The 125,845-nt window shown below is 41.4% G+C and overlaps 15 protein-coding genes across 21 annotated transcripts; 8 read left to right on the top strand and 7 right to left on the bottom strand.

The window, feature by feature from the left end:
- Positions 1-25,176: 25,176 nt before the first annotated feature.
- Positions 25,177-25,581, bottom strand: LOC26535817. Its single transcript, XM_039371466.1, has one exon. It carries the CDS (start codon positions 25,427-25,429, stop codon positions 25,265-25,267), a length of 165 nt encoding a protein of 54 aa, XP_039227400.1. The 5' UTR covers positions 25,430-25,581; the 3' UTR covers positions 25,177-25,264.
- Positions 25,582-27,957: 2,376 nt separating this feature from the next.
- On the bottom strand, positions 27,958-30,377 carry LOC6527280 (mitochondrial sodium/calcium exchanger protein). 3 transcript variants are annotated; one of them, XM_015198168.2, is made up of 5 exons: positions 29,989-30,377; positions 29,715-29,932; positions 29,054-29,660; positions 28,448-28,975; positions 27,958-28,389 (listed from the first exon to the last, which is right to left on the bottom strand). In XM_015198168.2, the coding sequence occupies exons 1-5, from the start codon at positions 30,013-30,015 to the stop codon at positions 28,171-28,173; spliced, it is 1,599 nt and encodes a 532-aa protein (XP_015053654.1). In that variant the 5' UTR covers positions 30,016-30,377; the 3' UTR covers positions 27,958-28,170. The 3 variants fall into 3 exon arrangements, with proteins under 3 accessions (XP_015053654.1, XP_039226391.1, XP_039226392.1); XM_039370457.1 differs by lacking the exon at positions 29,054-29,660 and having other exon boundaries at positions 29,711-29,932; XM_039370458.1 differs by lacking the exon at positions 29,989-30,377 and having other exon boundaries at positions 29,054-29,220; positions 29,711-29,841.
- Positions 30,378-31,025: 648 nt separating this feature from the next.
- Positions 31,026-32,375, top strand: LOC6527279. The gene is made up of 2 exons (XM_002088337.4): positions 31,026-31,503; positions 31,694-32,375. Exons 1-2 carry the CDS (start codon positions 31,089-31,091, stop codon positions 32,323-32,325), a joined length of 1,047 nt encoding a protein of 348 aa, XP_002088373.1. The 5' UTR covers positions 31,026-31,088; the 3' UTR covers positions 32,326-32,375.
- Positions 32,376-33,998: 1,623 nt separating this feature from the next.
- On the top strand, positions 33,999-39,177 carry LOC6527278 (basic proline-rich protein). Its single transcript, XM_002088336.3, has 3 exons — positions 33,999-34,150; positions 36,768-37,867; positions 37,939-39,177. Exons 2-3 carry the CDS (start codon positions 36,769-36,771, stop codon positions 38,931-38,933), a joined length of 2,094 nt encoding a protein of 697 aa, XP_002088372.1. The 5' UTR covers positions 33,999-34,150; position 36,768; the 3' UTR covers positions 38,934-39,177.
- Positions 39,178-40,005: 828 nt separating this feature from the next.
- On the top strand, positions 40,006-40,657 carry LOC6527277 (RNA-binding protein with serine-rich domain 1-B). The gene has a single exon (XM_002088335.2). It carries the CDS (start codon positions 40,006-40,008, stop codon positions 40,621-40,623), a length of 618 nt encoding a protein of 205 aa, XP_002088371.1. The 3' UTR covers positions 40,624-40,657.
- A 113-nt stretch (positions 40,658-40,770) lies between these two features.
- On the top strand, positions 40,771-41,513 carry LOC6527276. The gene is made up of 2 exons (XM_002088334.4): positions 40,771-41,026; positions 41,081-41,513. The coding sequence occupies exons 1-2, from the start codon at positions 40,942-40,944 to the stop codon at positions 41,452-41,454; spliced, it is 459 nt and encodes a 152-aa protein (XP_002088370.1). The 5' UTR covers positions 40,771-40,941; the 3' UTR covers positions 41,455-41,513.
- A 169-nt stretch (positions 41,514-41,682) lies between these two features.
- Positions 41,683-42,616, top strand: LOC6527275. Its single transcript, XM_002088333.4, has 2 exons — positions 41,683-41,894; positions 41,952-42,616. The coding sequence occupies exons 1-2, from the start codon at positions 41,753-41,755 to the stop codon at positions 42,575-42,577; spliced, it is 768 nt and encodes a 255-aa protein (XP_002088369.1). The 5' UTR covers positions 41,683-41,752; the 3' UTR covers positions 42,578-42,616.
- Positions 42,617-42,663: 47 nt separating this feature from the next.
- Positions 42,664-43,203, bottom strand: LOC6527274. Its single transcript, XM_002088332.3, has one exon. The coding sequence runs from the start codon at positions 43,111-43,113 to the stop codon at positions 42,727-42,729; it is 387 nt and encodes a 128-aa protein (XP_002088368.1). The 5' UTR covers positions 43,114-43,203; the 3' UTR covers positions 42,664-42,726.
- Positions 43,204-43,259: 56 nt separating this feature from the next.
- LOC6527273 lies at positions 43,260-45,931 on the bottom strand. 2 transcript variants are annotated; one of them, XM_002088331.4, is made up of 4 exons: positions 44,298-45,931; positions 43,984-44,088; positions 43,835-43,931; positions 43,260-43,744 (listed from the first exon to the last, which is right to left on the bottom strand). In XM_002088331.4, exons 1-4 carry the CDS (start codon positions 45,789-45,791, stop codon positions 43,335-43,337), a joined length of 2,106 nt encoding a protein of 701 aa, XP_002088367.1. In that variant the 5' UTR covers positions 45,792-45,931; the 3' UTR covers positions 43,260-43,334. The 2 variants fall into 2 exon arrangements, with proteins under 2 accessions (XP_002088367.1, XP_015053653.1); XM_015198167.3 differs by having other exon boundaries at positions 43,709-43,772.
- A 388-nt stretch (positions 45,932-46,319) lies between these two features.
- Positions 46,320-74,891, top strand: LOC6527272 (disks large homolog 5). 3 transcript variants are annotated; one of them, XM_015197668.3, is made up of 10 exons: positions 46,324-46,874; positions 67,371-67,463; positions 67,519-71,583; positions 71,646-72,011; positions 72,420-72,674; positions 72,745-72,964; positions 73,035-73,273; positions 73,332-73,561; positions 73,618-73,834; positions 73,914-74,891. In XM_015197668.3, the coding sequence occupies exons 2-10, from the start codon at positions 67,409-67,411 to the stop codon at positions 74,015-74,017; spliced, it is 5,751 nt and encodes a 1,916-aa protein (XP_015053154.1). In that variant the 5' UTR covers positions 46,324-46,874; positions 67,371-67,408; the 3' UTR covers positions 74,018-74,891. The 3 variants fall into 3 exon arrangements, 2 of the variants coding, with proteins under 2 accessions (XP_015053154.1, XP_002088366.2); XM_002088330.4 differs by having other exon boundaries at positions 67,516-71,583; XR_005560392.1 differs by lacking the exons at positions 72,745-72,964; positions 73,035-73,273; positions 73,332-73,561; positions 73,618-73,834; positions 73,914-74,891 and having other exon boundaries at positions 46,320-46,874; positions 67,516-71,583; positions 71,646-72,134; positions 72,420-72,560.
- Positions 74,665-81,582, bottom strand: LOC6527271 (protein spaetzle 4). The gene is made up of 3 exons (XM_002088329.3): positions 81,142-81,582; positions 75,816-77,101; positions 74,665-75,756 (listed from the first exon to the last, which is right to left on the bottom strand). The coding sequence occupies exons 1-3, from the start codon at positions 81,190-81,192 to the stop codon at positions 75,303-75,305; spliced, it is 1,791 nt and encodes a 596-aa protein (XP_002088365.1). The 5' UTR covers positions 81,193-81,582; the 3' UTR covers positions 74,665-75,302.
- Positions 81,583-84,326: 2,744 nt separating this feature from the next.
- On the top strand, positions 84,327-86,431 carry LOC6527270 (conserved oligomeric Golgi complex subunit 8). The gene is made up of 5 exons (XM_002088328.4): positions 84,327-84,485; positions 84,553-85,025; positions 85,078-85,291; positions 85,353-85,534; positions 85,593-86,431. Exons 1-5 carry the CDS (start codon positions 84,413-84,415, stop codon positions 86,361-86,363), a joined length of 1,713 nt encoding a protein of 570 aa, XP_002088364.1. The 5' UTR covers positions 84,327-84,412; the 3' UTR covers positions 86,364-86,431.
- A 10,152-nt stretch (positions 86,432-96,583) lies between these two features.
- Positions 96,584-97,406, bottom strand: LOC6527269 (protein spalt-accessory). The gene is made up of 2 exons (XM_002088327.4): positions 97,313-97,406; positions 96,584-97,250 (listed from the first exon to the last, which is right to left on the bottom strand). The coding sequence occupies exons 1-2, from the start codon at positions 97,322-97,324 to the stop codon at positions 96,741-96,743; spliced, it is 522 nt and encodes a 173-aa protein (XP_002088363.2). The 5' UTR covers positions 97,325-97,406; the 3' UTR covers positions 96,584-96,740.
- A 336-nt stretch (positions 97,407-97,742) lies between these two features.
- Positions 97,743-98,807, bottom strand: LOC26535127 (protein TRACHEARY ELEMENT DIFFERENTIATION-RELATED 7A). Its single transcript, XM_015199099.3, has 2 exons — positions 98,738-98,807; positions 97,743-98,333 (listed from the first exon to the last, which is right to left on the bottom strand). Exon 2 carries the CDS (start codon positions 98,299-98,301, stop codon positions 97,795-97,797), a length of 507 nt encoding a protein of 168 aa, XP_015054585.1. The 5' UTR covers positions 98,302-98,333; positions 98,738-98,807; the 3' UTR covers positions 97,743-97,794.
- A 6,996-nt stretch (positions 98,808-105,803) lies between these two features.
- Positions 105,804-110,228, top strand: LOC26536100. 2 transcript variants are annotated; one of them, XM_015199208.2, is made up of 4 exons: positions 105,804-106,356; positions 106,530-109,594; positions 109,654-109,781; positions 109,868-110,228. In XM_015199208.2, exons 1-3 carry the CDS (start codon positions 105,891-105,893, stop codon positions 109,750-109,752), a joined length of 3,630 nt encoding a protein of 1,209 aa, XP_015054694.1. In that variant the 5' UTR covers positions 105,804-105,890; the 3' UTR covers positions 109,753-109,781; positions 109,868-110,228. The 2 variants fall into 2 exon arrangements, with proteins under 2 accessions (XP_015054694.1, XP_039226944.1); XM_039371010.1 differs by having other exon boundaries at positions 109,654-110,228.
- The last annotated feature ends 15,617 nt before the right edge of the window (positions 110,229-125,845 follow it).

Raw genomic sequence — 125,845 nt, 5'->3', positions numbered from 1 at the left:
AGTTGCAATGGGATGTGGTTTCGGGGAAACGTTGAACTTGGCAAGAGCTTGGCTGGCGAAAATCTTTTTCACAGTATTTTGTTATGTGAACATGCGATATATATCGGCGGAGTTATTCTTATATTAATTTCCATTTTTTTTTTTAATTTTTTCACAGTATATTTAAATTAAGAAAGCATCTAAGAGGTCAGAAACAGGATATACACTGGTCGATAGAAAATCCCAACTCCAACTGTAATTTACTCTGGCCTAGTGCTTGAAACCTGGCCACCTCAAGCCGAGGAAAACAAACGGGAGAACGTGCCCCCTGCGGAGTGGGAAAAAGAATTTCCATGCCCGGCTCGAACTTGAGATGATAATCAAGGTAATGGCTAGGCCGTTTGGCCGGAAATGACTTAGTGTTTGCTGGGAAATTAAGCGACAGGAAAGAGCACCAGGCGGCGGAAGAAGGTGTAATGAATTTAATTGAAAAGTTCGTATATGAACGTCATGTTTGGGAAATGTCCTGCCATTGTGCGAGCTTCTAAAGTGAATTATGGGAAATTGCGGGCACGCGCCACAAATCGACGTTGTGGGCCACAAATCGCTTTAAATGGACCGCTGGGAGAGATTTTTGGTTTTTTGCGCCGGAAATGGCAAAACAAGTAAATGCAGTTCAATAATAATTGCTAATATGGCTTGTCGCGGCCTAAACAAACATAACATACTAGCTGTTCCGTAATTAATTAGCCAATAGAGCGATGACAGTTACATGTGCCGATCAAATAGCGAAGAGTCATGGTCCTATGGGCCTGGTGTAGATACAGATACAGATACAGATAGAGATAGAGATATGGCTGGTGTGTTAGATAAATGTCCTACTAGATAGTTCCCGCGAGTGCCGTTTAGCATGTGCGATAAATGGGGACACTCGTCGCCCGTTGACTGGGGCAAAATACATTTGTGTTAATAATAGACATTGGCAGTGTCATTTTTCATATACCAAGGGAACCAAGTGCGGGTACAATTGCCCAGGAGGTAAACAAATGGCGGCACCAGGATAGCTGAAAAATTGCTACAAGCCATCGTTTGGCTCTCCCCTAGATATATACGTATTTCTATGGTAAATTATGGTTAGATGAATTATGCTATGCGATTTATCGGCATCACAGCACTTGCCTCAATATTTATGCCGGCTAATCTAAGCTAATTTAAGAAGTTGGAAAAATCATAACTCAGACGGCGGTGCTCCAGACTAAACTTGTATGTACGAGTATATGGAAAATTGTCTGAATGCAGCCGGCACTTGTATATACAGAATACTCCCATAAGTAAGGGTAATTGAAACTCATCATCTTAAGTTGGCAGCAATGGAGAAGCACTGACTGCTCCGAAAAGCAGCTAGCTCACCGGGCCAAACATAAATTTAGCCATAAAAGAGCATTTAAGATAAGCTTGCAGTTATGGTCGTTAAAATTCAAAATGCCATTTAAGAGGAGCCAGAAAAAAGTAATAACAGCAGAGTGGGAGGCGAAACAGCACGACATCCTGGGAATGTTGAAGCACTGCACAAAGCCAACTTGCAACGGATGCGGCAAGTAAAAAACGCGAGCCATTTACCTAATACGCTAAATATCCAAAATCACATTGGACCTGGGGATCGGGGATTCAGCTGCGGTTCGCTTATGGCCCAGACAACATTTTATGTCCTTTTTTTTTTACTATTTGTTCGCACAACCTGCAGGATCCCGCTCAAACTCGAATGCAAACACACATTGCCAAGCTTTATCCTGCCAGCGATAGCAGTTTAGTGTCGTTGATGTTAATTTTTGTAGCCAGCCAGGTGGGGATTGGCAGCTGGAAAATGCATCCCCATCCTCCGTCTGCATCCCCATCTGTGGAAAGAAGAACCTCATCATCGAGCAGCATTGCATATCGACGACTGCTGACTTTCGCTCGGCATTACGCTCGATTGAGTGCACAATTTCATTAACCGTATGTGCCTCAAAAGGGGTCAGGTCCTGGTTCTGTCTCTGGCTCTGGTCCTGGCTCTGGTGCTGGTCCTGGTCGTGGTCCTAGTCCTGGTCCTGGTCCCCGGGAGTTCGAGCTCGTGGATGTAGATCGGGGTAAATGTGGTTACCACAGTGCCGACAGCTGTGAGACGCGAGTCGTCACCCGTAAACCTTCGGTTGGTGCATTTAACGGACTAACATTAGCTCAAAAATAGAACAAAAATAGAAATAAGAAATTTACATGTCTATAGATATAAAATAGTTTTTCAGCTATTTAGCCGATTTAAACAACCATCGAAAGACAAACTTGGGGTGTTTACTTTAACTTTTAACGTCTTAGCACGTTGACAATAAATATCTTCCTATTCATTGTTGACGTAAGTATGGCTCCTTTACGTAGTAAGTAAGTTAATTTATTTTCTTTCCAAATTAAATCAAGTTGATGACTTTAAGTGTTAAGTATCTAAAGCAGATACTGAAAATAATATGTACATATAATAATTTATATTTGGTAACTGGACATACCGCCATATCCCACATCCATCTACTTTTGTATTTAATATAGGAGGATTAATAAATTTTTCACCGATTTCACTGAAAATGCATAATAAAGCATGCCAAAGATTGATGTATTTTTTTGCGGCTCGGTTATAAAACGGAATCGGTTTGTAATTAGTTTGCAGGTCCGAGTTCGATGACCCGCCGACCTGTCACTCAGTCGACGCGACTCAGACGTACAAAAACTTCTGTCGCCGCCCGACTCCAACTCCTCCAGTGGACTGGCCCGAGTTGATTTCCCACAAAAGTATGCCACACACACTGAATGCTTTTGAAGTGCTTCCCTGAATGAGCGCAAATGCGAGTGTGAATGTGAGTGTGGGTCTGGGTCCGAATGCGAATGCGATGTGAATCTGAGTGCTTTATTCATGACGGCAATGCCTTTGCTGTTTTGTGGCTTTTGGCATGCCACAGAAGTTATGCACTAACCGAGGCCCGGCACTTTGCAAATTTATGCTCTGTCTGGGCCAGTACTTCTTTAAATGTATTTTTTGGCAGGCCAAAGTTGCCGGCAATTGAAAAGTTCACCAAGCCCTGGCCAATAACTTTTTAAATGCCTCCTTGGCTGGCCCCAAAGCTCGAGTGCCGAATGTCTTCAGAGTACGAGTGTACATGTGTCCAAAATAAATAATCCTTGCCCGGCTCAGTCGTCTCTGTCGCAGAATCTTTTGCCACGGCTGCATGCGAGTGTGTCTGTGAATCAACACCATTTGTCGTCTGTCAAGTGACAATTGAATGCAATGACTTTTGCCAAATTGATTCTCGACAACGGAACGGTACGGAGCGGAGCGGAGCGGAGAGGAACAACAATAAAGGCGACAATGAATTCGACTATCGAATGCAAGACACTTCTTCGTCTGCAGTTGCCCAAGATCCTCCAGATGCGAGTATTTATGTATGTCGTCGAGTTGGTCGCATCTGTGTGAATGGGTTTCGTTTCATTTCATCTCAGTGGCTTTCGTTTCGTTCGCTTAGCCTTGAGTTTTTCGCCCAAAATAAATGGCATATTAAGTATACGCTCAGTGGCACCTGCGACTGGGTGCCAAACAAACACCGAATGCGCATCAGGGCCACGCTTAATAATATATGTATATAGATGCAAAATGGATAACCATATTAAAAAGAAATAGATGGCCGATTCAAAAATAGAAGCTACCCAAGGTAGACAACGGAGATGTATTTATAGCACTTTAATATACTGGAAAATCATACAATTTTCTTAATGTTGCAAAGCCTAGTTTATTCAATAGTCCTATTAAAAAAATATTTATCTAATTAAATAAGTAGGACAAACTTTTAGAGAAACTAAACTAAAAAAGAAACTTCCTATTACAAAGTAACGTTAAGAAAAGGATTCATCATCTGGAATCTATGGTAATTCAATTTCTAGAGGTTTAATTTCCCTTACCCATTAAGCGTCAACTACTTTTCGCTTCAGTCATAGACTTGAAACTTTTCAAAAAAGTAAAGTTAAAGATCCTTACACTCAGCAGCACCCAGGAAGTTGCAATTGTGTGGCTGTGGGCGGCGCTTGAGAGTTAGTGTACCATAACCATTTCATTAGGGGCATATCATGCGGCCATTGAAGGTTGGACCGTACCTCGGTAAACAACCTCAAGATTTTGAATCCACACCGGCAACTGAAATGGCAATCTGCAGCCCCAAGATTCCCAGAGTTGCGACCTTCAAGCAGCCACTTGGCAGTTGCCAAGTCGTCATTACCGGTTGCATAAATATTTACAAGGCACATAAAACACACACACACAACACACACACACACCTGCATACCCACACTCCCACATGAGGCAGGTAGCAGCTACTAAAGTAATGTTAGTGACGTACGAAAAGGGGACATGGTGTGGCAAGGACTTGGGCTCATAAATTGAGAAGCTGCAAGCCGTTTAGGTCCAAACACAAATACGAGTGCAAACATGGCTTGACATCGACACTGACTGGATGACGCCTTTCACTCCAGGGAATTTTCCCCCCTTCCCCCTACCGTCCCTTTGAGATTTCCCGTCACTCGCCGGAGATTTCCCCCAGCATCATGGCATCATGTTTAATCGCGTTAATTGCGAGCTCCTTGTTACCTTGGCCAACTAGGAAATTCAACTCTGTTTAATTGCCGCGCTGGCTGAGTGGAAAACTTCTTGCAGTCAACTAACTGTCTGTTTTGGCCCGCGTCTTAAATCCTAATTGGAGGCTTATATACCATCGACTTTTGGACTTTATCGCGGTTTTTAATTGCACATGTGTTGCCCTCAAAAAGTCACCGGTTATTAATTAATTTGCGGTTTGGCACGCGCAAATGCGCCGACTTAAGGTTTTACTTGTGTCACTTATTTAAGTCGCAATTATTCACTTTACTTCATTACACTTGGCCTTCAACTTTTACTGAGAAAAGTTGAACGGGAGTTTTTACAGTCATTGAACAAAAGTTAAACTAAATATATAGTTATATTAATAAATAAATCGATACCAATATCAATATATGAATCCATCTGCCCAAATAACCGTTGAGATTTGGGGAGCTATGAATGAAGTTTGTTTCCATACCCATTTCCTCCGACTTTATCATTTGACTGACCCATTTTTATCATCTATTTACCATATCACAAAAACTATTTGAAAATTCTCCTCGCAAGTAAGCGGTATCTTACAGTCGAGAAACTCGACTCTCTCTTGTTTTAAACTTTAGCTGGAGTTTAAGTTCGGACTCAAGTGGCCTCGACATTAAACATAGTTGACAGGTAGCAGCTTTTGTGTGGTTTCGATCCCCAGTCCCTCATTAACATCTCCTGCCCCGCGGCATAAGCTAGTCCGCTCCCCAATCCCAATCCAAAGCCAGTCCAAAACTCCTACCCAGGACCACTTATTGTTAATCCTCAGCGGCCTAATGCACAAATGTTGAAAAATTGAGCCGACAGCCACGGCTGGCTGGCTGGCAAAAGTGAAAATAAAGCAGGGCATACAAAAAATACAGAATACAAAAACAGAAAGCAGAAAACACGACGGGGAAAAGAACGCAACTTTTGAGTGATGCTTGCTGCACGATAAGCACCACCAGCTAACCAGATTCAAAATCCGCTTCGGTGGTGCTGTCCTGGCAAAGGCTTCCCCACTAGAAACACTGTGTTGCAAGGCAAGGGATTTTAAATTTTGAATATCTTATACACTAAAAAATATCGAGCCTTAAAAAATGTTATTATTATGGTTTAAGGTAATTCACGATGCCTAATATATTGGCATTCAATAAAAACCAATAGCTTACAAATGTAAACTGGCTTACTATATAAGATAAATACTATGAAGGAATCAAAATTCGCATTTAAATTATTTTATGACTTCTAATTAGTTATTTATTAACAAAAATTTGTTTAGCAGATCAACCTATAATAAACCCAATTTAACATGTTGCTTGGTGTTATCAGAGCAAGTAAAAGAGGTCTTGTCTTCTGGGTGAAATGGTGCTCGAGTGGGTGGTTGGCCATAAAAAGGCGGAGTTCGCGGGGTCAGCGGAGCTTTTAGCTCGGCTTTCGCCTTTGTCACTAGTCCAGGACAAGGGCGGCACAAAAGTTTGTTTGTTCATTTGATGGTAATTATTGTAAATGGCGGCAGCGACGCAGGTGGAAGTGGAACTCCGCCGGCTCTTTGATAAAAATGAGCCAGAGCTCATGGCCCAATGGGGGCACTGAAATTGGTGTGGGGGAAAACATTGACGGCAAAATCGCTTTGGGCGCTGATTGAGCAACCAAATAAATGCGCCAAACTTTGACAATGGCTGATGTTGTTGATAATAGCATAAGGATGATGCCCACACCGGCACTCCCTCTTCCCACAGGATGCCGCTCACGATGTTAATGATGATGATGACTCCCGATTCCCAACTCCCAACTCCCAACTCCCAACTCCCGACTCCCGACTCCCGCTTGGTGTTTATGGCATTCCAGCGGCATCCTCAGCCGAATCGAGCTGAACTGAGGTGTCCTGTGGATGCCCAGCGGCCAAAATGTGCAAAGTTGTCGCGCCACCAACTAGTTAATGGCATTTGTGTGTTGCCTGATTCCCAGTGGAGTCGGCAGCGGTTTGTTGTCCCTCTCTCGCACAGCAGCTGTCTCAGTCGCTGATTGTGCAGGTGTGAGTGGTGCACATTTTATATTGAAGTCGATACCAATTGCATCAAAAACCCTATTAAAAAACACGTAAAATTAATGTATTACTTTAAGTTTAAGATCAAAAAGTTAGTTCATTTATTATAATATCCTTAGAAGCATATCCGATAGCAAGAGTAGAGTAAAAAACATATTTTAATATTTAATGTTTATATAATAGGAAATAATACAATATATTTTAAGTGGCTAAAAGTTAGGTAAGCTTTCTTTCATAAAACCAATTTGCGTTCAAGAAACTCATTGATTAAGTAACACCATCCCTGAAAGTTTTTCAATGGCCTTAAGCAAATTGTCCTGTTTAATTAGATTAGTTCACGTAAATTGAAAATACCAGGACAATGTCTTCAGTATGTAAAGGCAAACGTAGTAAAAGGACATAACTTAATAAGGAGGTAAATTAATAGATTGACCACACAAAACACACCCCGCCCATCCTCGTCCTGGAATGGCCATTGATTGGTCCCAAGCCATCGATGAACTGAACCGGGAAAAAAAGGAAATATTTTTCTAATTTTGCGAACATGCCCGCAGCCAAACACAAATAGACAACAAACTAGTTGGCGATGGGGGAAAATGGAGGCTGGATACATATGCATAGCAAAGAGCTGGAAAATCATGTTAACATTTCACATTATGGCCATGCTGAAGATGAACGGAAAACTCATTCAATTTTCGTTGCAAAATAAGAGAATAAGGAAATCTTCCATTGGACATTATAATGTTATAAGAAAAATGCAATGAATGTTGTTGGCCATCGAGGCTGCAAGAGCTGGGTTGAAAAAAAATTGAAAATGGATACAGGAGCCAGGAGCCTGGGAAAACTGCCGCCGTAGCGAAATGGAAAACGACTGAAAACTGGGCTGATTGAGTGCTGCTATATTGGCATATAGTGGTCTTGGTGTCAGTTTTATGGTTTTATACTTTCATTTCCGCCACACTCGCTCATAGATGAAATATTCGACTTCCGCTGAGGTCTCACAATTTTTACCTAAATGCAAAGCGAACTAACTTTGAAGGTGAAATGAAAGTTTCGTCGACTGTGAAAGCGGTCATTGCATTGCAGTTACCCAAGCTTAGTTCGCCAAAAAGCCAGACACATCATTCTGGCTTAGCCCCAAATGGACCACCAAAGTCGTGTCTCTCTTTTAAGGGTTTCTTGTCCCCAGCATGCATTGTCTGCATTTATTTTCCGAATCGTTTGGTTTTGTGAGTTCTCTGCTTCTTTTATAAATTTTCCTTTTTTTCTAGGATTGACCCAAGTGAAAATTCAAGGTGTTGACTGGATTTCGACATGCTCAATAATTTTAAGCCCCTGGAAACTACAACACTCTAAAAGTTTTCTTTGGGGTTATCGGATATTTTCGTCTGTGGGGTGAACGACATTCCGCAGCATCAATTTCTGATTATCGCAATGAAATGCACTTCAGTTGGTTTCATTTACTCGTTTGATTGGACAATTTCAGCCAACTGTTGGGATCTCCCATGATTAACCCTAGATAAAAAGTACATGCAACTTGTTTTAAATTTAATGAAAATAAAATTGTTTGTTAGCGATGCAATGAGAATGTAAATTATTGCGAACTGATTACGAGCAGATAAAATTGTCTAAATTGTTGACTAATTAGATGTCGCACAATAAAAAGTGTTAGTTTACTACTAGTTTGACATATTTGCACAAATTAATATTAACCAGAGAAGCATTATTTGCCAATGGGTTTTTATAAAAACACAAAAAATAGTAAACATACACCGGCTAGTGACTTAAATTAGACGTTTAACGGATTGTTGCATTTTATGGCACGCAAAAAAAAAGAACAGAAAATAATTAGTTGCAAAATGCACATGAATTGAATGCAAAATTTTAAAGTATAGAAAAAAACTAGCTGAAATCAAGTAGAATAATTAGTGAAATTATTGCAGCTATGGATAATTAAAAAATTATCTATGTTAATCCGTGTGAATTAAATAATACAAATTGCTTTAAATATGATTAAATTTTCTGTCACCTTTTTTTTCAGCAACTGTAGTCCACCGGCATGGACATTCAACTCAGCGGCCAAGTGGAAAAGGGCAAGTTTTTAATCCGATAAACATGGCCAACATCCAAATACGAAATTAAATTAAAAGTTTTCTTCTCGGCACAAAAAAAAAATCGAATCAAGTCCGTTACAGCGAAGGGCATTTCGAAGCTGGGAAGCAAATAAATGTATTAAATCAATACAAGTTGCCCAAATAGAGAAGAGCTCGGGATGAAGGCTTTGTTGAACTCCCCGAATCAAAAGTGATAAATCTAAACCGGACGTGTGCGTGTACACTTATAGAAATTGAAAATGGAAAAGAAACCGGGAAATGGCGTGGGGCAGCCGATGGCATTTCCCCTACTTTGGCGAACGATTGCTCCTTTGAGCTGCCGAAACTATAAATTTTATTTTCGCTGAGGGCCTGCCAGTTTCAATGACACTTTAATTTAAATTCGCTCAAACGCAATTGCTAGCCAACGCACCCAATGACAATCAAAAGGAGCCATCCCGAACTCCACGTTCACGTCCACATCCACATTCACATCCACATCCACATCCTTGGAACGAATGGTTCCATTGAGCAAGTTGTCAAATTGTTTGAATTTATTTATTGACTTGCTGGGGCGGCGGCATTTGCATCCCAGTCGACAGACTTTTGACTCAGTGGCTGGAATGAAGCCCCTTGCACTGCCATCGGCGGCGGATGTGTAAGTTCCCTGGCTCCCATATCCTTCCACTTCTCCCATTCTTTTCTGGAGTCCCGTGTAATGCAAGGAGAAGGACCACAGCTCGTCCTGCGGGGCAGACAAACTCGACATTGTCTGGAAGGCACAGTGGTGATAGAGTTGGATTAAGCTAAATTAAAGAGGTTTTCATTGGACTTGGATCAAAGTTTGATACACAAATGGAATGTTTAGTTATGCCCTTGAACTGTTTAATCATGAAACTAGATTCCCTTTTAAGCAGATTTACATTCTGACTGATAAAGACAAAGCTTTAATTTCATTTATATGTTTAATCATAAAAGTTGTTGTTCGTGTCAAATTATTGTTTCATGTAAAATTGGTAAGGACGTAAAAGCACAAAGGTACAAAGACAGCTGAGATCTATTCTTAGCACTTCCTACCCGCTGATCACTGATTTCATTATCCTTCCCCGTACCCCCCAATCAAATCATTTTATAGCACACTTTCGAGGGCAATGACGAGAAAATATCTCAAGCTGATTTTCCACTGTGAGCAATTGAATGGGATGCGGAAAAGCGCACACAGATACACAAGTACAGATACAAAAAGGGTCGCAGGATGCGGTGTCCTGGCATCATGTGTAGCTATGTGCGTGGTCATGTGTGCGGTGTGTGTGTGTGTGTGGGGAAACCTTTTAACTTTATCGCATGCAGCGAATTTGACCCACACATACGCAGAATAAGTTAAGTAAGACTTGCCGCTGGCATTTGTGTGTGTGTCACGCACGTCTCACTTGGCCACAGCCCTTTGTTGGTGTGAGTTTCAGTTGACTATTTAATAAATCCCAGTTTTGTGGCCAGCATACCAAATTAATGCGATTTACTTGGCCAACGCACACACACGCACCGTCAGCGCGGCAAAAGTGTTACCAATATATATATACATATATATAAATAGAACGAAAAGAAAGAACGGAGAATTCATTTAATTTATTCTAAAGATTAGCTATTCATTTCACTGTTTTGCTACCACAATTCCCCATCTCCGTCGGAAGAGAATTGTTACACCCTCCGGACGCGGTGGCCAGTATGGAATTTAAATTTGTCCTGTCCAGTTAGCAGGTGTGAGAGTGTCTTCGAGTGTGGCTGCGAATAAAACTTGAAAACTTCTTCCTGGCACGTGTTTGACTTATGCGCAGGACAAGTACCAAAGTTTAAACTTTGCCCAGCTGAACAAAGCCGGGCCAACGAAATTCCAATTTCGAATGGGGAGTATCCTAGACAAATTTTGGCAGTAATCAACATTTTTTCAGGAGCATTTTTATAGAGTAAATAACTTTAAATGTGAACTAAATACCTTAATTTTAGCAATATATATAATAATTATATTTAATAAGCCAACAATATTCCTAAAGTCTTTACTATGTTTATACTTATACTTTTTGTAATATGTATCAAATTTTTTTTTTATGGTGGAGTTTTAAAATCTTTTACGAAATTATTCTTAATTAAGCAATTCCCAAACGCTTTAACATATAGCAGTAGTTAGTTCCAGCACTCTCAGAATTTTTATGGCCGAAGGGTAACACAGCAGTCTTGAATTCAAAATCACAATGGTTGAATGGAAAAAAGTTTGCGAGTACAATGCCAGCACCGGACACTAATGCCCGGCAGGAGCCCAAGATCAGGTCGGGTCAGGTCAGGGTGGTCAGGATGGTCAGGATGGTTAGGTTGGTCAGGGAGTTGGGGAAGCTGCCGACAGTTGGCCAAAACCTTGGCCCATATGCCAGTTGCTCCTGGTGGCAGGGACTCTCTGCGGACAGTGGCAACACCCCGAAATTATGCTAATTTCTTTGAATTCCTTACACATTTATATTATTTATTGTTTTCCTTTTTCTGGCGGGATTCTATTCTATTCCCGGCGAGTTGAAAAGAAGTATTCAAAAGTATTTAGAGTCCTGACAGTTTCTTGTTTGTTTGTTTACGTGTTGTGGGGTGGTTGGTTGGCTAGAATTTAAGAAGTTTTTGTGACTTTCATTTATACTCTGTGTAGGGTTAAAGAATGACATGTTGATGAAAGCATTTCTAGGATGAACTTATTTAAAATTATCTCAAAAAGCATGTGAGTTTACTGGAAATAGCTCCTTTTCATCTCGAAGCCAAGTTAATTAATCCATCAGTGTGTCCTGTTCGTCACTCATCCAATGCTCATATTTCACCCAAATGTACAAATCTCGTCTCATGTCTCACGAAGTAGCTCAAGCATTTCGCAATCAGGCAGCGGCTTGAAGCACTGAGCTAAGCCATCCAAGTTCAGGATTTGGACCTGGCCAGAACCGGAGACAAGGCCACTGGCAGCAGCAAAACAAATCAATTAAAACAATACTAACACACACACACACACATCCAATGAGAGATAGCACGGAGCTTAGGCCAAAGTCCACTTCAGTCAAACTATTACATAATTAAATCACAGCGACGCACGCACGCACACACCCGCACACACCGACAGTCGACAGTCGACACATACACAGTCATAATAAATGGAGGATTATGTTAATCAAGCGGAAAAGCAGACATGCAACCGTAGAGAAAACGGCCAAATAAATGAATGAATAAATGAAAGATTTTATTAATGGTTTATTTCCACTGCCTCGCGCTGTCCTTCAAAGTCACAACAAAAAAAAAGTTCAAAAAGTCTAAAAAAATAAGTATGCGAAGTGAGTATGCCGAATGAAAAAGGACAAAAAGTTATAAGCATTTAGCTTTGTTTTCGTTTGCTTAAATAATTCATTAAATTAAGTGTGCCGAACAATCAATCAAGCCGCCTTTAGTTTTGTCAGCCAGCACAAAGATAACGAAATCCTCAGATTCCTTTTGACTTTGCCCTCATTATGAGCAAAACTTTTTCGCTTTCTTCAGAATCCTGTTTCCCGAAGATGAATTTAAGCATATTTTTATATGTCGGCAATAAATTTATTCTCAGTTGTTCTCCCTCTGGCTGGCTTTGCGCCTGGGAAATTCTTTTTCAGTTCAAACATCGTCGGATACACGATAAGCTGCAGGCAATTACGGTAAGAACTACTGCAACTTGCACACCATCTCCACTACAAATATTACCATATTTAATATATAAAACCATCGTTTCATTTAAAATTAAATATAGATACATTTTTCAAAGGGGTTTAAAAATAACACAAAAACAAGCTTACTGTATATTTTAAAATAATTTCTAGTATTTTATAGTGTTTATTGTGATAGCTTAGTTATTAATGTGCATCTATCTAAATATTAACATAGTTTGATAATAAGCCAGACATTCTGAGCGCCACTAGCATTGCTTTGAAAAGCAAACCCACGCGAGTACTAAGAAAATTAAAAATGTTATTTTTTGTCGAGTGTGGATCGTGGAACAGACGGAAACCAGACCTCGGGGCAGACTTAAATGCTCCTGCAGCTGAGCTCTTCGAGTGGCACAATAATGCGCATAAAAACTAGCGTATTTTTCGAGATATTTCGTGGACTAGTCCTCCCGCAGGAGCGCACTGCCACGCCTCCCAATTGAGCGCCCGCCCACTAACTCATATGGCTGTCGCGTGGTTGTCGAGTCCGCCGGATCGTCTCATAAGCAGTGGCAAGTTATTGGCGCTAGATTTCCCCTGACAGCGCATCCTGCGGAAAATTCAAGGCGAGTGCCGACGGCGGCAACATAGTTTAGTCCTTTTCCGTCACACAGACACTGAGATACAAGGATACAAGGCCTTGCAAGGATACTAAGATACTTAGATACACAGATACACGCACACACTCGCAGCCGGGGGACGGCAACAAATATGCGAAACAAATGTTTGCCTTGTGCTTGCATTTTCGGCAACATATTTTTACAAAAATAATGTGTGGCCCAACAATTTTTGGGGCCGGCACGCCTTTGCACTCGCTTTACTTTCGTTAAGCATCGAGTTTAGTTTTAGTTTATAAACGTTAACAAATAGTTGCCCTTGGTCCATGCTCGGTGATTTTTCAGCAAACTTATTTACTGCGAAAATAGTTGCACTCGTTATAAAGTTAGTTGCCCGAGTGCCAAATAAAATGCCATACCTTGCACTGCTTTCTCTTTTCTGGTATTTTTGGGGGCTTGTTTGCTGGTAATTCCTTCTTTTTGTTTCACTCTTACAATATTTTTCTGCATTCTGAGCTCTCTCTCTCTCTTAAATATTTTGCAACTTTGTGGCCTGTGTTGACTTTGAGTGGTAAAGAAGCTTGTGAGTAAACATATTTGCAAGAGCCTTGATGAGCCTTGTTTTTGTATGATACAAAATTCACGGTTTTGTTATGAAAGGCACACCTTTGCCCTTAAAGTATTTCAAAAAATAAACAACATTATAAGCATTCCATGATATTCAGCAGAGTTAAGCTGACATTAAGTAGAGCTCTGAACGCATTCGGCTGACAAATATTAATTCCCAATGACACCAACTGAACGCAGCGTTTAAGACAATTTTCACGCTCACACGTAGTCGCGAAGTCTTGTTATCTGTTCGCTTTTAAAACACGACTGTCGTGTATTTATATTGGCCTGCAGGCTTTCAATTATTTAAGGTCTTTATAATCGAATAATTAAAAATGAAAAATTAACGCATGAAACATGCATCCTCAACTCAAATTTACAGGGCGCGGAAAATGCCAGCAGAAACTTTCCATATCTCTTTTATTTGCTTGGGCCATGCTATTTTTCGACCACGTTTTTATTTTATTTGTATTTTTTTTTAAGCGTCTGCCGGCCAAACACTTTGAACTCACACATGGACACACAGGCACGCACACATGCACACGCAATTCACGGGGAAAAATAATTGGAAGATATTTCGCATACTTTATGGTCGAAGGAAAGAGGAGAACGAGTTCTGGATGGTCAATAAGGATGCGGGACCCAAACACATTTAATGAAAACTGGCTGAGTAATTAAATACATGATGACAAACGCGGGCATACATCCGCACTTATATTTATAGTTTACTACTCTATGAAAAGGCAAAGCGAACTTGTAGTCAATAAAACATTTTGTAGCAAGTCAATAAATTATACAACATGTATATACATATAGAATAATCAAGCTTTTAAATATATATTTTAACACATGATTTGGTATACGCATTATATATTTTCTAGTCACAAAACAATAAAACATAATTGCTTTTTCTAGCACTATTAATTTATATTTTAAAAGATTTTTGAAATGGTCCACACACACTCCCTCCAGCTGACTAACGGGTATCAGATAGTCGACGAACTCGACTGCAGCGTTTTATCCTCTTTTATTAAAAAGCACAACGAAATATGCGTATTATTAATGGCGTGCATTGACCAGCGACAAGGAACGGAGATATCCGGAAGCCAGATACCGGACCCAGGGCGATGTTTCGGGCCGACTTGACCCTCCAGTCGTCGGGCTCGCGGCCTTTCATGTCACATTATTGGTGGCATTTTGTCCCATTGACAGAATATATTAAGTTAAAGTCCATTTGCCACCCTAATGCGTTAAAGAGCCGGGCTTAATGAGACCCCAGTGGGGGAAAATCGGGGAAAAGGACAACTCACCAACTGCGAACTCACTCCCACTCGAATGTCCAACTATTTACGGGTTGCTTGTACTCCGGCGGAAAATTATTTGCCGAACTGAGCGGACAGCGAAATGTAAAATGCGTTAAGCTCGCCAAGTAGTGTCCGGCACAAAAGCGTAAGAAAAATTCCAAGCAAAACTTAATTATTTTGCTGAGCGCAAAAAAAAAAAAAAACAAAATGGGGTAGATGAGAAACAGAACAAATTGGCCAAATTTGCTTGACTTGCTAGCAAGTTTACATTAGTATTTTCCGCTCTTTGTTTATATTAACTGAGCACGGGTGACATTTTTTCGTGCTTTTCATTTGCCGCCTTTTTTCCTTTACTTCTCAGTTTCTTTAATGAGGGTTTAAGTATTATTTGCCCAAGGGTTGCCTTTGGCCTTTGTTTGACTGCCAGCTCCTCATTTCCTTTAGCCGAATACCTTGTCGCCGTAATTTGAGAAGGAAATGCAGGGCGCACGACAAAAAAAAAAGGTTTGCGTGTAATAATTTTTAATTTTAATTTGTAGTTCGCCGCGGCCAGAAAAGTTTTACCGGCCCCCCCTTTACTTTTTGAGCCACTTAAGCGGACTTTGGGTCAAATGAAATGAAGAAGGTTTGCCCCCAAATAAATGTGGCAACACAAAAAGCGCCTGTACTTGGCGGATTCGTGATAACCAAATGAGATGTCCCTGGCCGAGTAAATAACCGGCGAAACTTGTGACAAAGGCTAAGTCCGAGTCTGATGTCATTTGCCAGATTACTTCTGGCAGTTGTGGGGTAATTTCAATAGAAATTTACTTAATTGTTGGGGCAATGGTAAGCGGAAGTGGAAACTCTTTCCTCTTTTTTTTTTTTAACCCCTGAGTAATAAGTTACAATATTAATTTTGGTGCAATTCATTTATTCATTTAAAGTAAAGAGTCTTATACAAGACACGATAATCAGTGTTTGTAAGCCTCTTTGGTTTCCGCACACTCGCTTCATTTTCCCGGCCTTTTTGTTAAGGCAAATAAAGGCTCTTCGCTTCTTTGCAGGATGTTGACCAACAATGGCTTCAATCAGTCGGCACATTGAAAGCTACTTTGTTTCTCGCAGGATCTTCCTGTTCCGCCGTTTCTGCTGTAATTTGATTGACTGTTTTCGGTATAAATCACTCTCAGACTGTTGGCCGCATGGTCAATCGATTATTTCAACAATCTTGGCGAAAACAATTTCGCCCTCGACTCTGACACTCACTCCGTGCAATTATCATTATGATGAGATGCGGAATAATTTGCCAACAAGTGCATGAAAGGACCAAGGATGGTTTGACATTGCCATTCAACGACGAGGGGCACGCAGAGCTGGGTTTTCGACGAGACATATAAAAGTAAATTCCATTTTTATTAATTGTCCGCCTTCTTGTTTGTCCTCGGATCGGAGTCCGTTGAGTTTTCATCTTTAAGCCACCCCCTTGATTTTACCCGGTTTTTCTCCTCAATGGCACTCGACTCACGAGGCTGGTGAGGATGGTGAGGCCGCTGAGGGGGCGTGGCAGGGGCGGGTCGGTCAATGGAATGCCATTTGGAGTGGCATCCATTGAAACACTATCAAGTGTTGACGGCGGTCCTGCGGATTCCGAGGGTTGCACTGGGCTGCCCTGCATCTGGTCTAGGGTCTTTCAATAATTATAATTTGTGTGCTTTAATGAGAGGTGGAGTGGGGTTTTAAAAGCTGGGATCAGCTGCCGCTGGTGTACATAAAAATAATTTTAAATCAGCTGCATATTTACCCAAAGCCTTATTTGATTTTAATTGATTTTTTCGCCATCGATATTTGCTTTTAATTTGCCCGCCCGAAGTCGCAGGTCCTCGGCAGACACGTATTTGCCCATAATTCGACTGTTTGATCTGGCAAAAAAATGTACGCGTACATTTCCACTCACACACACACACCCACACACACATTGCTGCGTATTTTAATTTTATTTGCTTTTTAAATGAAGCTTCATTGGCCCAAAGCGAACGCAACTGATTGTGTCTCCGCCCCGGGCGATTGACAATCAGCTGGTTTGGGGCTGGCTGCAATCCGTCCACACCGCCCACCCATCACACAGCACAGACCACCCACTTAACCGCCACCCACTTAACCACCACCCGCTCCAATCAGATACCCCGCACAAAAATTAACCTCAATGCAAGTTATGGTATGCGTGCGCCAGTAGCGAATAAATAAGAGCCAGCTAAAAAAAGAAAACCACCGTGAAAACTTGTTTTCCATCATAGCGAACTCTGATTATACTTTGTAAAAACCAAGACCACGCTTGCTGCATTCGTTTTAAATACTTAAATGTTAAATATATATCATAATAATATGATATTATTTATTTTAATTCATTTTATAATAATAATTATAATAATAATTATAATAACCAATGCTGACTATGTAGTTTTTGAGCCTTTTAAGTATTAAAAATTGAATATTGAATTCATTTTGATAAAAAAGGGGGAAAAAATAAAGATTGCTTAAAGTTGTCTTGTGGGTATGCACCCATTATAGTAGTTTCATAATTGAATTTCATTCAATAATTATTTTTTGCAATGTAAAAGTACCAAATATAAAATAATGATAATTTTGCGTCGAACAACGCAACCCTTACAACATAGTTAATGTAGCCACCAAAATTATTGTTCAAGCAAAATAAGGGAAAATTTTATTTACTTTGTTTCTTTGCGCGCCTGAAGCTACTTAAGTTCTTGGCTTTCCCCTGATTTCCCAGTCCCGTTGTTTTGGTTGTTGTGTATCGTAAAATATTTGCGTTATTATGCTAGTAATTTTTCCTCTTTTTTTTTGTCCCACCCTAGCTTCTTCGCCTTCGTTTTGGCCAGGTTTTGTTATTGTTGGCTAGTTGGCGGTTGGGTTGGTTGCTGTGACGTTGTCGCAGCACTTCGGTAGCTCATTTTTATTTCACCAGCCCCGGGCAGGGATGACAAAATCAGGGCTTGCATGTGAGTGCCAAGCCTCGACGCACTACTCATATCGGCTTCTGTGACAGCTTCCCCAGTATTTTCCAGCTCGTCATAAAATGCCAAGCATTTTTGCAGAAACACAAAGAGTAGCAGCAACAAGATATACTGCTATTAAAACTAAGTCAAGCTAGGGTAGCTAAAAGCTACCCCCGGCAGTGGTTTCCGTTTTCCCAGAAATTTTCTACTTGTAGTTCAACTTTGTTTAAGCAAAAAGGTAGACACAAATACTCGTACAATTATTTGGACAAGCTAAGCTCGTCAATCGGGTGAATAACTATGTCAGGACAAGGGCTGGCATTTTAATGACCTTCAACTTTGACAACAAGGCATAAATGGCCAACAATTGGGGCGTTAACGGAAATTGGCTTAAAAAGCCATAAAATGTACCCAGTGGATTGGACGGGGAGGAAGCACATTTATTGGTAAATAAAGTTCCGCTCAAGGTATAAAAGTTAATAATAAATTGAAACAATGAGGCAAATTTTGTTGATCCATGCTAGAACAAGGCAAAATCTCAAGCTACAAAAGTCGCCTTTTATGGCTGCCAATAAAATCGGTAATTGGTTAAAGGGCATATGAAATAAGCTACCAAGCAGAGAGTTTATTTAATTAAAGCCCAGAATGCAAGCTGTTGATTAGGGGTCCCTTTCATCGCTTTCTTGAGTAGATTGCAGTAAGAAGTTAATTTTTTATTATTTTCCAATCTTGTTTTTTCTTCCTTTTTTTGTAATTTTTACCGATATTCCGATAAATGTTAGAAATTCCACTACCTGAGAAACGGGTATGTGATATTCGTGTAACTCGTTGTTTTCTCTTCTTTCAAATTGTTTTTCCTATCGAGGAAAATTAGTTTCTTAAGTCATTTTTCCCTTATTCCATATAGTAGTGGTATATCAAAATATGTCGCTAAATTATTGATTAACCCATGCTTCGCCAGACGTTTTGAGTGCAATGTAAAAACAAGAGAGAACGCTATAGTCGAGTTCCCCGACTATCTGATACCCGTTACTCAGCTAGTGTAAGTGCGAAGGACAGTTTTTGGCGGTTTGTGGGCGTTAGAGTGGGCGTGGCCAAAAGTTTTTTGGCAAATAGATAGAAATTTACAAGACTAATACAAAAATGAAAAAATATCAAAACATTTTTCAAAAGTGTGGGCGTGGCAGCTTTGGGCGGTTTGTGGGCGTTAGAGTGGGCGTGGCCAAAAGTTTTTTAGCAAATAGATAGAAATTTATAAGACCAATACAAAAATGAAAAAATATTAAAACATTTTTCAAAAATGTGGGCGTGGCAGTTTTGGGCGGTTTGTGGGCGTTAGAGTGGGCGTGGCAACCTGAATCGACAAACTTGCGCTGCGTCTATGTCCCTGGAGTTTGTATACTTAATCTCAACTTTCTAGCTTTTGTAGTTCCTGAGATCTCGACGTTCATACGGACAGACGGACAGACGGACAGACAGACGGACGGACAGACGGACATGGCCAGATCGACTCGGCTACTGATCCTGATCAAGAATATATATACTTTATATGGTCGGAAACGCTTCCTTCTGCCTGTTACATACTTTTCAACGAATCTAGTATACCCTTTTACTCTACGAGTAACGGGTATAATGAAAAGAAAAGAAGACATTTCCAGAAAATCAAGCTTAATTAAATATTAATAAGGCTTGGCAATTAAGAGGCCACGGAAAATTTTCAAGTGTGAAATTTTCACATCTATTCAAGTCACCAAATTATCGCATCAAGTGGGAAAGGTAAAAGGCCAACAGAAATTGGCCAAGGACATTGAATGGTAGGGCAGGGACTAAGTGGCAGAGCCCTAAAAATGGCAATCCTGGCCGTGTGTATGGTGATTGTTATGCTCCTCGTCTCGCAGATGAAGACGCTGTGCGCATGTGACATAATTGGGGGCGACACGGCCGCCTCGTTTGAACAGGTGAGCAGGATACACCTGTCCGTTCGTCCTGCGAACTCGCAGCCTTCGTCCAATGGAAGATTATAATGTACGCGTTGCCTAATTTGAATGGTGCGTGCTGGGCCACCTTTGAAATGCTGTCGGAGACGCTAAATGAAATTAAAGACTGCTGCCCCTCCCCGCGAATTGCTTTCTCCTGCTACTTTCTCCTCCTGCGGCACAGATAACAGGGCACTCATGTTTTAAAAAATTAAGCAAAATAACGAAATTAGCATACATAAGCGCCGCTAATAGGATTTCCTTTGTAATTATCAAATTGCCAGGCTCGCACACACGCAACCGAATACAACAAAAAAATGTAAAAATGGAACAAGCATTAAATAAAAAATGTGAAATAAATTAAGGAATCAACCAGGCTTTAAGCATTCCTTTGTGGCATAGCGTAAATAAGTGCGCACATTTACACACATGTTGGCACCTGTTTTTTTGTTTTTTATTTTTTGTTTGTTGATTTCTGTTTTGACGCCTGCTCCTGTTCTGTGGGTAATTTATTGGCTTGCTCGCCAAAATCGATTTCGCATTATTCGCGTACATCAATGCACTGGCTAATTTGCTTAAAAGCATAATTAACACGACTCACACACACACACACACACACGAAGAGCGCCACTTTATGGGTGCACGTGAGTCGTAAAAAATCGACAGACACGCGAGGTGCAAAAGACACGCCAAAAACATGATGCGAAATACAAAACAACAATAAAAATAAAAATAATAAAAAAAAAACTGTTGTAAATCAGCGCAGCGAGCAGACAATGCAAATAACAAAGGTCTGCACCACACGTCGTATACGTAATGAATATTTCGAATGTTTTGTTTGCCTGTTTTGCGGTGTTGCCGCATTTTTTAGGGCAGATAAAAAACTATCACTTGCATTAAGGTTATCCAAGAGTATGAGTAAACAAATGTGGCATATATATTACCACTTTAAATTGATTTAGTTTTTTATCAAAAACAAGAGAGAACGCTGTAGTCGAGCTTCTCGACTATCTGATACCCGTTACTCAGCGGGGTGCAACCGCACCAAAAACTGTCAGTGTGGAAATTTCTCCTTTGCACTTCCACTAGCTGAGTAACGGGTATCAGATAGTCTGGGAACTCGACTATAGCGTTCTCTCTTGTTTTTTATCAATTTTTATGCGGGGTGCGGGGTGCGGGGTGCGGGGTGCGGGGTGCGGGGTGCGGGGTCCGTGGTGCGGGGTGCGGGGTGCGGGGTGCCAGACAGATCGACTCGGCTATTGATCCTGATCAAGAATATATATACTTTATATGTTAATCTAGTATACCCTTTAACTCTACGAGTAACGGGTATAAAAATCACACCTTTTAATTTATTAACAATAAAAAAGGCACAGCTGGCTTAACAGGAAAGGGAAATTTATTTAAATAATGTGAATGTTTTCAGTACGTCAAATCCAGAGAATAAACAAAAAACGATTCTCATTTGAAGAAAATTAAAGCAAGCAAATTAAAATGATGTGATTATTAATGAATGTCGACTTAGCAACAATTTGTAGTTAAGTACCCATCAGCTCACTTCCATTAATTGACATTAATTTAAAAACTTAGAACTTGTAATTTTCGGTGTTCATTTCGCAGCATTTCTGGGCCATAAACTCATTGGTGGCTTCCAAGCTGAACTTTCTCAAATTTCAAAAACCGGATATTACCTTCAATAGCTCTCGTTTGACTTCTTGGCTCTTTTTTTCATGGCCAATTAAAAGTGATTAGTTTCGTATTGCGCGTCGTTTATAATATTCTTACTGCTCAATGCGAGTTTTGTGTTTTCAAATGGCTAAAAGTACGGAAACCTTTTTGAATTCCGTGGTAATTAATTAGGCGGCCCTTTCAAATTGCCCAGCGGCCCCAGGCATTCGCTTTTCACGAAACTGGAAAAGCTTTTTGGGCAATGCACGTAAGCGTTTACCTATAACTTTATGACTTTACGAGCGGCAAGTGGGAAAAGGCGGGAAATGGCGGGCGGCCTGGTGTTGGCTGTAAACAAAGTTTTTGTTGGGGCCAAAAACTTTTCTAATTATAATCTACATAACTTAAATTTGCAAATGAGACGCGAGGGCAAAGGCACAAAAGTTTACCGCTGCAAGGGCATGTGAAATTAAATTATGTCGGTGTCTACGCCATGTGTGTTTGTGCAAAACAAAACCCAGCTGTTTGTTTGAAAGAAATGTAAATACACAGACGCACATTTAAATTCGAGAGTCAAAAGCAAAGGAGCCAACGAAATTCCAAATTGAAAACATTCACAGTTCAAATGGAATTCAGTAAGCATTTTATTGATTGCATCATTTAAATACATATATCCGTGCTTAGGAAAATGTGCGAAGCTGCCATCTTCCTTGGCTACGAAAAGTGCCTACCAACTTGCTGCCTTTATCTTGAAAAATCATCTAATCTTAGCTAGACTTCATATTTTTGCACCGCTAAGCTGCCTGCCGTCTAAATGTGTTTTGCTTTTACGTGTGGTTCCGAGCCACGAAATCTCTTGAAATTCTTCACACTTAAAGATAAAAAAATTATAAAAAATTAATGCAAAATTAATAATAGAATACAAAAATTCATGTATATAATTGTTTTTACTTGCTAAAAAAAAATAACCAGTAATATTTTAGGTAAGTGTAACTCAATGTATCTTAAAGCGTCTGCGTTATTTTACCCACTACTTATAGCTCTCATTTGATATAGATACTTGCATATAAAGATAACTTTTCCATTTTTACCAAAGCTACATGTTCTTTTGTAGAGAAATTGGTTTTTAAAACACAATTACCGCGCCGCACGAACTGTGTGTGGTGGAAAGCACTTGGCTTTCTTTTTCCAAACACCCTTGGGCATATTTTAGAGGCTCATGTGACAAATTGCGGCAGCACGTGTATCGCATGCTCATTTCTGGAATATGCCAGGTCCTTTTCTTGCTGATACGAGTATCTTCAAGTTGTACACACGCTGACAAATCCAATTCATTCCTGCCGCCTTACGTGGCGTATACGTAATGGGCCAGCAACTAAAGGTAATGTGATGGGTGCTACCTGCCATCCTCTAGCACTCTGATTCCATGTTTATGCATGTACACTCCTCAAATTGGCTAGCACTTCAGTCATTTCCAGCTGCCTCGTTATTTTTTCCTGTCCTCTCCTTTCCATTTTAGTTTTTCATTTTCCGATTTCGCTCGTCGGTACATCAAGTGGAAGGCAATCGAAAATGTGCGCTTCGCAACAAAATGCTCAATGTTCAGCAAGAAATGGCCGGACTTCACTTGGCCGGAATGATATTGTTGCATCGCTGCCATGGCATGCCCATCTGCATCGGCATCGGCATCGGCATCGACATCATCCAGCATCCAACAACTGGCAACAATTACGCGCGCCTTAATTGCCCCACATATACACATACACACACACAGTCTCGTTAACAGAAGGATGCTGGAAAAGCGCCAACAATAACAACAAACAGGGGCGGATTGGGCTGGGCATCGGACCTGAAATCAAAATCATTGGTGTGAAAATAAACTAATTGAAGAAAAATTTCATTTGCAACACCGGCTGAAACAAGAACAGCGGCAGCAGCAACCGTTACAGCACCACTCGAGGTACCGCATCTTGTTGCATTTGACCCGGGGTCAAGTTGCAGCCACGGCACACACACACACACACACATGCGGGGCCGCATTCTCGCGCCGGAACAGCAGACACCGGAGCAGCGGGACGGGATTCGGATACGGAAACGGGGACAGGAGTGGGGACACCAGGGAGGACATACCGAGGTGTGCTTATTTATCAGATGAACCAATCCCCTGCAGCCGAACACTGGCCACAGCTATTATGTGGCAAGCGAATTTCGCTGGAACATTTTAATTCCCTTTAAGTGGAGTTTGGTCACCTTTTCATTGGAACATTTACACAAATGCAGTTAATTCAATTGAAGTCATGTTGTAGTTGCCCTTTTGCTTTTATATTTCTATATAAAGTATCTATTTAACTAAATTAAGCACAGAGAATTTACTAATACTTAAAAATTAACAACAAAAATTGAGCTGAAAGAGAATATAATTGCGCTAAATCACAAATCGAAACTTTCTATGAATAAGGATTATTTTCAACGATAGGAAAAATGATCATTATAAATTTTGCAATCTAGCGTTCCAAAATGCAAAATTTAAAAAAAAATTCAATTTTATTTAAAAGTATATTTCAGTTTACTCTGAAATATATCCTCCACTGTGCAAGCTGAAAAGTCCTTAATGCCTGGCTCACTTCGGTGGACTGTCCATGTCGGGGCCATATTTTCAGGGAGTTGCCAGCCGCCTGGCTAACTATCGAAATGAATGCATGAAAAACTACGAAACGGTAATGTGCAGTTGCCATGCAGCAGTGGGGCAACAGCAGCACCAGCAGGACACCAGCAGCAGGACAGCAGCAGATGTGGCTGATGGAGCCGCCCTGAGTTGTATGCTACACTTTTTGCACAGCGCATTCAACGGCGAGTGCGTGAGAGTGGGCGTGGGCGTGGGCAGGGGCGTGGCACATATCCTTGAATGTTTATTTGCCGCTGCCCACTAGCTGCTGGCGGCTTACGCGTTTCCAATGCTGTTGCAAATGCCAATGTTGCTGCTGTTGCTGCTGTTGCTGCTGTTTCTGCTGTTGCTGCCTCGCAGTTGCCAGCAGCAACAGTTGCGTGTAGATAGATGGACGAGCGACTGGCTGACCGTTGATATTGCCGCTTGTTTGCGCGCGCAAAAAGGCAACAAAAGCTGCAAAAAAAATCATATATATGAAGCACAGTCGGCTTTTGCCGTATGCGCTTTCAAATGTTTCCCCTAATTGGCAGACAGTTGATTGTTTTTCAAGTGCGAATTCATCGCTTGAATTACGGTGATTATTGAAATGAATCAATGCTCTATATTGGCTTCATTTTTAATGAGTGCGTTCGAGGACCTGGGAGATGATAGTCATGTAGAGCCCTCTATAAATGCGAACTTGATAAGGCGCAACATTTAAACATGGAATATATGGTATATATTAAAATTCATATAACTAAAGGGAATTTTGAAATATTAATATATTAATATTAATTAAGTTTCAGCCAATGCTTTCTTAATATACTTTTATTAAAAACTGGCTACTCAGTACTGAAATTCCATTTCGTGCACTTTATCTAGCCAGATCTTGTTTAAATTGAATATCCTTCTAGACTTTAGCAGGCAGTTCCCCCATTTTTTGTAGCCTAGTCACAAATCAAATCTTTGATTCCCACGCTCGATAAGCACGAGGAGCAGCTCCCTGGCCTGAACTAATTTCTCCAACGCTGCGGTCTGAGTTATGGGGCTTAAATTGGGCAGCCCCAAGCCCCGGACCACAAAATTTGCATCTCTCCCTGGCTTCGCTGAGTCCCCCGACCATCTAGTCTATAGGTTTTCACTTCTGGAAGTGCGGAGGCATCTACATAAATGTGGCTTTTCATTAAAATCTAAAAGCATAAATCTAAAAAGTGAAACCAACAATGCCAGAGCAGACACAGGCGGACATCTGCGGTGTGGACCACCCCAGCTGCCTTCCTCGATTTCACAGGATCTGTGAGCTGACTGTTTTATGCCTTTGTTCCTTCCTGTCTGAATCTGAATATATATATATATCGCTGTGTGTGTGGGTTTGGGTTTGGGGGGTGTGCACACTAACTAATTGAATTTTGAAATTCAAGCCGAAATTAAAAAATTACAAACAGCCGGTCGCATTCGGCAATCGCCAGCCGAAATAGTCTGTAAAACGGAAATGTATTCGGCAGGTGGAAATTGAAACTGATTGAATTGTAAAGTGAAGCATAAAATGCTCTTGGCTCCGTTGTATTTGCTTACAGCTGCTGGCACCGAAGATTTTCCCCAGTTGTTTTTATTTTTGTATAATTTATGGTTTTCGATTTTAATTTGCGCACTTAGCCGCTTATTTTATGGGAGTTTTCTTGCTTATTTTTTGCATATTTCGACGCGCCTTCTGTGTTTTGTCACAAAGAAACGAGGGAATGATTTAGGGCGAGAGTTGATTGTGGAATTTAACAGGTGTGATTCAATTGCCTTTTACTTTTCCCATCTATCGCTTTGGTCAATACTTTAATTTCGGATTTATAATAAATATTAAACGGCACGTTGTAACCAAGTTAGTAGAATTCTATTCATACACTTGCTAAATGTATATCTGCCCTCGCTGTAAGACCGAAAACATATGCATTATGATTAGCGACCATAATTGAAGTTTAACTGCGCGTGTAATAAAAGCGATTTTTGGCCATTTGCAACGCATTAAAATCATAAATAATACCAGCCGAAAGTGTGAAAATAAAGACACGCGATATGTTGTTTTCCTCGAAGGGCCTCGCCCATTTCTCCAACGAAATCCGAAATCATTTCTCAAAACACGAAGAAATACGGCACAATTTTTGATGAGTTGAGGATTTGGGGCACGCGAAATGGGCGCGAGAAAATGTACGAAATGCGATACAGTGGCACAGCATTAAGGACGTGCTGGCATTACCAAACCTAGACCGACTTATATGCTCTTGCACCGATGTGTCGGCAAATGTGGCTGTGCTGTAGACCGCAAACAAACGACGGCGACTTATTCATTGCGCTTGCCATTAAGGTGGCTCTTGTTGCCATTTGGCCATGCCCACCGCCCACCGCCCCTCCCACTGCCCCTGTCACTCCCAGTCCCACTCCGACTCCCATAGCCATCGCCACCGCCCTTTCCTTACCAGGGTGATATATAACACGCTCATAATTGGTCATAAATCTGACAAACGTAATTTGTCATCACTCAAGCAGCTAGCGAAGCGGGGCCAACGTCACCCCAATCTTTCTCAGCATAAAAATGGAGCCAACTACCACGTACCTGGTGTTTCATCTAGGTCCTTGTGTTCTTCTTCTAAGAAAGTAATAATAGATAATTCAAGACACCATTACTTAATTAAAGCAAATTCTTCACACTGATACTTCAGTAATTTATCAAAAAGTATGTGTCCAAAAAACATGTTTCTTTTTTTAAAAATACAAAATGCAGAATTACAAAATCATCCAAGTCCTCACTTTTAAGAACGAAACTTCTTTTAATATCGATAATTTTTCGGGTTTGATTGCACCCACATGAAAACCATATATACTTCAAATGCTCAGGTATCGAAGTAGCCATGGTTTCTCCGACTTCTGCCCACTTCCTTCGTGGCTTCAGCTCAGTCGGACCATTTGGTCATGCGACAAGTATACTGAAGTGGCAAAATGAAAAAGGGAGCTTGACACAAAATGTCAGCTGGATATTTTTTATTACACAATCACTACATACACATGCACATACACATCCACATCCACACGCATTCTGGCACCTTCGAATATGCCCAGAAGCAGACTATGCTTTTGTTTTAGTTTCCGCTCGACACCCACACACACACACCCACACAGACACAACAATATTTTCGGGCACTCCACACATAAGCCACAAAGTAGTTACTTTTTATGCTCCTCACCAGCACACTTACTCATAATCGGGCTTGGGCCCAAGCCCTGATTGTTTTCCCCCCAAAACGTCTCCAAAGCTCGTAAATATTTTACCAGTTTGGACTCTCAGACTTTGGACTCTCGGAACTAATTTCAGCTCTTATGGATGACATACGACGCACTTTTCGGTGCTCCTTGGGTGCGAGAGCGATTCAACATCTACATTTCGTTATAAATGACTTTCAAAGGGCCTAAACGTTGTAAATGGTCCAAGTGCGTGTTTCTGGTCACCACATCGTCATCAGCATTGAGTTTAAACGGACGGCAGCAATCAATATGCCATGATAATTTATGGCGATTATGCTGGCCAAAAGCGAAGAAAGTTGTCCAGGAATATGACTTAATATAAAACTTTGATTTTGATGTGCAATCTTTGTTTGGAAAATATTTGCAATATTTATGGGGAAATTTAAGTTCATTAATTTGGTAATAACTTTTGATGTCTTCCTTAAGAAATATCAAGTTGGAGGTGGACATTTATGGGTGATAAGCTTAAACATGGAAATTAAATGCGAAAATTGTAGTAGCAGCAATGTTTTTAAAATCTGAGTGGTAGTGCTTATGCAAGCTATCATTTTGTACAATAATAACTATTATTAACTAATCATTGTTTTTAGGTTTGAAAAGAGTGGCCAAGGAAAGAATCCAATCGTAGTGAGTCATCCACTGGAGTGTCACATAAAAAACAGCCAGCACCAAGAGATAGAACAACAAGGATATACGAAACTCATAGCCACTCAAGGAAATGTGAAGCAGACTAGTGGACAGGATTAAAAATATAAAATGAATGGCCGTTTCCGTTGAAGATGTCACAATTATCTGAAGTAGGAAAGTAGTGACAGTTCGCAGAATGACAACAAATAAGTAATATACTCACACTGCATTTGGGGTTGTAGCATCCTTGGTAGAAGAGGAGTGGAAATGCCAAGAAGATCGCATAAGTGACCAAGCTCATCACAACTCCAAAGGTGGCATCCCACATCTTCCTCTGCTGCAGACACCTCACAACAATGGATTCACTGAACATCTCACCCACTCCAAAGTACATCAATGCCGTCATATCAGGCATGACGTCAAACTGCATACTTATGTATTGATATGTTATATTCTCTATCTCCCGACTTAGCAAGTTAATGAATACCGAACTGATTATCAGTCCTAGCAGTGCAAACATCCAAATATTATCGGGTCTCCTCAAGGAATAGGTGGAGATGAAGGTCAGGATGCTAAGGGTCCAACAGGTCAGGAGCACTATTAACCAGCTGGCGGCTTTGAAGCCATGAGGCATGCACATGATTGGGAGGATAACCAATCCCAGGCAACTTGCGTACTTGTTCCAGCCAATTAGAATGCGATCTCTGGATATAACCGGGATAATGTTAGATAATACGAAGTAGGCGGGCATCTGTAGAAAACGAAAATTTAAGCTCATATAGAAATGATTACTTTTCAATGGTTATATGCCGTTAAGAGAAGTATTCACCATTGAAGTCCTATAAATCACATTTGAATCAGCCATGTTCCTATATCCATTCACCGTCTTCAGCCAAATTTCACGCCTGGAAAACGCCCTTTGCTTCTGGTATTTGCCCAGAATCTCATCACCGCTATCCATTTCCCCGAAGTTTTCCTGAGTTTGTTTACGTTTCACTGCGCCTCGTTGAAAAGTAGTATGCGACACGACAAAGATCACCAGTAAAACCATCAAAAAAGTGTACAAAAACACAGTCACCCGAAATTTTATGAAATATAAGTCCGCAGCTATACGGTCAACCTTGTATGATTTTTTGACTACGATATACAAGTAGATCATTCCAGTCAAATTAAAGAACATGCTGGACCAAAAAGTAACTCCGTCCACTCGATATCCCTGCATACAAATAACCATAAATCCTATCAAAATATAGCGCATTATGTCACCCATAATTTTTGCAAACTGCAAAGGACTCAGGTTTAGTTTTCGAGTATCACATATTTCCCAGAAACTGTTATAGTAAGAAACGAAAAAAGTGGGCCCAAACAATAGAAAACTAGAGCCAAACATTGTCATGGGTGCAAACTCAATGAGCGTGGCTAAATTCGGCACGAAGCTAAAAACGACTTAACTAAATTAAGAAGGAAACGTGATTGTCTGATTTACCCACAAATATTTAGTCAGCATGAAGAGCAGACTTAGGTGCACCATCAATAAGAAAGCACTTATCAATCCATAAAATGATATCGTTGGTAGCTTAAGTACGCAGAAGGATATATCCAAGTAGTTTATAAGGTAAACAAACGAGCCACAACTCAGTGTACCTCTGGCAAGGCCACAAGTCTCATTGGCATTTCTGAACGATTCCTTTGGCAGCGAACAGCGATTCTGAAATGAAATTCCATTAAATAGTTTTTAAATGTTCCTAGTAGTAGGTTACTTGCCACGGCTGAGAGGTCCACAAACGCCATAATCACAGTTCTGTCTTAGTTGTTATGAAGTAGTACTATTTTTTGAAGAGCCTGCATTAGCTTGCTTTGTTAGTGCATCTGGTTAAATACTTTATAATTTATTCTCCTAAATGGAATATGTAGTTCTTATTTCCAAAATGTAATATATCCATCAACAGCATGAGGGATTCCAATGGCCTCTGGTCTTCAAGGTGCACATGCAAATGCATTGCCTTTGAAATGGGTCAACATAAGGTTCATGAGCGATCGTCGTCATCATCGCCAACGTGCCCCAACGAGCCCCAAGTACGCCATGCCGTATGTCTTTGTATCTTTTTATCTTTTGTGATCGCCCAGAGCACAACAAGATCTGACTAGAAATTCCAATTCCTGCCGTAATGGAACTTGATGCGACACATTTGGCAAATTGCCGTTGCCTCAGCAGCATGCATCAACATCGGCCGAGAACATGATATTTAGCTTTCTGGGCTCCAAAAGAAAATCCGAGAACTTTGCGAGCTCATCTCAATTAGCGGCAATTGAATTATTACACGGCGACACTCATCCAATTTTCAGTGATAGGGGCTCAGCCCCACGGGCAAGTGTTGTCACAATTCTGATAGACGAATGCGACGTGAGCGTGGATACGTCTGGATTTGGGAACTTAGGAAACACCTTACTATTTTGTATTACCTGAGTTTGATACTAAAAATAACTGGATTACTTATATATTTCCACATGTAAACATAAAATACATTTTTTAATTTATTAGTTTATATTAAGCAATGCATCTCTTATAAGATTAAATATTTTATACATAGGAAACTAGTTTTAAAGATATCTAATCAACCAATTTAGATTATTAAAAATTATCTGAGTTGTCAAACTAAATAGTAAAATAAATTTAAAAAACAGTTTGATTAAGTTTATTTTAGTATACTCTATATGCCCATATACCATTGCTGCACATCGTAGCGCAACGTTCACGCATTTGCCACTTTCCTCGGCAAAACGGTTCGCAGTTGGGCCGCCTGCCTCCAGTTCGTCCGCAAAACTCGATCAGTTGAGATCATTTCGAAATCATCGCAGCCAATATGAAATCCTGGTACCTGGCACTCAGTCTACTGCTCCTCGCCGCCTCCACATTTCAGCCCTCCGACGCCCGGGGCGGAAGGGGGCGTGGCGGCGGCTCATTTGGCGGACTCTTCGGCGGCTGGCGCAAGTACAAGAAGCCCGCGTCGTCGGGCGGTGGACGGCGTGTGCTGAGCGGTTCGCCAGTTCACACGGCCATGACGATGCCAAATCCGCCTCCGCCGGCACCACCAAAGATGCCCATGATGCCGCCCAAGCAGCAGATCCCCAGCTATCCCCGCCAGCAGATACCACCTGGCTATGGCTTTGCCTCTTATCCGGGCCAAGGCAGCGGGACGTACTATGCCAATGCTCAGGCCTTGCCAGCGGGCGCGGTGTACTATGCCCAACCACCTGTGGGAATGAATCGAGGAATGGGTGAGTAGCTGCATAAATAACAATAAGTAATAAGTTAACAACTTACTTATAACTAAAGACAGCATTTAAGTTTAGAACGTTTGAGTATGGCTCATTATATAGATAGTAAAACTCCTTACTTGTAAAGAATTAGACATTGTCTCGTTTCTAATCTGAATTTACCTTTTCTCTAATTTTTTACACCGTACAGGAACAGGAGATTTCCTCGCCGGAATCCTGGCGACTCACATGATGAGCAAGGTTCTGTTTGGCCACCGACACCAAACGTACCATAGAAATCCGCTGGAGGACCAGTCGTCGCCGCAGGGAAGTGGGCGACAGATCATCATCGTCAACAATGGTCAGCAGCAGGGATCTGCTTTGCACAATGAAACGACTATTTCGGGAGAAGCCTCCGCAGTGGTTCCTCCCGAAAATCCCCTCACGGAGGAGGAGGATGTGGAGGGGCAGGGCGAAGGAGAGGGTGAGAGCGCATCTGTTTCCAGTGAGGAATCCAAGGAATTGGAGGCGACTCCTCAACCCTATCCGGATGGTGGCATCATTTGCTTTCCCATCATGCTAAACGAAACAGATCCCGACAACTCCGAGGTGATGCGAGAAGTGGAGCGGGTCGCTTGCTTTCCAGCACCACCCCCCAATCCGGAAAACTTCCAACCCACCATGGCCACTGAGCCACCCATCGTTGCCGGCGATATTATCGATGAAGCCGATGATGGGTCAGAAGGCGGTGGGGCTGATGATGTCAGCCACGCAGGTACTCCCATCGATGTGGCCAACTTTGTAGCTGCAAGATATGGAGACGTCGGAACGGATTCTATTTAACTACTTTTAGGATGAAAACTAAGTGAAATAAAGCTAACTAAACCTTTAAACTGGTTCGGTATCTGGTTGTGTAATATAAACGTTGGTTGAAGGTGGAAAAAATTAACAGGAAACTGTTCCCGGATAGTTTAATTTTTTCTCACACTAGGGTTTTATTAAATTCAAGCAGTTTGTATAGGACTTGTAGGTCGTGAGCACACAAGCAGTTGACGCAAGTCAGTAGACACCAAAATAGAACCCACGTCAGAAAGTCCTTTGTGCTTCATCGGAATGTTGACATTTGTCTAAGGGCCTGTCCCGCTATAAAAGCACACTGGGAAAAATGATTAAACTCCTGTAGAATGGAGCTGTATAGCTATAAAAGTGTTGTTTCGTTAAAATATGTAAGGTAGTTAGTTACTTAATGAGAATGTGTGCTTTTAATTCATAATAAGGTTTTACATCAAAATAAAGCTTTTTTTTAGAAAAACCTGTAAATCAAAAACAAATTAATTTTATTTTGGTTTTAAAATGCATATTTTCTGTTCGGGTACTTCTAAAGTCAGTTAAAAATAATTGGGTTTTTTTTCCATAAAAGAAACACGCTCCTATAAACTAGTAGTTGTAATGGATATTACCCAAACAAAAAACACAGCGGCACGAGCTCAAAACACACCCACAAACAAAAACCTTTTGTAACGGTGAGCGCGATGATCCAACAAGAGCAGTGAAGCTCAACAACATCTACAGCAAAAGCCCCCACTGTAGCTACAGTGGTGATTGGCTATAGAGGTCGTGTCATTCAAAGGTTTTGGCCGCTGGTCCGTTTGATATTATATATTTATCATTGCGTACAATAAATATCTAATTTTGAACTTATAATTTTTTAAGGAAACATAAGAAAATATTACCGCACAAATTGTTACGAGTCTAGAAAATTTGTTTAAATATAATATGTACATACTTATTATGTTTATTTGTAGAATAGTCATCCGTGTAATCGGTTCCCCTAATCTTAAAGTTAGTCGCTCCAAGCGGGAATTATGGTACAACTAAGATAAAAGATATAGATAAAATGCTTTAAATAAGAAAATTTAATACAAAATAGCAACCTCAAATATATCAGGTATGTACACAGAGAAAACGGGACAGAGCAGTGGGTGACTGCATAGAAAAAAATTAGGTTACCACATTTAATCCGTTGTTTTCTTGTTTTTAAAAATTAGTACTTAGTAATTAGTAAGAACAACATATTTAAGTTATGATTAATGCCGTATATTTATACTTTAAATATTTAACTTGCTAACTACACTTTTCACAAAACCCAGACTATTAAAAAAAAAACCAATAATGTTAGCATTTACATATGTTTAAGAGATTTATAAATTTCTACAGCGTTTTATTTTGATTAATATAATATTAATATAATGAAATATATAATAATATATGTATATAATATATTTTGAATAATATTTTTTTCATAAAGGAACTAGAAAAGCAATTAATTGTTTCAAGGTTGCGAAAGTAGGAATTAAAATGAAGGCAGGTAGAGGCCAAGCTACTTATGCTAAATGCAAACTGCCCACCCAGTTTCGCACAGTGCATTGACCACCGCCACTGTCTCCGTCACCGTCACACCATCACCAACAACGTGTTGGATTCGCTCTCGCGGTCGCCGCTCTGTCCGCCGCAAATCGCTCCCGAGAAAAACGCCAAACGCAAAACGCGAGCGGTTGGTTTTCGGTTTGCTGCCGCAGCTCAGTTGTTCGAGAAACTTTGCACGAAACAAAGCGAAAATCGCGCGCGGCAAACAGCAAACAGCAAGCGGAATACACAGAAAAGCAGAGTAAATATCCAAATAAATTAAGGTTTATCACATTTATGTCGAAGGGGGTGTTGTGAGTGGTGAATGTCAAGAATTTAAATACTGAACTATCAAAATTCGTTCCTTCATTTGTGTGCAGTTAAAACTGTCATTTCCTTGGGTTAAACATAAAGTGGTGGCTGCTTTTGTTTATTATTTTTTTGCAAAAATTGCCCGACTTGAAGGTCACTGAAAAACAAAAAGAAAACATTTTGCTTGTGGAATTGCGTTCAATTATACCAGAAGCCATACATATTAAATTCCATTTTCAGTACAAATCAATATATTCCTTACAATTATTGTTAATTATTTTGCATATATAAAACAAGCAGAAGTATCTGATTAATCTGCATATGTATGTATGTCTTTAATTACTACGAGTTTATTGTGTTCAAAGGCAAAGGCACTCAGCAAGTTATATTCAAATTGTGGATTACTACGTAGCACTTCGGCAAGGGAAATCATTGAGGGACTAGAGTTTATACAATTTATTACAAAATAATTTATTACATGTGCATAAATCAAATTAGAATTGAGTTTGATAGCTGATAAAAAAAGATAATATGTAAAACTAGACATTTAGCTTATGATGCATGCAACAGGTTTATATTCAGCTTTCTAACAAAATTAAAAATATATACAACGAAACATAATTTAGTAATAGTGGCACTATTCAATTATTAGATAATTCCTCTAGAAACAGCTGCCTGCTCCCTCATTAGTTAAGCAAATAAAATTTTATATAAACTCATTTAGTTTCCAGACCAACTGACCAAATAGCAAATAAACCCGATTCGTGCCAAAATGTTTTCGAAGAGGCACCCACTCGAAAAAACACATAACTGGCTTTCGACGCCCAATTAACTTGAATGTTATTTCTTTTTTGAATGAGTCTTCGCATTTCTTCCATATATGTACCAGTATTATGTAAGTCTGCTCCAAAAAAGCTCTTTTGAAGGCTCAGTACATAAAGTGAATCACTTATTTATTACTGAACAATTCATTGGTATTAAAGCGATTTGCATGGAACACATTTTAATCTCAAAATGCTTTGACATCTGACCTAAAATCTGCCAATAGCAAACGATGTCTACGTCTAATCTAGTAATGAGTAACATCAATATTATATGTACGAAGTATATTTTTTAATTCCCCTAATTGTGATGGTTATTAGATTTTCCCAAATTTGTTGAAGGTTTGGTTTCAAACAACTCTGTCATCGAACTTGTGCTAATCTCCTAGTTTTTTGCCATTAGACACGAACGGTAAGCTTTGTATTTCAAGAATGAATAAGCAAGAATTGTTATTAAGATGCTCCAAAACAAGTAGAATTCGTAGAAATCGAGGCACTGTGAGTAAACAGACACGAGATAAGAGATTTTGTGTTGAACCGCTACAATTTCCCCACTGACGTCATAGCTGCGCATGCGTTGCAGTTCAGTGGTTTTGATGAGTCATCAAACCAGTTTGTCATGTTTTTAGCATCACATCACTCGCAGGTTACAGAAAGTGCATTTGGTCAGTTCCAAACAAGAGTTTACCCAGAACTGCATGTATGTAAATGAAGCACAGAAATCTATTGTTTATAGGTGCGAAATTTAACTGATAAAGTCTATTGAATTGAGCAGCAAATGTGTTGTAATTTACTCTTAGTTCTAGATTGTAAAAGTCCTTAGTCTGAATACTTCCCGCGACTTTTGCCACCTTGTGGCGTGATAAAGAAAGCTTCCGTTGACCTCTTAAGCCGCAGACATGACCTTTAAATTCTTGTGTTTATAGTGCTGGAACCCAGCGTGGGTGTGTTCGCGAACCGAAGGCGAAACTCAATGGAGTGTAGCCACGCGACCAGCCGCCCAAATCAGCAAGTTAATTATCATTAGAGGACCGCCCAAGACACGCATAACGCGCTTCTAATTTGGTCAAATAAAGTGGTCTCCCACCTCCTGGAAAATTTGCAATCAGGGCGTGACACTCGCTGTTTTTTTTTTTAATATTTGAAGTGAAACAGAAATGTTCTAGAACTGCGGAATACTTGAATCGTACACACATTTAGCTATTCAAATGTCAGCTACCGAGAAAAACTAACAGGAAAACGAGTATCATTAGGCTAACCATAATTTGAGTGTATATTAGCGTAAATTGAATCAATTGTTTTTTTACACAAACATTAAGACAAAACCATACTGGCTGATGATGACTGACATTGGGGTGCTGCAGGAAGCAAACCAATAAGGTCGTCTGCTGTAGTCGAGGATTTAATACCGTGTAACGGCGATTAAAACTATTTCCTTACTAGAAACACATTGGCAAAAATATTTAATCGTAACACAAGGATCATAATACGAAACTAATTATACTTTTTAATTGAATTCTAGTCAAAAATAAGAAAGGGTGTAAATGTTACACATATATTTAAGTTAAACTGGAGGTATGATTTTAGTGGATACTACATTATTTTGGTTAGGAAGTAAAAGACCTTATTATATCATGGGAGGCATGATGCTTTACTCAACAGCCCACTAGAAAAACACTGGAAATCCCAAAATAAATGAATCGAGCTGCTGCCATTGTGTCTAATTGAGTGCTGGATCCATTTCAGAATGACCCCTTACCCGACGCGGCTCAGTGGCAGCCTGCTGGTGGTGGTGCTCCTAATCTTGGCCCTGACCACCGAGGACGTGCACGCCAAATGGAAATCCAGTGGCAGCAGAAGTCGCAGCAGCAGTAGCAGTTCCTCTAGTTCTAGAAGGACCTCATACCCATCGCATTCAGCTCCATCGTACCACCCAGCTCCATCGCATCGCCCAGCTCCTGCTCCACACCACGATAATGTCAGGCTGAGCTACGGCGGTGGATCCCACTCGCAGCCAGTGAGCAAGGTGAGCAGCTCTCAGACACACAGTGCAGCTCCTTCGGCGCCCGCCTCACCATATGGCTGGAATGTCCAATCCAAGCCCCAAGGACCTCCGCCGGCGTACTCACCCTCGAATCCAGTGGGCGGAGCTCACACCAACATACATGAGCGCCCGCCAGCCTACAATCCGGCATACAAGCCAGCTCCACCCAGCTACTCGGCCGCCACACAAACGCACAGCAACACGAATCTCCAGAGCCCATCTCGTCCAGTTGGACCACCCAGTCCCGCTGCCAGTTCCAGTTCCAGTTCAAGTGGTTCCCACTACTATGGCGGAGCACACAACACAGCGTACAGAGGACGGAATAACTCCACTGGCGGATATCAGCCTATAACGGCCACCAATGCCCACAATGTGCAGTCGAGCTATCCGCGCCAACAGTTGCCAGCAGGTGCCACCTACCATCCGGCGGGTCAGCTTCCAGCCGGAGCCACCTATCACCCAACGGGTCAATTGCCAGCGGGAGCTTCGTACCACCCAGCGGGTCAAGTGCCCCACGGAGCCAGCTACTATCCCACGGGTCAAGTGCCCCACGGAGCCACATACTATCCCACGGGTCAGGTGCCAGCCGGTGCCAGTTATCATCCTTCGGGTGGATATCCCGCAGGAGCTTCTTACCATCCAGCCGGCCAAGTGCCCCACGGAGCCACCTACTATCCACAAGGGCCAGTCGGAGGAGGTCTGCCCGCAGGAGCCACCTTCCTGCCCGCTGGAGGAGCTTTGCCAGCAGGCGCTGTTTACTATCCACAGCCACCGCAGAAGTCCTCCTCAGGCTTGGGATTGGGTGAGTCTAAAGTGGAATAAGCCGCAGCAAGCACAGTCGTCCTAACTAACTGGTATTTCTCTATTCAACAGGCACTGGTCTAATTGCTGGAGCTTTGGGAGGCGCCATCCTGGGTCACGCACTGACCCCCACCCACACCCGTGTCGTGGAGAGTTCCAATTCCTATTCCGGCGGTGGTGGCGGTGGAGGTGGAGGCGGCCATGGTGGTGACGACAAAATCATCATTATCAACAACGGCCCACCTGGATCTGTGACCACCACAGATGTGGGTTCGGGTACTACGGTGATAAATGCTGGAGGCAACCAAGCAGCCGCTTCTCCAGCGCTACCAATGCCACCTGTTTATGCCGCTCCACCTGCTACTGGCACTGAAGCTCTACCCCTTCCTCCAGCCCCGCCAGTGGCAGGATCAGTTCCACTGGCGCCTTTGGGTCCATTGCCCCCTGCTCCCGCTGACCCAGCGGCACCTGCACCTGCATTTGCTTCTGGAGCTCCTGTTGCTCCTGTTGCATCTGGAACTCCTGTGGCTCCTGTTGTTCCTGTTGCTCCTGTTGCACCTGCACCCGCAGCTGCAGGCAATCCAACGGATCCGAATGCGCCAGTTCCTCCTGCGCCTGGAGCTCCGGCTGATCCCAATGCACCACCTGCTGGTGGCATTATCTGTGTGCCCGTTAAAGTGCCCGGTCCGGATCCCAACGATCCTACCAAGACTATTGAGCTGGATCAGGTCGCGTGCTATCCAGCTCCGCCACCGGAGACTGCTCCGCCAGCCAATGGAACGGCACCGGCAGTGGACGGTGCTGTACCTCCTCCCGTTTCCGCCCCCGGAACCGTTCAACTGGCTCCCATCCAGGCCACCACTCCTGTGACCATTCCCGAGGGATCCGTGCCCTTGGCTCCCATCACTCCCGGTGGTCAGCCGGATATCATGAAGATGCCAGGTCTGACACAGGCTCGACTGTCGGCTAACCTCAAGGATGCGCACAATGTGGCAGAGCGAACCCTTGGACACTTTAGCCTCATCTCCACAATGGTGACTCTGTTGGTGGCCTACTGTCTCCACTAAGTGCCCGTCGCCTTCACAAAACCCTCAAGTGACTCAAGGACACAGTCTCATTAGCAACCGAAAGGCCTTATCTAATTTATTGCCATTCTCTGGGACTCAGATTCGTATGGAAATACCTATACGACTAACACCAACCATATATTTTGTATAAAAATAAAACACTATCGAATTTTTGATATATACTCGTAGTTCTGTTAGATCTGAATGTAAGCCACTAATAAATGTACCAAACAATTAAAATGTACTTATAAGTGTTGATTTTTAAAATGGGCAACAGAGTGGAGAAAAAGGGACAACTACTAGAATATAAATTATATTAAATATGGTTTTTTTTAAAGATGATCAATATTCTAGTGAAAGCTGTGTTGTCTAATGTTGACTAATGCCAGTTTAAACCCTTTTTTTAAAAAATATTTCGGACCACTATAACATTTAAGATCAAAATATGACTTTAAAAATAGCAGAACAGAAATCTTATGGATGTTGATTTTGAAAACTAAAATACTAAATAAAAAAGTACCTTTGTAATTCCTAATAATCAGAGCTATGTTGTTTTTGAACATAAAGTCGAATATGACGGAATATAATTTTTTTGCGTATAATTTATAATTATATAATTTTTGCGTATTTACGCTCCAAACTGCCAAAATTACATACAAGAAGACTATTTTTCAAACTCAACTTAGTGACGACAGATTATAAACTAAGCGTAAACTAATCAGCATCATTTTGACCCCGTAGTCAAAATCTGATTGATTAGGCGGTCCAGAAAATACATAAATACCGACCGCAATTTTTTCGGAAGCTTAGTTGTTTCATATACTTTCTCAGAATTGAAGCAATTTTCGCGGTACCAAAAATCGCAATAAAAAGTAAACAATTACATTCAGGCAACGAAAAAATTCTTGTCTTCCAGAATCCAAGTTAAAGATTACAGGTAATATAATCCTTAAAAAACAGTTGCTGCCAAAAAAGTTTACGCACTGCCGAATAAATAAAATGTTTTATGTCTTATCAAAAATCTTTTTAAATTCAATTCGAATTTACCTAAATATTAAATGTCTATTTCAGAATGTCTCGTTTCCCGAGCGGGCTGAAGAGCATCCTGGTGATGGTGATGTTCCTCCTGACCCTAAATATTGCAATGGGAACTCCCCGTGGCGGAAGTAGTAGCAGCTCTCGCTCCAGTTCTGGATCCAGTTCCCGCTCCAGTTCTGGATCCAGTTATAAACCTAGTTATAGATCCAGTTCTCAGTCCAGTCCTGGATATAGTTCTAGATCCATTTGGTCCCTTTTTGGTTCTAGTTCAGGGAATGGCGGACGGCACTCCGACTCTCCTCCATCCTATTCATCTTCCTCGAAAACCTATTCGCTCCCATCGTTCCACTGGGAAAGACTTTCGCCCAAAGGACCTCCGCCGGCGTACTCAGCTCATGATACTGTAAGTGGAGCTCGCACGAACATTCGCGAAACTCCGCCGGCCTACGAGCCCCAAAAAAAGGCATCCAGCTCCCTATATCATTCCCACCCTTACTACAGAACGACTACCTCCAGCTACAGCTACTACCATAATAAGGATCAGAGATATAACGCCACCGAGGATTATTTACTCGGTGCCGCCACCAACTCACATAATCCCCTCAATGGGTACATTGTTCTTATCACGACTTTTCTGTATTTGTTATTGTAAAAGAACGTCATTTAAATAAACCAAAATTGTATTAAGCTATGCAAGAACAAATGTTTGAAAATGAGAACTTAAATTTGGAACGAAAAAGCTCCTATCCCCGAGCTTTTCAAAAAAACAGCAGTCTGCAAAAGCAGCTGATTCTATATGGCATTATACATTATCGTTCTCAAGAGAGAGAAAAACTTCCCTTAGGCTTTGCTTCGAGGATTTCCATCTGGCAGCTCTACAGCTGATCAGACATCCTCAAAACGTGACTGTGAAATAGTGTCTGCGTTGTTTTCTAAATCAAGACTTCTCGTGAACAGGATCCCATTTAGAATGGTCCCCTATCGGATGCGTCTAAAAGGTAGACCATCAATGTTGGTGCTCCTTGTAGTTGCTTTTACCAATTTAAACATTCTTGGTGAGTTTCATTCGGAACGTGGTCATGAGTCGTCTTAATATATATTCCTTACAGGCACAGGACCCACTGCTGGAGTCTCTGGAGGTGCCGTCATTGATCACGACCTCACTCGCACCCACATCCTCGCCGTGAAAAGTGCCCATCTCCATTCCGACCACCAGGACGCAACTGTATCAGCCGGAGGTATGGCCACCAGTGATCAAGGATCCCAGCTCAATACAGAAGAACACCAATCCGATGCTCACTCTTCTACTCCAAAAGCTGAAACCATTCCTGTAGCCGAGGAAGAACCTAATCCAGATCTGACAAGTTCCAACGAGTGGGAGGACTTTCCCTACATCATCTGCTACGGACCCAATGTGGCTCAGCAGACCATTGGGAACTTGGGGTTTATCTTTCTGATGGCAATCCTTGTTGTGAGCAATTGAAAGTAAATATGTGGAAAAAAAAAATAAAATTTAATAAGATTGGTATACTTAATAAAAATATATTTACTGCATAGCATAACATAACATTTCAATGAGATATTTATGATTACAGCATTGATATTGTAGAACATAGTTAAAAGTTTATCGCACATATCGCGATAAAAGTTATACCAATTCATAGAGTTGCTGCACTTTACCCTGCAAACCCTAAACTCAATTTGTTCAACGTCAAGTTGACAGCAGCAAAATTGGAACATTATTATAGATAATAGATAGATAAAACAATTGAATTTGAGAGATGGACAAGAATACAAACTACAAGCTGAGCGAGAGCGAATTGGATATCCACTCCGATTTGGAGTTTGTGGACAGTCTGCTGAAGGACCTGCGTCTGGAGGCGGAGCCGCAGGCTCGTGGTGTCATCTTGGATCTGGCTTACAGTGAGTTCACGTCAAATATAGAAATATAGAAGCTTATAAGGTGAATGTCTGATATAGCTTTGGCTAGGGACAAACTCGTCGAGGCTCAACGTTTCGCAAAGTTGGCCAACCGCTCCAACGTGAGTGTTGAGGACTTGGAGATGGCAAACCTGGAGCGGACAGAGGAGCTCAGCAGGAGACTGAACCATCAGCCGGTGAAGACCCTGGTTCCCAGCCAGACATCTCTGGCCACGCCCACTGTGAACCGCGGTCTAATGCTGCCCACCTGGCGGCAGTGCCAGGTGGGTGTCATGGCCGAATTGAAGGACAAGAGCGCTGAGCCTGTGCCTGCGAATCCCAGAGTTGTGGTGCTCCCGAAAACGGCAACAGCTACTGCTGCAGGTCCTGGCCTTAACACTGCCACCAATGCGATGCTGGCGCCTGGATCTTCAAATCAGGGTCGTAACACTGCTAATCCCATTACTCGTCCCGTTGGATCTAACATGAATCCTCCCGAGAACTTTTCCAAGCCAACCGTTCATCCACCAAGCACTCGATCTAATCATCGTCACACAATAAGAAGTCAATCGACTCCTAGGATGTACACCAGTAGAGTCACGGGGGGCTACGTATCGGCTTCTTCCCAGAGCTCGACTGCTGGAGTACCAGGAGGAGCCGTGAAAAAGCCACGCATGCAGCAATAAAATAATTGAAATCTTTGAAAATAAAATTTTTACAAGAAATATTCAATTTGTTATATATTTTTGGTGAGGTCTAAACGTTATTTAAATTTATTTTGTTTGTTGTCCGGAAAAACTGATGAGAGACTTTTAATTACAAATTTGGCGTATGACTATTTTTTACTTTTGGGATCCTTAGCATTGGTATCTACTTCCACCTTTTCGTGCACCATGTCGTCGATACTCCGCTGTAAGTCATCCGAGAATCGCTTGTAATAGAAGGGAACCTGGACGCCCAAGGCGTTGAACGTCTTCTTGATCGTCTCATTCCAGGCATCCACCATGGACTCCTGCCAGGGCTTCACCTCCACATTCTCGTTGCACTTGTCGCAGCGCCAGCAGCAGAATCGGTTCATCAGGTCCTCGGTGTAGGGACTCACCTCCCGTTTGGCGCCTTCGAAGAGCACCTGTGTGTGGTGGGAGTTTTCCCAAATTCCCAGCTCTTGGGTTCCATAAACTGCACCGGCCACCAAAGCCAAGCGGATCAGGAAGAAAGCCATTGAATGGATTTAGTTTTCAATAAATAAATAAATACGCCCAATAAGCTAAAACTTGTAATTTTGTGTAAAATTTTGACACATCTGATTTGATTCAGCTGGGATTTTTCTTCACTTCACCTTATAAATTAAAAACCTCACAAATAGAATACATGTTGAAGATTTGTTTGATTTATTTTTTTGGCCAAGACACCTACATATGTACTTTCATCTCATAGGCAAATTTATTTAGAGATAGCTATGCTTGCACTCATCTTAGATTCTAGAATCTTTAATTCGATTATGGCGATTTTCTTCTGCAAATTGTCATGCTGTGCCCTTAATTCCTCAACACTCTCCTGCTTAATGGCAATAAACTTCTCGGTTCGATCAAAATCGGCCAACAACTTGGGGTAGCACATAATGCCACCTTTACGGCGAACTTCTTTGATCTGGTCAAGAAGTTTGTTGTGTATCAGATTACAGGTATATACTTTATCTCGCAATTCTAAGTGATGCTTTTCCTTTTTTCGCAACTCATTTTTGGCCACCCGGAATGTGCGATTCAGCAGTTTTCGTCGACATTTCAGATGTGAAATGCTATGTACTTTCGTTTTTACCAGCATATACATTCGATGCAGCTCAGCGTTTTTATCTGTAAGAAAAATGATGATAGGTAGGTACTTTTTAATTGTTATTTTAATTAATTCCTATAATTTATCAGGGCTATACTCGTTCTACTTACTGTTTAGAGCGGTAACCATCTGATGAACGTCGTGTTCGGCGGATAGATAAGTTGTCAATTTGACTTCCCCAGTATTCGCCTCAATTTCATCGAGTTTCTATGGATAAACCTTTTTAGTCACCGAACGTATTTCAATTCGTAGTTCCGACCTGTTTGATGTAGGAATTGTTATGCTGCTTTATGATCAAAATCAGCCGTGTCGCAGACATCACATCGCGTTTTTTTCTCATTTGTTGCAGAGCGGTTTCAGTTACCTAGTTGAATAATAAAAATGTATTTTTTATTTCCCTCTACTTATTTTATAAAAATTTTACAAATTTATATTAACAAGAAGAAAGCATTAGCTTTTCGCACCATTTCTTCGTTTAATATAAAAAATTTAAAAAAGTCCTATAAACATGAACCGTAATATCAATAAATCATTTTAGTTGTCAAATTAGCAAATTAGATTTTGAAGACTCACAAGTCGAAGATGTTCAGAGGGTTGGGAGTCCCGAAAGATAGTATTTCTAAAGATCTCCTCCATTTTCTCGAGCTTCTCGTTGTCCTCCAGTTGCATCCGCTCCAATTCCACCAGCAATCGCTCTTTTTCAGCCAGATGAATCTCCTCAGCCTGTACTTTCCGGTGAAGCCAGTGGTCCAATTCGTTCAGGGCATCTAAGTATCGCCTCCGATGGGTCTCCTCGATGGAGGAACTAGGGTTCGCCGTTACAAGGGAGTACTTGAATCGGCGTAGGTGGTGTTCGGTCAGGCGTTTGGTCAGTAGATCGTTGTCGTATCTCTCCCACTGGTAATCGTCGAGTTCCCTAAAAAGTCGGTGCAATAGCTTACTTTTGTCCAGATTTTTCGTCCGCAAATAGTCTGTTTTATCGAATATGTCCACAACTTTTCCAATAAGCCCATCCAAATAGCCCTGGACTAACTGATCGACGGAAAAAGTAGAATGTATGGGCTTGGGACCAGAGGCTGAGCTCCAGGACTTTGATGACATGTCCCTAAAAGTGGGCACGTGACTCGATTTGTGTGGCATTTCCTGCGGTCCCCAATCGCTTTCGTCATCAGATTCCAGTTCTGAGGGCGAAATGGTCGACGGACTGAGCACGGCGGCATTGTTTTTCGGAGGAAGTGCTTCATTAGTGGACTCGTTTGGCATGAGGCTTTCCGCTGAAGAGGCCAATGAACTGCGTGACAATGGAATCTGTGACTTTTCTAATTCCAAGCCCTGCTTCTGCTGCTCCTGCTGCTCTTGCTGCTTTTCCACATTCCTCTCATCGATGCCCCAATTCTGATCCATGCTCCTGGTAGCTACAAGTTCGTCACAATCAGGTATGTCCCTGAGGGCTTCAAGAATATCAAAACGCATCCTAATGTTCGAGTCGGAGGATGCACTCGTCTGGTCTTCGCGCTCAGTCGTATTTCCATCATCGGGTTCCATTTTATCGCCTTCACTTTGATCACTCTGAACCTCCTCCTCACTTTCAGTGGAACTAGTTATGTCCAGATTTGAATTCTGAGCTTCATCGATGGCGTCCAGTCTCTTAAGCTTATATATATGCAACGGCTCTTCATTAATTTTTGATACTTTTTTTTTGATAGTCCCTCTCGACTTCTTTGAGGCTGCCGAACTTATGGAAAACGCCGAGTTTTTTTTGCCAATGGATTTCGTCCACTTATTGGGCATTTTTCGTTGAGAGAAACGAATGGGCACTGAAGTGCTCCAGAGACTTGCCACATTAGATGGCATATGCTCATCGGAATCCGTACTATAACTCCGGGTGCTCACTGTACCGACTATCGGTTTTGCGGAAGTTATGTGGCTTCCTCCGGAAGTCTCCTCCTGTTTGGCGTTCTCATCGTTCACGACTGATCGATCTTTTTTTTCCCGCAAATATAACATCTTCTTGGGAGCTCTTTTACCTTTAATGAATGAAAAAAATGTTCGCCCTGGCTTGGCCATTTTCCAAAAGGATGTAAGTACGTGCAACTAGTGCAAATAGCAGCGAGCTGCAAACAAATATTAAAAATTACAAAGAACAGAAAACAAAGAAACAACAAAGGCTTGAATTAAATATTGTGTAATGATATCATGTTTGATTAAAATCTCCTAGGATTAATTTAAACATAAGAAATTTTGTTGCTTAGCGAAGACACTTTTAGCACGTTAACACTCCTAACTTAGCGCGTACACACTCCCCACATAGTATATACGCTCTTTGGGACAGCGCTGCCATATCGGGAGCTGCCATCCCAATACTATGAGTTTTCGACATAAGTCGTTATTATAACATTGAGGCAGTTTGCAAAAATTATCGTATTATATGTATACTTTTATAGCTTCAACAATATGGATTTATTTGTTTCCTAATATAGCTGGCCTAATGAATCGATATTGATAAATTCTATCGATTTCTTAGAGTGCCCGTTTAAATGAATAATATAGTATAAAACGTATATTTCTTGGTGCCGGAGGGTGTTATTTATCGATAACTCCACGGTCACACTGGTGACGTTTTAGTGAAGAAGTTGTGTTGTTTTTTTTATTTCATTTCGTTCAATTTTCGTTGGCCATTCGTCATCGTTTTCGCTGGAGTGTTCCAAAAGTGTTTAAGCGCTGTAAAGTTTGAGCTTCTGCGCAACGCTCTAAGAAACGGAACTTCCGGAATCCGGATGCGCAAGCGAAAACGGTAAAAGTCGTCGGTTGTTCCGTTCAACGTCCGCCTGTTGCATCTCTCCCTCTCTTTCCCGCGGCGCTGGAATTGGGGTGGAGCTCGCCCCCTCTCTTTCGCGCGCCCATTCAGCTGTTGCGTTCGCGTGCGTGCGTGTGAGTGTGCGTAATAAGACTTTCGTTCTAAAGGAAAATACGATATATTTCACTATTATTCGGCCGAATAAGCGTGCTTGTGGCCAAGATAAACTCCAATCTCGGGAAAAAAGGGTTTATATAATCCGCCGTGCTGTCCCCTTTTGTGCGTTGGCCAGCTTTTCATCTCATCCATTCGGCCAACTTGTTTTGCCCGCCTGCGAGTGTGTTCGTGTGTCGGTAAGTGTGTGTGCAAGTGTGCATACATGTTGCTATTAATTTACGCTTTCTGCTCGGCTGCTTCAATTAATTCTTTAGCTTAGTCTCGATGCTTTAACTCGACTACCTAATTGCCACACATTTCGTTTTCGCAAGCAATACATGATTGTAAGAGTTACCAAAAACTGCGTAACTTCACCTTTTTCTACTCTTCTCCACTTATCCTCCTTTTCCTCCTACCCTCGCCCACTCCCTCCCATTTTCCGTTCCCCATTGCGGTTGTATTTAAATTTGATTCGTTCAATTGTGAAAATCACGGTTTCACAAAAATTGTGAAAGTTTCGTTTTTCCAAAGCATTGCTTGTCATACTTACTCGCACACTTCAAATATATACAGCAATGGTCAAAATAGTATTACTAGCAAATTTAAAAAATCGTTTAAGTAACTTTTAAAAGCTATAATGTATGTTGGGTCTAAAAATCATATATATGTACTAATAAGGTCATTTTTTAAATTTTTAATCTAATTTAGCGATTGCTATTTTTAAAAACACCTTATTTTCTCTCGGCTATTCTTTTGAATATATGTTTTTTTTTTTTAAGTATTGAGAGCGGAAATATTTATCGTGGATATAAAAGAAATATATATTTGTTAAATCATTGAAGTAATTAAAAGAAAGGAATTAAATCAAGTCCCAAATCAAGAGAAATACCGGAATACAGTTTATTTAGTAACAAATATGGGAACTGCGCTACGATTTCTAACGCACTGAATCAAGCAATTTTTCCCGCTAGTTACACCCGTTACTCGTAGAGTAAAAGGGTATCCTAGATTCGTTAAAAAGTATTTAACAGGCAGATGGACCATATAAAGTATATAAATTCTTGATCAGGATCAATAGCCGAGTCAATCTGGCCATGTCCGTATGAACGATGAGATCTCAGGATAGATACTAAAAGCTAAAAAGTTGAGACTCAGCATGTAGACTCCAGAGACGTAGACGCATCGCAAGTTTGTTAACCCATTTTGCCACGCCCCCTCTAACGCCCACAAACCGCCCAATACTGCCACGCCCACACAAAATGTTTTGATATTTTTTCATTTTTTACTAGTCTTATAAATTTCTATCGATTTGCCAAAAACTTTTTGCCACGCCCACCCACGTCTCAAATCTATGGTAATTGACAATCTTAATTTAGTCACCGCGATAAAAAAAAAAAAAAAAACTGGGAATACTGGGAGTCGAACCCATATCTTAAAGTTATACAAATTTGAAAAAAAAAAATATTTCGAGCCTGGGAATCGAACTCACGTCCCAAACCCAACAAATCTGAATCCGATTTGTACCAAATCAGGGCAGACAAAGTTCAAGTTTAACCTAGGATGCTGTCCCATTGCCGCCGGCGGTAGTGGAGTCAGCTTCGACATCCTTGTCGGAGAGAACTGACGCCGGCCGGAGTTCAAGCCCAGGTATAGTATGGAACCGGGACTTAATCCCGGTGGTAAAAGTTCTAAAGCCAAAAATTACTGACGATTGTTTATTGTTGATTGTTGATTGTTGATTGTTAATTGTTAATTGAACACAAACAGACATACAAAAATACACTTTTCTTTTAACATAAAAGAAAGACCAACATGGGTCACACACGTCTTGTAGTAGTTATGGGGTTATAATTAAATGTCCCACCAAAATTTAACGACGTGGGAGAACTCTTTTTTTCCTTTAACATACGAAAAAGACCAACGAGAAACCAACTAACAACTGAAAGTTATGAGGTGGTAGTACCAAATGTCCCACCAAAAAATTCCCGACCTGGGAGTCGAACTTACGCCTTAAAATTCTGCAAGGTTTAAGCATATTCTCAAGCAAAAAAAAAAAAAACTAAAGTTGAACCCACGTCTCAAATCTATGGTAATTGACAATCTTAATTTAGTCACGGCAATAAAAAAAAAAACTGGGAAAACTGGGAATCGAACCCATATCTTAAAGTTATACAAATTTGAAAAAAAAAAAAATATTTCGAGCCTGGGAATCGAACTCACGTCCCAAACCCAACAAATCTGAATCCGATTTGTACCAAATCAGAGCAGACAAAGTTCAAGTTTAACCTAGGATGCTGTCCCATTGCCGCCGGCGGTAGTGGAGTCAGCTTCAGCATCCTTGTCGAAGAGAACTGACGCCGGCCGGAGTTCAAGCCCATACTATAGTATGGAACCGGGACTTAATCCCGGTGGTAAAAGTTCTAAAGCCAAAAATTACTGACGATTGTTGATTGTTGATTGTTGACTGTTAATTGAACACAAACAGACATACAAAAATACACTTTTCTTTTAACATAAAAGAAAGACCAACATGGGTCACACACGTCTTGTAGTAGTTATGGGGTTATAATTAAATGTCCCACCAAAATTTAACGACGTGGGAGAACTCTTTTTTTCCTTTAACATACGAAAAAGACCAACGAGAAACCAACTAACAACTGAAAGTTATGAGGTGGTAGTATCAAATGTCCCACCAAAAAATTCCCGACCTGAGAGTCGAACTTACGCCTTAAAATTCTGCAAGGTTTAAGCATATTCTCAAGCAAAAAAAAAAAAAAACTAAAATTGAACCCACGTCTCAAATCTATGGTAATTGACAATCTTAATTTAGTCACGGCAATAAATAAAAAATACTGGGAAAACTGGGAATCGAACCCATATCTTAAAGTTATACAAATTTGAAAAAAAAAAAATATTTCGAGCCTGGGAATCGAACTCACGTCCCAAACCCAACAAATCTGAATCCGATTTGTACCAAATCAGAGCAGACAAAGTTCAAGTTTAACCTAGGATGCTGTCCCATTGCCGCCGGCGGTAGTGGAGTCAGCTTCGACATCCTTGTCGGAGAGAACTGACGCCGGCCGGAGTTCAAGCCCAGGTATAGTATGGAACCGGGACTTAATCCCGGTGGTAAAAGTTCTAAAGCCAAAAATTACTGACGATTGTTTATTGTTGATTGTTGATTGTTGATTGTTAATTGAACACAAACAGACATACAAAAATACACTTTTCTTTTAACATAAAAGAAAGACCAACATGGGTCACACACGTCTTGTAGTAGTTATGGGGTTATAATTAAATGTCCCACCAAAATTTAACGACGTGGGAGAACTCTTTTTTTCCTTTAACATACGAAAAAGACCAACGAGAAACCAACTAACAACTGAAAGTTATGAGGTGGTAGTACCAAATGTCCCACCAAAAAATTCCCGACCTGGGAGTCGAACTTACGCCTTAAAATTCTGCAAGGTTTAAGCATATTCTCAAGCAAAAAAAAAAAAAAAATTAAAGTTGAACCCACGTCTCAAATCTATGGTAATTGACAATCTTAATTTAGTCACGGCAATAAAAAAAAAAAACTGGGAATACTGGGAATCGAACCCATATCTTAAAGTTATACAAATTTGAAAAAAAAAAAATATTTCGAGCCTGGGAATCGAACTCACGTCCCAAACCCAACAAATCTGAATCCGATTTGTACCAAATCAGAGCAGACAAAGTTCAAGTTTAACTTAGGATGCTGTCCCATTGCCGCCGGCGGTAGTGGAGTCAGCTTCAGCATCCTTGTCGAAGAGAACTGACGCCGGCCGGAGTTCAAGCCCAGGTATAGTATGGAACCGGGACTTAATCCCGGTGGTAAAAGTTCTATAGCCAAAAATGACTGACGATTGTTGATTGTTGATTGTTGATTGTTAATTGAACACAAACAGACATACAAAAATACACTTTTCTTTTAACATAAAAGAAAGACCAACATGGGTCACACGCGTCTTGTAGTAGTTATGGGGTTATAATTAAATGTCCCACCAAAATTTAACGACGTGGGAGAACTCTTTTTTTCCTTTAACATACGAAAAAGACCAACGAGAAACCAACTAACAACTGAAAGTTATGAGGTGGTAGTATCAAATGTCCCACCAAAAAATTCCCGACCTGAGAGTCGAACTTACGCCTTAAAATTCTGCAAGGTTTAAGCATATTCTCAAGCAAAAAAAAAAAAAAACTAAAATTGAACCCACGTCTCAAATCTATGGTAATTGACAATCTTAATTTAGTCACGGCAATAAATAAAAAAAACTGGGAAAACTGGGAATCGAACCCATATCTTAAAGTTATACAAATTTGAAAAAAAAAAAATATTTCGAGCCTGGGAATCGAACTCACGTCCCAAACCCAACAAATCTGAATCCGATTTGTACCAAATCAGAGCAGACAAAGTTCAAGTTTAACCTAGGATGCTGTCCCATTGCCGCCGGCGGTAGTGGAGTCAGCTTCGACATCCTTGTCGGAGAGAACTGACGCCGGCCGGAGTTCAAGCCCAGGTATAGTATGGAACCGGGACTTAATCCCGGTGGTAAAAGTTCTAAAGCCAAAAATTACTGACGATTGTTTATTGTTGATTGTTGATTGTTGATTGTTGATTGTTAATTGAACACAAACAGACATACAAAAATACACTTTTCTTTTAACATAAAAGAAAGACCAACATGGGTCACACACGTCTTGTAGTAGTTATGGGGTTATAATTAAATGTCCCACCAAAATTTAACGACGTGGGAGAACTCTTTTTTTCCTTTAACATACGAAAAAGACCAACGAAAAACCAACTAACAACTGAAAGTTATGAGGTGGTAGTACCAAATGTCCCACCAAAAAATTCCCGACCTGGGAGTCGAACTTACGCCTTAAAATTCTGCAAGGTTTAAGCATATTCTCAAGCAAAAAAAAAAAAAAATTAAAGTTGAACCCACGTCTCAAATCTATGGTAATTGACAATCTTAATTTAGTCACGGCAATAAAAAAAAAAAAACTGGGAAAACTGGGAATCGAACCCATATCTTAAAGTTATACAAATTTGAAAAAAAAAAAATATTTCGAGCCTGGGAATCGAACTCACGTCCCAAACCCAACAAATCTGAATCCGATTTGTACCAAATCAGAGCAGACAAAGTTCAAGTTTAACTCAGGATGCTGTCCCATTGCCGCCGGCGGTAGTGGAGTCAGCTTCAGCATCCTTGTCGAAGAGAACTGACGCCGGCCGGAGTTCAAGCCCAGGTATAGTATGGAACCGGGACTTAATCCCGGTGGTAAAAGTTCTATAGCCAAAAATGACTGACGATTGTTGATTGTTGATTGTTGATTGTTAATTGAACACAAACAGACATAAAAAAATACACTTTTCTTTTAACATAAAAGAAAGACCAACATGGGTCACACGCGTCTTGTAGTAGTTATGGGGTTATAATTAAATGTCCCACCAAAATTTAACGACGTGGGAGAACTCTTTTTTTCCTTTAACATACGAAAAAGACCAACGAGAAACCAACTAACAACTGAAAGTTATGAGGTGGTAGTATCAAATGTCCCACCAAAAAATTCCCGACCTGAGAGTCGAACTTACGCCTTAAAATTCTGCAAGGTTTAAGCATATTCTCAAGCAAAAAAAAAAAAAAAAACTAAAATTGAACCCACGTCTCAAATCTATGGTAATTGACAATCTTAATTTAGTCACGGCAATAAATAAAAAAAAACTGGGAAAACTGGGAATCGAACCCATATCTTAAAGTTATACAAATTTGAAAAAAAAAAAATATTTCGAGCCCTGGAATCGAACTCACGTCCCAAACCCAACAAATCTGAATCCGATTTGTACCAAATCAGAGCAGACAAAGTTCAAGTTTAACCTAGGATGCTGTCCCATTGCCGCCGGCGGTAGTGGAGTCAGCTTCAGCATCCTTGTCGAAGAGAACTGACGCCGGCCGGAGTTCAAGCCCATACTATAGTATGGAACCGGGACTTAATCCCGGTGGTAAAAGTTCTAAAGCCAAAAATTACTGACGATTGTTGATTGTTGATTGTTGACTGTTAATTGAACACAAACAGACATACAAAAATACACTTTTCTTTTAACATAAAAGAAAGACCAACATGGGTCACACACGTCTTGTAGTAGTTATGGGGTTATAATTAAATGTCCCACCAAAATTTAACGACGTGGGAGAACTCTTTTTTTCCTTTAACATACGAAAAAGACCAACGAGAAACCAACTAACAACTGAAAGTTATGAGGTGGTAGTATCAAATGTCCCACCAAAAAATTCCCGACCTGAGAGTCGAACTTACGCCTTAAAATTCTGCAAGGTTTAAGCATATTCTCAAGCAAAAAAAAAAAAAACTAAAATTGAACCCACGTCTCAAATCTATGGTAATTGACAATCTTAATTTAGTCACGGCAATAAATAAAAAAAACTGGGAAAACTGGGAATCGAACCCATATCTTAAAGTTATACAAATTTGAAAAAAAAAAAATATTTCGAGCCTGGGAATCGAACTCACGTCCCAAACCCAACAAATCTGAATCCGATTTGTACCAAATCAGAGCAGACAAAGTTCAAGTTTAACCTAGGATGCTGTCCCATTGCCGCCGGCGGTAGTGGAGTCAGCTTCGACATCCTTGTCGAAGAGAACTGACGCCGGCCGGAGTTCAAGCCCATACTATAGTATGGAACCGGGACTTAATCCCGGTGGTAAAAGTTCTAAAGCCAAAAATTACTGACGATTGTTGATTGTTGATTGTTGACTGTTAATTGAACACAAACAGACATACAAAAATACACTTTTCTTTTAACATAAAAGAAAGACCAACATGGGTCACACGCGTCTTGTAGTAGTTAAATGTCCCACCAAAATTTAACGACGTGGGAGAACTCTTTTTTTCCTTTAACATACGAAAAAGACCAACGAGAAACCAACTAACAACTGAAAGTTATGAGGTGGTAGTATCAAATGTCCCACCAAAAAATTCCCGACCTGAGAGTCGAACTTACGCCTTAAAATTCTGCAAGGTTTAAGCATATTCTCAAGCAAAAAAAAAAAAAAAAACTAAAATTGAACCCACGTCTCAAATCTATGGTAATTGACAATCTTAATTTAGTCACGGCAATAAATAAAAAAAAACTGGGAAAACTGGGAATCGAACCCATATCTTAAAGTTATACAAATTTGAAAAAAAAAAAATATTTCGAGCCTGGGAATCGAACTCACGTCCCAAACCCAACAAATCTGAATCCGATTTGTACCAAATCAGAGCAGACAAAGTTCAAGTTTAACCTAGGATGCTGTCCCATTGCCGCCGGCGGTAGTGGAGTCAGCTTCAGCATCCTTGTCGAAGAGAACTGACGCCGGCCGGAGTTCAAGCCCATACTATAGTATGGAACCGGGACTTAATCCCGGTGGTAAAAGTTCTAAAGCCAAAAATTACTGACGATTGTTGATTGTTGATTGTTAATTGAACACAAACAGACATACAAAAATACACTTTTCTTTTAACATAAAAGAAAGACCAACATGGGTCACACACGTCTTGTAGTAGTTATGGGGTTATAATTAAATGTCCCACCAAAATTTAACGACGTGGGAGAACTCTTTTTTTCCTTTAACATACGAAAAAGACCAACGAGAAACCAACTAACAACTGAAAGTTATGAGGTGGTAGTACCAAATGTCCCACCAAAAAATTCCCGACCTGGGAGTCGAACTTACGCCTTAAAATTCTGCAAGGTTTAAGCATATTCTCAAGCAAAAAAAAAAAAAAAATTAAAGTTGAACCCACGTCTCAAATCTATGGTAATTGACAATCTTAATTTAGTCACGGCAATAAAAAAAAAAAAAAACTGGGAAAACTGGGAATCGAACCCATATCTTAAAGTTATACAAATTTGAAAAAAAAAAAATATTTCGAGCCTGGGAATCGAACTCACGTCCCAAACCCAACAAATCTGAATCCGATTTGTACCAAATCAGAGCAGACAAAGTTCAAGTTTAACTTAGGATGCTGTCCCATTGCCGCCGGCGGTAGTGGAGTCAGCTTCAGCATCCTTGTCGAAGAGAACTGACGCCGGCCGGAGTTCAAGCCCAGGTATAGTATGGAACCGGGACTTAATCCCGGTGGTAAAAGTTCTATAGCCAAAAATGACTGACGATTGTTGATTGTTGATTGTTGATTGTTAATTGAACACAAACAGACATACAAAAATACACTTTTCTTTTAACATAAAAGAAAGACCAACATGGGTCAAACGCGTCTTGTAGTAGTTATGGGGTTATAATTAAATGTCCCACCAAAATTTAACGACGTGGGAGAACTCTTTTTTTCCTTTAACATACGAAAAAGACCAACGAGAAACCAACTAACAACTGAAAGTTATGAGGTGGTAGTATCAAATGTCCCACCAAAAAATTCCCGACCTGAGAGTCGAACTTACGCCTTAAAATTCTGCAAGGTTTAAGCATATTCTCAAGCAAAAAAAAAAAAAAACTAAAATTGAACCCACGTCTCAAATCTATGGTAATTGACAATCTTAATTTAGTCACGGCAATAAATAAAAAAAAACTGGGAAAACTGGGAATCGAACCCATATCTTAAAGTTATACAAATTTGAAAAAAAAAAAAATATTTCGAGCCTGGGAATCGAACTCACGTCCCAAACCCAACAAATCTGAATCCGATTTGTACCAAATCAGAGCAGACAAAGTTCAAGTTTAACCTAGGATGCTGTCCCATTGCCGCCGGCGGTAGTGGAGTCAGCTTCGACATCCTTGTCGGAGAGAACTGACGCCGGCCGGAGTTCAAGCCCAGGTATAGTATGGAACCGGGACTTAATCCCGGTGGTAAAAGTTCTAAAGCCAAAAATTACTGACGATTGTTTATTGTTGATTGTTGATTGTTGATTGTTAATTGAACACAAACAGACATACAAAAATACACTTTTCTTTTAACATAAAAGAAAGACCAACATGGGTCACACACGTCTTGTAGTAGTTATGGGGTTATAATTAAATGTCCCACCAAAATTTAACGACGTGGGAGAACTCTTTTTTTCCTTTAACATACGAAAAAGACCAACGAGAAACCAACTAACAACTGAAAGTTATGAGGTGGTAGTACCAAATGTCCCACCAAAAAATTCCCGACCTGGGAGTCGAACTTACGCCTTAAAATTCTGCAAGGTTTAAGCATATTCTCAAGCAAAAAAAAAAAAAAAATTAAAGTTGAACCCACGTCTCAAATCTATGGTAATTGACAATCTTAATTTAGTCACGGCAATAAAAAAAAAAAAAAAAACTGGGAAAACTGGGAATCGAACCCATATCTTAAAGTTATACAAATTTGAAAAAAAAAAAATATTTCGAGCCTGGGAATCGAACTCACGTCCCAAACCCAACAAATCTGAATCCGATTTGTACCAAATCAGAGCAGACAAAGTTCAAGTTTAACTTAGGATGCTGTCCCATTGCCGCCGGCGGTAGTGGAGTCAGCTTCAGCATCCTTGTCGAAGAGAACTGACGCCGGCCGGAGTTCAAGCCCAGGTATAGTATGGAACCGGGACTTAATCCCGGTGGTAAAAGTTCTATAGCCAAAAATGACTGACGATTGTTGATTGTTGATTGTTGATTGTTGATTGTTAATTGAACACAAACAGACATACAAAAATACACTTTTCTTTTAACATAAAAGAAAGACCAACATGGGTCACACGCGTCTTGTAGTAGTTATGGGGTTATAATTAAATGTCCCACCAAAATTTAACGACGTGGGAGAACTCTTTTTTTCCTTTAACATACGAAAAAGACCAACGAGAAACCAACTAACAACTGAAAGTTATGAGGTGGTAGTATCAAATGTCCCACCAAAAAATTCCCGACCTGAGAGTCGAACTTACGCCTTAAAATTCTGCAAGGTTTAAGCATATTCTCAAGCAAAAAAAAAAAAAACTAAAATTGAACCCACGTCTCAAATCTATGGTAATTGACAATCTTAATTTAGTCACGGCAATAAATAAAAAAAAACTGGGAAAACTGGGAATCGAACCCATATCTTAAAGTTATACAAATTTGAAAAAAAAAAATATTTCGAGCCTGGGAATCGAACTCACGTCCCAAACCCAACAAATCTGAATCCGATTTGTACCAAATCAGAGCAGACAAAGTTCAAGTTTAACCTAGGATGCTGTCCCATTGCCGCCGGCGGTAGTGGAGTCAGCTTCGACATCCTTGTCGGAGAGAACTGACGCCGGCCGGAGTTCAAGCCCAGGTATAGTATGGAACCGGGACTTAATCCCGGTGGTAAAAGTTCTAAAGCCAAAAATTACTGACGATTGTTTATTGTTGATTGTTGATTGTTGATTGTTGATTGTTAATTGAACACAAACAGACATACAAAAATACACTTTTCTTTTAACATAAAAGAAAGACCAACATGGGTCACACACGTCTTGTAGTAGTTATGGGGTTATAATTAAATGTCCCACCAAAATTTAACGACGTGGGAGAACTCTTTTTTTCCTTTAACATACGAAAAAGACCAACGAGAAACCAACTAACAACTGAAAGTTATGAGGTGGTAGTACCAAATGTCCCACCAAAAAATTCCCGACCTGGGAGTCGAACTTACGCCTTAAAATTCTGCAAGGTTTAAGCATATTCTCAAGCAAAAAAAAAAAAAAAAATTAAAGTTGAACCCACGTCTCAAATCTATGGTAATTGACAATCTTAATTTAGTCACGGCAATAAAAAAAAAAAAAAAAACTGGGAAAACTGGGAATCGAACCCATATCTTAAAGTTATACAAATTTGAAAAAAAAAAATATTTCGAGCCTGGGAATCGAACTCACGTCCCAAACCCAACAAATCTGAATCCGATTTGTACCAAATCAGAGCAGACAAAGTTCAAGTTTAACTTAGGATACTGTCCCATTGCCGCCGGCGGTAGTGGAGTCAGCTTCAGCATCCTTGTCGAAGAGAACTGACGCCGGCCGGAGTTCAAGCCCAGGTATAGTATGGAACCGGGACTTAATCCCGGTGGTAAAAGTTCTATAGCCAAAAATGACTGACGATTGTTGATTGTTGATTGTTGATTGTTAATTGAACACAAACAGACATACAAAAATACACTTTTCTTTTAACATAAAAGAAAGACCAACATGGGTCACACGCGTCTTGTAGTAGTTATGGGGTTATAATTAAATGTCCCACCAAAATTTAACGACGTGGGAGAACTCTTTTTTTCCTTTAACATACGAAAAAGACCAACGAGAAACCAACTAACAACTGAAAGTTATGAGGTGGTAGTATCAAATGTCCCACTAAAAAATTCCCGACCTGAGAGTCGAACTTACGCCTTAAAATTCTGCAAGGTTTAAGCATATTCTCAAGCAAAAAAAAAAAAAAAACTCAAATTGAACCCACGTCTCAAATCTATGGTAATTGACAATCTTAATTTAGTCACGGCAATAAATAAAAAAAAACTGGGAAAACTGGGAATCGAACCCATATCTTAAAGTTATACAAATTTGAAAAAAAAAAATATTTCGAGCCTGGGAATCGAACTCACGTCCCAAACCCAACAAATCTGAATCCGATTTGTACCAAATCAGAGCAGACAAAGTTCATGTTTAACCTAGGATGCTGTCCCATTGCCGCCGGCGGTAGTGGAGTCAGCTTCAGCATCCTTGTCGAAGAGAACTGACGCCGGCCGGAGTTCAAGCCCATACTATAGTATGGAACCGGGACTTAATCCCGGTGGTAAAAGTTCTAAAGCCAAAAATTACTGACGATTGTTGATTGTTGATTGTTAATTGAACACAAACAGACATACAAAAATACACTTTTCTTTTAACATAAAAGAAAGACCAACATGGGTCACACACGTCTTGTAGTAGTTATGGGGTTATAATGTCCCACCAAAATTTAACGACGTGGGAGAACTCTTTTTTTCCTTTAACATACGAAAAAGACCAACGAGAAACCAACTAACAACTGAAAGTTATGAGGTGGTAGTATCAAATGTCCCACCAAAAAATTCCCGACCTGAGAGTCGAACTTACGCCTTAAAATTCTGCAAGGTTTAAGCATATTCTCAAGCAAAAAAAAAAAAAAACTAAAATTGAACCCACGTCTCAAATCTATGGTAATTGACAATCTTAATTTAGTCACGGCAATAAATAAAAAAAACTGGGAAAACTGGGAATCGAACCCATATCTTAAAGTTATACAAATTTGAAAAAAAAAAAATATTTCGAGCCTTGGAATCGAACTCACGTCCCAAACCCAACAAATCTGAATCCGATTTGTACCAAATCAGAGCAGACAAAGTTCAAGTTTAACCTAGGATGCTGTCCCATTGCCGCCGGCGGTAGTGGAGTCAGCTTCGACATCCTTGTCGGAGAGAACTGACGCCGGCCGGAGTTCAAGCCCAGGTATAGTATGGAACCGGGACTTAATCCCGGTGGTAAAAGTTCTAAAGCCAAAAATTACTGACGATTGTTTATTGTTGATTGTTGATTGTTGATTGTTAATTGAACACAAACAGACATACAAAAATACACTTTTCTTTTAACATAAAAGAAAGACCAACATGGGTCACACACGTCTTGTAGTAGTTATGGGGTTATAATTAAATGTCCCACCAAAATTTAACGACGTGGGAGAACTCTTTTTTTCCTTTAACATACGAAAAAGACCAACGAGAAACCAACTAACAACTGAAAGTTATGAGGTGGTAGTACCAAATGTCCCACCAAAAAATTCCCGACCTGGGAGTCGAACTTACGCCTTAAAATTCTGCAAGGTTTAAGCATATTCTCAAGCAAAAAAAAAAAAAAAATTAAAGTTGAACCCACGTCTCAAATCTATGGTAATTGACAATCTTAATTTAGTCACGGCAATAAAAAAAAAAACTGGGAAAACTGGGAATCGAACCCATATCTTAAAGTTATACAAATTTGAAAAAAAAAAAATATTTCGAGCCTGGGAATCGAACTCACGTCCCAAACCCAACAAATCTGAATCCGATTTGTACCAAATCAGAGCAGACAAAGTTCAAGTTTAACTTAGGATGCTGTCCCATTGCCGCCGGCGGTAGTGGAGTCAGCTTCAGCATCCTTGTCGAAGAGAACTGACGCCGGCCGGAGTTCAAGCCCAGGTATAGTATGGAACCGGGACTTAATCCCGGTGGTAAAAGTTCTATAGCCAAAAATGACTGACGATTGTTGATTGTTGATTGTTAATTGAACACAAACAGACATACAAAAATACACTTTTCTTTTTTAACATAAAAGAAAGACCAACATGGGTCACACGCGTCTTGTAGTAGTTATGGGGTTATAATTAAATGTCCCACCAAAATTTAACGACGTGGGAGAACTCTTTTTTTCCTTTAACATACGAAAAAGACCAACGAGAAACCAACTAACAACTGAAAGTTATGAGGTGGTAGTATCAAATGTCCCACCAAAAAATTCCCGACCTGAGAGTCGAACTTACGCCTTAAAATTCTGAAAGGTTTAAGCATATTCTCAAGCAAAAAAAAAAAAAAACTAAAGTTGAACCCACGTCTCAAATCTATGGTAATTGACAATCTTAATTTAGTCACGGCAATAAATAAAAAAAAACTGGGAAAACTGGGAATCGAACCCATATCTTAAAGTTATACAAATTTGAAAAAAAAAAATATTTCGAGCCTGGGAATCGAACTCACGTCCCAAACCCAACAAATCTGAATCCGATTTGTACCAAATCAGAGCAGACAAAGTTCAAGTTTAACCTAGGATGCTGTCCCATTGCCGCCGGCGGTAGTGGAGTCAGCTTCAGCATCCTTGTCGAAGAGAACTGACGGCGGCCGGAGTTCAAGCCCATACTATAGTATGGAACCGGGACTTAATCCCGGTGGTAAAAGTTCTAAAGCCAAAAATTACTGACGATTGTTGATTGTTGATTGTTAATTGAACACAAACAGACATACAAAAATACACTTTTCTTTTAACATAAAAGAAAGACCAACATGGGTCACACACGTCTTGTAGTAGTTATGGGGTTATAATTAAATGTCCCACCAAAATTTAACGACGTGGGAGAACTCTTTTTTTCCTTTAACATACGAAAAAGACCAACGAGAAACCAACTAACAACTGAAAGTTATGAGGTGGTAGTATCAAATGTCCCACCAAAAAATTCCCGACCTGAGAGTCGAACTTACGCCTTAAAATTCTGCAAGGTTTAAGCATATTCTCAAGCAAAAAAAAAAAAAAACTAAAATTGAACCCACGTCTCAAATCTATGGTAATTGACAATCTTAATTTAGTCACGGCAATAAATAAAAAAAACTGGGAAAACTGGGAATCGAACCCATATCTTAAAGTTATACAAATTTGAAAAAAAAAAAATATTTCGAGCCTGGGAATCGAACTCACGTCCCAAACCCAACAAATCTGAATCCGATTTGTACCAAATCAGAGCAGACAAAGTTCAAGTTTAACCTAGGATGCTGTCCCATTGCCGCCGGCGGTAGTGGAGTCAGCTTCGACATCCTTGTCGGAGAGAACTGACGCCGGCCGGAGTTCAAGCCCAGGTATAGTATGGAACCGGGACTTAATCCCGGTGGTAAAAGTTCTAAAGCCAAAAATTACTGACGATTGTTTACTGTTGATTGTTGATTGTTGATTGTTAATTGTTAATTGAACACAAACAGACATACAAAAATACACTTTTCTTTTAACATAAAAGAAAGACCAACATGGGTCACACACGTCTTGTAGTAGTTATGGGGTTATAATTAAATGTCCCACCAAAATTTAACGACGTGGGAGAACTCTTTTTTTCCTTTAACATACGAAAAAGACCAACGAGAAACCAACTAACAACTGAAAGTTATGTGGTAGTATCAAATGTCCCACTAAAAAATTCCCGACCTGAGAGTCGAACTTACGCCTTAAAATTATGCAAGGTTTAAGCATATTCTCAAGCAAAAAAAAAAAAAAATTAAAGTTGAACCCACGTCTCAAATCTATGGTAATTGACAATCTTAATTTAGTCACGGCAATAAAAAAAAAAACTGGGAAAACTGGGAATCGAACCCATATCTTAAAGTTATACAAATTTGAAAAAAAAAAAATATTTCGAGCCTGGGAATCGAACTCACGTCCCAAACCCAACAAATCTGAATCCGATTTGTACCAAATCAGAGCAGACAAAGTTCAAGTTTAACTTAGGATGCTGTCCCATTGCCGCCGGCGGTAGTGGAGTCAGCTTCAGCATCCTTGTCGAAGAGAACTGACGCCGGCCGGAGTTCAAGCCCAGGTATAGTATGGAACCGGGACTTAATCCCGGTGGTAAAAGTTCTATAGCCAAAAATGACTGACGATTGTTGATTGTTGATTGTTAATTGAACACAAACAGACATACAAAAATACACTTTTCTTTTAACATAAAAGAAAGACCAACATGGGTCACACACGTCTTGTAGTAGTTATGGGGTTATAATTAAATGTCCCACCAAAATTTAACGACGTGGGAGAACTCTTTTTTTCCTTTAACATACGAAAAAGACCAACGAGAAACCAACTAACAACTGAAAGTTATGAGGTGGTAGTATCAAATGTCCCACCAAAAAATTCCCGACCTGAGAGTCGAACTTACGCCTTAAAATTCTGCAAGGTTTAAGCATATTCTCAAGCAAAAAAAAAAAAAACTAAAATTGAACCCACGTCTCAAATCTATGGTAATTGACAATCTTAATTTAGTCACGGCAATAAATAAAAAAAAACTGGGAAAACTGGGAATCGAACCCATATCTTAAAGTTATACAAATTTGAAAAAAAAAAAATATTTCGAGCCTGGGAATCGAACTCACGTCCCAAACCCAACAAATCTGAATCCGATTTGTACCAAATCAGAGCAGACAAAGTTCAAGTTTAACCTAGGATGCTGTCCCATTGCCGCCGGCGGTAGTGGAGTCAGCTTCGACATCCTTGTCGGAGAGAACTGACGCCGGCCGGAGTTCAAGCCCAGGTATAGTATGGAACCGGGACTTAATCCCGGTGGTAAAAGTTCTAAAGCCAAAAATTACTGACGATTGTTTACTGTTGATTGTTGATTGTTGATTGTTAATTGTTAATTGAACACAAACAGACATACAAAAATACACTTTTCTTTTAACATAAAAGAAAGACCAACATGGGTCACACACGTCTTGTAGTAGTTATGGGGTTATAATTAAATGTCCCACCAAAATTTAACGACGTGGGAGAACTCTTTTTTTCCTTTAACATACGAAAAAGACCAACGAGAAACCAACTAACAACTGAAAGTTATGTGGTAGTATCAAATGTCCCACTAAAAAATTCCCGACCTGAGAGTCGAACTTACGCCTTAAAATTATGCAAGGTTTAAGCATATTCTCAAGCAAAAAAAAAAAAAATTAAAGTTGAACCCACGTCTCAAATCTATGGTAATTGACAATCTTAATTTAGTCACGGCAATAAAAAAAAAAACTGGGAAAACTGGGAATCGAACCCATATCTTAAAGTTATACAAATTTGAAAAAAAAAAAATATTTCGAGCCTGGGAATCGAACTCACGTCCCAAACCCAACAAATCTGAATCCGATTTGTACCAAATCAGAGCAGACAAAGTTCAAGTTTAACTTAGGATGCTGTCCCATTGCCGCCGGCGGTAGTGGAGTCAGCTTCAGCATCCTTGTCGAAGAGAACTGACGCCGGCCGGAGTTCAAGCCCAGGTATAGTATGGAACCGGGACTTAATCCCGGTGGTAAAAGTTCTATAGCCAAAAATGACTGACGATTGTTGATTGTTGATTGTTGATTGTTACAAACAGACATACAAAAATACACTTTTCTTTTAACATAAAAGAAAGACCAACATGGGTCACACACGTCTTGTAGTAGTTATGGGGTTATAATTAAATGTCCCACCAAAATTTAACGACGTGGGAGAACTCTTTTTTTCCTTTAACATACGAAAAAGACCAACGAGAAACCAACTAACAACTGAAAGTTATGAGGTGGTAGTATCAAATGTCCCACCAAAAAATTCCCGACCTGAGAGTCGAACTTACGCCTTAAAATTCTGCAAGGTTTAAGCATATTCTCAAGCAAAAAAAAAAAAAACTAAAATTGAACCCACGTCTCAAATCTATGGTAATTGACAATCTTAATTTAGTCACGGCAATAAATAAAAAAAAACTGGGAAAACTGGGAATCGAACCCATATCTTAAAGTTATACAAATTTGAAAAAAAAAAAATATTTCGAGCCTGGGAATCGAACTCACGTCCCAAACCCAACAAATCTGAATCCGATTTGTACCAAATCAGGAACCGGGACTTAATCCCGGTGGTAAAAGTTCTAAAGCCAAAAATTACTGACGATTGTTGATTGTTTATTGTTGATTGTTGATTGTTAATTGAACACAAACAGACATACAAAAATACACTTTTCTTTTTTTGTGGGAGAACTCTTTTTTTCCTTTAACATACGAAAAAGACCAACGAGAAACCAACTAACAACTGAAAGTTATGAGGTGGTAGTATCAAATGTCCCACCAAAAAATTCCCGACCTGAGAGTCGAACTTACGCCTTAAAATTCTGAAAGGTTTAAGCATATTCTCAAGCAAAAAAAAAAAAAAACTAAAGTTGAACCCACGTCTCAAATCTATGGTAATTGACAATCTTAATTTAGTCACGGCAATAAAAAAATAAAAAAAATGGGAAAACTGGGAATCGAACCCATATCTTAAAGTTATACAAATTTGAAAAAAAAAAAAAAAATATTTCGAGCCTGGGAATCGAACTCACGTCCCAAACCCAACAAATCTGAATCCGATTTGTACCAAATCAGAGCAGACAAAGTTCAAGTTTAACCTAGGATGCTGTCCCATTGCCGCCGGCGGTAGTGGAGTCAGCTTCGACATCCTTGTCGGAGAGAACTGACGCCGGCCGGAGTTCAAGCCCAGGTATAGTATGGAACCGGGACTTAATCCCGGTGGTAAAAGTTCTAAAGCCTAAAATTACTGACGATTGTTTATTGTTGATTGTTGATTGTTGATTGTTAATTGAACACAAACAGACATACAAAAATACACTTTTCTTTTAACATAAAAGAAAGACCAACATGGGTCACACACGTCTTGTAGTAGTTATGGGGTTATAATTAAATGTCCCACCAAAATTTAACGACGTGGGAGAACTCTTTTTTTCCTTTAACATACGAAAAAGACCAACGAGAAACCAACTAACAACTGAAAGTTATGAGGTGGTAGTATCAAATGTCCCACCAAAAAATTCCCGACCTGAGAGTCGAACTTACGCCTTAAAATTCTGAAAGGTTTAAGCATATTCTCAAGCAAAAAAAAAAAAAAACTAAAGTTGAACCCACGTCTCAAATCTATGGTAATTGACAATCTTAATTTAGTCACGGCAATAAAAAAAAAAAACTGGGAAAACTGGGAATCGAACCCATATCTTAAAGTTATACAAATTTGAAAAAAAAAAAAATATTTCGAGCCTGGGAATCAAACTCACGTCCCAAACCCAACAAATCTGAATCCGATTTGTACCAAATCAGAGCAGACAAAGTTCAAGTTTAACCTAGGATGCTGTCCCATTGCCGCCGGCGGTAGTGGAGTCAGCTTCAGCATCCTTGTCGAAGAGAACTGACGCCGGCCGGAGTTCAAGCCCAGGTATAGTATGGAACCGGGACTTAATCCCGGTGGTAAAAGTTCTATAGCCAAAAATGACTGACGATTGTTGATTGTTGATTGTTGATTGTTAATTGAACACAAACAGACATACAAAAATACACTTTTCTTTTAACATAAAAGAAAGACCAACATGGGTCACACACGTCTTGTAGTAGTTATGGGGTTATAATTAAATGTCCCACCAAAATTTAACGACGTGGGAGAACTCTTTTTTTCCTTTAACATACGAAAAAGACCAACGAGAAACCAACTAACAACTGAAAGTTATGAGGTGGTAGTATCAAATGTCCCACCAAAAAATTCCCGACCTGAGAGTCGAACTTACGCCTTAAAATTCTGAAAGGTTTAAGCATATTCTCAAGCAAAAAAAAAAAAAAAACTAAAGTTGAACCCACGTCTCAAATCTATGGTAATTGACAATCTTAATTTAGTCACGGCAATAAAAAAATAAAAAAAATGGGAAAACTGGGAATCGAACCCATATCTTAAAGTTATACAAATTTGAAAAAAAAAAAAAATATTTCGAGCCTGGGAATCGAACTCACGTCCCAAACCCAACAAATCTGAATCCGATTTGTACCAAATCAGAGCAGACAAAGTTCAAGTTTAACCTAGGATGCTGTCCCATTGCCGCCGGCGGTAGTGGAGTCAGCTTCGACATCCTTGTCGGAGAGAACTGACGCCGGCCGGAGTTCAAGCCCAGGTATAGTATGGAACCGGGACTTAATCCCGGTGGTAAAAGTTCTAAAGCCAAAAATTACTGACGATTGTTTATTGTTGATTGTTGATTGTTGATTGTTAATTGAACACAAACAGACATACAAAAATACACTTTTCTTTTAACATAAAAGAAAGACCAACATGGGTCACACACGTCTTGTAGTAGTTATGGGGTTATAATTAAATGTCCCACCAAAATTTAACGACATGGGAGAACTCTTTTTTTCCCTTAACATACGAAAAAGACCAACGAGAAACCAACTAACAACTGAAAGTTATGAGGTGGTAGTATCAAATGTCCCACCAAAAAATTCTCGACCTGAGAGTCGAACTTACGTCTTAAAATTCTGCAAGGTTTAAGCATATTCTCAAGCAAAAAAAAAAAAAAACTAAAGTTGAATCCACGTCTCAAATCTATGGTAATTGACAATCTTAATTTAGTCACGGCAATAAAAAAAAAAAAACTGGGAAAACTGGGTATCGAACCCATATCTTCAAGTTATACAAATTTGAAAAAAAAAATATATTTCTAGCCTGGGAATCGAACTCACGTCCCAAACCCAACAAATCTGAATCCGATTTGTACCAAATCAGAGCAGACAAAGTTCAAGTTTAACCTAGGATGCTGTCCCATTGCCGCCGGCGGTAGTGGAGTCAGCTTCAGCATCCTTGTCGAAGAGAACTGACGCCGGCCGGAGTTCAAGCCCAGGTATAGTATGGAACCGGGACTTAATCCCGGTGGTAAAAGTTCTAAAGCCAAAAATTACTGACGATTGTTAATTGAACACAAACAGACATACACAAAGTATAACACAAATACACATTTTAGGAGTATACACTTTTCTTTTAACATAAAAAAAATACCAACATGGGATTCGAACTCACGTCTTGTAGTAGTTATGGGGTTATACTTAAATGTCCCACCAAAAATTTAAATTGTACTGCGCCTATGGCTAATGAATCTGCTTTTATAGTTCCTAAGATCTTGATGGTCATATGGACGGGCAAGCGGACATGGGTAGATCGATTCAATTATTGATCCTGATCAAAAACATACATATATACTTTATATGGTCGAAAACTCTTTTCCTCTTTTCCTTTTACTTACTTTTTTTTCTTATCTACAAGTAACGGGTATAATAACAGTTACGTTTTGTTTTTGATTTATTAAAATGCATTTTTTCTACTTTTGCACTTCAGCGTTATCTTCATGTTAAGCACTATCTAAAGATGTTGTGATGGCGAAGATGGCATCCGGAGATCTATCGCTGACTAGCACGAGTAGCCAGGAGGGTAAGTCGCCGAATTCATTTAAAAAACATACCAATAGCATCCTTAATTTTAGAAGAGAGCTCGGAGTATGTGGGGTATGATAATACCCTCCGACCACCTTCCAACTCCAGCGGGAGCACCACAGCTGCCAGCATGTCCAACAACAATGGGCCCTCAAAGGGCGTCAATAGCGGAGTGGGCGTGTCGGGAATTTCCGGTGGAAACGGCGCCAATTACGATATACTGCAGGCGCAGTACAAGTCCGCACTTCTGGAGCTAACTACCCTGCGCCATCAGCATGCGAGCACCAAGCGGCGATGCGATGAGTTAGCCACCGAACTAACTTTATACCAGGAACACTACGTGGCCGATCGCAACAAGTTCACTGATATGGTGGAGGAGAGCGCCCGATTCAAACGTTTGCTGCTGGAAACCCAAAACCAACAGAGCCAGCAGGCCCAAAATGGAAACAGCCAAGTGACGCCAGTCGGCAGTGGTAATCCCTATTACTTTGGCAAGACGCAGGGATGCGATGGAAGCTGCAGTGAGAAGCTGGCCGAACTGAAGAAGGAGCGAAATATGGTCGCCGTGGAGAGGGAGAAGTACAAGAAGTCCTACATCGAGCTAGAAAAGGATCGCAATTACTACCGGGAGCGAGGCGATGAAAACCAGAAACTGAAGGTTCTGCTTTCCCAGGAGAGTAAGAATGTGCTTTCCCTTACCGAGGAACTTAATCAACTGCTCTCGGAGAAGGACAATGTGCTGCAGGAGCACCAGAAGATGTCTGACGATCTGGTGCTGGCCAACAAGGAAATTGAACGGCTGAAAAAAGACGAACAGCTTGCCAGGGCCGAAATCAAGGTTTTACAACTGGCCAACGCGGATCTTAAAAAGCGCGATCTTCTGAAGTCTCGCGATAGCTCGTGGTCGAAAGAATTTCCTAGTGGAAAGGAGCTGGAGAACAGCAAGGAACTGGAAAAGCTGCGCAAGAGCCTAGAAAAGGCTCTCTCTGAGGTGGAGCGTTCAAGCCAGGATGCCGAAGAAGCAAAGCGCGTCAGGGATTGGGCCATATCGCAACGTGAAAAGATCGTGCAGGAGCGGGATTCGGTGAAGACGCTCTGTGACAAGATGCGCCACGAGAGAGATAAAGCCATATCCGACTCGCTGATGGCCATCCGAGATAGCGAAAAGATTAAGAAGCAGAAGGACGAAGCGCAGAAGAAGATCGACTTGCTAAAAGAACAAATGGAGCAGCAGGAGCGCCAAAATCTTGACAGTAATGCATCCGGGACCCGCCGCTGTTTCCGCCCAAGCAGTTACGAGGGTGAAGATCTTCTGGAAGTAGAGCTGTCTGGCTACGAGCACACGTCCGACCTTGGCATAATCCTGGATGACAGCAACAAGCGAAAACTGGTGTGTGGCGTGACCAGCAGTTCACCCGCCTGCGGCAAGCTCAAGATCAACGATGTGATCTGCAAGGTGAACAACTTGGACTGCCAGTCCTTGTCGAAGCGGTTGGTTCTTGATGAGATCCGCGCCTGTGCTCCTCGTTCCCTCCTGCTCGTTTCCCGAACTCGTCACAGCAAGCGTCATGCCTATTCTGTTCAGCTAAAAACTAGGGACAGGGACTGCCCGCATGGCCTCCAACTGGACATGGGAGTGTTCATTGCAAAGATCGAGCAGAACACGCTGGCCTTTTACGAACCGGAGCTGGACGTTGGCGACCGAGTGTTAAGCATTAACAACAAGTCGATGGACTCGGTGCAATCAATCGAGGAAGTTATGCAGCTGCTCAATGATCCCCGCAACGATGGGCTAAATCTGTTTGCCCTTAAATACGTGCAGGATCAGTTACCCCCGGGAATGACCACCTCGTCGGCGCAGACAGATTCCATTGACTCCATGCAGCATGTTTCGATTGCCGGTGGAGGTGGAGGCAGTGGGCCCAGTAGCGCCACCAAACATCCGTCCAGGTTCGCCGAATTTTTCTTCCGAAAGCTTAAGTTCAGCAAGCCGGGCACACCAGAGGATAACTTTGAGCAGGAGCACGACGATGCCATCGCTGCTTTGGATTCTGTGCTCAGTGAAAACAGCTCTGAGAAGAGCAAGGAGAATCTGTTCAATCGCAAAAAGCGCACCAAGAAGGAGAAAGAGGCCTCCAAGAGCATGGGCACCTGGCCGCGGACCAACATCTCGCATGAAAATCCAACGGGCACCATGCGTGGCAATGAGAAGAAGCGTGCTCTGATGTCGCTTTTTACAGCGGGTCCTATCAATGTGGACAAGGATGACGAACTGATGGGTGATGTTGGGCTGCCAGAGAAGCAGCCAGCAGCGTTGATCCAGGACCAGTTGCCTCCACCGCTGCCGCCACAAATGTCGAAGCCACTGGCACACATTCGGGGATCCAACGGGGGCGCTATAAAGACGCATCCAAATCGCAATTCCAACCCGGTGAGCTCGGGAGTCTCGGCATTGTTTCCACCCGGACCCTCAAATGGAATGCCCACCACTGGTTATCCCACACATCCGAGGCATTCGCTATACGGTGTGACTGCCGAAGAGATTAGTCAAAAGCCGATTCAGCGAGCCCCTCTAATGGGCGCCAATGCCAGGGTTAAAATGCCCTCTCAGGAGCGCTACGGAACCAGGCCGCACAGTAACCATCGCCTGTCGTTAAATATCACACCCAGCGGTGATTTTTACCAGCCCAAGACCAGTGGTCAGCAGGCGCAGCAGCAAGTAATGAACGCCTCGTCGGCCTCGACGGGCTTTGGTCTAGGATCGGGATCAATGGGTGGTGGAACGGGTCCGGCGGCCGGAGAGTTTCCAGTTCGCAAGCAACAGGTTTATGACGTCTTCCATCCGCCTCCACTGCCCAAGAACAGCTCAGGATCTAATCCCAACGCCGTGTTTATGCCACTTAATCCGCCCAGAGGGAGTCACCCGCTGCCCGTTGGACAACCGCCGGACGTGGTGTCTCTGAAATCGCAGAACTCTATAGAGTCAATACTGTCTGCCAAGAGTCCCGCAATCAGCGAATACGGAATGTACGCCAAGCGCCATGTGCCCCAGGCAGTGAGGCATGTGCCGAAGTACCCGAGTGACAGCGAGAGCATTGGCTCCGGAGTTCACGGCGGATATGGCGGGTTTCTGCAGTCCACCCATATGCCAGGAAACAGACACACGCAGCTTTTCCCCACTTTTGGACCCGGGGGTCGGGGTAACCGCAGATCCAGTCCATTGACCCTGCCTTCACCCCCGCCTCAGCAGCAGTTGCAACAGCTTCCAGCGGCGACGGCACCGCACGACAGCGTTGGAATACCCACAGATCTGGACTACCATCCGCACCATCACACGCAGACCAACCCGATGCCGCATCCACACCCCCATCCGCATGCTCCATACTTGGATTACGGACACGGTCCCTATCCGTATATGGGGGTGGGCGGAGGAGTCTCGGGAGTTGGTGGAGCTATCTATGAAGGCGGAACATTTCCGCGCAAAAAAGACAATCAGCGGTTAAGGATTCCATCTAATCCCAGTGTGGCCAGCAAGAGTAGCAGTATGGTGAAGAACAGCTCTGGTAGCATCGACCACCATTATGTGACGAGCACGGGGCCAACCTCCGGAGGATCCATGTCAGCATCGTCATCGGATCGCGCACCCATGTCACTGATAAGCTCCAGTATTCACAACAGTTACGTTGCAAATATGGCAGGAGGAAATGGAACTGGATCGGGCGTAGGAGTGGGAGGAGGCGGTGGAGGTGGTAGTGGCCGCGGTTCGCCCATGCCGCAGGTCCATGTAGAGGTGCTTAGCCATGGAGGCGGCGGAAGTGGCAAGCGCAACTCCAATGTGCCTGCGGATTTTCTCTGCCCCGGAGACCTTAGAAGAGTCACCATCGACAAGCGCGACAAGTCGCTAGGTATCACAATTCAGTGCAACAACAACGGCGGCGGAATATTTGTGTCAACCGTCGCTGACAAAAGCACGGCGATGCGTGCCGGTCTCCAGGTGGGCGATCAACTCTTGGAAGTATGTGGCATTAACATGCGGGCGGCCACGCAGGAGATAGCAGCCAACGTGCTGCGTCAGTGCGGCGACTCCTTTACAATGCTCGTTCAATACAATCCGGAGAGTAAGTACATCGATCATTCCTGCCCCACAGTATCCCATCCTAATTGTAATGTCTTCCTGCAGAGTTCCCTTCAATTGAGTACGAGGGAGCGCACAATTTGGAACCAGAATCTCCCGTCAACCATTCGGGCTCTCCGACTCCGCGCAACTCTCCGCGTCCTCCTGCCCGCAACTCGCTCTTCCCGTTGCCGATGCAACCGCAGGCTCCATCAACAAGATCTGGCTCGAGAGCCCCGCTGTCGCATCAGTCGATTAAGGATCAGAGCTTCACCGACAGCCTGGAGAACCAGTCGGATATCAGCAGCAGCCAGGACATGCCTTCATCGGCGGCCACTACCACCACAACGACTGCCTCCGCCACGTCGACGGTGTATGATGAGGAACCCAAGCCATCCTTGCCGCCGCCACCTGCATCCGTTCCAGCAGAGAGTACGTAGCCACCACTCTACACCCACTACTAACCACACTCCCATGGTAGTAGCATGTTCCCATAGTTCGATCCTTCGACGGAGAAGGTAACCGTGCAGCAGGAAGTGTTTCCGGCTGTATAAGGTACATACTCTCAGGGTCGTAAAGAACAAGGATTTTATATTAAAAGACTCGATTTACATATGCCAAAAAGGAAAAACCTTTTTATATTTTGTTCGCCACATAAATTATTACAACAATCCAAAATCTGTAATCTATAGAAAACATATGTACAGAACCAAATTCCGAAACGAAAGTGTATCTGCGTTAGTTTCACATATATACTGCGTATCACAGCTTCCTTCCTACTAACAACACCATCCATCTTTCATATGTTGAACATGACATGAAATCAAATTTCTATTCCAGCTCTTAGGTATGTCACTCTGCACATGGACAAGTCGAAGAACCTGGGAATTAAGCTATTTGGGGGCAACAAAGTGGGCATCTATGTGCACGACGTCGCGGCGGGATCGCCTTCTGATCATGCAGGAATTCGCAAAGGCGACCAAATACTGGAGTACAATGGTGTGGATCTAAGCGGAGTCACCGCTGAGCAGGCGGCCAATGAGATTTCAAAGCTTACGGATACGGTCACCATGTTGGTGCAGAATAAATTACACAGTACGTAGCGAATCCTTCGGTGTTGATTCCAGATTATTGTATTTATTATTATACAATGTATTCCCTGCAGCCCTAAAGCAAATTAAAGACGAGCCTGGCGACTCCTTTTATATTCGCGTGGGGTTTGACCGGACTGGTGAGTTAAACGAGGACGATTTGCGTTTTGTTAAGGACGAGGTGCTCTACGTGGACAATACTGTTTTTAATGGGACCTTTGGTTTGTGGCGAGCCTGGAAGCTTGATGCGATGGGCCATCGAAAGGAGTGCGGCATAATACCCAGTCAAATGAAGTACGTTTCCAAATTACTTAAATTCAATAGGCATTTTGGTATTTTATTAGCAAATATTGTATCTTCGCAGGGTGGAAGAGGAACTGCGATCGGGTGAGGTGGTGGAATGTGATACGGGAACTGCCAGACGCGGCAGCACATCGGCCAGGAGATCATTTTTTCGTCGCAAAAAAAACCAGCGCAGCTCGTCCCGCGACTCCACGGAGATTGCCAGTTTCAGCAACACACAGCTTAGCTTCTTTCCAGACTTAGGTCTGCTCAACGATGATGGTGGAGCTCTTAGCTACCAGCGTGTAGAGCTTTTAGATTGTACGTAATTATCTATGAAAACTTGAAGAAGTAAGCTAATGTACACGCCACCTTCTAGCGCCCATTCGCCGACCCGTGCTGATCATCGGACCGTTGTCCGAGTGTCTTATGGTTCGCCTTACCATTGACTTCTCCAACCTCTTCAAACTGTGCGAGGTGACGGCCATGGACTGTTCGCAGGAGGCCATGGAGGAGGGTCTGAAAGAAAACATCTTTGTCGATTACCGGCGGAGGGACAACAAGTTTGAATGCACCACCGTTGAGGCAATTAGCAATGCCTGTAAAAATGTACGTTATTTCTGTAATTTCCCAACATCTTTTTAAGCTTTAAATATCCCTTACAGGATCGACGTCACTGCATCCTTGACGTTTCCATCTCCGCCGTGGAGCGTCTGCAGCGCCTACAAATCTATCCCATTGTCCTCTTGCTGCGCTTTAAGTCCGCCAAACAAATCCGCGATATTCGTGACTTTGGCACCGACAAAATCTCAGCCAAGGCGGCTAAGGAGATGTACGAGCGGGCCATGAAGCTCGAGACCGACTACAAGCAGTACATATCAGGTATGTGCTTATAACTTCATCAATCAGAATTCAACGTAAATTATGTAATCTTGATTATAATTATTATATTTTTTTGCAGCCGTGATACCCGGCGTCAGTATCAAGCACATGTGCACCCAAATCAAGGATGCCGTCGACAAGGAGCAGGACAAGCTGCTTTGGGTGCCCGTTTCGAGTGGCTGATCCGATCGGATAGCCGCCTAGACAATTTGGACTTTGGAGCATCCTAATTTAAGTTATTAGCACACAACGCGACACTAACGATTAGTATTTTCAATGCGCATCAATAGTATCAAGTTTGTATTTGTTTTGTTCAACGCAGAGTATTCAATTGGCGCCAACTTGCAACTTAGTAGTTAGGGCGCGGTATTTCTACCTGTTTCTTGTCTCTGTCACCTAATTAATGTCTATAGACTTACTCTATATTTGCGGTTAGTCTGACCGCTCTGACAGCAAAATATGGTCAGCTTTTATCACAAACATGGAAAATGCTTCCACAATTTATATATCTTATTTATATATACCGTTTGGAACTAGATTTTCTTCTCTGGCGGCATTCTACGCCGAAAGTCTGTTTGTATGCAATTAATTATTATTGTTATAATTGTAAGTCAACGCAACTATGTTTTTTATTATTTACCCAAACGTTTCGATAAACTCGGTGGCAATAGAGTGTGGCTTTAAACCCTTCAACTGTTCAACTGTGTATATTAAATAGTTTCGACTAATCCAATTTCCTTTGAGAACTGCTTCAAAATCAAGCTTTACTTAAAACTTTTCTTATTCTGGCAACTGCCTTTGCCCGACTATGAAATTAAAAACTCGACTAGTTAGGCAACACAAGAAGATTTATTTAAATGAGTGATAGACAAAATGCTATCACTAGTCTTAAGTGGTTAATGGTTAAACTGAAATGAAGTGCCTTCAATGCCTTCAAATAGCTAAAAAAAAAGAAAACCTTTACTACAAAACACATACAATTTATAAATCTAATTTATCATCGTACCCTTGTATACATTAAAGAGTAAACAGTAATATATCAACGTATTAAATACAATAAAATCTATTTTTTACATAAGCATTCTATATACCGACTACATGTTGCAAAGAGAGGATTTGGGGTTTATGTTATGGCCACGTTTATGGTTATGCTTACGTCTATAATCTGAATAAATAAATACATAAATCTAATAAATACCATCGTACGCAGCTCAATGGCCGCAATGCGTTCGTAAGTATTTCAAGGTACATTCGCTCTGCAGGTTTTTCTGTAAATTGGGCATTATGCTGGACTATATTTACATTAACATAACGCCGCCCTTATGAGTTAGTTTAAAGTTATAACTAATTAATTAACTGATCAAAGAATGATTGAAGGACTAACTAGAATTCGTTAAGAAAAGTATTGCTTAATTCCATAAGACTTAACACTACTGTACAATTGGTCGCAGAGGGGAATTAAATGGGGTTAGTCCTCCAAGAAGTCGAATTCATCGCGTGGACGATACCACTCTTCCGTGGCATGTTCGTATATGGCCCGTTGGACCTCCGCCTCCGCCGCCTGGATGGGATCGGATTTTGGAGCATCAAATCGACTATCGGACCTTGGACTGCGTGAAGTCGCCCGGAACTCCATTGGTATATTGTAGCACTTGCATATGCAGCTCGAGGGGAATCTGAACCAGTCGGAGAATATGCCGCGGCACTCATTATGCGGATCGTAGGCCAACAATCTGTGGAGGCGGTACTGCTGCTCACATCTGCAACCATCGCGGCAGAACATCTGCTTGAATTCGTGGGTGCACTTCTCCCAGTGGACGTACTGCTCGAAGGGATACAGGTTAAGAAGGGCTAAGACCTCGCCGCGGGTATTGTTTGCCCAAAATGGAGCAACCACTTCATCCTTGACGGGACAGGCATTTCTGAAATAAGATCAATATTATTATTTTTTGATTGGCAAATCAATGGGTCATATTCTTACACTCCACGCAAGTTGCTAGCCACGGCCACGGGCTCTTGCTTCATGGCATCCTGGAACAGCTGACCCTCCCTTAGCAGTCCAGACTTGCTGGCGCTTCCGCTCGAGCTTCCCGCTGGAGATCCTCCCGCCGGAGGAGGTGGAGCACTTGTACTGCTGGTGGCCAAGGGTCTGCGCAGCTTCTCCGGGCTGAAAAGACCGCTGGAGGTGCCGGAGAAGAGCGAGGCGAAGCTGACGGGCGTGGTCACGGATACGGGTGAGTACTTGGTTACATTGCGGCGCATCAGCAAGGTTGCTGTTGTTGTGGTTGGTGCCGATATGGTGCTGGAGACCTTTTGACTGGCTGCTGTGGTGGTTGCCTCTGCCGGTTTCCTTTTTCTGATGGGTAAAGTTGTCGAGCTCTTGGCCACAGATGTGGGCTTCACTGTTGTGGCAGTGGGTGGTTCTTGTGATGGATTTGCCTCTGCGCTTAGATTACGAAGCCCCAACTGTGGGGAGTCAATGATCTGTATATTTTCACCTGCTCCGGACGAAGGTTTGGCGGTGGAAGTGGTTGATGGAGCTGAAGAGGACACTACTTCGTAGACACTGTTCGACTCTGGACTGGGCTGGATTTCCACTATGTCGGTTTCTACTTCGGATTTTTCGTGTAAAGGTGGCGCAGTTCCTTTAGTAGTACTTATCGTACTATTGGTATTGCCAGGCGTTGTGTTGGTGACCTCATTTGGAATTTGGTCCGTAGAGCTACTTACTGTTTCGGGAGCAGTTGTTGTGGTTGTCGTAGCCTTAGTCGTACTTGTGGCAATTGTGGAGACTGGTCGAAAATGTGGCTCCATTAGCACATCGTTGCCCTTGAAGCTCCCGAAATCTTCCCGGTCACGATCGCGATCACGATCTCTGCTGTTCATCAGATATTTGGCACTCCGCCGACCGCCATCCTTGCTGTATCGCTCCGCTGCCTCCTCAATGTCGTCCGCGTCCACCTCGTTGTTCTGGATCTCGTCCCGCAGAATGGAAATGTGCCTGACATCGCCGTACATGCGCTTCATCAGGCCCTGGTTCTCGTGCACGAATCGCCGTACAGCGTGCCACGGATAAGCGGATCCGGGCAGGTGGCAGAAGGCCTGCTGACCCAGGTCGCATGGAATCGCAGCCAGCATCTGGGCGCGACCACGTCGCGATATCTTCCCATTGGGACTGCAGGAGTTGGCCGAGTCAAAGCCAAATCCGGCGGAAGCCAGCGGAAGAGTCACCGCCAGTAGCATCAGCAAACACCAGATGACCTCGCTCTGCAAGTAAAGATATTGGAAAATAGTCAAATATTTTATTAAGTTAATATTTAAATTCAGATAAATTTTATAGTATACAACTATATATCTGAAAATGCAAAAGTTTCACTTCTTGTATACTTTAGCTGTATGTTACTTTACACATTTCCTGCTTTTCGAAAGGCCTTTCTTTCCACCTGCATTTATGGTACAAATGACCCCACCAGCTAATGGAAGTACTCAGCAGCTCCAGCTGAGCAGAGGAAATCTTAATTGAAACGACAATCGCTGCCTGATAAGCAAATGGCGTGACGCTAAAACTTCAGTTTTTGTTGCAGCATGTTTGGTGGAACAAACATCGAGTGGGCTCAATGCACCTGGACCAGAGGAGTGACTGAATGGCGGCCGCTGGGCGGCTCTCACTCGGCCAAATCGAATGGCCAGAGCCAAACACTCAACTGCAGCCGGTAGAAAATCAAATTTTACTTTCACGCAAAGCCAACTGGACAATCACAAGTCATAAAAATGATCGATGTGCATTTGCATCCCACCTTCATAGTGCAACGGCAGAGAGAATGGCCGCAATTTCAGCAATCATTACACGCAGATAAAGTTTTGAACTTTTTAAGAACTTGATTTAATTACATACAAGTAGACAACGGCTTCATATTATGTATATGTATATATTTTAATACAAGAGCATGCAATTTAAAGATAATACTACTTTTTCTTAATATGACGTGATATCAACGTGTTTTTCTCACTGCATGGATACCACCACGCCAGACTAACCGCCGTCGGAGCCACATCACCCCGTCGAAACCTGCACCACCCCGCACCACACGAGTGGCTGACCGACCAGCAACCGGCAGCTGGCGGCGGACAACTTGCAACTGGACAACACCGGCCACTGGCAGCCGGCGAAGTGAAATGCAAAGAGCAATCAAAAGCGAAATGGGTTACCCAAGTAAAAGTAAAATGCGGCGCGAGCTGGAAAAATCATCGCATTTCCATTCCATTCTCCATCTCCACCTCCACTTCCCGCGCCCTGGGGCCCTTTCAACTTTCCTTTTCGGTTGCACAATTGCCGCCCAAAAGCCGGGAATATTGGGCTACAATATTCGGCCGGTCCTAATAGGGTCTCTCGGACTCTGAATCTTCGCTCTTTCTTTACAGACCGAAGCGAACCGAACCGGTTGGCCAAAAATCATATGCACTCGGTTTATATATCGTATATATGGCGAGCACATATCGATCGCGGGTGATTCACGAAACGAAAAGAAAGTGATCGTCTCCCTTGGCGGAAGTGTGCCCAAAATGTAAGCTCAACACGATTTGCCATGCGGTTAGGTAATAATGACTATTGATCTGAGTTTTGTTTCGGGAAAATTCCAGCATCATTAGCATACGTAGGCAAGGTCAACGCTTAAGATACTTCGTAATATTTTCCGGTACATTTATGAATATGGTTAAGAAAACAAAGTTTTAAGTAATAATTAATATATAAAAAAATCCACAGTTTTTCAGAATTTGCATTCAGATTTTAATTTAATATAGATAATACATTTAAGGTCGAATGTCTTCTCCAAAGTAATGATACCAATCATCTGCTGCACTAATTTATTTAATTTATTTAAAAATGTAGTTATAAAAAGTTGAAAGTCTTCTCGGTTTCTCTGAAGAGATTCAGCAAACTATAATTATTCTCACACATCATGTACTCAAACGAAATTTAAATATCAATGACATGGTGGAATTCCTTCTAGCGCTAACACCCTTTTCTCCAATTTGGAAAAGTACTACAATCAAGTGCTCCACAGCACCCAGACCATGGCAATTATGAGAAGAAAGTGATCTGAGGTCGGAGTCGGAAACCCGAGGATGAGACCGCAACTTGGGTGCGAAACAAATGGCTCACCGCGAACTAATTTGTGTTGAAAATCAAATCAGGTCAGACCGCAAGAGAAGAAGACGCCTGAAATGGAAAGCAGAATTACTTTCGCTTTGTTCGGCTTTAAAGGTAAATAAGGCAGCTGGCATTAGTGCCGATTGTCATGTGCATCGGGACAATTAAGCCGAATCTCATTCATTAACATTGTCATAATTCTTGGAAGCGCAGAAGCCACAGGGAAACTGGAGCAAATGCTGCTGTCAGTGTCCCAAGTCGGCGAAACAAATCAATATGTCCAATCAGCCGTGAGAGCTTGCAACTGCGGCAGTCTGTGCTGGCATTATGTCTTCAATCTAGCTAGTCTCATGCGAAAGCTCAAAAACATAATTAAAATACAAAAAAAGTAACAAGAAATGATATTAAACCACTTTGGCTGAACTAAAAAAATCTTTCCTATTTAGTTAAACATTTTTTTAATAACTTCTCTTAAGTTTTCTGTGCTCAAGAAAACATTATTAAATGTTTTTTTTTTTTTATAACCATAACTATTGGTAGCAATCTGTTTTTGCTGGCTACTTATAGTTGCTTTTTGTGGCAGAACTGAGTGCGGCGACGCAGTGCCGATGCTGCGGTGCAGTGCAAATGGGCATTAAGTCAACTCGCATCGAGGAAGACATTTGTCAATCTTAGACGATGCCGAAGCTGTCGTCAGAGAAACGTATTGCAACACTTTAATGTGTCAGCGACTTTCTACGAAAACCCAGTCCGCACGGTGGGCAGGAAGGGGGGTGGTCTCGAGGAGGAGAGGTTCCAGTCTATGTCTTCATTTCCCAAATACAAATACAATGTTGCCCGCAGTCAGCAGTCCGTCCAACCGATTCTCTTGGCGAGTGGCTAGAATGAATTATTTATAAATTCAATTGGCTCTGGAAATGAAGTTGATGTTACACTTAACCAAATTTGGCCTGAGCGCTGCTGTTTCTGCTAATTGCCAGGCGAGCGAGCAGCTGGCGAGTGGTGAAATTTTCCCCATCAAAACAAAAGACTCAGGCGACAAACTCGACGAGGTTGCAGGCCAGCCAAAACAAAAGACTCAGGCAACAAACTTGACTTGACTTGACTTGCTGAAGGCTCTTCATTTCCCTTCCCTGCCCAGACTCGGATAGTGCATATTCATGGCGAAATGTTAAATTAAACGCAAAAATTTCACTGATTGGACACCGCCGGAAAAGGCCGCGAACTTTGTTTCCCAATTTTGGCAAGTCGATATTTTTTGGGCAACCGATTCGCTTTCGGTTTAAGTTTTGGTCTCGGCTTTGGGCTTGGGCCAAATCCAACTAGTCGATCCCAAGCCCAAGCCGGCCGCATTGCTCTCGAAGAAAGTGAAACTTTTTATTTTATTCCGTCTCTCTCTCTTTCTTTTTCCCTCGTTTTGCTTGGGACCGGCAATGCCAGTCAGTAGAGCAAACACAGCGGAAACTTTGAGCATTTTCGTTGTTGGTTATGCTTTTATGATTGCGTAGTCATGCGTTAAAAGAAAACAAAGCCCACTCCCGGACAAGGGACAGAAGTTGTTAATATGCATAAAACGCTTAGCCCTAACGTTTATCGATTTCAACACATTTTGGGTAAAATGACGGAGACGCGTGACCATCTTTTTTTAATTGCGATTTCATTTTCATCAATGGGTTGGGGCCCAAAGGGGACACTAATTTTGAAATGAGCCCAGTTGATTGATTAATTGATTTTTGCTCAATTAAAAGGAGATTTTATTGGTTTAAATATGATCACTTTGGCTATTGCAGTCAAAGAAATAAAATTAAATTTTTAAATAGAATATATAGTAATAACACAATTGTTTTGAATTTGTTCAAGAACAAAACTGCATCACATTACACTTTTTATTATTAATGTATAATATATAATGTATTTTTTAACACTTAAAGCTATCAGTGTAATCAAACAAATCATATCACAGTTTATCGAATATTTGAATATTTGTAAGGCTATGGACATTTTGCATTGCTTGTATAATTTCTATATGTTTATTGTGGCCTGAATTTACCACCTCGAGCCTCGCTGGCAAATTTACATTTTTTTGGCTGTTGCAATTGTTAAGTTTTTGACACTTTCTTATGCAAGACGGTCGCCTTGGGCGATCCCCACTTACCGTTATTAGTCTAGTGATCGGCGATCGCCTGTCCATTTGGGTGCGCACCATTGTTTACTTTCACTCGATTGACACTCGCGTCGATGGCAAATGGCAAATGGCAATGGCAGATGCCGACTGCCGACTGCCGAATGCAAAATAGGTGCAAATAGAAATCTGTCGAAGGATTTGGCAATGTTTCACGCAGATTTCACACTCGCACGCTTACACACACTCGCTGGGCAATGAAAATTAGTGGTAAAGTCCATATTTCCATACAATTGCAAATCTTCTGCAGTTTCCGCGACCTCAGGGGTCTCGCTTCTGTTTTTTTGTTTGCTTTTTTTTTTTTTTTATTGTTTTTGTTTGGGCCGGGGCGCTTTTCCCACTGCGCCGAAATCGAGGAAATCGAGGAGAGCCACCGAAAACCGAAAAGCCTGAAATCACGTTCACACGCCTCGAACTCACGTTTACAACTGCGACGCCACCAGCGGCCGATCAAGCCCAAGTCCCACGGCAAACCGTCGGCCTCTCTCTTTCTCTTCCACCGCTTCGCACCCAGCTCCAATGCACTGAAAGAAATTGGAAATGCTTCTGGGAAAGTCAGCCTTTAAAACAAAACATCTAAAATCCTGCATTACATTGTATGTACACTTTGTCCAACTATTGTAACATTCTGTTGAGCTTCTAAAGCCATTAGAACTATCGAAAGATTATTAATAAAAAAAAATTTTGTTTATTTTTACATTTTTATATGTAAAATAAAGCGTTTAGCTTAAATAAAAAATTTGGGTTACCTTTAATTGTTATATTAATGTTTTATACTTTCATTTAAATGTGAAAATACATAGGAAAGGCTCAAAAACAAATTTGAAATTTGGAGGATATACATACATATACATATGTAAATATCTTAATCGATGTTACTGCCATTTTTCCTCCGAGTGGAGAGAAAAAAGAGTGACGAAGTAGAAGAGAAGAGAAACGCTTCTTATTTTTACTGTGCGGCTTGCTTTTGTTTTTGTCTTTTGGTTTGCTTTTGCAGGAAAACTTTTTCTTATTTATTATTCGTCGACAAACGCTGAAAAACGACCCAGCGCAAAAAAAAAAAAAAACACAGAAAACTTAAAAACAGCGGAGTGTACATCGACAAGAAAAAGAGCCACACGCAACGAGGAGTCTTCCGAAGACAGTCTTCGGTTCTCGTGTAGCTGTCGCTGCTGCTCCAATGCTCCAATGCTTCAGTGCTCCAATGTTCCGATGCGGAGAGTGCGTCTTAGTAGGTCAGTGGTGAACCCGAACATTTGTTGTTGCCTGGGCTTTGTTTTGATTCATTTGCGGCCGCTGGTGTTGCAAGTGCTGTGCTGTTGTTGCTGCCGCATATGTTGCTGCTGCTGCTGTTGCTGTTGCTGCTGCTGGCGAGGATTAGACGCCTCGTCGAGAACAGAGAGCTCGTTTTGGCGCGCATCTTCGGGACTTGATTGCGGGAACTGCAACTAGCGAGGGTTGACTGTGCCATTTTCGAATTTTTGTTTTTAAAAATCCAGAAGAATATATATATATTTTTACTTAATTAAATTTACTTTTGCACTTGATTACTTAAATATTTGTATAATTTACTATATATATATTTTTATAATATTTGCAAGTATTTTATTATTTAATGGTGAAACCTACAAATATGATATAGTATTTACTAGTTACTTTGTGCTGTCATTATCCTTTCAAATCTACAATAATAATTACAAATTGACTTACTGGTGAAACTTTTAAACACTTTTTAAATTGATAAAGTATTTAAGTAAAACAATTATTTTTATTATTAATTTGATTCTGTTAAAGCTACCCCCGCTGCCAGCAACCAACTGTTGTAAGCGGTCTTCTGTCCAGTCTGACCACGGTTTAATTATCGTTGTGTGTTTATTATGTTCTCGCCCGCCCCTCGACTTTGCCCACCGTCGACCGCCCACCGCCCACCGCCCACGTCTCTCCCTCCTGTCAACTCCGCCCACAAGACGCCGCACGAACAATATTGTAACTGCTCCTCGTCGTCCGTTTTTTATTGGCCACGAAAAGCTCCATTGAGTAAGAGTTGCGCCACCAGGTGGTGCGGTGGGTGGTGCGGCGGTGGGTTGCTTGGCGGAGATAGTTATGGTCCAGCAGTGGAGTGGGTGGTCGCTGATGGATTTTCCTCCCTTTTTCCACTTCCTTAGCTGGCCGTAAAAAACTGGTTTTTCCCCCAACAATTGCCAAATAATTGCTATTGCGAAATGTTGTGCAAAGGCGCCTGTCTGCACAGCATTCATAAGAAAAGTACCCAAGTTCGCAGCAAATCTTCGACCTTACAGATCTATGGTACTTCGAAATGTAAACATTATATATTGTTATGCGCTCCATGTTAAATGCAAACCTTGTGTTGATTTCGTGTGAGGGGCTCACGAAAAAGGAATCGTATCAGCTCGCTGCCATCGATATTTGGGTCAGAGCAAGTGAAAGTGCAAAAATAATAACTGTGGCTGCGGTTGCGCCTGAGAAGCAGGTTCACTTTACTCCAGTTGAGCGCTTTAATCGGAGGTCTGGGCCAGGAAAGTAAAGTGCGAATCGAAACTATAAGACCGTGAATGATTCGAATTTTATAATACATATATTCGAACTATATCCTTATGGCAATATTACTGAATGTTACGGAACCTTTTTTCTTAAAATTAAAATAAACGGTAATAAATTGTTAAATTGTTCCCCCATAATAAACATTCATATTACAATTACATTTAAGAATTAAATTACATTTTAAGAAGCAGTCCGATTTAAATGATACATGCAATTAAAGGTTGAACAGACCTCAATGCATAAATGATTTACTGATTTAATTTAAATCCGTTAGTTTTAACAAAAAAAAGTATCGCTGTTTCGAATCAAGCACTTACAAAATATTTTAAAACCAAAAGCTTATGAGCGAAAAGTTTGAAAAGACGTTAGATGAGTTATGTATAGTTCAGCTTCTGTCCGACTTCATGAGTGTCTTTTCAACACTGCATCTCTCATATTGCATATTGGCAACATTTTAAACAGTAAACATAATTTTGAAATTGATTTAAAATGCATAAAGAAAGCTTTTCAGATTGGAAACGAGCTTTAAAACTGGAAAAGTTTATAAAATAAAACGACGATAAAAGAATTTATAGTGTGGCAACGCTGCCACCATCAATCTGGTAGCACTGCGAGCCGCACTAAGCAGCTGTTTTTATAGGAGTCAACAAATTAAACTATTTTAGAATTCTAATTGAAAACAATGGACTTTCCGGATAAAATGGACATGGAGAACGAGAGGGTACTGAAGCTGATATTCCCCGACGGAGTGCCAGGTGAGTGCACCATCGTTAGCCGCCAGAGTGGGCAGAGAATTTATGTTTTGTGTACCGAACCCAACAGACAACCTGCGTGGCAATCCGGAGCTGGATAATTACCTGGCCAAACTGGGCACGTGCAAGGTGGAGCAGCTGAAGAAGGAGCAGACGCGGCTGGCGGAAGAGGCGCGCACTATACTGGAGCAGACGCAGGACCTGGCCATCTCCAATTACAGGACCTTTATCACCACGGCGGAGAACTCGCGTTCGATTTTCAGCGAGTTCCTGCGGTCGGAGCAGCAACTGGACACACTAGTGTCCAAGCTGCCCGACCTGAGTGTCCAGTGCGAGCGCTTCTTGCAGGATTCCGCCGAGCTGAATGAGCAACGGCGATTGAATTCCATTACTCTGCAAAAGAACGCCCAATTGCTGGAAGTTCTGGAACTGCCGCAGCTCATGGAGCGCTGCATCCGCGAGGGGCGCTACGAGGAGGCTCTGGAACTGGCCGCCTACGCCACCCGTTTGGGTCAGCACCAGGGACACATTCCCGTGGTCACAGTGCGTTGTCATTTAGCTACCTTTGCTGTATTCTCTAAGCGAATCCTTTCAGAGTATTGTGCGTTCGGTGGAAGCTCTGTGGCACACGATGCTGGTGCAGCTGGTTGCACAACTGCGCACGGATCTCCAGCTACCCAAGTGCTTGCAAATCGTGGGCTATCTTCGACGTATGCAGGCATTTGGAGACAACGAACTGCGACTTAAGTTTCTGCAGGCAAGGGACGCGTGGCTGACCTCTTGCCTGGAGGCCATACCTACTGGAGATGGTTAGTGTGAAGTTCGTATAAGTAGCGAACCCTCTAACAGCAATTTTAATTATGTTCACAGCCCAGCAGCACCTTTCCAAAACGATCGAGATCACTCGTATAAATCTGTTCAATATAATCACCCAGTATCGCGCAATTTTCCCGGAAGACGAGGGCACTCTAAAGACTCAGAGTTCTTTAAGGCCGCTGCAGGGCGTCAGCTGCAACGGAGACAGACTTTTCCAGGCCTGGCTGCACAATAAGGTTGTTACTGCTTGACTGGTTTATTTAAATGTATACTACTTCCTGTCTACTTCCTTAGATCAACGACTTCTTGCTGACTCTGGAACGCGATCTACAACTAGGAGTTGGATCCGTCGAAACCGTGCTTGGCCAGTGCATGTATTTTGGACTCTCATTTAGTCGCGTGGGCGCTGATTTTCGTGCGCTTATGGCACCTATTTTTGTAGCCGTGATCCGCCGTCGCTTTGAGAGCAGTGTGGAGCAGGTCGACGAGCAGTTTGAGCGGGAACTGGAGAAATACACCTTAATCAACAAGGTGGCGCTGCACTCTCACGCCCGCAAGCAGGTTGATCCCGAGCAGGAGTCCTATGCTCCGCCCGAGACTCTGTTGGACTTCTATCCACTAGCCGCTTTGTGTAATGGCTATCTAAGTGCCTTGAACGAGCTGCGCCTGTGTGCTCCTTTGGCGCTGGCCACCGATGTTACCCGCTGTCTGCAGCACTCCCTGCAACAGGCTGCGCAGCGTGTGCTTGCCTTTTATCGGCAGGAGCAGCAGGCCTTCGCCGGCAGCGAACGAGAGGCATTTGTTCGGCTCTGCTCATGTCTGGCTTACGACCTGGTACCCTACATTCAGCGGTGTATCCACGGAGTGTTCCCCCCGCAGTCGCTAACCGTGCATTTGGGCATTAGCTTGCTCCAGCTGGAGCAACAGCAGCTCACCTACTTGCAGCAGACTCGCATTCTGGAGCCCTTGAAGCACCTATTGCCCACCAAGGCGCTGGTGCAGCCCCAGGAAAAAGTAATGGAGGCTCAGCCAAGCGTTGGAGTACCTGTCCCTGCCGAGGGATGAAGCTATGTAAAAATATATTAGTTGTTATATATATATTCCACTATTTATAAACATACCTACCTTAAAAACTTAAAGTTTATTTACTTCAAACTTATTAAATCAAAATTCTGCATACAAGCGATATGGGATACATCTCAAAAAAGAAAAAGAAAACTTAAAATATGACTAAATTTATGTTTACGAACATACTACCGCTCACCTGATTTGGTATTGTATATATAACCTTTACAGTAACCAATGCCCAACCACTTATTCATAGACACACATAACAGCCCATTTAGCAAAAGGATGCGCGGTTCTTCCGCTAAATCGTTTTGTTAATTTTACAACTTTTCCGGCGAATAAATTCGCGAATGGTTTTCGAGTGGCGGTGGCCTTTTGTTCCGCCTGTGTGCTGACCCACTGGGGAACCCCCTTTTTTAGTGGGGGTCGCGAGGGTGTAATAATATTTTTACTTGGCCGCCCCAGCGATCAAAAAGCGGCTCGTTGCGGTTGTCCACCGCCAAAGCCAAAGCCAAAGAGTTGCAATCAGCTGCACCAACCCCCCTTCCATCTGCATGCCCCTTACTGACGCGTCGACATGGCAGCTCGGATTGGGCAGTCCGGAAAATGGTGGAAAATTGGCGGTGTGGTGGGGGCAGGGCCGCGTCTATAAGCAATTTCGCGAACAATGACTAAATTTCGGGAAAAGCGAGCGACTTTTGTTGCTGTTGTGCCACTGCTGTTGCATCTGAACGAATCTGCATGCAACGCAGTGCGCCGAAAATTGGAAAACATGGCAGCTGAATGGACAACTGCCGGAGATAAGGCATTCCACAAACGCTTGCACTGAGCAAAACAAGTTCATACTCTTTAGCATTCAAAATGTAAGAGTGAAAAGTGCCATAAACTCTTTTCAGATTAATCTTCTTATTTAAGTTACATTGATGAAAGAGTTTGCATCCTTTTCGACACCTATAAAGCAGCAGCCATTTCTTGTGGCAAACTCATTCCTTTCTTAGCAGACTTTTTTTCGAGTGTTGCGGATGGGAATAGGACATGGAAATAGGCATACACTGCTCGGCATTCAGCGGCGACTCATCGTTCAACGTCAGCGCCGGATGCGTTTGTGGCCACGGTCTTTGTGGGAGTTCCGCTTTTCGGGGGGTTGGGGGGCTTGGCTCCAAAGGAGTGGCGCACTGGGGGCATGGGTGTGGGTGGGTGTGGGTGGTGCAGTTGGGGCTTTGGACTGGGGGCATCTGTATTTTTAAGTCCACCACTAAATACAAACGAAAGCACTCAAGCACAAGTTGGCCACGATTTCCCAATCGCAGTCGCTCCCAATCTCCGGCCTACACACATACACACACACACACACACACACACACAACACATACACACACGCACATAGAGTCCGTTCAGTTTGGCCGTAGTTGAAAGTCCGTAGTCCGGACTCGTCATAGTACAAATGGAATTTGGGATTTTGATTGCGAATCGAAATAGATTTTGTGGTATTTGGCAAGCAGTGCGAGACAAGCGGCTAACAACCTGAGGTGGTGTGCGTGTGAGTGTGTGTGTGTGTATGTCTGTGTTTGCGCTGCATGCGCGTGTGCGTGTGTGTTGTGTGTTCATTTGTTACTTTGGCATGGACAACACTGCGTATACGCGCTTTATACCGTCCGTTGATTGATTGAGTTTTCGAGGCCTTTTACACGCTCGCTGCCTTCGTTTTGGCCAGCCCCCCGTTTATTTTGCATTTTTCCAAAGCTCCACCCGCCACATTTCCACATTTCCCCTTCCCCCCCTTGCCAGCGTGCCCCCTTGCCTGTTTGCATTTGAGCCTGTTTTTGCTGGCCGCTTGCCTTTCGGTTCGTTTTAATTCGTTACCAAGTTGATTTTGTTAACCTGAAAAGCCGATTTTCCACACCTGAAAAGTGTTGCCAACAAAAAAATGTCGGAGAGACAAAAACGAGATATAAAACGATATTTTCGTGCAGCTTTAGCGGCGGCAGTCTTAAATATAAGACCCATCTAATTCACCTAAGTAAAATTAAGGGTTCATTGAAAAAAAACCATTTCCCTTAAAATAAACAATTAAAATTAAGATTTCTCGTTAACCATTTGTTTCTTATTACTTTATAGAAGAAATATGGAATAAGAGATAGTTTTATATGGACATATTAAAAAATGAAAACCACCCAGAGAAAGAAGTTTCGATATTGGTTTAATATGTAAACCATTTTTGATACTAACCTACATATGGGTATAATCCATTTGAAACCGCATAAAATCGCATGACCAATTCAGATCGCCGAATTCAAGGACTCGAGCTACCCCATGTGCCATCCCTCGCAGGAAGTTGAGGTCCAGTCCAGTGTGGGTGGTGGTTGGAGGGCGACGCGGCGCTGCTGTGCCATTGTCCGGCTGCTAATTTATCGGGATAATTGCCAAATGACCAAATGGGGAGTTTTATTACAGTTGCCAGAGGAGTGGAGGGGGAGCACAAAATGGTCAGACAACGATGACCGAGGGTAAGCACCCCCAAAGAGGACGGACACATGTGTTTGCCCAGCTGAATGTCCTCTGCCCTTGGCGCATTTTTAATTGTAATTCATAAATTACATTATTTAGCGACTTCGGGGCAGGTTAGTTAATGATGCTGCCGCCATTTGGGGATTGCTTTCCGTTCTTCGCAACCCCGAAAATAGCTGGAAATCGATAAGCGCCACTTTCGGGAAAAGCGCCACACAAATGGCGTCGGCGTCTCATAAATGTCAACTCAGAGCCGTAAACTGCCAGCGAAATTGAATTCGCCACTTAACACCACAGCGCCACCTAGGGGGTATTCCATTCTGCACTGATTCAATTTGGATACTCTTACTTATTCAACTTATTCGTTATGCAAAATTATTGCCACAGCGTATTGAGTAGCACCAAAAAGGCAAAGAATGAAAAGAAAGCGCGGAGCTGTTCAACCAGTTGGAAAACACCCTGGGAGCTCTGGGGTAAGGAGTGGTTTTATACATACATATATACGAGTATGTAAATTCGCAAACAAATCACTCGAGCTTGCGAAATACCCCTAGGGGAATCCTTTAGTTATCCTTTAGCGATTTTTCAAATAAACATGCAACACATTTTTCAGAAATCCACTCCCCATCACTGAGCCAGCGGCTGTCAAAGTTTGACGCGTTTTTCGGGCTAGTATCGGATTTCCCCTTTTCGCACGCCAGTGTTGCCCCGAATAAGAGCTAACAGCTAAAAACGACAGATTGGGTTTTTAAAAATAATATATAATATAATATATTACTTAAGAGGTGCAACAGTGAAGTAATTCCATTATTGGTTTACATCAGCTAGATGGACAAATTGAAAATAATATGTTATTGGTTCAAATAACTAAATTTAAAGCTATTCCGTTTTCTTGAAGTCGCTGTAAGCATAAATAAATAAATTAAAATCAATTGATATTTTTTGAATGAATTTAAACGTTTTGGAGTAGGTTATACATGTGAGATGTGAGAAATAATAAGTAACCCACCATTTAGCTGAAAAATATCCAAGCTTTCAGTACAGCTACTGGGGTATCCTTTCTTCTAAAATGATGCTCCTGTGAATACGGATACCGATAGCGATGACAACGGGCGGAGTGCGCCTCGAGGACTTTTTGGCTGACATGTGTGGGCGCTTTTATAGGCTAATGGCCTGGGATGCACGCCGCGGGCCAAACGGCAGTGACTTTGACGGATTTTCAGAGCCAATTCGGTTAGGCTTGCCTGATTAGCTTCTCGGGAATTCGCACACGCATCTCGAGGGCTGTGGGAAGTTTTATTTGGATGAAGAGTTGGATTGCCAAACTATGCATAAAATTCCAAATCTTCTTACAAATCATACACGAAGCATGTAATAATCAAAAGTGTTTGAAGATATATACATCTTTCTAACTATCAAAAACAAACTTTAACTTTGTTAAATTTAAAGATTGTGAAAATATTCCACACATCAATAAAACTATATGTAGTACACCTAAAACTTGTATTTTAATCTTTCGACTAATTCTGCTTGTATAATTTTGTGTAGAAATTGCCCCCTGAAATGTAAGTTTGTAATATTCAAGTCTTTCGTGGCATAGGAATTTCTTGCAGTGTTGCTGAGCGTAGAGCAGGACAGCCCATGACTTAATTAGCGAATAGCGCGCTGGCAGAAGAGGATCCTCCAATCCATAGCCAAGTGCACAGGAATGCGCGTCATTATGACAATGGCGGCCACCCACTTCCGCCCACTTCCGCCCACTTCCGCCCACTTCCTCCCACTTCCGCCCACCAACCAACTTAAGGTCGAGGGCAAACAAAAAAAAATGTCGCGTTGCAACAAAGTTGAGTTCGTAACGGCCCTCGCATTTCCAATAGTTTTCTATGGCTGCTCCTCAGTTTTTCCTCAGCTTTTCCGCTCCTTCCTTTCATTTCACAATTTTTATTTCACATATCCAGAGCTCTGTGTGGGTGTGTGTGTGTATTATATTTCTGCAACGCGAACCAATAACCATCGAGCGGGCAGCTGGAGACGCTGACGCTATAGAATGCCATTGGCTCCGGGTCTCATCCTCGCTCCACATTCCCAGGGCCCCCGATGACCTGATTCACCTGTCCGCACCCGGGTATCTTACGGACACCAACGGCGGATGGCTCCTTCTATACACATTTATTTTTTTTTTTTTGTATTTTTTGTTTGCCCACCCGATTTCTTTGTATTGTGGTTATGATAGCGAACCTGACGGTGGCCACATCCCTCCACGACCGAGCATCCTCCTCCCCTGACCCCACGCGCCTCCTCCAGCTTCCTTTCTGTGGTCCAGAAGCAATATAATTTATTGAAGTTCTGGCATTTTTCAAAATGAAATTCTTTTTAACGATGATTGAACTACGTACGTGTGTGTGAATCCACACAAGCCCGTAGCTTCCCTCTTGCTTGGGGGAATGGGGGGAAGGGGGGTTCTTTGTTTGGGTCTAGCACGTTTGGCCTGTCCATTGAACGCCATATTATTGGTCGATTGAAAAGTAAAACATTTTTTATTATCCGCACGTGTGCCAGCTCCCATTCGATCCTCCTTGCACCCCGTTTTTATGACTACAAAAAAAAGGAGAAGAATATGTGTAAGATGGGGGGAGTTGGGCGTTCGTTAGTGGGCGTGCTCTGACCACCTGTCGTGGCATCGGGCATCGGGCATCCATTAAACTTTCGACCCAACTACCCCAGGTGAGCTCATGGTTTTTATGATACCAACGCCCAGCCACCGCACCACCATACCACCGCACCACCCAGAAACCTCGACCCACTTTCGGTTCCTTCATATTTGATAAGCACGATGGCGTTCCTTCCTTTTTTCCATGGGTTCCTTTTACTGTTGCGCCCCATCAATATCCCTCAGCTGCCCATCTCTTTCACTCCCTCTCCCTGCTGCGGCATCAACCTCTCTCGCTCTCTCTCTCTCTCTTATTCACTATATTTTTTCCCTCTATTTCCTGCTGTTTGCTGTGCACACGTATATGTGTGTGTGTGTGGTTATAAAAATATTTCATTCAATTTATTATTCCTGTTGGCGCTCGCTGCCCCTCAATCTCTCTCTCTCTCTGTCTCTCTTTCTTCCTTGGTCAGCTAGTCCTTGCCCTCTCTATCGCACTGCGGCTCCAGCAAGTCCTTCTTCTGGCCCTTCTTCTATCCCGCTCGCACTCGCTCGCTTTCGTGTCCAGCGATTTATTTTGCCGAGCCAGCGGACCACACGGTTTCTCATTTTTTTCGCAGTGCCTGTGTGTGCGTCGCCTTTGCTTTTGTTATTCCGCTGTCCTTTGCTCAGGTCGGCGGTGTCCTGTACACTTGGCCACCCACTGCGCCACCTAGTGAGCCACCCACAGAACCACCTACTGACCCACACCCCCCTTTTTCCACCCAACCTACGTCTTCTGCTTCATAATTTCCCGCACTGCTTGCTCGCTCTTCCCTTAAGACAACTTTCTCACTCTCACAGTGATGGAAACTGCTTATCGAATTTGTGTACCAGTTCGGTACCAATAATACATATAAAACTAGAACTTATCTTGGAACAAATTTCATTTATTTATTATAACTGATATATAATAACTGATATTTTGATTTTGACTGTATGAAAGTGAAGCATTGAAGGTAAGCTGCTTTTAAATAAGTTTTTAATCTTGCATATTCTTTGAACAGGAACATTATTATCTTTATATTTATTTACCAGAGGTACCAAACTGTTACCAAACTGGTACCTTTATTGCTTAGCTGTAGTAACATTCGCATCACTAGTGGGTGTTTCCCGCGAACGAATGGCGCGCTTTCTCCTCGAATATTTCTGCGGCCACTGCTCCCGATTCCTCCTCCACTGCTCCTCGATTTGGTCAAGTTGTGGACTCGTTTCACTTCGCCTCCGCTCCGCCAAGCTGAGTTCTCTTTGGTTTCTCCTCGATTGGGTGGTATTTTAGCCTACAGCTCCCCATTTCGGCCGTGTTTCTTTGCACTTTTATAACAATGTGAGTTTTCTTGAGGGCAGACCGATGAGATGAGGTACGAGGAACTGGTTGATGGACTCAAAAATATGATGTCATGCATCAATTATGCATGCATCGATAAGCAAATACACGACTTTGGTATTGAAAGAATTCCATAGACTATCTATCAGAGTACCTGTCCAAAATGTAATTGTATTTAAATCAGATTCATTTAAAAATGTGAAAATGTTGGGCAATCTGGCACATTTCCTGGAAGATCTTCCATCAAAGACAGACGTCCAATATCCCAATTGGGTTTCCATTTGGATAATCCTCCCCAAAAATGACTTTATTGAACAAATGAACAGCAGACAGACCTGAAACTAATTAAGCTTAGGGCTAAATTCAATCGTGAAAATAGAAGCAAGTCAAATACATAAATATGTAGTATATCCATTTGTGGGAAATACATTTGTGTTTATGTCAGACAAAGAAATACAAAAACTTTTCCATCTAGCCACGAGCAAAGAGGGAGAGTGTGCTCTAGATTCCAGTCTCAGTTCGGCCATTCTATTCTGGTCTCCGGCTCAGGCCAGTTCTGGCCAATTTATTTGAGCCATTAAAATTGTATGATAAAGCGAGTCCATTAATTGTGTTGCTTAATTTTCGTTTTAACGCATTTTATCAAGCCAAACAGCGAACGTCGTATCCTTGGCTCTGCCGTGGCCATCTCTCAAATCCCACTTCCATCCCCCTCCACAAATGAGCTTCTTAGCTGGTCTAATGTGTTTTTATTTGCCGCTAAGGGAAATCGATGGAGTCCAGTCCAGCAGGCGCTGACGTGCCATATGCCACATGGAATGAGCCAGGGGCAGGACGAGATGCTCAGTGATCTATTGTGGGTTTTCTTAGACTTGCACTTTAAAGTCACTTCTAACTAGTAGAACTATGCTGCTAACCAAGTTAATGATTTATCAATAGAAGTTCAAAAAAAAGAAAATTTTGCAAATGTTTATAGTAGAACTATGCTGCTAACCAAGTTAATGATTTATCAATAGAAGTTCAATGCATTGGCCATCTAAATAAAAGACAATTTTGCAAATGTTTATATTTATGCCTCTGTGACAAAGCTTTATATACTCGTACATTTGTAGGGATATATAAAAGGCGTGGACCATTGATAGTCGATCTCCGGGAAAAATAAACATTAAAGAGGTGCTGTGGGGCAGTTTCACTCTGTATTCCTTGTGGACGCTCATATCTTAACGGTCTCCGTTTATTTTCATATAAACCCACATATACTCGTGCATGTACACCAGGATGTTGTGGGGTGGCATAAGTGGGTGGTGTGGTCTTGGCCGGGCTATGAGTATATATGATTTTTATTGTTATTGTTTTGTCCTTTTTATGATGTTGCACGTATCGCAGTAACTTTGCCCGAACGCTGTGTGTACGTGTATCTTGCGAGTCCTGGCTATATCCCTATATCCCACATAAATACAAACACACTCGCTGGCACGTATATAAATAGAAGAAAAATCGAAGGGAAAACGAGAAAAATGAAACAATAACAAAGCGTGCAGCTCGAATAAGCCACCCATTCCAACCATTTCGCCCACCCAGAAACTCCGACTTCCCCATTCGGTTATAATTGGGTGGCATTGAGGGTGCTGCCGCCGGACTCGGTATTTCACCCCCAAAAATCGCTTTCTTTTCGCCCGTTTCCCCCTCTTTTGTTGACTTAAGCGAAATGCGCTGGTGTGCGTGCATGTGGGTGGGTTCTAAGGGCTGTTTACCCCCTCGATCGCCCCCATTTCCGTTGTGTTTGTGGTTGTAATTTGAAGCCAGCGACAACAGAGCCTGGCTGGGCTTCTTTCCTTCCTCCAAAAAGAGGGTGTATGGCACGTTATGGATTTATGATGTATACACATAACTTTATGCAATAAGCGCAGGTTCAAAAAGGACCTTCCTGTGGTTGGCTGAACTGCCGTTGGGTGGTTGGGTGCTTTTCCGATTGGCTGCAGAAACTAAGCAAATTCATAATTCCTGCGGTCACCTTCATAATTCCCCACCCCAAATGGCGGCCTGGCACATTGCGTATGCGCAATATTGGCCAAGGGTTGGAGAAGGGTAAACATTGACTGGACTCTAGGTGAGGTCATCCTATTTCCACTTTCATCTAGTTATCTGATTCAAAAGAGGGGACATAATCTTTCCCGTCCTGTTTCCTGGTACTCCCATTTCATTTTTATTGCTTCACTTCACTTCGCCTCGGCTTGATATGTTTCCTTCTCGTCCTGCGGACGGTCCTGCATCCCCATTGCTGTTATTGGTTTCCACTTTTTTATTCCCTTTGAACTGGACACGGCTACATTCTGCCCTTTTCCTTCACATGTGAACGACTCTCTGTATTAAATTCCCTCCTTTTGCCATCTTTTTTATTTGGCGAGGCTTCGGTGAGTTCTTCAGCATTTGCTCTTGAAAAAAAGTAGATTTATTATAGATATTTTATAGTTCGGACTGAGTTGTTCAGAGATGAAGAAAGCGAAGAAGAAAGGATATGGTGGCTACGTGAAAGTTTCGGCACTGCACCAAAAAGTGATCCAAAAGTGGGTTTTGGTAATAGCAAAATGTAAAATAATTTATTCTCTGTTAATTATATTTATAATTGAAAATATAATATTTTGCAATATCTATAAGCTACATATTTATACTCGACAGTGTATTGGAGACCCGATTCGCACCTCTGAGGTGAGTGGAATATTTTTATGCCATTTTTATTCGTCGGACAGTTTCTTCTTGCCTCTCATGGCCTTTTTATTCCGCTTTTATTTTGTTGCAATTTTTTTGCACATTTTTATGGCGCAAATTGCCAAAAGAAGAAGCAGCAAGAAAAGTGAGCGACGCAAAAACAAATTCCCGCAAACTAAATGTGTTTGTGGTGTTTGATAGCGTCAGCAATGTTGCCGCTTGGGTGGCTCGGGTCACCCTTTGGCCACCACCCACTTTCAGCCGCCCCGCTTTTCCGGGCCACTTTTTCGCTCTCCTCGGAGGAAAAGCGCGAGCGAGTGGGAGTGGGAGTGGGAGAAAGCAGCAGCAGGTGAAGTAAATGGCAATAAAGGAGAAAAATTAATTTTATCCTTTCCACTTCCGTTGTTGCGTGTATCAGTGTGTGTGTGGTGTTCCTTCTCGTTCTTTCCTTGGGTGGTCCGTGTGGGTGGCCGTTTTTCGCACATTTTATTTTTAGTTTTCTTCAGCTTTTGCATTATTTTAACGTGTGCTCTTTTTTCCCACCATCGCCTCTATTTTTTTCCCTTCGTTATAAATCTTGAGGTTGAGCACTCGACTGGACGCCATTTTTTATTTTTCACCTTCAACCCCCACCCACCTGAACCCCACCTCCCACTGCCCCACCCCCTTTTGGTCGGACGTCGCTTATTTTTCATTTCTGTCAGCTGCGTCGGTCAGAAAATGTCGCTGGGGAGCGGTCGCCGGCATCCTTTTCCCCGATTGCAAGAGTTGAGATGGGATGTGGGGCATATACTTGTATGCTATCTGCGAAATAATTTATAGATGCCTCAACCAAAATGGACAGAGTAAAGGGTTTCGTTTCGTTTCCTTATTTACTTTTTTATTGAGACTCAGTTTTTTCATTTTAGATACTGAAATTCAAGAAGTCACGTTGTGAGGTGGATCTCAAGAGGGTTTCTGATAAGAAAAAATCACTTTTACAAATCACTTCAAATCTGCACACTCGGCATTAATATATTAATGGAATAGATACAAAATAGATTTCAGATTTTTGGAGAAATAATTGTGTTAGAAATTTACTGTAAAGAACTATAGTATTAAATTCTCTAGGTATAAGATAAATAAAAAAGAATTCTGAGTGCTAATGCCTGTGATGTCCGTGATGCTCGTGGTGTCCATGGTGCTCATGGTGTTCTCGGTGATGAGCGCCATGATGTTCCGGATATTCATGATGATTTCCGTGCGAATAACCAGACTCAACAGGATTACCTCCATGGAAATGGCCAGATCCGTAAATTCCAGGCTGTTGCTGATTTGGTGAACCTTGAGCAGCGAATCCTCCTGGACCCGGGGGTACTCCTCCGTGCCCAATTCCCACCGGGCCACCAACTCCAGCAGATCCCACAGGAGTTCCGTAACCAGGCTGATACTGATTTGGTGGTCCTTGACCCGGGCCTACTCCTCCATGACCGATTCCCACATGGCCACCGAGTCCACCTTGACCGTTGAATCCTATTTGGCCGCCAAAACCGGCTTGTCCGCTGAGTCCTCCGTATCCTCCAAATCCTCCTTGTCCTCCAAATGATCCTTGCCCACCTTGGCCGAAGCCATTCTGGGCGATAACAGTGGTCACCAGCGCAGAGACAGCAATCTGTAGTTATAAAATTACGAAGTTAGACTCTAAATTGAGGTTTTCTTAGCTGGAAAGCGCACCAGTAGTTTCATCGTGGCAGAAGTTTCAGTACTAAAGTAGTTTTCCAAAATGTTTGATTTTTATACCACGGATGGGTAATTTCCAGTAGGTAAGCCGAAAGGTATTCTACCTGGCTGAGGAATTTCAGTGGGTTATAAGAGTAAGGGAATACTGTTTTGTTGGTCTCTACCTGTAACCTGCAGAAGGAAAACACAGCCACGTATTGCTGACGACATCTGGCTAAGATGGAAAATAAAATAAACCAGTTCAATGGAAGAGGGGAAATGGAAAAACAGAGAAAACCAGGAATAGAATAAAACGTGTTAGTACAAAGTTAAGTGTTGAAATGAGTTTTAAATTAAGCAAATGTTTTTATACTTAAGCATAAAATCTTTGAAAATATTACTCGATTTTTCGATCGGGGAAAATCTGGTTGATATATGTATAAGTTTATTCTCAGATACAAATGCAATTACTCTATATTATTATATCTATTATGGATTCAAAGATCAATTATTTCGTATTTGTTCTTTCCAGGTATTTCATTAGTGGGCAGTTTGTCTTGCTGATCGTCGTTTGGGGTTTCGTTGGGAGTTGGGTGTCTTTCGGTACCAGGCGATCCACTCTGAGGTGGACCGCCTCCTGGGCAACCACAATGCGGACACCCTCGTGGTGGAGATCCTGATGGTTGCGGGTGATGTGGTGATGGTACCGGAGGCGGCGGAGTTGGCGGAGTTGGCGGAGGAGGATGACCATGCCAATAGTGACCAGCATGCGGATATCCCCCCGGTGGTAGACAATGGGGTGGTGGTGGTGGAGGTGGACCATGTTCCTCCCAAAAGTGACTTCCAGGTCCATGGGGCCAATGATGGGGTGGTGGAAAACGCTGGTGTCCGTGTCCACAGTGTCTACCACTACCATGTCTGCCACGATGGTGGTGGTGATGGCGAGGGGGAGGCGGACCTCCAGGCGGGTGGTGTCCTCCTCCTGAAAATCGGTGACAGGACATCTGATCGAGTCTCAGACGAATTTAGTAAAGATCTAAAAGAATGGAATAAAATGCTTATGATTGTTTTCATATCAAAAAGAAATATATGTTTTTACGTCCTATGTACATACAATACGACTATAAGAATATTTTTAGGAACATATTCATAAATTTCATTTTTTTCTATATGCAACTTAGTGCTCATATGTTTAATTCCGAAAGTTTTTTTTTAGCGTACTCATGACGGCTTTTGCATCAAAAGCAATAAACAAAAACAAGTTTTGAATTCAATTTGTTGACGCAGAGTAGGTCTCTTTATTGATGTATATAGGTTTATAAGTATAGTATTCAAACACATATTATGTCTGGTTCTTTGTTCTCTTATTCTTATTCCTCTCTTCTTATTTTAACAATTAATTCCAATCAAATGTAAAGGTAAGAAGAAAATTATACACACAACTTAATGCTTTGTCTTTTGTTGTTTTAATCAAATGAATTGGCTCAGCTGATAAAAAGTTATTCTCAATCTAGAGTGGCATTGTATTTGGTTGCCAAAAAATAACCTGTAGGTTTATTCTTAGAAGCTTCGAAGAGTTGTTCGTTGATAATATATCGCCGCCAAAAATACCATACATTCAAATGCTTTTGAGATTAAAAGTAAATTCGGAGATGAAAATATTATTAATATTAGCTACATTGTTAAACTCTAAAACTGTGAGAAGTATATTTTATTACTTAATAACGTTTTGAAACGTAATTGATCTACCTTTAAATGCATAGAACCTAGTAATAACCAAATAATTAAACAACTAAATCGTCTTAATTTCCGAGAATCTTCTTAGCTATTAACACGCCTTCGCTTGCAAGGATTCATCCTTAAGCAACGCAACCCATTTGGGCGGAAAGGAAATCCAGCGGCATAAAGTTATGTGCCCAGGGCCAAAATTTTAATTCCAAATTTAATTTTCAGCCATTTTCCTCATTTTCCCCGGATGAATTTGTCAGAGCGTGTCGCATTCGAAAACCGCTCGCCGGGAGTGGAGACAAAGACATCTCGAGAAAGGCAACATTTTTTGGCTTATGCCAAAATTACATCAAAAAGCGCTGCGGGTATGTAGGCATGTAGACAGACGTGGCAATTCCCATCTTAGGATTGAGTGAAGTGGCAGGAGGACGAGGGGCAGAATGGAGCTGAAGGATTGCTGGGCTTTGGGAGTGGCAGGGAGTGAATGCCGTGAAGATATGCCAGGACCCTTGGAGAAAGGAGCAAAAGTTGAGCGGACCGAGGAACGGGATTGGTGATTGCTATCTTCATAATGACTTTGAAGTGTCAAACAATTTTGGGGAATTATCAACGCCCGCCTCGTCTTTCGCAAAGGTGAAAATGAAAATTGTACTTTTTGTTTGACTGAAACTTGATGGGGCCAAACTGAAGATATAATTATAATTTAATTGAAATGAAATTGTCGCTTAAGTCGAGTGGAAAAGGAATTGGTCGACTGCAGGGGAAAAGCTCTCAAGTTAATATTTTGCTGGCTAAAAATTTGGGCAGATGCGAGACACTTTTGGTTGAGTTGTAAAAGTGAGTCAATAGAATACAGGCTGGCACAACTATTTGCCCACCAATTTAATATGCGACATGTGCGACTTGAAGGAGTTCGTCCAGCTCAAGTTCTCAGAGGGATGCGACAAGAAAAGAAATCTATTCGAAATCCATAGGGTTGACAAAGGACCATGAAGGCCCAGAGAGAAGAGCATGCCTCGAACAATGTCCGAGGAAAATCAATTTAATTTTTACTCATGCTCATGGCGTGACCCCTCGAAGATGCAAGGAAAAGGGGACGAGGTCATCCTGCTGAGCCGCCTGAGGTGGAAATTTCACTTAAGTCACTTCCAACTTTCGCAAGATGCCATCAAAGTTGGCTCCAAAGTTACTGGTCAGTTGATTTTTCCGCCTCCCGGGGCGGCGGCCATTACCACCGATATTTACATTTTACCCAACCCACGGGAAAACCTTTTCCCGAACACGATCTCCTCCCGCGCTCTCGAAACTTATGAAAAGTTTCAATGAATTTCCGATAATGCTTTTCTGGCAGGTGTGTATACATTTAACTTCAGCGCACGTGTGTCAGCTTTTCATCATCTACTATCCACACTTTCCAAAACGTCAAATGATTTTCTAGCAGAGCAGAAAAAATAGGATATTGTAAGCATTTCATGTTGTGCTCTACATCTTAAATCACTATTAAGATACAACATCTTTTCACATTTAATCGACAAAGAAACAAATTTAAACTAAGTTGCAGTTAGTTCACATAAGAATATGTTCCAGCAGTGGTATGTTTATAATGTCGGCCTTTGAACAACAAATGTATTTGAAAAGGTTTGGTGAAAAACAATTTTGGTACCCACTGTGTGCCGCAAAGGGAAAACAAAATGGCATACTTGTACTGTATGAAGATGAAGATGAAATTGGGAAATCTGACCAAGCCAGGATGCAGAAAAGGGGGTGTGAAGGGGGTGTCGGGTGGCTGGCACTTACATGACATGACAATAACTTTGACTTGACCATTCGACCGTTGCTCATATCTGACCATCCTTTCCAGCTGCCCACCACTCCAGGACCTTCTGCTTGTTTGTTTGTGCCGGTGCGAGGGGGTTTTGCAGACAGGAGATGAGGGGGGATGAGTGCAGACAGGCAAGGATGTGTGGATATGTGGTGCACAGGTACACACACTCACTCGCACACTCACGTAATGCTCTTTTTTGACTCCAATGCGATGGCTGAACAAAGAGAAATATTTATGCGTTGACCAACTTGACCAACTCGGACTCCATTGCCATTTCCCATTCAACCTCCGGCGGTCCTTGAAAGCCAAAAATTTCGAATTCAAATCCAATTCGAAATCAAAGCCCGGCCAAGGAAGAAATTCCCAGAAGGGGTTGAGTCCTCCAACTGCAAGCATAGTCATTGCTGTTTATGATGAAAAATGTCCAAAATTACTTTGCCAGCTTCTGTGCACTGCAAAATAATACTACTATGTACATTCAAAGATCTCACTTTAAAACTAAGAGATATTCCTGACTAAAACCCCTTGCTAAACACAATGTTCGTCCAACTCTTGTAATAGGAAAATAATGTTTTGCCTTGTGTAGGTTCTAGTATCCATGCGATGTAAGTGTGTTTGCAGACACATGATGACCTTTTGGGCACAGCATCGAAAGGGTCAGTCCGAGACAACTCCACTCGAGTTTTACGTTAATATTTAATATTGCGAATAGTTGATTGAAACATTTAGAATTTTCCATGACGGGCGCCAGTTGCCTCAGAACAACAAATTGCTCATCTCTGCATATTCCAGTACGAGTGCTCGATGTCCCATTTCTTTAGTTGGCTGCCTGTGATTTTATTTGGCCATTGCAAATTGAATTGCGAATAATTTAGTAGCTGAATATCACATGGAAAGTGCACACAAAACTATTTTCTGATTTTCGATTGTTAAATTGGTAAAAATATACAATTCCCCTACATTTACAAATAATTATTTCTAAACAAATTGATTACCATTTCTCGGGGGAGCTAAGCATTCTTTATTGGAAGAAATTAAAATCCCCTATGTTACCTTCATTAAGAGAAGAGCGGGCAAGCAGCGGGAAGTCCTGATCCTGTCCAGGTCCAGTCACCCATCAGAAGGACATAACGATAATTAATAGAATTTGTTCAGGGAATACGTAATGAGGCGTCGACGGGGCGACTTGATGTCCTGCAGACAGAACGGAAAATCGGGAATGAAGGAGCGATTCGATTTTTATTATTTTTCGATTTGCAACGCATTCATTCGGATTTTGTTGTTTTATTATTAACATTTTCATGTGGACTTCGCCATTGGTATTTTCCCTCTTAGCTTTTTTTGTTTTCTTTCTTTTTTTTTCAAATCGCTTAGACAAACAAACTTGAATGTAAATGAAATGGGGGATCGGTTGGTTCGTGGGGCAGGAGCGATACAGTAAGTGTAATAAAAATTAACATTAATTCAGGAACAAGAAAATGGGAAAAATTCATATGACACGAAGGACCCAGTTGCAGGGGGAATGTTGAGGAATTTTAACAAGAAAAATATGTAAATTGTCCCGTAATAAAAACGTCCGTTTTCCCTGCCATCCCAAGGCACACTTATCTGCAAATATAAATTTGATGAAACATTCTCCGAAAGGAAAAATCGCTGCGAAGGAATTAAAATGGCAGAAAAGTATAAGGATACAAAAGAATAAAAAATCAAGTGAGAAAAAATAAAAGCAGCAAGAAAACGGAATGAGGCCCACGGCTTGAGGCTTGAGGCCTGAGGGGTGGGCACAAGTTATATCCCTGCAGGACATTATTTTAAATACTAATCCGCATCAGTTTTTATTTGAGTTTTCTTCCAGACCCTGCTCCCGCTCCCCCTCTCGCTCCATCTCTTGCCGGGCGCCGGAAAATCGTCGCTGCCCCTCTCTCCCGCTTTTCCGCCTGTCTGGCTGCCATTTCTGTTTGTGCCTGTGTGTCGTTACATAAATTCAGATGTTATCCCAAATGCGCAGCATGCACGTTATTAAAATAGCGGCAGGGCAAGCGAAAGTCAGAGGCAGATGGAAAATGAAACAAGTTTAATGATATAGCCAAAGTCCCCCATCGAAGTATATTCATGCGTTGAACATAGAAAGCGGCTAAAACAGATAGTTACATTAGGCACCGATTTAACTGTTAAAGAAAAGCATTTTTCAACTGTTTCTTCTGAAACGTGTTAGGCCCTCTTATAGTGTTAAAATTAATTCAAGATGTTAAAGATCCTCATGAAAGAATATTCTTCAACTAAGTAACCCTTCCAATATTTACTTTTAGAGTTTACCATTTACATTCACTGCTTTTGGTTAGCTTTTGGTTAACTTTGGGTTGCTTTTGGATTTACAATGTCTTTATTTGGGGTTCCCTTATGTTTTGCTTAGAATATCCTTTGAGTCTACTTTCAGATTGCTATGAGCTTGCTTTACATTTTCTTTCTACCCTTTTAAATACTTTCGAGTAACTGGCCAATGCCAAGCGATCTTACCAAGTAGCCCTATTTCTTGTTTGTTTTAATTCCAGTTGGCTTTCCTTGAGAAATTGGAAAACGTAACGAAACCTAGACCTAAAAACCAACCCAAAGTCGGGTCCAACGCAAATGAAAATGCAATTTTATTTATTGTTATGTACAAATACTTGCTTCGCTTTTTTCCTCTTTGCACATGTCAAGCTTATGTAAATTTATTTATTTTGCGTAATTTTTCTTGTTTTTACAGAAGAATAAATTCGCCTTGTTGGGCGCCAAAGCCAAGCTCGTTTCCACCTCCCCTTGGGTAGAAAAATTTAATTAGAATAAAAAGACCGAGGCAGCGGAACCAAAGGAAAAGTGAGAGAGCGAGGCACAAAATTAAAATAAAACGAGAAATCTTCGCTAAGATGAAGCTTAAACACCCTTGCAGTAATTACATATATAATTACAAAAAGTGATTTATGTTTCTAAGCAGCTAAGTGACTTTATATGAAATTATACATATATGGTCAAAACATTTCTGTAAAAGAAATATTTATTATCAAAAACAACGAAGGTTATACTTTGTTTCAATTTACTCATATACAATTTGCAAAAAAAAAAGACTTTTTGGAAAGTTCTAAGCACATAGCTATTTTGACTGTCCTTTTTATACTGAAAAATCATATATATACGCATTATGGTCGCAAATATGTAATTCACTGCGTTGCAAACTGCTGACTAAAGTCATTATACCCTCAGCAAGGGCAGAATGAGGAAACTGGTGAAAAAAATGGTTACCAAGCCGAATGCCAAGCAAGAGGAAGGATTTCGTGGGTCTGGCTGGTCCTGCCAGTAATAAGGCAAAAGTTGTGCATTTTCATGTGTAGCTGACAGCCGACGCCAACATTTTGTAATGAGCTGCCGGCCATCCCCTCAATTTGAGGGGTCCAAGGGGGGGGTCCAACGGGAGGGTCAACGGGGGTCAACGGAGGGTCAGTGCTGTCAGTGGACAAAGGTTGCCACTTGGCCGCCATGTCGTGTCCGCGACTTTGACTTGAGGGAATTTTCCCCACACTGCCTGTCCCGTAAATTATAAGCAATAAAATGTTAAAAATAAGCCCAACTGAAAAAATCAGAGAGTTCTTCGGCGAAAGGGGGCACAGGAAGTGGTAAGGTCCTGTCACTCGAGCAGCTTAATTGCACACTTTGTTTATGACTTCATATGGAAAAAACCGCTGTGACAAATGGGAAATACAAATAATTTGATCTGAAATCTAAGAACTATTTAACTCTTTTTACAGCAATTCTGAGCTTTAAGTTTTCAGTATTAGATATGTATGTGCTACAAAACAGTTGAAAAGATTTAATTTTCAGTGTTTTATAGCTGCCAGGCACTCAAATGTGATGACGCTCAATTATGGGGAGGTTTACGTGCTTTAGTTTGACTCAAATTTAATTACATTGTATTATGGAATTTATATGACATCCAACCGCTCACACATATTCACTTTGACTGGGATCCTCTCCGTCACTTTAGTTCTGGGTTGGCATGGGATTAATTATGATGCGCCCTAACTTGCTCGGTGCTCGGTTTAAATGAAATGTAATAATTTTCGTTGAAGGATTTTAATTTGGAATTTGAACATTGTACACAACATAAATTTCCAGCCCTGTGGATCCCACAGTGAAAGGAATGCGTATGTACGCCTGCCTAACCAGGACATCATAAACTCGGGTTTGCCAGCACTCAGTTTTCAACTAAAATTGCCAGGCAGGTGCGGCTATGGTATTTAATGTCATAGAATATGTATGTTTTTTTTATACTAGAGGCATTTCGTAGCGTTAAGGTGTGCTGAAGCTCGAAGAGGTGTTTTATATAGATAGATAGAAATTATTAAATATTATTTATCAAAGAAAATGGTGTCTTATTCGTTGCAGATTTTATTTTTCGGCTATACATATATTTTCGCGGAAGATTACAAAAATTTATGAAATAAAAATAATGGCATTGATTGGATTTATCTTTGCTGCATGGCGGGTGAGAGGGAATAAGCTTTAAAAACACTTGAATAGGTGTTTATTAACCGAAAAATAAAAATAAAACAAAGAGAATGCTAAGTCGGGTTACTCGACTATCAGATACCCGTCACTCAGCTAGTGGAAGTGCGAAATTTTAGCATTCACAGTTGAAGTGGGCGGGGCAAAAAGCTTTTAAGACATAAAAAAAAACAAATGTACAATACACTTACGCTCTCAGTACATTTTCTTAACATAAAATAAAATGCAGTAAAAAACACAAAGAGCGAAATATTTTCTCTTTGAAGAGAAGAGAACATTTTTTTATCAGCTGATAACATGACGATGACTTTCAGAATGTTTTGACTTAAAAGCTTTCTTGCCTCTTTTCTCTTCAGTCTTAAAAAAGTTCCGACCGAGTGTCGATCTTTTGTCGATTTTTTAATAACAATAATATATAACAATAAATAAATAACAACAAATATATATCAATAAATAAATACGAAAAAATATTTTAAGAAAAACACTGAAAAGGTAGAAAACATGGGACAGAAGACGATCCTGGACTTAAATCAATATGGTTTTTATGAGTTACTCAAACAAATAAAAAAAAATTGTGAAAAAACAAACCCATATGAGACACTGGAAGAAATTAAATACCGTGATTTCATAAATTTTATCGGGAGCTGCAAACAGTTTGAAGTTCTGTTTTATAAGTGGGATAAAGTCTTGTACAGACGATTATTTATACCAAATTTAACTTTCGCGAGTCACGTATACATCCACTTCGATGAACTATACACACGACTTAAGAGCTTGACACCCAAAGTAAAGGAAACCTATTATAAATCCGTATATCTTGCTATTAAAGAGAATGTCAACTTGAAGACTGTGGAGTTGAAATACCACGCAGAAAATTATCACAGTGAGCACATGGAGGTATTTTCATTTTTAATGAATGAGCTTAGGAAAAAGAAGAGTATAGAAGTCTTGAAACTGCATATTCCTGGTGAGTAAAACGAATTAACCATAATACTTATTTATCAGTTATAGCAGCTAAGTGTGGTAAAGATTTAATTATTTATTTAAACATATGGGTATATTGCAAGTCTAGGATGAGTACTGAAATATCTTTACCTTGCGTACCCGACAATTCTGAAATCTAATTATTCCTTTATTCAGTATACACCATCGATGACCTTTCGGGATTCGGAAGCCTCATTGAACTCATTTTACATGTGAGAGTGGACGTTGAAGACTTGTGTAGATGCTGCTCTAATAACCGAAACTTGAGGAAACTTACTGTTCTCAATGACCATATGATGGGAAGGCGATTGGCCGATATCGCACCACATTGCAGTCAAGTGAGACGATTTACATTTTTGATGAAACCCGAATGCGATGCCTTAGAATATGCACCACTGGCCAAAATGTCCATGCTGGAACAGTTGAAGATTTGTGGAGTACACGAACCAGGCACCTTAAAGCCACTTTTCCAAGCACTGGCCAATAGACAATCCGAGGCGTTTAGAAAACTATCCATAGATAACGCTCTTTTAAATTTTGAGGACACAACGGCATTATCTCAGATCAAACTGCTAAGGGACTTAAGATGTGGCTTTGTGGACCCGCAAAGTTTTGAGCCCATCTCCAAATTGTTTTACCTAGAATATCTGGAAGTACTTTCAGAACATGATTTTAGAACAATTTCACAGCAAATGTGCAGAATTCTTGAAGATGATCAGTGGAAAAAAAAAATTCTCTTCAAAGACTGCTATATAGATTACAATTCAAAGGGGCATCTGGGCCTTGTTCTTAACAATGTTCATGCCTCAGATTATGGTGGCTTGTTGACGGTTCCACATTTAAAAAGCCTCGAAATTAACGGCGTTTACAAGCCAGGTTCACTTGTAGAACTCTTCAAAATGCTGGATTTGGTTAAATTGCCCAGTCTGACGATAAACACACTGAAACCCTTTACGAGTGATTATGAAATCCTTGTTGAAAAGGGCTGGAAGTTAAGAAGCCAAATCGTACCGACGATCAATGCAGAGGAAACATTAGCATTGTCGACCTGCAGGGAATTAAAGAATTTAGTTTGTGGCTTCTCAGATACCACGAACATCCATCTTCTGCAAAACCTCATAGAACTTAAAGAGCTGGTCGTTACCACTAAACCATCGAATGGCTCATTACGGGCTCTGTTCAGCGCTTTGGCGTCTGAGGATGTGTCATGCCTTCAATCTTTCCGGCTCTCATCAGGAACAATCGATTCTCTGGAGGCTGAGGAGTTGTCTCGAATAAAGTCTTTAAAGAAAGTGGAATGCGGGTTTGTAGATCCTCGGGACATCGAGAAATTTTCGGACCTCGCTTCAGAAAGCCTTGAAGAACTTATAATTACTTCAAGCCAAAATTTCCACGAAACGTCACATGGTATCTTAAAAGTTTTACAGTCCTCAGAAAAGAAAATCTGCTTTTCCACCAAAGACATATTAATAAACGCAGATCGCAGAGTTAAGTTCATTGGCCTACAAATGAGTATTTTTGAAAGTTACACGGACGATACCTTGCTGGTTCCCATAGCTAGTGTGAAATGGGTGGAACACCTTCGAATAACTCTGAAACGAGGCAGCTTAAGCTATTTTTTTAACTCTCTGTCTTTAACCAATAACCATCTCAAGAAAATTGAAGTATTCGGTGGTTCTCTTGGACTTCACGAGACGCAGGAATTGGTCAATTTGAGATCTTTAAAGGAACTTCATGGCACATTTACCAACTCAAGAAGCTTCGAACATTTGCGACACTTAGTCTATATCGGAATTGGTGGTAAACGATTTCCAGAGAATATGGTTGACATTTTTGATTCCATTGAAGAAGAGCTCACCATAAGTGTAATGAAAAGAGAAATAAGTTATAACAACAAAACTGGTCGGCTAACACTTTGTGACGTACTTTCATTGGATTTTTCCATTGTGTCCACAAATATTGCTTCATTAGCTTGTCTCAAGGACTTAAAGTCCGTTCGCATTGTTGGGAACTATTATGGGAGATCACTGCAACTATTTTTGGCCAATCTAGCCTCTAAACAAACTCTTCAGGAAGTGATCGTTGAATCTGAGAAGGATGAAATGGAGTCCAGCGTTTTAACACTCAGCTCAATTGAGTTAGAAGAAGTGACAGCAATGAAGTCTCTGAGAACTCTAAAATGTGGATTCGATATTCCGGAGGATCTTGAAATGCTGTCTACTTTACCAGAGCTGACTTGCCTTGTGATTGGCTTAAATAAAGTAGATGTTTTAAAGAGCCTTCTAGGGAAAATCTCTTTAAATAATTTCTCAGTTCCAAACCAATTGCCAAGCGAGGGAATAATTTCATTCGAAATTCGGCCCCAACAAATATTCATTAATGAGCTTATAATATCAAAGAATAAAGGTGATACTTACCTTGTCGGATTTTTACAATTTTTGAATTTGGCAAGCGGATCGATGCTAAAAAAACTGATCATCAAAGGCTCGCCAATTGAGCAAAGGGAAGCAGATGAAATTTCAAAAATGGAGTCACTGCAGAAGCTCTATTACAGATTTTCTGACTTACAAGACATCAAAAGTCTTTTGAAACTATCTGAATTGACAACACTTATAATAGGGTGCCGAAGTGCGCCTATGATGAATACAGCAGAGTATGAGGAGAAAACTTTAATGTCGCGAGTACCAGATCACATTTTACAAGAACTTATGCCATCATATTTTAAAGGATCCAAGGCAGTTGCTTATCATTTGGACCGCCAAAGATTGGTGATTGAGTTGCCACGTGAAGTATATTCCCTAAAAGCTATATTTGATCCTATGCCAGAGGGATACATACACACTCTCCAGGAGCTGGTCATTACATACAGATATCTAGACATAGAAGAGGTTAAAAGTATAACGCAAATCGTATCATTAAGAAAACTAAGATGCGGATTTGGGCGTGCCATTAGTTTTTCCCATTTGCGCAGTCTTACAAATCTCGAATGCTTGGAAATCAAGTCGTATCCTCAATTCACGGAAATATATGATCATCTTGTGACGTCTCTTCAAGAATGTCGAAATCTTCAATCCATTGACTTGCATTTCAATTCTCGTGTGCAGTTAATCAGCTGCGATTTTGTGGAGCGAGCAATCCAAGCTCTGAAATTAGCCAGAGATCCAAAGGTTCGAAGTCCGTTGAGGTTAAGCTGTTTTGTTAGTCTAGTTTTCATTGAACCGGTAAGAAAAGTTGTGAGTTATGTTTGCGTAATTGATTAAATTACCTACTTTTCTTGCAGAATGTTTTCATTGATGAAGAGTTTTTGAACCTGTCCATTAATAAATTGCAGAAAGATGAGTTCTTGTGGATATATTATGAAACGAAACCCTATGACTGACGTTATATATATGAATAATAATTTGGCTGGTACTTTTTATTTTAGAATCATACCTTATTTATAGCTAACTTTATTTCTTTTGAAACTTTCCATTGCAACTATGTATGTGCCGTAGTACTTAGATGCAAGCTCCGAGTTGTGTTAATGAACATGGCGCAAAAATAAAAACTTAGGCACATTTCCAGCAAACTCAGCAATAAATGGCATAATGAAGGAATTAATGAGTGGACGAGGGCCAGCGCAAACCGAATGGGGAAAAACTGGAGAAGCAGCAGCGAGGACGAACTTATGCAAATGCAAATGAAAATTAATTTAATCCGCAGTACGAGTAAATTTTCCATTTTAATTTAATTACATGGACACTGCCTACGTGAGCGACAGCTAACCAAAAGCAAAAAAAAAACAAAAAAAAAACAAAAAAGGCAAGGAAATCAAATAAAAAACGGACACTTTCAAGCAACCATTTTTCCCTCCAACTGAGTTTCCTTTTTTTTTGGGATGGGTGGGTGAGTGGGCGGTGTCCCAACTATGAAATGCTCGTGTGTCCACTTAAAGCCAATTGGGTAATTATTTTAAGCCACAAAGTTCATTTGGCCTAGATGTGGAAATTATGAAGGTTTCGGTCCTTGGGCTGGGCATTTAATTGGGGCGATTTTCCAGAGTCCTTGCTTATGAAATTAAAATGCAATTTTCATTAAGTCGGCGCATTCCCTCAACTCCGTTCGCTGTTCGCCGTTCGCCTTATTTAATTATCCATTCCGCCTACAAGGGCTCCTCGCTAATAGCGAAATAAGCTCGGATCGGACAGGCAAAAAGAAATGAGGCAGTCAGACAGTCGGACAGTTGGACAGTCGGAAAATAGAAGGGACATTCATTGCCAATGGGCAGATGAGGAGCAAGTCAAAATAACAAATTAATTAGCAAAAAAGCAATTATTCCTTCCTGCGTTCTATGCGCTTTCGAATCCATTTGCCATGAGCACAATTGAATGGCAAATTACATTTCGTATTAAGTCGAAACGAAGACAATCATTTGAACTGTCTGCCTAAAAAAAAAATAGTAACACATAACAATTTTGTAAGTTTATTTCACTGTGTAGCACAAAACACACATGGTTTCAATATTTTAAATACCATAACATTCTTAAGCAACTTGTAAGTACATTCATTGAGTTTAGTTTTCTATTTTAAAAACTCACTGAAATAAATACGCAATATATTTTCGGAACTAATAAACATTACCAAGTTAATTTAGCTAACTTCTTATATTTTATTGAAAGAACTTGCCATACCCCACGCCAAAGGAAAAGGCAATTAAGGTGAATCGTTGACCACCCCTTTTCGTCAACCAAGGGTTGATCTACTAACAGCAACATAAGCATAAACAGATTAGAGGACACACAACATTTTCCACTTTTTATGGTCTTATATACGAGTATACATAGAAACCCATTCCATTCGCCATCCTTCCCCACAACACGGCACATTCCAGCTGGACATTGGGGCACATTGCAAAGTGGTAGCGACATTACGAGTATGTAAGAAAAATGCTAAATAAGCGCTTAATGCATAATCTGCAGCGAGGCATTACACACACAAAAAGCAGGGATAACTGCTGCGCCGTCACACGAACCCCAATTCCTACCCCCATCCCCATTCCCATTCCCATCCCCATCCCCGCCCATTGACCATCCCCCAATCCCAATCCTCTGACAACGGCTTGGTCTGCCGCCGGACTGGCCGGACCAGATATGGCCATAATGTATGACTGCCATTTTATATGCGCCTTTGAAAAATGTGCTGACACTTTGAGCCGAAGCAGGAGCCCTACACTGGAACAAAAAAAGTACGAGCACTACGGAAGTAGTATGTACTTTACATATATTAAATAATATTATTATCTAGTTACCTTTTCTTTGTGCTGCGCAAAGAAAGTGAGCACATCTTTGTGCACATACAAAGTTGGCTCGGCTTTTTTTTCCAGTGTCTTCGAAGCCAAAGATGGGGGATGGACTGGAGCTGGAGCTGTAGCTGGAGCTGGAGCTGGAGAGAAGGCTGGACAGCAGAATGATGGCGCTGGTGCGAAAGGGTTGACCCCAACGCAATTGACCACGTGTGCGTGTCCATTTGGGGGCGGTCAGCCTTAGCCTCGCTGTTGTGTTGTATGTATATGTTGTGTATTTTTTGTTTTTGGAATGGAGGGTGGGGCGAAATCCTTTTATCATTTAAATGGCATATGGCAAAAGGCAGTTTTTATTTTTATAATCCCAGCGAGCAAACAGCCAAGGAGCGGGCTCCAAAACCCGGACAAGACATCACGGAAGTGGCGATGTCGGGAACAAATCACACGAAATTTGTAAATGTCCATTGTCAAGCGGTTGCGACGACGGTCTCACCTCGCAGCCAACTTTTTCACTACCACCCACGCCAATGTCTTCCTGCTCAGTCCATTTATTAATTTGCCTCGAATAACTTTGCAGCCCCCCCTTGTGAGGCGAACGTAATCCCTTCTCAGGCACTCACCCCGTGGATTTTGCGTTTTTCAATAAGGCGAAAGGAACAATTTGCCGCACAGCAGGTGGAAATTGCCAACAGCCAAGAGCCAACAACCGGATTGCGGGTGGAAGTAGGTGGTCGAGGATGTGGAAGGATGTGGAAGGATGTGGCAGGATTCGCCACCCGTGGCGAAGATTTTGTGTCACTTTCTGGCGTAATTTTAGACCGACTTTGATTGGCGACCATTAAAAATTTCACTCGTGTCCCGCCAGTCATGTGATTGATGGCCCGAACGTGATCTATGCCCAATAACCTAACTAAAGTTTTATGAATTTTAATGAAAAGTTACGGCCAGCTGGCGTCGGCGGTAGTGGACACCTTTTACTAAGGATTACAGAGTGACGATGGACTTTAGTTTTCCTGGACGGCTTCAAATAAATGAATTGCTTCGATTTTTTATGGTAGTTTCTCTATTGGTTATATGGTTTTAAATGGGTGTAAGAAACTTACTTTTGCGTTTCTTGAGCTTTGGCATTTCTTAGAATTTTTTTACAGCATAAGATTGATTATTAATATTAAACAAACTTAAGTGTTTTATAGCGCTTTTGATAAGTAGACAAGTAGTGTGATTAAGATTTCCTTATCTAATTTGCTGTTTGGACAAAAAGTATGCTATACAAATCCCAGCGCAGTGAGTTATTAGCAATGGCAATTTACTTGAACATATTTTGGGGCAGCACAAAGTTTTTGTATCCTTGCATACCGTGCAGGGTGTACCAACTTATTTTAATAAAACATATCCAATTAGTTACGTTTACTCATCTGAACGGGAATTTAACTTTAGCTAATGACAGGCATTAAGCGCGCCAATCGTAAATCAAAATCTGCGCCCTTGACCGCCCACTTTGTGTAACCCAAACATTGCCAATGGTCCGTATGATGTGCTATGGCTATGGCTAACCCTTCCACCCCTTTCAAAATTACAGCACTAAAATATCAAAACAGATGCGGCAACAGACAGGGAATCCTTGTCATGTTCGTGTGTTGGAGTCCTTCCAGTCCTTCCACCTTCCTTGACATCGCCCTGACTAATGATGTGCCAACAAATTTAACGCAACCGGTTACCCGCTCACAGATAACACCCATAACTGACTTGACTCGACTTGACTCAATAAAAAAGATGACAAAGCGCCCAATTCACTTAACAAATTTGACAATGGAAATCATATGTCATCATTATTAACAGTGAGATGATTCCATTTTCCGGCACAACGGCCGCACATATGGCCCGCTTCCACTTCGTGAAACTAAGCGGATAATTTCGAAATAATATCATAATCATAAGCGCAGGGGTTGAATGTGCGAGAAATCCGAATTTCAAAATCCAAAATCCAAAACCACCACCGCGGCTTTGGATGGGTGGTGCGTAAGTCAACCTGCTGGCTGCGTTCAAAGCTGCGCACTTCCCATTCCATTTCCACATCCACTTCCAAACCTTCCGGAATGGGCTCTAAAATCTCCACAATGAAAAGGGAAATTATGGTAAGCGAGAAATGAAAATGAAAATGAAAATATGTCAAAAGGACAGCTTCCACATTCCCCCTTTTGCATATTAAATTAAAATAATGAAATTTTGAAACGCTTTCGAGATCTCTAGTGGCGATGCTGTTGTTTACATTGTACGGCAATAAAGGAGCGAGCTCCGGGTACGGAATGAAAGGGGACTCCGGGTCCACAGCCGGACGGAACGACACCCCATAAGTCGCACATAAAACAAAGCAATTGGAAAATTATGCACTTGTCCTTTAGCCACCGCCTCATCATCTCGTCGCCGCCCAGAAGTATGCTTTTAATAATCAGCAAAGTGTTCCGGATAACTGAGGGTTGGCCAACCAACTTTCCTCTTCCCTTTATGGATGGCGGGTGGAGGGGCGTTGGTTGTGGGCGTGGTTGGTCTGGACCCGGGGGCAGTTTGCCATTTGGGCTGGCACATTTGCATAAAATGGGAAAATATGTGAGTGCGCATTAAAATGTACAAGAAGTGAGCAAAGTTCCGGCTTAAGGGCGGTGTGGAAAGGGGAAAGGCATTCGATGCCAGAGATTAGATAAGATGCGAGAAGATGACTTTTGGGTCTTTGAGGGAAGCACCTTTTCTATGGGACTAGGTGTTTTTTCAAACTAGCTGGCTCTCAGTTAACTATCTGTAAACTAACTGATAGTTTGCTTACTTCATTAGTACAGTGAAAACTATAGCCAATAGTAGTAACTGGATTATCGAAGTTTCATATATTTTAAAATTCAATAGAGCTACCAAATAAAGTTCAGTACCGAAGGCAGAGGAAATGTGGCTCAGATGATTGAGTTTTCATAATGCCCGTCATTAGATTCAATTTTTAAAACCATCTGGGATATATACACATTTGGCTTATGAACCGTTTTTTGCGGACCTCTCGCATCGACCTATCATTTGATTAACTTAAGGTCTGAAATTATTCCATTAGCACATGAGGGCGGCGCCGAGCCTTCGGCCAAAACATGACGAGCGGGAATGGAAACCGCCCCAAATCTACACTTGCTGGAATTCCCAAATGTCTACTTTTCAATGCGCTTAGCATTTTTAAGCTGCTTTTAATAAATTCGACACAAAATTGAATTGTCATAACGGTCTGTACTCGCTGTCCTGGCACTTGTCCTTTTGACACCATCCCTTATCCTTGGCAGGGGAGTCCAGAAATGGGAATGGGAATGGGCAACGTGTGCGACACTCACTTAAAAAGTGATTCATGGACACAGTCACCCCGGTAAGTGTGTTAACAGCAAGGACCTGGGGCAATTTTCAGCCTCCCTGCCTCTTTTGTGTTTGTTTTTTTTTTCGGAAACAGTTTCAGCAAATTTTAAAACATTAACATGTATGAAAACATTGAAAAAGTTTGTTTTTGAAATGAAATTCCTTATTTGTACATTTGGGTTTGTTGTGTTAGGTTGCGTTTAAAAACTACGATTTTTACTAACGTTTTTGAGCTTTCTAAACTTTTTCTAAATATTTAACTAAATATTACTATTTTCGTATAATGGTTAAAATGATATTCCAAGCTTTGTGCTAGCACTTGTTTTATTTAGGCGAACAAAAATGAAAACAATTTGCTAAACATGTTGCAATTGCTTCGCTTATCTCTCTGACATAACATACTCAACTAAAACCAATGTAAATCGTCGTTGTGTTATCAACCCAGAAAACCGTACTTAAACTTTATGCTCTTAAAGCCAACTTCATTTGCCTATCTTGGCCAAACCGCAACGCAGTTTTGCGCATAAATTCAAAGCCTTGCTTACGATGAGTGCGCATTGAATATGATATGCTTGGCTATATTATTCATGTGAATAATAAATATGTAAACGCTCCGATTTCCACCTTGCCTTGGGGTTTTATCACACTTCCACCTCTTTTGGGGTTTCGTGTCTGAGTGGGCGGGGTCAAGGGGCGGTTGTAAATTTATGCATTCAAGTCATAAACAAGGGGCAACATTTTATTGTTATTTCTCATAATCAAGTGGCGACAGAAACGTGCGCCCGGGAAATGCGTGAGTGCGGCATTTACAGGAAAAACGATAAAATTATGAAAATTTTATGTCGCACAGCGACAGCGTGAATGGAGCTGAGTTGGAGGCCCTGGCATATATGGAGCGAACTCAATGAACATGTCATAAGCGGGACTCGATCCCATTCCCATTCCCATTCCCACTCCATACCCATACCCATAGCCGTACCCAATCCCATTTCCATTCCCACTCCGCAACTGAACACGTTCGACGACAGTTGGACTTGTTGTTCCAGGAATCACAGCTCGGCACACGCGTGCCACAAATTGTGGCCGAGATGGTGAGTACACTGCGGATAAAACCTATCATTAAAGAAGCAATGGTTATTCATCAAAAAACTGCATAATGTATTCAGCATCAATGATTAGTAGGTAACCAAAAGTATGTTTAACTTCTAGTATCAAAAGAGCTTTTGATTAACTGACCTTGAATGATTTTCCTGCTTAATTTACTTTTCAGTGCAAAAGGTGTACTGCCAAAGGGCTCATATGTCTCGTAAAAGAAAATATGATGTCGACTATCGCTACCCGTAAATCACAGGAAGGCAATGGGGTAGCATTAAAATGACATTGCCGTACGAAAAATTAAAATGAAATTACATAAAGCAAACAAGTCACTCAGAAAGAAATAAAATCCCAGCTCCAATAATTAGAATTCAGAGGCCAAAGTAAGCCAAGCCACGCGGAGTTGGGCCCCCTACCAACACCTAGCTGAAATTCCTTAATCGAATTTGCATTAAGCGATGAGCAGCTAATAATCTGTAAACCGAATTAAAAACCGCTTCAGGGGCGTCCAAGAGAAAAACCCAAAGCAGAACCGCCGACCCCAAGGGTCGAGTCAGCCAAAAAAATGAAAAATGAAAGAAATGCCAAAAAGATTAGCTCGGCAGCGGGGCTGGGGAAAATGCTCCAGAATGGGCTGGAAAATATTTCCGGCAAATTAAAGCTAATGAAAGTGCCCTCCACTCCAAGTGCTTCAAGGCAGCCACCTTAAGAAAAACTCACAGCCATAATTCATGAGCCGACTGCTACTGTTTTGGGTGGTGGTAACGCCCACTTCGCCGCCCCCTTTGGAGTACGCTGAAAAATTCACGACCCCCCAAACGCTGGGCTAATGATAATGATAACAAACATGCCTCAAGTTCCCGAGTCAGAAACTTTTTGACAAGCCGCCCTCCACGGCCAACCGCCACGACCTTCGCAGGATATATTTCCATATAATTCATTCCAGGACAGGCCCATCCCAGGCCCATCCATCCATTTTGAAAATGTGAATTCTTGCGCATCATCATTGTTTGATGGCTCGTGCTTTATATATTCGTATACACACGCCGGCGAAAACTTTATTTTTCATTTTGCTTAGCATTTTGGGGCGAAACTTCGGGGGTTGCCAGTCGACTTTTCATTTTCTCGCTGGAAAATCGCCTGATAAATTTGGGTCGAAATCGTTATAAGCGTTGTGCTCCATCGCAGGCCCATTAATTTTTCGCCTCCTGCCTTCAAAAGGTACAAGTACAATGCAATAATGTACCAGTGCTTGTACATCTCAAGTTTCAACTTAATAAATCTAGCCAATGAAGAACGAAACCAAATTGATGATGCCAAAGTTTATTTGCTTTGTGTTCTAACACATAAATATATCATGGAAATTCTTTATAAAATTAAATTATATTTTAAAGTGATATATGCCTACTTCCGCTCACTTATCCGCATCCACATTAAACAACCGAATCGATTTTTAATTGATTCCTTTTTAGTTTGATTTCGCAATTGAATTCATATTACATAAATCGACTGGCAATCAAGCCAAAATAAATTATTAATTAATAAGTGAGTGCACAAATCGAGCGAGCGACTCAAAATTCGAAACGCGACCAAACGAACCGACTTTGTGCTGCATCGAAAAAGGCCTGAAAAAAGCCTAATTAAAAATTAGTGCAGTTTTTAATTAAGAGAAATACGAAAATGAGACTTCATAACCAGTTGCCAAATGCGGCGCAATAAAGCAAAAACAGAGATTAAATAAATAAGCAGAAAGCGTGCAAAAAAAGGAAAACCACACAAAAAAACGCAGCAAAAAAAAATTGGCAAAAATTGAACTGAATACCGAGGCGACACATAAAGGCATAAGCGGCGAAATCAGTTAAAATAAAAAACAGCAATACGGCAAAACAGCAACAACCAGCCAGAACATAACGCGTTGACAAAACGCTGTCCGCTGCCATTTATGAAACCCATGTTGACATGCGCCGGGCACAGGCTGCAGCAGCTGCAGCTGCAACTGCAACGCACAGTGGGGCAAGTCAGTAATACTCATGACTTATGGCTAACAACTAAAATGTATTCCATTCTTTTTCCACTGAAACAGTTATTTGTTTAATCCTAAGACGTGATATTAACTGCAGAACATATGTCAACCAATATTGGATGTTTATCTTGGATGTTTATATTTTGTTTGAAAGTATGTCTCAAAAATTGTGAATTGTATATTTAAATAAGGTTGTATAACCTTGAAATATTATATTATATTATATATTATCATATTATATTATATATATTATATTATAGTATATTTTATTTATTATATAGTATTTATTACTTTTTTTATTTTTTGAAATGCAGAGGTATGTATAATTAGTCTAGATCTTAAGCCACTGTGCAACGTCAGCGATTGCTATAATTTCTGAGCGACTCTGTCCGCCGTTTTGGTCATCAGCGGCATTCTTGCCGCTTGCCGCCGACTGCCGACCGCCGACCGCCGCCGCCTTATGGTCATGCGCTGCGCCAGCCCGCTCCAAATTCTGTGCAGCGGCGGCGGGCGGCGGAACGTGCCATAAATTGGCCAAATCAAATGCCGCTGGCCAAGCCGCCGCCCCACTGAAAAGGGGCGAAGGGGGAAGGGGAAGGGAATGGATGGTCAGCTGGCAAAGGCAACTGCCGCTCTTACAGCCGCCCAGTTGAGTTGGTGTTTCTGTGTGGTCGGCGGCATCAAGTCGCGATGCGTTGCACTGGTCAACTGATTGAAAGGAAATGCGTTGGGAAAAAGGAGTTGAAACCATATAAAGAAAATATTCTGAAATATAAAAGCTGATTTGTATTTGTGCTCATTAACTTGGCATCACTTAATTTCATTTTCATCAGTAATCTTGGTATTGTTTACTTTATTCTTCCAAGTGTACCATTAGTGTCAACGTAAAGGCTTTCCATTCAGTACCAGTATTTTTGCACTGACCAAAGGCAACAGAAAGGGTGATACGCACCTCTTATTCGCCTATTATTCCCTTACCATCCTTTTTTCAAAAGATCCCTGAAGTGCTAATCAGAAGTCGCGGACTGTGTCACTTTACCTAAGTTAAATGCCTATTTAAAATACCAAAAGCACGCAACAAATATTACAAATTAAGCAAAATTACTCGGTTCAAATTTGGAAATGAGCCGTCATTTGTTTAATGACAGGTCACAACAGCGAAGAAAACAAAAAAAAAGTTGAAAAAATCAAACAGCAGCTAACAAATTGATTGACGGCTGTCGGTCAGAAATGGAAATGCCACTGCAACTGGCTGAGTTCAGTGGGGTGCGGATGGCGTGACAATATTGACATAGTTGCGATCACAATGGCATCTTGTGAGCTGTCCATTGGGATATATCATATATATATATATGTATGTATATATAAGTAACACACGACAGATCGCACTGATGCAAAGTCGCTGGCGTTTTGCACTGATTTGACTTTATTGAATTAGGCAACGGCAGCGATCGCTAGGCAGCTTGGCTATAAATCAAAAACGAGTTCAAAATTTGTGTCACCTCAGCGTCCAAAACAGCATCTTGGCATCGATTGCCTCGTACGTGATCATTTTATTGAGCACATTTGACTATTATTAGGGAAATTTAACACATGACGCACTAAATACAGATCGCCGATTGGCGACATGGACATGTGTACGGCGGCTTTTCAGTATTTATGGCAACATGATTTATATCGCGCGAAATCCAAACAAGCGTATTGCGCATACGCAGCGTTGCCGCAATGCGACAAATTTGGTTAAATTACGCGAGTGCAGCCGTAGAACGTGCTGCTGCAAAAGTCGTGATTGCATATCTCTCAGATATAGATACACTTATGTACGTTTCAAAAATCTACCACTTCGTTAGCCACTCACAACGACGCCCACAACTCAAAGTGCGACTGCGAACAACGGAAGTTGGCATCTTTACGGCCTAATGCTCGTTTAGACAGCATTTTGGCAGCGGCTAATCGACTAATCGAATAAAACAAGCCATATCTCTCCCGGCGTGCATACCATTAAAACTCGGCTCAGAGGTCTGGCTAAATCACAAATCGGATACTCACCACCAATGAAGACTCGATTGGTGTTCGTTTTGTCATTCAAATCGCCTTCTATGGGCCATTTGCATTTTGTTCGTTGCGGTGTTCCTCTGTTTCATTTGCGTTTTCGTATTTTTATGAGTGCTATAAAAATTTGCGTGATGGATACACAAAAGCGATTAGCTTATTTTTAATGTTTCAATTTTTGTATTGCCTTTTACGTATTTATTTGATCATTCTCGCATTTAATGCATGCCATTTCTGGTCATAATATTTCTTTGTTTTCCGAATACGAATGAATTAAATTGCCTTTTATTTTGGCCTTTTAATTTGGTTTTCTGTTTTGTCTTTTACAAAAATGTTTATTAATTTAATCCATGGATTAAATTTCCTAATTCGCTGATGAATTTCCAAACACGATTTATAGCAAAACTTTGTGTGAAATATGTATTTAAGTATTTATTTAAAAGCTTAATTTTGGTGTTTAACAAATTGGAAGGTAATTTAGGAGCCTTTTTTATACAGATATATACCTGAATACCTGATACAAGAAGTCAACCTTATAATTAGTCAAAAATACATTTGTAATTGAATTTGTATACCTTCAAGATCAAGTGCCTCGTATATTAATATATTTTATTTTATCAACAATGCCTCTTAACTACTTTTTCTGTGACCATACCTTGGATTAAAGTTAAAGGGAGCTTAAAGAAAATGTAGCAGGTGATCACTGGAGCGCAGCCACCCACCGTTCTTCCTGGGATTGGGTCCATTGGAATCAAGATAAATCCGTCAGGCGAGGAACTGTGTTTCGTCCCCAAGTTATCCTTTCTGGCTTTTGCGCCAGACAATGGCGTCTGCGAGGAAATTAATTTTAATTGCCGGAGGTGCGTGCGCAGAGCGCATTGCAATAATTGGCAAAGGCCAGGTCCTGGCGCAGGACACCACGACACCAGGACACCGGGATACCAGACAAGGAAAGATGACACTTGAGACGCCCAGACTCGGACTCGGACTCGGACTCGAATCCGGAGTTGGACATAATTTACGGCTGCAGTGGACGATTGCTGAATGGAAGTTGCTAAATAATTTAAAAACTTTTCTGCATTCGCTGCATAATTGAATTAGCGGCGACGGCGGCGGCGGTGGGGCTCAAAACAAGTGTCAAAGCGGAAACGGAAGTGGCGCGAAGAAGTAGCTGACGGGCCAAGAAGATTTCTATAAGAATTTGATTTGCCTTGGCCAGGGCCAAAGGAAAAGCAACCACTTGCAGGGGGCGTGGCGGTGGGCAATCGGGGCTAACCACAAGGTTTTTCAAACTTTACTCATTTTCAAAATTACAATGTTGCCGCAAGCGTGCCGCTCACCGCAGCAGCTGGAAAATAGCTGGAAAAATCTAAACGTAAGAAAAGTCAATGGGCGAAGTTGGCAACGCGGCGCCAGCTTCTTTGATGATGACAAAGCGGCAGGAGATAACGGGCCAGGCCAAAGGATGCGGAGCCACTTCCTCAACCACCTAGCCCCTTACACTTACACCCTTACACTCACAGAAATAAAGATATATTTACTTTTTCAAATCATTTTTATACCAACTACTAACTTCTATATATGTATAATAATAAGTCGATAAATGAATAAATTCAATTAAAATTTACCATATAACCAAAATAATATTAAGTAACTTATTAAGAATATTTATGTTTTCGCAAAAGTTGCATATTCTTTTTTAGTTTCCCTAAATAAATAAATAGTCGGTATTAGTTTTGGCGAGTGTCCTCATTTCTTAGCAAGTTCATGCTGCTGTTCGTCCTTAGCAGACATTTTTCTGCTGGCAAAACTTTTGTTGGCTCAACCACTTGACGCTCGGTTACCTCAGCATCCTTCCCGTTGGAAAACTGCCTTTGAACAGAAAAATATTGGACGCATTTTCCCGGAAGGCAACGTGGCTTGAAAAGGACGAGGTGGAGTCTGCAACAACGATGAGGACACGGAGGGACACGGAGGAAGCATTCCTTCTTGGTGCTGCGGATGCTGCGGTAAATCAATTTCTGCAAATGAGATTTTTCAATTATAAATCAATTTTCGATTAAAATTACTTTTACGCATCTTCCTTTCAAGTTACGCAGCCCATTCTTTCTCAGCGCGCCTCGCTTTTCCTTTTTCCGGCTTTGCTGGTTGTTGTTGTGCGGTGAAAAGTTTCTGACATGTACGGGGATCTCATCCGGAATCCAAAAGGAAGGGTGTTTTGAAAATATTATGTACGTGTGCTTTGTGGTAAGACGAATCAAACGTTGTGAAGTACTTGAAAGCTTACATGTTCCCGCAGTTCGCAATTATAAGGAGAGTTTGCTTAGTAACTATATATTTTAAATTCGATCAAATCAACTAACCAATTACTGACTCTGACCTCAATATATAGTTTATGTCTATTATAAGTATAGACATAGACAAGAATAGCTGGGATTTTTAGCAACTTCTGCTTCCTGCCCACAATCACACATTTTCACCAGACTAGTAAAATCTCAAAAAAATGAGAAAGAGCCTTAAATTAAGACTGAGACACTTGCAAACCGATGCGAGCTGAGACATTTGATCCGACTTGGGCTTTTGATGTGCGGAGCGAGGACGATAAACTGGGGCCAAGAATGCAGCTTGCTTTATTTGCGGCTCTTAATTAAATTGTGAATTATGGCCTTCGATTTGCCAATCGCCATAAAGGCCACAAAAATATGACTCGCGATGCGATGCCATGCGATGTGATGTGATGTGTTGAGATGGGCGATGAGTCGATGCGACGATGAGGAAAAGCCGTTCCTGGCCAGAAACTTTCTGCCGGCCATAAACGTGGCAATGGGGCTGGCATAAAATTGAACGACGGCCAGTGCAGCTCCAGTGCAATACGGGCAATCCAAGCAACACCGACCATCCATCCATCAGAGTGACTCGACTCAAGTCGACTCGACTCGACACCGATCGATATTAAATTATAAATAAATGAATGAATGAAGTTTTATGACACTGCCCAGTGGGGGCTGAGGCACGAACTTGGACTCGACTTGTCGCCAAGGCTGCGGGCTTGATGGATCGCGAATGGATCCAGATCCCTTTCTACCACTGAGTTATGAGCATTGGGCCAAAGATAATGATGCCGTTCGATTTTCAATTTCAATTTTGATCGCCGCATGTGGCACAACCGACTTTCGCGTTCGACATTCGTCATAAAGTGGCTGAAAGTCGCTATTTCTGGTTACCAACAATTAATAAATTTCTTACTTGTCGGGCATAATTTGGTAACCAGCTCGAGATTTTTATTGCAGTGCAATCCGGAGTTTGGGATGTTGTAGAGCGAAAATCTCTTCATGATTTTCAGGAAAAAAAGTATGGCGAGTAACGCAGAATTATATTTCAAACAAATGGCAGTTGAAATAACATTTGGTGTTCTCAGAAAAATTAAATTAAAAAATGATTTCAGATTATATGAATTTTAACTATGAGTATGAAACCCTTTACCGTCCAATCGATCAATATGAAAAAGAAGTCCCAAGTTCACAATGTCAAATTTTGAATATGAGTGGCAAGTCCACGATAATGATTGATTTGAGTCAATAAAAAGGAAGTTCCGTAATGGTAGACCGCATTTTGAAAGGGTTATTCGAAAGGCACACGTGCCAAAGGTCAACCGTAATAGCCACTCCCCATTTCCATCCCAAAAATCGAATGAGCAACACACTTGCCTGCCGATCAATCACAATTCCTGTCTCCCTCTCTCACTGTGTTTAGGTTTCTGTTTTCTTTTTTTAAGTTATCCGTTTTTTCCGCTCCCATTTACCTTTTTTGATAAATGTCACACGCCGCGTGTCAGATGCGTTTTCCAGCATCCACGATTCAGCATATAGCATCTCCCACTCTCTCCTCGAGGGGGAAACTGTCGCATTTTCTTGGAATTCTGTGGTGCAGCATTCTCCCAAGGATATGCCCTTACAGGCGGGAAGAGGGGAGAGGGGGTAACGGCGGGGAAAGTGTCCTGGCAGCCGCTTTTGGGGCCTGTCATTGTCCCAGAGCGATTTTTTGTTGCTCGCCTTTTGTGTCGCGCAATGCCAGCACGTGGTTGGTTGTTGGAGGGGATTCCCCCGAACTGGTGCAGATTTTATTTTCCTTTTCTTTTTTTTTGGTGTTTTTTACCGTCAAGCAAGCCTTTAATTTATGCAGCCCTGGGGAGGTTTTGATTTTCAGACGATTCGTAGATGGAGCCGTGCTCAACAATTGCCTCTAATTGTGGAATGGGGCTGTTGAGGAAATTCGGAGGGCGATACGAAACTGTAATTGAGATCAGTGAGAGTGGAATTTCAGCAGATACCCAGGGTGTCATAAAAAAAGTCTTAAGCATAGGCTGGCCATTCAATTACGTAAGTTATTTTACAAGTATGGCAATTATCCAGAAATAAATCAAAATGTTAAGGAACTAATCAAATTATAACCAAGTAATGAAAATTGTAACAAGCAAGAAATTGGTGTATATAATCTCTCATATTAAAATGTGTAATATCAAACTAGGATGCTTACAAAAAACCTAAAGTTGCTGTGCATATCCTTAAAGTACTTCATCCACCACGTAACGAAAACCTATTACAGGACAGTCCACAAAATCACTCACCGTTGCAAATCAATAAAAAACGTACAAAAATAATACATTGCCGTCTGTCACATTAGCACATCATTCATAAGGACATGTGCCAATGGTTTTCAAATATGTTTTCCACCAAAGGCCGGAAAAACAACAAGAACAAGAACAAAAAACGATGACGATGACGATGTCGACTTTCCAGGCAAATTCGCAGGCTCGGCGAGATTTGCGTTTGCCAAAATGTCAATAAACACCCGACGGACAAACAGCGGTGATATTGACATTTATTTTTATACATTTTATTTCTCGCTTGCCAATGGGTGCGACTTCACTTTCTTATTTGGTTTCATTTCACATGTCGCAGGCGCGCTGGCAAAATTTTATGCGAATTGGTTTCACATTTTGAAATAGTTTCATAAAAAGCAAATGCCCGGCGCCGGCCACCCACCACACACCTCACACCACCCACCGCCCACCACCCATCAGCCACCTCCCACCCAAAACCCATTTCATTTCCCGGGGTGCCTGCCAATGCGAGTGATTTCCATTTGACATTGATGATGTTTATTTACTTCGGTGAAAATGGAAAATATACAAAATATACATACGCGTATCTACAATAAATGCACTGGCAAAAATGTAAGCTATTGGTTGATAATATAATTCGTTAATAATATAAGATATATATCATTTAATTTATTACACCAATTTTTATGGACAATCGCTTGACTCGTTGTCAAATATATTTTATAAAAAAATTTAAATAGAAATAGAAATGATTCTACATAACGCAACGTTTTTTTCTGTCTGTTGTAAATATTCACGAATTCATATACATACATATTTTTACAGAAACGAACAAGAGTTTGGATTCATAGTTTGCCTTTTAATATGCTGATTTTTTACTGTTTACCGTTTCGCTGCGACTATATTTTGAAATCGGTCAGGTGAAGTCAGTTTGTCGAGTATCCTAAATCCAGGACTTTGGTTTCGATTTCAATTTTTTTTTTGCGCCCTGGGCACATGACAAGTTTGACTCCAGA

The sequence above is a fragment of the Drosophila yakuba genome, chromosome 2L (assembly GCF_016746365.2).
Source record: "Drosophila yakuba strain Tai18E2 chromosome 2L, Prin_Dyak_Tai18E2_2.1, whole genome shotgun sequence".
Lineage (NCBI taxonomy): Eukaryota > Metazoa > Arthropoda > Insecta > Diptera > Drosophilidae > Drosophila > Drosophila yakuba.
This window is presented reverse-complemented; position numbering and strand designations above follow the sequence as displayed.

Excerpts from the sequence above, each read along its gene's own strand:
- LOC26535817 (XM_039371466.1), bottom strand. The coding sequence starts at position 25,429 with ATGGTCGGGGGACTCAGCGAAGCCAGGGAGAGATGCAAATTTTGTGGT.
- LOC6527280 (XM_015198168.2), bottom strand. The coding sequence starts at position 30,015 with ATGGCGTTTGTGGACCTCTCAGCCGTG. Across the intron at positions 29,933-29,988 it reads TTGTGGACCTCTCAGCCGTG|AATCGCTGTTCGCTGCCAAA; the intron begins GCAAGTAACCTA and ends ATTTCATTTCAG. Across the intron at positions 28,976-29,053 it reads TGATTTATAGGACTTCAATG|ATGCCCGCCTACTTCGTATT; the intron begins GTGAATACTTCT and ends CGTTTTCTACAG.
- LOC6527279 (XM_002088337.4), top strand. The coding sequence starts at position 31,089 with ATGAAATCCTGGTACCTGGCACTCAGTCTACTGCTCCTCGCCGCCTCC. Across the intron at positions 31,504-31,693 it reads GGGAATGAATCGAGGAATGG|GAACAGGAGATTTCCTCGCC; the intron begins GTGAGTAGCTGC and ends TACACCGTACAG.
- LOC6527278 (XM_002088336.3), top strand. The coding sequence starts at position 36,769 with ATGACCCCTTACCCGACGCGGCTCAGTGGCAGCCTGCTGGTGGTGGTG. Across the intron at positions 37,868-37,938 it reads CTCCTCAGGCTTGGGATTGG|GCACTGGTCTAATTGCTGGA; the intron begins GTGAGTCTAAAG and ends TCTATTCAACAG.
- LOC6527277 (XM_002088335.2), top strand. The coding sequence starts at position 40,006 with ATGTCTCGTTTCCCGAGCGGGCTGAAGAGCATCCTGGTGATGGTGATG.
- LOC6527276 (XM_002088334.4), top strand. The coding sequence starts at position 40,942 with ATGGTCCCCTATCGGATGCGTCTAAAAGGTAGACCATCAATGTTGGTG. Across the intron at positions 41,027-41,080 it reads TACCAATTTAAACATTCTTG|GCACAGGACCCACTGCTGGA; the intron begins GTGAGTTTCATT and ends TATTCCTTACAG.
- LOC6527275 (XM_002088333.4), top strand. The coding sequence starts at position 41,753 with ATGGACAAGAATACAAACTACAAGCTGAGCGAGAGCGAATTGGATATC. Across the intron at positions 41,895-41,951 it reads CATCTTGGATCTGGCTTACA|CTTTGGCTAGGGACAAACTC; the intron begins GTGAGTTCACGT and ends TGTCTGATATAG.
- LOC6527274 (XM_002088332.3), bottom strand. The coding sequence starts at position 43,113 with ATGGCTTTCTTCCTGATCCGCTTGGCTTTGGTGGCCGGTGCAGTTTAT.
- LOC6527273 (XM_002088331.4), bottom strand. The coding sequence starts at position 45,791 with ATGGCCAAGCCAGGGCGAACATTTTTTTCATTCATTAAAGGTAAAAGA. Across the intron at positions 44,089-44,297 it reads CCTCTGAACATCTTCGACTT|GTAACTGAAACCGCTCTGCA; the intron begins GTGAGTCTTCAA and ends TTATTCAACTAG. Across the intron at positions 43,932-43,983 it reads ACAATTCCTACATCAAACAG|AAACTCGATGAAATTGAGGC; the intron begins GTCGGAACTACG and ends GTTTATCCATAG.
- LOC6527272 (XM_002088330.4), top strand. The coding sequence starts at position 67,409 with ATGGCGAAGATGGCATCCGGAGATCTATCGCTGACTAGCACGAGTAGC. Across the intron at positions 72,965-73,034 it reads ATAATACCCAGTCAAATGAA|GGTGGAAGAGGAACTGCGAT; the intron begins GTACGTTTCCAA and ends GTATCTTCGCAG. Across the intron at positions 73,562-73,617 it reads TTAGCAATGCCTGTAAAAAT|GATCGACGTCACTGCATCCT; the intron begins GTACGTTATTTC and ends TATCCCTTACAG.
- LOC6527271 (XM_002088329.3), bottom strand. The coding sequence starts at position 81,192 with ATGGTGCGCACCCAAATGGACAGGCGATCGCCGATCACTAGACTAATA. Across the intron at positions 77,102-81,141 it reads CGATCACTAGACTAATAACG|AGCGAGGTCATCTGGTGTTT; the intron begins GTAAGTGGGGAT and ends CTTTACTTGCAG. Across the intron at positions 75,757-75,815 it reads GCTAGCAACTTGCGTGGAGT|AAATGCCTGTCCCGTCAAGG; the intron begins GTAAGAATATGA and ends ATCTTATTTCAG.
- LOC6527270 (XM_002088328.4), top strand. The coding sequence starts at position 84,413 with ATGGACTTTCCGGATAAAATGGACATGGAGAACGAGAGGGTACTGAAG. Across the intron at positions 85,292-85,352 it reads GGCCATACCTACTGGAGATG|CCCAGCAGCACCTTTCCAAA; the intron begins GTTAGTGTGAAG and ends TTATGTTCACAG. Across the intron at positions 85,535-85,592 it reads AGGCCTGGCTGCACAATAAG|ATCAACGACTTCTTGCTGAC; the intron begins GTTGTTACTGCT and ends CTACTTCCTTAG.
- LOC26535127 (XM_015199099.3), bottom strand. The coding sequence starts at position 98,301 with ATGTCCTGTCACCGATTTTCAGGAGGAGGACACCACCCGCCTGGAGGT.
- LOC26536100 (XM_015199208.2), top strand. The coding sequence starts at position 105,891 with ATGGGACAGAAGACGATCCTGGACTTAAATCAATATGGTTTTTATGAG. Across the intron at positions 106,357-106,529 it reads CTTGAAACTGCATATTCCTG|TATACACCATCGATGACCTT; the intron begins GTGAGTAAAACG and ends TCCTTTATTCAG. Across the intron at positions 109,595-109,653 it reads GTCTAGTTTTCATTGAACCG|AATGTTTTCATTGATGAAGA; the intron begins GTAAGAAAAGTT and ends CTTTTCTTGCAG.